The 128,390-nt window shown below is 42.1% G+C and overlaps 3 protein-coding genes across 5 annotated transcripts; all 3 read right to left on the bottom strand.

Annotated features, from left to right (window-relative positions):
- Nucleotides 1–5,084: 5,084 nt before the first annotated feature.
- On the bottom strand, nucleotides 5,085–46,875 carry LOC129811116 (afadin- and alpha-actinin-binding protein-like). Of its 2 annotated transcripts, none has more exons than XM_055862309.1 (14): nucleotides 46,790–46,875; nucleotides 35,903–36,041; nucleotides 22,971–23,143; nucleotides 22,610–22,813; nucleotides 22,277–22,387; nucleotides 22,019–22,154; nucleotides 21,801–21,876; nucleotides 17,247–17,427; nucleotides 10,988–11,132; nucleotides 10,357–10,487; nucleotides 6,952–7,122; nucleotides 6,705–6,822; nucleotides 6,336–6,486; nucleotides 5,085–6,059 (listed from the first exon to the last, which is right to left on the bottom strand). In XM_055862309.1, the coding sequence occupies exons 2-14, from the start codon at nucleotides 35,919–35,921 to the stop codon at nucleotides 5,924–5,926; spliced, it is 1,752 nt and encodes a 583-aa protein (XP_055718284.1). In that variant the 5' UTR covers nucleotides 35,922–36,041; nucleotides 46,790–46,875; the 3' UTR covers nucleotides 5,085–5,923. The 2 variants fall into 2 exon arrangements, with proteins under 2 accessions (XP_055718284.1, XP_055718283.1); XM_055862308.1 differs by having other exon boundaries at nucleotides 6,952–7,125.
- A 955-nt stretch (nucleotides 46,876–47,830) lies between these two features.
- Nucleotides 47,831–77,205, bottom strand: LOC129869347 (atrial natriuretic peptide receptor 2-like). Its single transcript, XM_055943679.1, has 23 exons — nucleotides 77,102–77,205; nucleotides 76,238–76,328; nucleotides 75,734–75,866; nucleotides 75,127–75,250; nucleotides 72,188–72,292; nucleotides 71,816–71,918; nucleotides 71,135–71,280; nucleotides 70,888–70,960; nucleotides 69,255–69,399; nucleotides 68,788–68,874; nucleotides 64,776–64,919; nucleotides 64,444–64,565; nucleotides 58,040–58,184; nucleotides 57,547–57,595; nucleotides 57,340–57,447; nucleotides 56,936–57,055; nucleotides 53,040–53,133; nucleotides 51,646–51,733; nucleotides 51,253–51,392; nucleotides 50,927–51,079; nucleotides 50,076–50,174; nucleotides 49,419–49,510; nucleotides 47,831–48,555 (listed from the first exon to the last, which is right to left on the bottom strand). Exons 1-23 carry the CDS (start codon nucleotides 77,138–77,140, stop codon nucleotides 48,445–48,447), a joined length of 2,511 nt encoding a protein of 836 aa, XP_055799654.1. The 5' UTR covers nucleotides 77,141–77,205; the 3' UTR covers nucleotides 47,831–48,444.
- A 4,238-nt stretch (nucleotides 77,206–81,443) lies between these two features.
- On the bottom strand, nucleotides 81,444–101,667 carry lpar3 (lysophosphatidic acid receptor 3). Of its 2 annotated transcripts, none has more exons than XM_055862317.1 (3): nucleotides 101,463–101,667; nucleotides 99,857–100,614; nucleotides 81,444–82,866 (listed from the first exon to the last, which is right to left on the bottom strand). In XM_055862317.1, the coding sequence occupies exons 2-3, from the start codon at nucleotides 100,596–100,598 to the stop codon at nucleotides 82,526–82,528; spliced, it is 1,083 nt and encodes a 360-aa protein (XP_055718292.1). In that variant the 5' UTR covers nucleotides 100,599–100,614; nucleotides 101,463–101,667; the 3' UTR covers nucleotides 81,444–82,525. The 2 variants fall into 2 exon arrangements, with proteins under 2 accessions (XP_055718292.1, XP_055718291.1); XM_055862316.1 differs by having other exon boundaries at nucleotides 99,857–100,611; nucleotides 101,463–101,666.
- Between the last annotated feature and the right edge of the window lie 26,723 nt (nucleotides 101,668–128,390).

Raw genomic sequence — 128,390 nt, forward strand, 5'->3', positions numbered from 1 at the left:
CCATTTTACTCCACTCTACTTCACCATCATCCACTCATTCTCACCAACTTCACTCGAGCGAATAGAATTGGACAAGGCCTCTGTTTCATTCCTCCTTCTTCTTCAAGGTTTTATTGGCGGACTACATCTACAAGGCTATGCTAGGTAAAGTGCCGCCTTATCTCAGTTCACTGGTCACGATGGCTACACCCACCCGTAGCACGCGCTCCAGCAGGTGTATCTCACTGATCATCCCTAAAGCCAAAACCTCATTTGGACGCCTTTCCTTCCAGTTCTCTGCTGCCTGCGACTGGAACGAATTGCAAAAATCTCTGAAGTTGGAGACTTTTATCTCCCTCAACAACTTTAAAAATCTGCTATCCGAGCAGCTAACCGATCGCTGCAGCTGTACATAGTCCATCGGTATATAGCCCACCCAATTTACCTACCTCACCCCCCATACTGCTTTTATTTATTTACTTTTCTGCTCTTTTGCACACCAGTATCTCTTCTTGCACATGATCATCTGATGATTTATCACTCCAGTGTTAATCTGCTAAATTGTAATTACTCGAATAATTGCCTACCTCATGCCTTTTGCACACATTGTATATAGATTCTCTTTTTTCTACCATGTTATTGACTTGTTTATTGTTTACTCCATGTGTAACTCTGTGTTGTTGTCTGTTCACACTGCTATGCTTTATCTTGGCCAGGTCGCAGTTGCAAATGAGAACTTGTTCTCAACTAGCCTACCTGGTTAAATAAAGGTGAAATATAAAAAATAAAAAAACATCCAATAAGGTGTATTGCCGCCACCTACTGGGTGGGGTAAAAACTGAGATACTTCAAGGAGGTTAATAATAAAATAATAATAATTGACAAAAGTCAATGTACTCCTTCAAATTAGTCAAATGTACTCAGATCCTTACACAGGCTCTGGGGCCTGAGAGGGGGAAGCATCTTCAGACAGTATTCCCTGCAATGTTTCAGCTGTGAAATCCTGGAGATCCAATAACCTTTTAGACACTTTCACAATGATTTCTAGTTTCTTACAGTTTTGATTTGTTTTTCCTGTACAATTAGTCACCTGCACAATAAACACAACAAAATCAATATTCTTTACTATTAGTGTTTCAGGATCTCTCAACTGACTGACATCCACAGACTGTTGGGTAACCACTGCCATAGCCTCATCATCTCTACTCGCTGCGTCAACATTTTTTACTGCCTCTGCATAGGAGACCTTCTCAACAGCCCTGATCCTTTCTACTTTGACCTCCTTTGCCCTAACATGGCACTCAGGGAACTCTGCAATGTGATTCCCATCCCAATTTCAACACTGTGCATCCTCACTCTTCAACAATGATATTCCATTTACAAACACTTTAAACTTTTTACATTGATGAAATTGAAGTAGCTTTTGTACATGAGCTTGCACCGTATGTCTCATATACCCCAGCTTTACATGGGTCCAAAGAAATTGTTCATCAAACATCAATAATACAGAAAGGCTTTCTCCCTTTCCATTCACAGTGCGGGTTAAAAACCTCTACCGCTTCTCTCTCCCGGATCCGGGATCCTCCTCATCAAAAAAGCTGACTAGCATAGCCTAGCCTAACACGACACGGATATCATATAATATAATTTCATGAAATCACAAGTCCAATACAGCAAATGAAAGATAAACATCTTGTGAATCCAGCCATCATTTCCGATTTTTAAAATGTTTTACAGCGAAAACACAATATGTATTTATATTAGCTAACCACAATAGCCAAACACACAACGGCATATTTTCACCATGTTTCCACAGCATAGGTAGCTTTCACAAAACCCACAAATAGAGATATAATTAATCACTAACCTTGAACAACTTCATCAGATGACAGTCTTATAACATCATGTTATACAATACATTTATGTTTTGTCCGAAAATGTGCATATTTAGAGCTGCAAATCGTGGTATTTTGGACAGTCCCTAATCTAATCAAAGAACTCATCATAAACTTTACTAAAAAATACATGTTGTACAGCAAATGAAAGATACACTGGTTCTTAATGCAACCGCTGTGTTAGATTTTTAAAAATAACTTTACTACAACATACAAAATGCATTATTGTGAGACAGCGCTCACCTATTCTCCGCCGAGTTGGAGTCAACATATTACACAGAAATACGAAATAACATCATAAATTGTGTCTTACTTTTGCTGAGCTTCGATCAGAATGTTGTGCAAGGAGTCCTATTTCCAGAATAAATCGTTGTTTGGTTTTAGAATGTCCATTTCTTCTGTCGAATTAGCAACCTTGGCTAGCCATGTGGCGCGAACATGCCCATCATCTCTTGGCGCAAAGCACAGAAAATTCCAAAAGTCCCGATAAACGTTGAATAAACGGTTGAAAAATCCTACTTTGATGTTTTTCTCATATGTATCAAATAAAATCAGAGCCGGAGCAATTCTCCGTGTATACCGAGCGCTTTTCAGAAGACAATGTCGAGGTCCCCCGCGCGCCGTCGAAAACAAACAAAATACCGGACCTGTCACTCCAAAAGCTCTTATTCGGCCTCAGATCAAGTTAGACACCCCATTCGACCCTCTACTGCCTGTTGACATCTAGTGGAAGGCGTATGAAGTGGATACATATCGATAAATAAAAGCCAGTTGAATAGGCAGGACCTGAAACGGAGCCTCGTTTTCAGATTTTTCACTTCCTGCATGGAAGTTTGCTGCCAAATGAGTTCTGTTTTACTCACAGATATAATTAAAACAGTTTTAGAAACTTCTGAGTGGTTTCTATCCAATAGTAATAATAATATGCATATTGTATGATCTAGAACAGAGTACGAGGTTGTTTAATTTGGGCACGATTTTTTCCAAAGTGAAAACAGCGCCCCTCTATTCACAAGAAGTTTTAAGCAATTTTGCCACAACTTTGGAAGTATGCTTGGGGTCATTGTCCATTTGGAAGAACCTTTTGCGGCCAAGCTTTAACTTCCTGACTTATGTCTTGAAATGTTGCTTCAATATATTCACATACTTTCCCTTCCTCATGATGCCATCTATTTTGTGAAGTGCACCAGTCCCTCCTGCAGCAAAGCACGCCCACAACATGATGCTGCCACCCCCATGCTTCATGGTTGGGATGGTGTTCTTCGGCTTGCAAGCCTCCCCCTTTTTCCTCCAAACATAACGAAGGTCATTATGGCCAAACAGTTCTATTTTTGTTTCATTAGAGCAGAGGACATTTCTCCAAAAAGTACGATCTTTGTCCCCATGTGCAGTTGCACACCGTAGTCTGGCTTTTTTATGGCAGTTTTCGAGCAGTGGCTTCTCCCTGCTGAGCGGCCTCTTTGGTTACGTCGATATAGGACTCGTTTTACTGTGGATATAGATACTTTTGTAACTATTTCCTCCAGCATCTTCACAAGGTCCTTTGCTGTTGTTCTAGGATTGATTTGCACTTTTCGCACCAAAGTACGTTCATCTCTAGGAGACAGAACGCGTTTCCTTCCTGAGCGGTATGACGGCTGTGTAGTCCCATGGTGTTTATACTTGCGTACTATTGTTTGTACAGATGGACGTGGTACCATCAGGTGTTTGGAAATTGCTCCCAAGGATGAACCAGACTTGTGGAGGTCTACAATTGTTTTTCTGAGGTCTTGGCTGATTTCTTTTGATTTCTGATATCTTTTTTTCCATGATGTCAAGCAAAGAGGCACTGAGTTTGAAGGTAGGCCTTGAAATACATCCACAGGTACACCTCCAATTACCTCAAATGATGTCAATTAGCCTATCAGAAGCTTCTAAAGCCATGACATCATTTTCTGGAATTTTCCAAGCTGTTTAAAGGCAGTCAACTCAGTGTATGTAAACTTCTAATTATAAGTGAAATAATCTGTCTGTAACCAATTGTTGGAAAAATGACTTGTGTCATGGACAAAGTAGATGTCCTAACCAACTTGCCAAAACTATAGTTTAACTAGAAATTTGTGGTGGTTGAAAAACGAGTTTTAATGACTCTAACCTTAGTGTATGTAAACTTCTGACTTCAACTGTAGCAAAGTTATCGTTATTCCCCGTGTTATTATTTTTCTATACTTTGACCTCTCCATTGTTGGAAAGTAAGAAAGCATTTCACTAAGGCTACACCTTACTAGCATGTGACAAATACAATGTGGACTGAATTGATTTGTCAGTACATATTTCATCCGACGTACTTTACTCCTATAAAACGGTTGGATGGAAACCTGGTTAGAGTCACTAAATTAGCCCAGTTAAAATGTTTTTAAATTGTTAAGTTAGTCTATCCAGCTATCAAAGTTTGTAGTAATCATAGCCGAATGAACGACCGGGCACGTGCCAAGGGGCCCTGACCTCCAGGGGGCCCCCATTGATTTTGTTAGTCACTCTCACTCAGATATCATTTACATGGCATAAATCATGGATACATTTTTAGAATTGCAGGGATTTAGATGTAAAACTAAAACATCTCCGCCCCACGGCAAAATGGGGTAGAATTGCAGGAAATTCACTTTAAAACTAAGTGAAGTGCCCCCCAACCAAATGTCACCAAAAGGCTAGGGCTTTTAAAGGGTACTGAAACATAAGCAAGAGAAGTTTTAAATCGCATGATTTTGGCACTCAGTTTCAAGTTGTGGACTTGATGAAGGGACATCATGTACCTCTCAATCCCAGAATGTCACATGAATCCTGAGTCTGAAGCTGGAGAAGCAGGTGATTGTTGATGGCAAGGAGTCCAAATGCTTCTGTTAAGCCTGTCCTGCACTGTCTGCCTCCCAGTGAGGACCACCGACACAATTCCACTGCCTGCCAGTCAGTGAATCTAGAATGGACAACTGTTTTACTGAAGACACCATACTGTATGTGATGTATTCAATAAATACTGATTTCTTACTTTCTTTCCTTCCTATTACAGATTCCAACCTGAACCGCTCTGAGCAGCATCTATGATGAGTGTGGACCTGAGGGAGAAGGCAGAAGCCCATGTGGCCTGTTGCTCCTCGGAGCAGTGTGCTTAGAGCTCTGGTGGAGCAGATACTATGGAACCTTTCGAACAGAAAATACATCATTTCACATCACTGAGATCTTGACCATTCAAATTGTAATAAATCCAACTGTGCATCCAAAGATGGTCTCTGATACATTATAGCCCTCTAACAACAGCAATTGAATGGCAGTCACTTTTCACGGTGAATTGTAAAATAAGAAATCAATGCAGAAAACACTTTCACTTGACACTTGCAGTTATAAAGTGCATCCGCCTCGCTGTGACTGTTCCGTGCGCTGCATCTACAACAATAAACACAATAGCCTTGAGCAATATTGCTTTGTCATCGTCACAATCACTTCAAGGGGAAAGACACAGTTTAAATGTATTTCTGAAATTGACGGAACTAATATATCTTATTGCCTTTGGTGTATCGGCAGCATCGAAATAAAAGTACATTCTAAGATGCTATCCAATATTTAAGGGGGAAACAATGTTGACCATGATACATACATTACTCTGTCCGACAGAGTGCCTACGTATAAACACTCAACTTTATAAAACTACGTGGCCTTAACAAAAAGGTAATACAACAAAGACATTTGACATGAAATATATACAAAACGACATCTACAAACACCAACATTACATTAAAAACCAGACTAATTTGTCCCTGTCGTTTACAATGAGCCACTCAGCAGCAAAAATATTACGGCTCTATCAAAACACAGACAGGGGCCTCGTCTGTCCGGGTCCTTTTTGTCTGGTTAAATTATATATTTTTTATTTTATTAAGTTCTACAAACAAGAACTAAATATGTTTGGCGTTTCCATTTAAGTGTGTCTGACTACCTTTGATACTACACTTGATATTGAATGGTTTAAGAGCATGGATTGTCATGGGAAAAGACCGAGGCGTCTATCCCTGTGTTTAAATGGAGCTGTTTCTATCTCCCGTGAATGTGTATGCTCTGCGATTTGCTCCTCCATTCGCGTGTCGGAGCTGGGCAGGAACGTCACCATTGCGAAGGATGCTGGAGTCCTGCTTTGGGTGGATTGTGCTCGGGCTGGAAAGAACATTTTACACAGCATTACAGCTTCATCCCCATCGAGAGCAAAGTCTTGAATTCTTGACATTATAGTTGTGTAGCTAGCAGTTTCTCTAAACAAGAGCAACAAACAGTCAAGTGCATACAGAGGACATCTATCTACATACGTACGAGACGGTTCCTTCAATTGATTTAAGCTCTGCTTTGTTAGTTTTCCTTTTGGTTTTGCAATTGTGTTGAGTGCTGCACTGTATTGTGTACCTGTTGTGAATATCTATATCATGTGTAGGGTACCTTTTTTCTGGGATAAGGCGGTGTGTGCGATACAGATCTGCCGTGGGTGGCGTCTTCGCTGGGGAGGCTCTGGATGTGGAGAAAGCCGTGTGGGATAGTGATTTATTTAACTTGGCTGGAGTCGACACAGGCCTAACCTCTGACTCAGCCCCTGGCAAAAGATATTAAATGAGTCATGATGTGTCAACAACCATACACAACACAGTTTTCACCAATTCCACCAACGTGCCCTACGGTAGACTTTCTCTTTTGGGAGGTCGCTTTATGAAGTGTTCAGAGACAAATGCTTTCTATTTGATTTGACTGATATGAAGGAAGAGCCATGTCCTCCAGCTTAGTGCTGGTATTCAGGAGGAGCAAATTACTTACATACTGATAAGGCACTTTGAGACTTTGACATCTGTGGTTTCATTTGGTCTCCAAATGGAGTCAAGTTTAAAAACTGATGTTTGAGCCATGTGGCGCGGTCCTCCTCAAATGCTTTTCTCTGCAGGACAAAGGTTTGAATATTAGCCTGAATAATTCACTTTGAAATACAATAATTCATGAAATTGCAAGTCATCAAATTTCCAAGTTATCTGCCCTCTTGTACACTCTCTGAACAGACTCTCTGTACCTCGTGACTCAGTCTTATGGCTGCCTCTGTGAAGTTCCTCCTTTCCGCCTCAAAGTTCTTCCGTTTTTCTTCGAAGGACTTCCAATCCTCCTTGAGGCGCTCCTTCTCCTTCTGCATGTAGCAGTCGTTGAGCAGCGAGGCTGTCTCATCGTCACATGGGAAGTTCAGCTGCTGCTGTGAGAACAGAACACACAGAGCAGTGGAGACAGGATTAGGAGGGAGAATTACTGACAACTGATTATTACTGACAACTGAGGTAGCAGTTCGTGACCTTGGGACTATAATGTTCTATCGGTGCAAAGCATAGTTCTGAGATATTAAAGCATCAATGTTTTCACATCCCAGATCTGTTTTGTAGTGGATTCTTCTTTCATAACCCATAAAGGTCCTAAAGTTGCAGAGTATAAAAATCCTGAGATATTTGTAAATTCCAGACTCACATTAAGCATCTCCAATCCAAAATTAAATCTAGAATCAGCTTCCTATTTCGCAACACGCCTCCTTCACTTACGCTGATAAACATACCCTCGTAAAACTGACTATCCGACCGATCCTTGACTTCGGCGATGCCATTTACAAAACAGCCTCCAACACTACTCAGAAAATTGGATGTAGTCTATCACAGTGCCATCCGTTTTGTCACCAAAGTCCCATATACTACCCACCACTGCGACCTGTATGCTCTCGTTGGCTGGCCCTTGCTTCATATTTGTCGCCAAACACACTGGCTCCAGGTCATCTATAAGTCTTTGCTAGGTAAAGCCCCGCCTTATCTCAGCTCACTGGTCACCATAGCAACACCCACCCGTAGCACGCGCACCAGCAGGTACATTTCACTGGTCATCCCCAAAGCCAACTCCTCTTTGGCCGCCTTTCCTTCCAGTTCTCTGCTACCAATGACTGGAACGAATTACAAAAATCACTGAAGCTAGAGACTTATATCTCCCTCACTAACTTGAAGCATCAGCTGTCAGAGCAGCTTACCGATCATTGCACCCGTACACAGCCCTCTGTAAATAGCCCACCCAACTACCTCATCCCCATATTGTTATTTATTTTTGCTCTTTTGCACCCCAGTATCTCTACTTAACCTCTCTTGGGTAGGGGGCAGTATTTTCACGTCCGTATCAAAAGTGTGCCCAAAGTAAACTGCCTGTTACTCAGGCCCAGAAGCTAGGATATGCATATAATTAGTAGATTTGGATAGAAAACACACTAAAGTTTCTAAAACTGTTAAAATAATGTCTGTGAGTATAACATAACTGATATGGCAGGCGAAACCCCGAGGACAAACCATCCACCCCCCACAAAAATTCAGCCTACCACTATTTTCAATGGCTGTCACTTTTATTATTATTGTTTTTGTCGCACTGCTTTGCTTTATCTTGGCCAGGTCGCAGTTGTAAATGAGAACTTGTTCTCAACTGGCCTACCTGGTTATGGATAGGGGGCAGCATTTTCACGTTTGGATGAAAAGCGTGCCCAGAGTAAACGGCCTGCTACTCAGTCCCAGTTGCTAATATATGCATATTATAGTAGATTTGGATAGAAAACACTCTGACGTTCCTAAAACTGTTTGAATAATGTCTGTGAGTATAACAGAACTCATATCGCAGGCAAAAACCTGAGACAAAATCCAGGTTTGTAGTTTTTCAACTCAGCCCCTATTGAATATACAGTGGGATATGGATCATCTTGAACTTCCTAAGGCTTCCACTAGATGTCAACAGTCTTTACAACCTTGTCTGATGCCTCTACTGTGAGGTGGGGCCGAACGAGAGGGGTATGAGTCAGAGGTCTGCCAGCAGCCACGAGCTGACCATGCGCGTTCCCATGAGAGGTAGCTCCCGTTCCATTTGCTTTTCTGAAGACAAAGGAATTCTCCGGTTGGAACATTATTGAAGATTTATGATAAAAACATCCTAAAGATTGATTCTATACATCGTTTGATTTGATTCTACGACCAGTAATATAACTTTTGGGAATTTTCATCCGACATTTCCGCTGGACTTGCCCGCGCCTCGTGAGTTTCGATTTGTTTACTAAACGCCCTAACGAAAGGAGGAATTTGGACATAAATTATGGACTTTATGGAACAAATCAAACATTTATTGTGGAACTGGGATTCCTGGGAGTGCATTCTGATGAAGATCATCAAAGGTAAGTGAATATTTATAATGCTATTTCTGACTTATGTTGACTCCAACATGGCGGATATATTCTTGGGTTGTGAATGTCTCTGAGCGCCATACTCAGATTATTGCATGGTTTGCTTTTTCCATAATAAAAAATAAAAATCTGACATAGCGGTTGCATTAAGGAGAAGTATATCTTTAAATCTGTGAATAACACTTGTTTCTTTTATTAATGTTTATTATGAGTATTTCTGTGATTTGATGTGGCTCTGTGCAAATTCACGGGATGTTTTGGAGGCAAAGCCAAATGTAAACTGAGGTTTTTGGATATAAATATTAACTTGATCGAACAAAACATACATGTATTGTGTGACATGTTGTCCCGGGAGTGTCATCTGATGAAGAATATCAAAGGTTAGTGATTCATTTTATCAATATTTCTGCTTTTTGTGACTCCTCTCTTTGCTTGGAAAATCGCTGTATGCTTTCTGTGACTAGTTGCTGACCTAACATAATGATATGTTCTGCTTTCGCCGAAAAGCTTTTTTGAAATCGGACAATGTGGTTGGATTAACGAGAATTGTATCTTTAAAATGGTGCCTAATACTTGTATGTTTGAGAAAATTAAATTATGAGATTTCTGTCGATTGAATTTGGCGCCCTGCAATTTCATTGGCTGTTGGCGAGGGGTTCCGCTAGAGGGAACGGGGTTCCGAACAACATCATTTACTTTAAGATTTCTGACAAGTGTTTTTTTGTTTGTTTTCCGTGCCATTATTACTGACTAGACACGACCATAATAGAAGGAGATTGCAAAGACGTGTTCTGATTGGTCCGTTTGTATTTGTTCAGGCTTGTGATTGGATTGCAGACAGAACCTCATAGCGCTAGTTTCAAATGGGTTTATGCAGATAGAACTTTCTAGTTTATAATTTTTTTCCACTTAAAATGCACTCTTTCTAAAATCTAACTTCACAGACATATGAACACATCTAAAAGATCAATTATATGTGAACTCATTTTTGACAAAAATGTCAAATAGAACCTTATAGTCCCAAGATCTCGAGTTGTTAATAAGTATTTTCCATTTACTTTAATGTCTATGCTGATAGATCAATCTATTGAGGCAATAGGTAGACAGATTTACAGGTCTGCTAGAAAGAGGTAGATAAGACACTGTAGGTGTAATAACCAGATGAATTCAAAACAAACAAGGCTGAATAAGTATTGAACTAAAGCAGCATCATAGAGAAGAGAGTTCGGCGTATACCTGCAGGAGCTGCTGCTGTGTGTGGATGAAGTCTTTATACTGCTGGATCTCTAGTTTCAGCCTGTCCATCTCCTCTTCATGGACCTCTTTGGGGATGGCGCTCATGTTGGCTCTCTCCCCCACCAAGGACGCTGGACAGGAGTCACGTCACAACATCACCAGTGATTCTGAGATGGTTTATTGTTTATGATTATGGTAATAATAGGTTTAACTAATGGATTTTAAAAAATGAAGGTCTGGGTTTGAAAAATATAGAAATAAAAAACAGCTTCTCCCCAAAGAACCAGTAGAGGTGTCTGTTGGTTCGTGTTTCACAGACAGTGGCTACCACTTTTATTTGACTCTTTTCCATTTGATTTGGCTGATAACAGAGTAAAGTGACCACCCATCAACTGACATTACTTATAGCAAGTGATTTGTTTCACTGTTCAGTTGAGCTTTCAGTGGACATTTAATCAACTCAAAGTCCGGTAGTCGTTCATGTTATTTATAACAAAACTATAATACCACAGACAATAAAACTGAGCATCCTGAGTGACCTCTTTCTCCGGTGGTAAGCAAACGAGGCTAACAAAACCTCACAAGTGGCTGCCCTTTAGGGATGATGCGAGTAGTATGTGACAAAGAATACCTTGGCTGTCCAGTCTCTCCACGTGGCTCTTTAGTCTCCTCCACTGCTGGCGAATGCTATTGGTGAGCTGTTCCCTTGCATGCTCACAGGACAGCTCCAGGCTCTCTCTACTTGAGTCACACACCTCATCCTCCTCTGAGCTGGCCTGTTGCAGAGAGATGTCGTGACAACAGGCATAGACCATTAATTGGTTAATTTAATTAATTAAGCAGTCACCTTTATATAGTGTGCTATTTTTGTGTGCAGATGGTTTTAAAACTATGCCAGAGTAATTTCCGTTGTGAACTAAGCAATATTGTTTTATTCCCAGCATTACAAATTTTATTCATTTGACCTCAGTCAAAGGAAGACTAGTTCTGATGGATACATAGATTGACAAACCACATACAGGGCATTCGGAAAGTATTCAGACCCCTTTTTTATGTTACAGCATGATTCTAAAATTGAAAAAATAGTTTTCCTCATCATTTACATAAGTATTCAGACCCTTTGCTATGATACTCGAAATTGAGCTCAGTTGCATCTAGGGTTGCAAAGGGTAATAAACTCTCCGGTAAATTTCCAGAATTTTTCAGGAAATTTTCCATGGGAAGTTAAGCCCCGGAATTTGGGGAATTTTGCTTAAATTCATCAAAAAGTTAGCTTATAACAGTGAACCTTTTTTGTGGGATACATTTAGCTAGCTTGCTGTTGCTAGCTAATTTGTCCTGGGATATAAACATTGAGTTGTTATTTTACCTGAAATGCACAAGGACCTCTACTCTGACAATTAATCCACACATAAAACAGCCAACCGAATCGTTTCTAGTCATCTCTCCTCCTTCCAGGCTTTTTCATCTTTGAACTTATATGGTGATCGCAGCTAAACTTTCATTGTATTACCACGACAACCGGCAACAAAGTTCATCTTTCAATCAACCAAGTGGGTATAACCAATGAGGAGATGGGAGGGGCAGGACTTTCAGCGCGATCTGCGTCAGAAATAGGAATTACTTCCATTTTAGCCCTTGGCGTCGCAGACGCTCGTTGGCGCGCGCGAGCAGTGTGGGTGCAATAATTGAAGAACATGGATTTCTAAATTTATTTTGCGACGTGTTTGGTCTAGTCAGCATGTAAGGCGAGAGATGTAGCTCGACATTTTCTTTCTCTGTAGTATTGAATAGGTTACCGTCCGGTTGAAATATTATCGATTATGTATGTTAAAAACAACCTGAGGATTGATTATAAAAAACGCTTGACATGTTTCTACGAACATTACGGATACTTTTTGGAATTTACGTCTGCCTTTCAGGACCGGAACGAGCCTGTGGTTTTCTGAACATAACGCGCAAACCAAATGGCGTTTTTTTGTTATAAAACTAATCTTTATCGAACAAAAATAACATTTATTGTGTAACTGGGAGTCTCGTGAGTGCAAACATCCGAAGATTATCAAAGGTAAGCGATTAATTTTATTGCTTTTCTGACTTTCGTGACCAAGCTAATTTGAGGCTAGCTGTTCTTACTGTTTTGTCTAGTGATTGATAAACTCACAAACGCTTGGATTGCTTTCGCTGTAAAGCATATTTTCAAAATCTGACACAATAGGTGGATTAACAAGCTGTGTTTTGGTACATTTCACTTGTGATTTCATGATTATAAATATTTTTTGTATTATTTTTGAATTTGGCGCTCTGCAATTCAGCGGTTGTTTAAAATGATCCCGCTAAAGGGATCCGTGCGGCAAGAAGTTAAATAATTTCTCATTTCCGATAGTTCGTTTTTGCTTGCTTGAGCCTATTAACTTAGGAGATGTCAATTCACCTGTTTCCAAACATGTTTCATTTTAAAACATTTATTTTACAAAGGAGTTGTTTAATCTAACTGTTTAACTATTTATCTGTACATGGAATTGTATTTGTTCTTTTTAAAAACAAATTTTCCTCAAATTTTTACAGGAATATGCCACGGGTAATATCTGATGTGTGGAGACATTTCATTGCAGCTAATGTAGAAGGAAAAACTGTATACATTTGCAAATACTGTGCCGAATCAGATGTGAAGAACGCAACAAAGATGCAGAATCATCTGGCCAAGTGCATAAAGTTCCCTCAGCGCTCACAACAAGCAATCTAGAATAGAAGTAGAGGGACTTTTGTCAGAGGTGAAAATTATGAATCAGACACCTTATCGATAGCAACAGCTCATGGTCCTCCTGGACTCAAAAGTTTTTTGACTCAATGGAGGAACGTATTCAGAGAAATGCTGATGAATGTCTTGCTTGAGCTGTTCACCTGGTTCACCTCTGATGCTCACAGGCAATGTGTATTGGAAGAGATTTCTGAATGTTCTTCCCCCAGCACACACCACTCCAACCAGACATGCTGTATCTACTCATATGCTGGATGCAGAGTTAAACAGATTTCAAGTGAAGGTCAAGCAAATCAAACCATCTCTGATGGGTGGTAAACTGTTCGTGGGCAAGGATTAATTAACTACATCTCCACCCCTCAACCAGTATTCTACAAGAGCACAGACACAAGGGACAACAGACACACCATTCTCTACATTGCAGACCACAGAAGGTATTTGCACTGGTGACAGACAATGCGGCGAACATGAAGGCTGATTGGTCTAAAGTGGAGGAGTCCTACCCTCACATCACACCCATTGGCTGTGCTGCTCATGCATTAAATCTGCTCCTCAAGGACATCATGGCACTGAAAACAGTGGATACGCTCTACAAGAGAGTCAAGGAAATGGTTCGGTATGTGAAAGGTCATCAAGTTATAGCAGCAATCTACCTAACCAAGCAAAGTGAGAAGAATAAGAGCACCACATTGAAGCTGCCCAGCAACACCCATGGGGGAGGGGGGGTTGTCATCATGTTTGACAGTCTGCTGTAGGGGAAGGAGTCTCTCCAAGAAATTGCCATATCACAGTCTGCCGATATGGACAGCCCCACCAAGAGGATCCTCCTGGATGATGTATTTTGGGAGAGAGTGGTAAGCAGCCTGAAACCTAGCCATCCTGTCTGATGTTCAGACTCTGCTTGTAGATGTAAGAGAAGAAATCTGTACTGTACTGCCCTGCCCACTTCACTGTTGCTCACTGTTGAGGCAGCAGGGTAGCCTAGTGGTTAGAGCGTTGGACTAATAACCGAAAGTTGCAAGATCGAATCCCCGAGCTGACAAGGTAAAAATCTGCCGTTCTGTCCCTGAACAAGGCAGTTAACCCACTGTTCCTAGGCCGTCATTGAAAATAAGAATTTGTTCTTATCTGACTTGCCTAGTTAAATAAAATGAAAAAAAGCAGAGGAAACTGCAGTTCTAAAATACAACAAAAAGCATGAAGACTTCTGCCTGAAGCCCATACACGCCACAGCGTACATGTTGGACCCCAAGTATGCTGGCAAGAGCATCCTGTCTGGTGCAGAGATCAATGGTGTCATCACTACTGTGTCTTGCCAACTTGGCCTGGATGAGGCCAAGGTTCTTGGCAGTCTGGTGAGGGCTTTGGGATGGAAATGCAATATGGCAGTCGTGCCAACATATCTCATTAGCCACCTGGTGGAAGGGACTTTGTGGATCTGAGGCTCTGTTGCCTCAATCATCCTCCAAATCCCAGCAACATCAGCCACCTCAGAGTGCAACTGGTCCTTGTTTGGGAACACACACAAAAGCATGCAACAGGCTGACCAACACAAGGGTTGAAAAATTGGTGGGCATATTTTAGCCCTTTTGAACCTGACAACAAGCCATCCTCAACAGGGTTGGAAAGTGACAGTGAAGATGAGGCCTCAGAGTCTGATGTTCAAGAGGTGGACATTGAGGAGGTCCAGGGAGAAGACATGGAGGCCTGAGAGGAAGACAGCCAAAGCTTTAGTTTCTAGACTATCATTTTACAGATGTATGTTGAAAATGTTTTTGGGAGATTCGATGGGTCATTGGGGATCATTCAATATACCCTTTCTTTTGTTGTTCAGTGAAATCATCCCATGCGAAGAGTCAACTCATTTAATTAAAGTTCAATTCGTAACAATTATTATATATTTTTTTCTATGGGAAGGATTTAATCATTTGCAATTATGTCTACTTATGATACAGTAAAAGGTTTATGTTTCTGTCTCCATATGATATGGTAAAAATATCCAATGCAAAAAAATCTACATTTAAATGGTATTAATATAAATGTGCATATATTCCTGTTAATTCCCATATTTTGCCGTTAATTCCCACGGAAAGTTTCCACCCCTGAATATTCCCCAAAATGTGCATTGGTCATCCTTGAGATGTTTCTACAATTTGATTGTAGTCCATCTGTGGTAATTTCAATTGATTGGACATGATTTGGAAAGGCACACACCTGTCTACATAAGGTCCCACAGTATGACAGTGCATGTCAGATAAAAAACCAAGCCATGAGGTCGAAGGAATTGTCCGTAAAGCTCTGAGACAGGATTGTGTCGAGGTACAGTTCTGGGGAAGGGTACAAAAGTATTTATGCAGCATTGAAGGTCCCCAAGAACACAGTGGCCTCCATCATTCTTAAATGGATGAAGTTTGGAACCACCAAGACTCTTCCTAGCGCGGACCACCCATCCAAACCCGAGCAATCAGGGGAGAAGGGCCTTGGTCAGGGAGGTGACCAAGAACCCGATGGTCACTCTGACAGAGCGCCAGAGTTGGGAGAACCTTAAAAAACCCTGCAGCACTCCACCAATCAGGCCTTTACAGTAGTGGCCAGATGGAAGCCACTCCTCTGTAAAAGGCACATGACAGCCCGCTTGGAGTTTGCCAAAAGGCACCTAAAGGACTCTCAGACCATGAGAAACAAGATTCTCTGGTCTGATGAAACCAAGATTGAACACTTTGGCCTGAATGCCAAGCGTTGAGTCTGGAGGAAACCAGGCACCGCTCATCCCGTGGCCAATACCATCCCTACGGGTGAAGCATGGTGGTGGCAGCATCATGCTGTGGGGATGTTTTTCAGAGGCAGGGACTGGGAGACTAGTCAGGATCGAGGGAAAGATGAACGGAGCAAAGTACAGAGAGATCCTTGATGAAAACCTCCTCCAGAGCGCTCAGGACCTCAGGCTGGGGTGAAGGTTCACCTTCCAACAGGACAACAACCCTAAGCCCACAGCCAAGACAATGCAGGAGTGGTTTCAGAACAAGTCTCTGAATGTCCTTAAGTGGCCCAGCCAGAGTCCGGACTTGAACATCTCTGGAGAAACCTGAAAATAGCTGTGCAGCGACACTCCTATCCAACCTGACGAAGCTTGAGAGCATCTGCAGAGAGGAATGGGAGAAACTCCCCAAATACAGGTGTGAAAAGCTTATAGCATCATACCCAAGAAGACTTAAGGCTGTAATTGCTGCAAAAGGTGCTTCAACAAAGTACTGAGTAAAGGGTCTGAATACTTATGTAAATGTGATATTTCAATCTTGTATTTGTAATACATTTGCAAAAATATCTAAAAAACTATTTTTGCTTTGTCATTATGGGATATTGTGTGTAGATTGATGAGGGGGAAACACATTTAATGAATTTTAGAATAAGGCTATAATGTAACAAAATGTGGAAAAAGTCAAGGGGTCTGAATACTTTCCGAATGCACTGTATACCCAACACAAATGCCTTGCTTTGGCAGAGTTTAACAAGCAACACAAATCAAACCAATCAAATTCCTTGCTTGGGCGGCCATGAACACACACACAGCACTTCTACAATGTGCATGTGGGGGCAGGGTTTTTGGCTACAAATATTTTGGGGGTTGAAATGATGTGGAAACAACATTGATTCAATCCGTTCGTGCCACATGGGTATTGGGCAAAACATATCAAAAACAAACTGCAAATGCATCCAACGAGTTTGTTGAGTCACAGGCTTGATGTCATCATTGCATGCAAGGAAAATGGGACCAAATACTAAACTTTTGACTACTTTAATACCCAATAAGTGAATTTGCCCAAATACTTATGACTTCACATAGGGGGACTAGATACCTAAAGCGCTTCGTTTTGAAATGGTAAATCAGATGTGTGAAAATACCCTCAAATAAATAGGTGACATTCTGTACTTTTGCCTCAAATTAAACATTTGATTTCAAATCCAAAATGCGGGAGTATAGAGCCAAATGAATTTTTTTAGATTCGAGACAATTTAAAAATGTTATCCTCACTGTCCACATACATATGGAGGGGACTGTAGATACCAAATACACCATCCGGTACAGCATATTGGGTACCAATGACAAAGACAATACTACTAGACAAACCTGTTCTAGACTGTCATCATGCTTCTTGCCACTTTGGCTAGGTTTCCTGGGGCTCAAAATGGTGACCATATCCATTTTCATCTGCTGTAATACTTTCTTTAACTCTGCATTCTCCATCAATAGGTGCTTGTGGCGACTGTCGTAGTCGTTCAGTAGAGTCTTATACATCTCTCCCTCATGTCTGAAAAATAAAGAAATTCACCCGTGTTTAGTCTTTTCTCAGTGCATGTGATGATGGGGGCTTCTGAGTGGCGCAGGGGTCTAAGGCACTGCATCTCAGTGGCCCAGAGTCGTCTGGGTTTGGCCGGTGTCAACCGTCACTGCAAATAAGAATTTGCTCTTAACTGACTTGCCTAGTTAAATAAAGGTTAAATAAATGATATATATATATACACATACAGTTGAAGTCGGAAGTTTACATACACTTAGGTTGGAGTCATTAAAACTCGTTTTTCAACCACCATAAATTTCTTGTTAACAAACAATAGTTTTGGCAAGTCGGTTAAGACATCAACTTTGTGCATGACAAGTAATTTTTCCAACAATTGTTTACAGACAGATTATTTCACTTATAATACACCGTATCACAATTCCAGTGGGTCAGAAGTTTACATACATTAAGTTGACTGTGCCTTTAAAACAGCTTGGAAAATTCCAGAAAATTACGCTTTAGAAGCTTCTGATAGGCTAATTGACATCATTTGGGTCAACTGGAGGTGTACTTGAGGATGTATTTCAAGGCCTACCTTTAAACTCAAACTTTGCTTGACATCATGGGAAAATCAAAAGAAATCAGCCAAGACCTCAGAAAAAAGTCTGGTTCATCCTTGGGAGCAATTTCCAAACACCTGAAGGTACCATGTTCATCTGTCTAAACAATAGTCTGCAAGTAAAAACATCATGGGACCACGCAGCCGTCATACCGCTCAGGAAGGAGACGAGTTCCCTCTCCTAGAGATGAACGTACTTTGGTGCAAAAAGTGCAAATCCATCCCAAAACAGCAGCAAAGGACGTTGTGAAGATGCTGGAGGACCCAGGTACAAAAGTATCTACATCCACAGTAAAATGAGTCCTATATCGAGTCCTATTCCCTAAAACGAGTCCTATTCCCCGCTCAGCGAGGAAGAAGCCGCTGCTCCAAAACCGCCATAAAAAAGCCAGACTACGGTTTGCAACTGCACATGGGGACAAAGATCGTACTTTTTGGAGAAATGTCCTCTGGTCTGATGAAACAAAAATAGAACTGTTTGGCCATAATGACCATCGTTATGTTTGGAGGAAAAAGGGGGGGGCTTGCAAGCCGAAGAACACCATCCCAACCGTGAAGCATGGGGGTGGCAGCATTATGTTGTGGGGTTGCTTTGCTGCAGGAGGGACTGGTGCACTTCACAAAATAGAAGGCATTATGAGGAAGGAAAACTATGTGGATATATTGAAGCAACATCTCAAGACATCAGTCAGGGAGTTAAAGCTTGGTCGCAAATGGGTCTTCCAAATGGACAATGACCCCAAGCATACTTCCAAAATTGTGGCAAAACGGCTTAAGGACAACAAAGTCAAGGTATTGTAGTGGCCATCACAAAGCCCTGACCTAAATCCTATAGAACATTTGTGGGCAGAACTGAAAAAGTGTGTGCGAGCAAGGAGGCCTGCAAACCTGCCTCAGTTACACCAGCTCTGTCAGGAGGAATGTGCCAAAATTCACCCAAATTATTGCGGGAAGCTTGTGGAAGGCTACCCAAAACGTTTAACCCAAGTTAAACAATTTAAAGGCAATGCTACCAAATACTAATTGAGTGTATGTAAACTGTTGACCCACTGGGAATGTGATGAAAGAAATAAAAGCTGAAATAAATGATTCTCTCTACTATTATTCTGACATTTCACATTCTTAAAATAAAGTGGTGATCCTAACTGACCTAAAACAGGGAATTTTTACTCGGATTAAATGTCAGGAATTGTGAAAAACTGAGTTTAAATGTATTTGGCTAAGGTGTATGTAAACTTCCGACTTCAACTGTATCTATATATATATACAGTGGGGCAAAAAAGTATTTAGTCAGCCACCAATTGTGCAAGTTCTCCCACTTAAAAAGATGAGAGGCCTGTAATTTTCATCATAGGTACACTTCAACTATGACAGTGGCTTCGTAAGAAGCATTTCAAGGTCCTGGAGTGGCCTAGCCAGTCTCCAGATCTCAACTCCATAGTAAATCTTTGGTGGGAGTTGAAAGTCCGTGTTGCCCAGCAACAGCCCAAAAACATCACTGCTCTAGAGGAGATCTGCATGGAGGAATGGGCCAAAATACCAGCAACAGTGTGTGAAAACCTTGTGAAGACTTACAGAAAACGTTTGACCTCTGTCATTGCCTACAAAGGGTATATAACAAAGTATTGAGATAAACTTTTGTTATTGACCAAATACTTATTTTCCACCATAATTTGCAAATAAATTCATTAAAGATCCCACAATGTGATTTTCTGGATTTTTTCCCCTCATTTTGTCTGTCATAGTTGAAGTGTACCTATGATGAAAATTACAGGCCTCTCTCATCTTTTTAAGTGGGAAAACTTGCACAATTGGTGGCTGATTAAATACTTTTTTGCCCCACTGTATCTATATATGTCAGTTTCAATAAGATTTACATCTTGAAGCATATTGAAGGTTTCTACACACTATCCCAGATCCTATGCTTAAAATGCTACACAAGATAAGCTAACAATCACAAACCAAGCAATAGCTTCTTGTGTATTGGGACAGCGACAGATTTTTTTGTTGTTTTGGCACTGTAGTCCAGCACTTTGGATTTGAAATGTTACAATGACTGAGGTTAAAGTGCAGACTATCAGCTTTAATTTGAGGTTATTTTCATCCAAATCGGGTGAACCGTTTAGAAATTACAGCACTTTTTGTACATAGTCCCCCCATTTTAGGGGACCAAAAGTATTGTGACAAATTCACTTATGTGTTTTAAAAAGTAGTAAAAAGTGAAGTATTTGGTCCCATATTCATAGCACGCAATGACTACTTCAAGCTTGTGCCCAATAGAAATGAATGGTAAATAATGGAGTGTGTGATTTTGCAGTCACTTTTATTGTAAATAAGAATAGAATATATTTCTAAACACGTCTACATTAATGATTACAGATAGTCCTGAATGAGTCGTGAATAATGATGAGTGAGAAAGTTAGACACACAAATATTATACCCCCAAGACATGCTAACCTCTCACCATTACAATAACAGTGGTTAGCATTTTTGGGAGGGTATGATGTGTATGTCTAACTTTCTTACTCATCATTATTCACGATTCATTCAGGATTATCCGTAATCATGGCAGCATCCACATTAATGTAGATGTGTTTAGAAACATAATCTACTCTTATTTACAATATAAAGGTGACTCCAAAATGACAATACATTATTTACCATTCATTTCCATTGGGCACAAAATAATCTGGAACACAACCAAAAAAGACTGCAAACCAATCAAACAAATGTGTTGAGTCACAAGCTTGATGCACTTTAACACACATAAGTGAATTTGTCACAATACTTTTGGTCCCCTAAAATGGGGGGACTATGTACAGAAAGCGCTAATTTGGTAGAAAATAACCTCAAATTAAAGCCGACAGTCTGCACTTTAACCTCATTGTCAAATCCAAAGTACAGAGTACAGAGCAAAAACAACAAACACTGTCCCTGTCCAAATACTTTTGGAGCTCACTGTAGATGGAAGTAATTGGTAATGTCATGAGTGCCAGTATGAGACAAAAAAACACAACATGTAAAGTGTTTTCCCATGTTTCATGAGCTGAAATAAAAGATCACAGAAATGTTCCATATGTACAAAAAGCCTTATTTTATTTCTCTCATATTTCCTGCACAAATTTGTTTATATCCCTGTTAGTGAGCATTTCTCCTTTGCCAAGATAATCCATCCACCTGACAGGTGTGGCATATCAAGAAGAAGATTAAACAGCATGATCATTACACAGGTGCACCTTATGCTGGGGACAATAAAATGCCACTCTAAAATGTGCCATTTTGTCACATAACACAATGCCACAAATGTCTCAGGTTGAGGGAGTGTGCAATTGGCATGCTGACTGCAGCAATGTCCCCAGAGTTGTTGCCAGGGAATTTTACGTTAATTTCTCTACCATAAGCCGCCTCCAACATTGTTTTAGAGAACTAGGCAGTACGTCCAACCTTGCTCACAACCGCAGACCACGTGTAACTATGCCAACCCAGGACCTCCACATCCGGCTTCTTCACTTGCGGGATCGTCTGAAACCAGTCACCCGGACAACTGATGAAACTGACATGTATTTCTGTCTGTAATAAAAAGCCCTTTTTTTGGAAAAAACTTGTTTTGATTGGGTTGGGTCTGGCTCCCAAGTGGGTGGGCCTATATCCTCCCAGGCTCACCCGTGGCTGCGCCCTTGCCCAGTCACGTAAAATTCATAGATGAGGGTCTAATGAATTTATTTAAATTGACTGATTTGAAATGATTACATAATTTATATTTTGGTTCAGTATACATAGTTACCTGGCCTCAGTCTTCCCAGTTTTCCAAAGGCTTCTCTTCCCATCCGATCTTCCCACGTAGTTCAAAACTTCAAGTGCTAGAATAGAGAAATTACACATAGGTCAACTTCCATCACAGTATCAACTGTATGATACATAGCATTTGGTGAAAAGGGCAATATTAACGTATTAAATAAAAAAAATGGTGATCAGAGGATGACGCATAACTTGAATGATTACTTTGTTTCTTATCCTTTTTGTCGATCAGAAGCTGATTCAGGCGCTCCTTTAGTTTGCCGAACTCCCTTTCTTTCCTCTTCATGTCATGATTGTACTGAGTGGCACGGCTCGCTATGACGCTCTGAAGTTTCTGTACCTGGCAAGAAAACAATACAAGTAGGCTATTGCATGATAATCCTTTTTAGGAATAAATAGACTGGACTGGTACTAGATATCCTAATCTTATCTCAAGTTTCCATATAAATCAACCAAGCGTACCTCTTCTTTTTCATTTTTCAGGCAGTTATGTAAGCTCTTCACTTTCAGCTGTAGCTGACGTTCTCTCTCAAGAAGTCCAGTGTTTTCCCTCTTGGAGAGTTCAAGTTGATCCTATAAGGATTCATATAAAAAACAAATACATAAAAAAACAGTGGGTTTAATTACAAAGCTAGAATTCATAATAAAACTACATGACCACGCTTTATGAGTTAGATGTTTGCGTAAGGGTAAATCACGTTTGAACAGCAAATGATGTGCACAGACAGTGACTAAGAGAATAAATAAAGGACAATAAACTAAGAGGGTTAGCGAGTGAGTAAGTCAAGGCCAAACCTTCAGTCTAGTGTTGCTGAGCTGCAGATAGTCCATGTTGCTGTTAGACTTGACCTGCTCCACTTCAATGTCCTCCACTGTCTGCAGGCACCGGCGGTGCAGCTGGAGCAGGTTGTACACGTTGTTCAGCACGGTCACCAGATTCAGTTCAGGACCATTGTTAGACTCTGTGCAAAGCAATGGAAAGCCCAGAGAGGATACCTCCTGCAGAGGCAAATCAGGGATGGGATCAGACATGCAGCTTAGCGGTTAGCTACTGGCCTCTAACACATGAAAGCAAGCATGAACCCAGCAGGCAACACTGGTTGCAATGACATCATTGTGACATCGTTTATGAATTAAAACATTTGAGGTCTCTTACCCGATTGATGTATGCGATACATTCTGACACATTGTCCTCTGTACAGAAGGCACTTATTGTAGGCATGTTGTAGGGGTTTCTGGTCATTGGCAGAGAGAGCACTGATGATTGGCTGTACTGCCTCAGAGAAGACATTCTGTATCTTGAAGAGCTGCAGGAAGTGTCCTTGATTTCTGTGCAGGAATAATAGGACAAAAGGATTGTCATTACTAGTGTTAGGTCAAAATCAATTAATTGCAAACTGCCTTTCAAAGTGGACAAAGACAATAGAATCCTCATGTATGTGATTCAAAGAAGCGCAGCCATCTTGCTTTAGTGTTGAAATGAAAATGTCCAATGAAAATGATTGCAGGAGGTCATGCCATCCAACCACAAAACTGTTAAGATACATTATGTTGGAGTGAATGGAGAATTTCACTATTTAGGACCCTAATCTCACTTGGTTTTGAAAAAACTTACCCCACCGGCAATTGACATCCTCAGCCTCATTCTGGAGTTCCAGAGCATCCAAAAACATGAACAAAGGCTCTATTGCTCCAGTATAGTCTTTAGATGTTGTACACATGAAATTGTGTCATACCGAACATTACAATCCATTTTGTTGAACTCGAGCGATAATTTACAGCTCAAGCATATTGGCTACCATGCATGTACTTCCTCGTTCCAATTCCCCTCGCTACTCCGAGTGTGTAAATAGGGGGCGCGCTACTGGCACAGATACAGTACTAGGTACCTAGCTAGCTACGTTGACAGTCACTCATGAGATCAGCCAGGCGATGAAAACGGGATAGAAGTAGTTTTTGTTAGGTTAATTGCTGAATATTGTTGAAAATGGTTTGCAGATGTGAAATCCCAACATGTGACAACGCAATGAGAAAACACAGTCCGATAACTTCTCACGGACTTCCTTTGGACCCAGATTTATTGAGGCTTTGGTTAGTTGTCCTGCAAAGATGCATAAACACTCCCATCTAAAGACTGGATCTACGGTTTTGTAGTGAGCATTTCTCTGGTGACGACCTCTGAAAACCACAACCAACAAGAAAAATCATTGGTAAAAAAAATATATATATTTGAAGAAAACAACTATACTGTTAGGTTCTAATTTTCAGAGTAAATAACTCATGGACACTAGAGAAGCTTAACCAAGTTTAATTCTCCCCAAAGGGTCGATACAGCTGTAATTCAGACACATACATGGCTTCCCCAGTGGTGGTATTCATACCCCACTTTGTGTGGAGTCTCCTCCTTATCGCTAAACATTGCATCATTCTTGCTAAGCAAGAAATTAGTTATAAATGAACAAACAATGATAACGAAAATGAATAAATAAAAAATAAATAAAACATGATTATAAATGAACGAACAATGATAAAAAAATTCACCACCGTGAGGTTTACAAACTCAGAGACTTATGGCCCGTTCTATGATCACACCATACACAATCATATTTCCATCTCTAATCACACAACAAAATGACATTTCAGCTGAATCTGCTGTCTTGTTCCATGTCAGTTGGAGCAGCTTTTTGTTTCTCCACTCTCTCCTTCTGGTTCCTAAGAGAGTGATAGCACAAGACTTGGAAAGCAACAAAAACACACACAAAACATAACAGTATTAACAATGTGATAAGCTATGCATTATTATATATGCATGAAAACCAAAGACCGAGACCATGACAATTCCCACTCTCTCTTCACCTGACTCTATGCCTCCAGGATACTTTTCTGCTGGATTTCACAAAAATGAAATCCCTAAAAAGCCTCCTCAAGCTTTCACCCAGTCTTCCCTTTTCGGCCCCAGGTTCCGAGATGTGTTCCCAAGCCATGTCATTTTCACTTTGTTCCCCATCTCCTCCATTGCAACAATCCTACATCCTCTTATTAAGGTAACTCAGCACTGTATATGCTTTCACATCAATGCCTTCAACATGTTGTTTAGAGTACAATTACCCCAACATCTATCCTCTTTCATATGATGCATAACCCAATAAAGCAGCTAACCCAACCCAAACTATGATGTTTAAAGTAGCTCCCAGACCCAACCCATCTGCATGTCTTACAGTGGAATCTAGTCTCACTCTCTCTCTTTCGCTCCATTTCCTTTGTCATGGTGTCTTCAAGCTCACCCATTATGCAGCTGGACCTCACTTCACGTGAGAACAATGCTCCCACCGAGGAGAGACATGACAATCTTTACCGCTGCAGATGCTGTAAGGAGTACTGTGTGTGGACCAAACCAATGCTGTACCAACACCCCCGTCTGGTGTATCTTGATGTACACTCAATCTCCAGAATTCAGCCGTGCCCTTGGTTATCTCTGCTTTCACCTGAGGATATACACACTGCAATACATGGGTCATTTCCTGACAACATAGACTCTCCTCTTATGGCACGATCCCTAATTTGTGACATTTGAATAACAGCCTCCACTGTACTCCCATCGTTCTCCCAGTTACCAAGCAATGTGGCATAAGTCCTCATAAACTGATATCCCAACAATGCTACTAAAGTAACCCCTGCTGCTACTAACATGGCCCATGCCTATAACCTCCTTCAATTTTACACTACTGATGCTCTCTGTTCATCATATGTGCATAGTCACTTTAACCATATCTACATGTAAATACTACCTCAATCAGCCTGACTAACCGGTGTCTGTATGTAGCCTCGCTACTTTTATAGCCTCACTACTGTATATAGCCTGTCTTTTTTACTGTTATTTTATTTCTTTACTTACCTATTGTTCCCCTAACACCTTTTTTGCACTATTGGTTACAGCCTGTAAGTAAGCATTTCACATTTCACCTGTTGTATTCGGCGCACGTGACAAATAAACTTTGATTTGATTTGGAATTCATCTTTCAAGTGTTCGCCGACTGTTAGAAATTGGGAAAAAATATTAATTCGTCGGGAAGAATATCCAACCTAACAAAACTCTTGAGTCACAGGTTTCTTGAACGTTTACCATAGTGTGTGAAATGCTACCACTATCTCTTCTACTCTCACCATGATCTGGGTATGTGTAATGTTCAATTAAATCCCCATATTGTGTACAGTTAGCTGTCCTCCCTCTCCTATGAGCTATCTCCTGTAACAATATACAGTCTCTGGGGATGATACTCCTCTATCATTCCATCTAACCCATAACACACTAGTTACTACTCCTAATGCAAAAACAAAACTTTCACGGTTGACACCTATAGATAAGGTTTATGGAGCCTCCCTCGGTCAAATACATTTTAGCAGTGCCCCCACCCTTCACCGTTCTGTAGCAACTCTCTCTCGCTGTGTCCAAATCATAACTAAAACATTCTATAAAATGATTTAAACCAAATTTAGAATGACATTCCTTAGTGCTTACTTTAAGAATAGGACTCGAATCCCAGGCTCTCAACTTAGCACACATCATCCCTGTTAGAATGTACATTTATAAAACAAAACCTTTTTATTGCCGGTAATAACTGTTCTCATTAGATACCCCCTTTGTCCCTGTTTTCCTGTCACGTTGGCCTGGTAATGAAAGATCAGTATCTCAAATCATCCTTAGTCTAAATTGTTCGCAGTGTGTAGATCGCCCCCCTTCTCCCGGCACTTATCATTCTAGCGTGTCTTTTTCAGATATCGTTTACAGTTCATCTTCCCAACGGCACATGTAACTCTTGCCTGTCCCTTTTGATGGCCCTTGATAATGCCCCGATTTCAATATCCAAGTAGATACCTCCGTTTCTCCCACGTACACGAGTCTCTCACCTGAGCTGTTCTCTCTCTCTCCACGCTCACTCCACACGCACTCTCAGCACTCCTCCCCGCACCCCGGTTTTTGTCTCGGACTCAGATAGAAGTGTTAAAAGTCAGTGTCGCATTGCACGCCTTTGTCTTCTTTCTTCAGCCGGTTAGGGAGGGTTTTGAGGTTCACATACACACACTGTTTGTGGTTAAATTATTCCTACCATCCATTAAGACACGATCTGACGTCACCTTCCATGATAACTCCCTTATTCTACTGACGACCTCTCGCAAGAGTTACCAGATCACGAAGTTAGCACCCTAACCCCTCGAAGAATCCCACACTCCAGTATCCCAATCTGGTGAAATTTGTATTGAAACAAAAACACAAAATTAAATCAGCAATACACATATCACAATCCATTTGAAGTAACTGTCATCCCTTATTAACCTATATTTTCCCTTCAATATGCATCTTTACTCAAAGACCAGGACCTCAGGGAACTGGTCATTTTCCCATCCGAACATGTGACTCAAAAAAACATGTTAAATCAAAAGTAAACTAATTCAAATAACTAATCAACTTAGAATTACAACTCTTTATAACTCCCTACGGAAATAATAATAGTCTCATAAAGTAATGGCACAATTTGAAAAGAGACTGGTGTTCCTCATTCATTTTATAATTAAATCCCCCTTGTTCTGATCATTTCTAGTGGAGATGATCAGGCCTCACCAGGAAGTCTGGATACAATTGACCCCATTAAAATATTTCCTCTCCCTTTCTTTCCCTGTCCTTCAGAACCCATTTAAATACCTTTCAAAACATTCCCATCCTTCAACATACCCAATTTAAAACTTAATTGAAAAGACCCCATCCAAAATTAATCCCACAGTATACTTAAAACTGACGAATATCACTAACTGCCCCCCCACAGTCTCTGGGGACCTTCCAACGAAAAGTCATGAAACCCCCTCTTTTGGAAAAGAGAGTGTGCATTTCGTTAGCATTCACTATGCTACATTTTAATCAGCAATCCAAAAGTAATAATTACTCCTATCATTAAATGTTTGTTTCAATCCACCACAATGTTCATGAACTAAAAAAAAAAAAAAATCTGTTAATTGTAGGTTTAGTACCTCCTTTGCTAATTCCTTGTTACCAACCCTATATATATTCTAGAAATCTATTTCAGAATAAGACGACATAAAAAAAAGAGAAAAAAAAAGAAAAAGATTTACGTTTTAAAACACATAAAATGTCTCATGATATCAAACCCCCCCCAAGGCTTTCTGAGTTTACAAGGAGTGTTTGGCCATATCATTTAAATGTGTTACCTTTAAAATCCATTCCCCTGGCATTTCGCCTAGACTCTTCAACCCAAAACACTTTTTCCTGTGGCAAATTTAGCGAATTTCTCATTGTAAGGAATCCGCAATATTTGATCCCTGGCCCCTACTAAAAAGGTAGGTAAAACGTGATCTCATACGTCTTCCTTCACATAGAAACTGTAATCTCTATGAACCACTATCGATCGAACCGAGGCTATACACCAATATGGGACAATTCCTCTCCTGCTAATCTCAAGACGATTTGTTGTTGCTCTTTTGAAAAAGATGCAAATGCTTGTATAGCGGCATTTCCTTCGAATGCAGCAGGTTCCAGTATCACGTTACACTCATTCTTCCAATGTCCGACAGTCCCACATCTAAAACAGGGAGATATCTCCTTACGTGTTGATGTTTTTTCACTACATTTCTGTGTCTTACCTTGGCCATTGAAACTATAGTTAGTGATTTTCTCTAAGGCCCTATTAACCCCTCCCATGTCTGCGAAGTGAGCCGAGCTATATTCCACTCTCAAAACATCCTCTTGAATTGAATCCACTACCCCCGCAATTACCGTTTTTATCACAGGGTTCAAGCCTGCCATCAAAGCAGAAGTGCAAATTCTATCAATGCACTCCCATACCCAGTCTTTCTGTGGCAGTGTACTGGTACTCATTCCGGGTTTATCGTGATGTATTTTTTGTTGATAGAATGCTGACATCAAAACGCTGGTATATTGAGCTTTTGATTCTGGTTTTATGTCTTTGTGCCAAGTCATAATTGCCTCCCTGAATTCTTTATTTGATTTGAATTGATCAGGGACATGTTGTCCAATTTTATCCAGTTTGCAAAATGTTTCCCACATTCGAGCCGAATTGTTAGAGTGCTCATGCTCTTCTTTCAGTACCTCCATGGCTTTACTAAAATCCTCTAGCTCCATATGACATGGAGAATCGGGGCCGTTTGTCGCCATATCAATAGTTATTATTCCCTAACCTCTCCTGACGGTGTTAAGTGTGTTTTGTATTTCTTCACTCCCGTCTATAATACACAGCTATTATTAACTATTTTCCAAGGTTGCGCTACACACTTCCCCGGACAATAATGAATTGTTCGCGGCACTTCGTACCTTGTATTAGAACCGATACCATAGCGTCTGCAAATTTATTATCCGGAGAACACAGATGACTTAATGGCTTTTTCCCGTATTCACTATTATTGAGCACTTCACAACACCAAAATTATTCACACTTGCCTTCCTATTTCCACATAATCTGCCATGGTTCACCACCCCAACAGGGCATAAAATGAATTTCTCTTTCACACACACACTCACACCCTGCGCTCTCACGGCCACTGCGACTCCCTTCTTACGGGTCTGGCCAATATACCGTTACACTAGGGTTTTACCCTCCACAGGACTACCCTGTTCAGGACTTCCCCTCTCTCTTTGAGATTTTACCCTCCACAGGCTTTCTGCACGGGACTTTATTTATGAAATGTTACCCTCCACAGGAACTATCCCGCTCGGGATTTACTCTCTTTAAAGCTATGAGACTTACCCTTCACAGGATCTATCCTGCTCAGGACTTACTCTCTTTAAAGCTATGAGACTTACCCTCCACAGGATCTATCCTGCTCAGGACTTACTCTCTTTAACTTCTTATGGCTGCAGGGGCAGTATTGAGTAGCTTGGATGAAAGGTGCCGAGAGGTGCCCATAGTAAACTGCCTGCTCCTCAGTCCCAGTTGCTAATATATGCATATTATTATTCATAGTGGATAGAAAACACTCTGAAGTTTCTAAAACTGTTTGAATGATGTCTGTGAGTATAACAGAACTCATATGGCAGGCAAAAACCTGAGAAAAAATCCAAACAGGAAGTGGGAATTCTGAGGTTGGTCGATTTTCAACCAAGACACTATTGAATACACAGTGAGATATGGATGAGTTTGCACTTCCTACGGTTTCCACTAGATGTCAACAGTCTGTAGAACCTTGTCTGATGCCTCTACTGTGAAGGGGGGCCGAAGCAGACAGGAATTAGTCAGGTCTATCATGACCTGACCATGCTCTGAACACACGCGTTCACATGAGAGGGAGCTCTGTTCCATCGCACATCTGAAGTCAATGTAATTCTCCGGTTGGAACGTTATTCAATATTTATGTTAAAAACATTCTAAAGATTGTTTCAATACATCGTTTGACATGTTTCTACTGACTGTTAAGGAACTTTTTGACATTTCGTCTGCTTTTAGTGAACGCGCTTCCTGACGTTAGATTAGTTTACTAAACACGCTAACAAAAATAGCTATTTGGACATAAATGATGGACATTACCGAACAAAACAAACATTTCTTGTGGAAGTGGGAGTCCTGGGAGTGCATTCCGACGAAGATCAGCAAAGGTAAGTGAAGATTTATAATGCTTTTTATGAGTTTTGTTGACTGCACAATTTGGCGGGTAACTGTATGGCTTGCTTTTGTGGCTGAACGCTGTTCTCAGATTATTGAATATTGTGCTTTTGCCGTAAAGCTTTTTGAAATCTGACACAGCGGTTGCATTAAGAACAAGTGTATCTTTAATTCTATGTAAAACATGTATCTTTCATCAAAGTTTATGATGAGTATTTATGTTATTTGACGTGGCTCTCTGCAATTTCTCCGGATATTTTGGAGGCATTTCTGAACATGGCGCCAATGTAAACTGAGGTTTTTGGATATAAATTTGAACTTAATCGAACAAAACATATATGTATTGTGTAACATGAAGTCCTATGAGTGTCATCTGATGAAGATCATCAAAGGTTAGTGATTCATTTTATCTCTATTTCTACTTTTTGTGACTCCTGTCTTTGGCTGGAAAAATGACTGTGTTTGTCTGTGATTTTGCGGTGACCTAACATAATCGTTTGTGGTGCTTTCACTGAAAAGCATATTTGAAATCGGACACTTTGGTGGGATTAACAACAAGATTACCTTTAAAATGGTAAGATACATGTATGTTTGAGGAATTTTAATTATGAGATTTCGGTTTGAATTTGGCGCCCTGCACTTTCACTGGCTGTTGTCATATCATCCCGTTAACGAGATTGCAGCCACAAGAAGTTAAAGCTACGAGACTAACCCTCCACAGGATCTATCCTGCTCAGGACTTACTCTCTTGAAAGCTAGGAGACTTACCCTCCACAGGATCTATCCTGCTCAGGACATACTCTAAAATTTACGGTACTAGCATATACCACAAAGCTACGACCGGTCGTTACACAATGGGCCTACCGAATTAAACTCAGGCTCTCCAGGTCCTCATCCCATAATTTGTTCATCCTATGATTCTCATCTCCCCAAGATGTCAAAATGAGTGGAAACAGGTAGAGGAACTTGCCTACCTTGTTTGTTGCCAGCTCTGCTCCACTGATCTGGACTCTTTGGTTTGACTATAAATCGTGGTGAATCCGGCCGACAACGCCAACTGTTATGTTATAATTTTCAGAGAAAATAACTCACGGACAATAGAGAAGCTTAACCAAGTTTAGCTATCCCCAAAGGGTCGATACAGCTGTAATTCAGACACAGACATGGCTTCCCAGTGGTGGTATTCATACACCACTTTGAGTGGAGTCTCCTCCTTATCGCTAAACATTGCATCATTCATGCTAAGCAGGGAACTAAGTGTCATGAGCCTTCAACGGTTTCTCCCCTTATCAGGACTGTCACATGTGATTGTTTTCCCTGCACTCAGCGCCTCCCAAGCTTAATTATGGCACCCCTCATGTCTCTTTTGTAACTAATGTTCCTATACTTCTGAATATAACAATGTTCCAAGTTTAACCCCGAATCAAACAATACCAACTGTTGAAAGACGTTGCCGCGCCTGTCTAGGACCAGCAGAAATGTAAATCGAGGTAAGAGATATGTTATAAAAGTTAGCTAGCTACCTACCTAATAAAGTAACATCGCTGATGAAAGGTGAAACACGGAGTCTGCTCTTATTTACAGTGCATTTGGAAAGCATTCAGACTCCTTGACTTTTTCCACATTTTGTTACGTTACAGCCTTGTTCTAAAATTTATTAAATCATTTTTTGCCCTCAATCCACACACAATACACCATAATGACAAAGTGAAAACAGGTTTTTAGATATTTTTGCAAATATATTAAAAATAAAAACGTAAATAACTTATTTACTTAAGTATTCAGACCATTTGCTTTGAGACGTGAAATTGTGCTCAGGTGCATCCTGTTTCCATAATCATCCTTGAGATGTTTCTACAACTTGATTGGAGTCCGGCTCTGGTAAATTCTATTGATTGGAAAGGCACAGTGGTGTAAAGTGCTTAAGTAAAAGTACTTTTAAGTAGATTTTTGTGGCATCTCTACCTTAAGATTTATATTTTTACTTTTACTCCGCTACATTCCCTAAGAAAATAACGTACATTTACTCCATACATTTTCCCTGACACCCAAAGGTACTCGTTACATTTCGAATGCTTAGCAGGACAGGAAAATAGTTAAATTCACACACTTATCAAGAGAGCACCCCTGTTCATCCCTACTGCCTCAGAGCTGACGGACTCACTAAACACAAATTATTTGTTTGTAAATTATGTCTGAGTGTTGCAGTGTGTCCCTGGCTCTGTAAATTTAAAAAACAAGAAAAGCGTTCCGTCTGGATTGCATAATATTTACATTTACATTTAAGTCATTTAGCAGACGCTCTTATCCAGAGCGACTTACAAATTGGAAAGTTCATACATATTCATCCTGATCCCCCCGTGGGGAATGAACCCACAACCCTGCGCCATGCTCTACCAACTGAGCCACACGGGACCGTGTGTAATGCTAATATAATATAAGAAATGTGAAATGATTTGTATTTGTACTTTTAATACTTAAGTATAATTAAAATCATATACTTTTAGACTTTTACTCAAGTAGTATTTTACTGGGTGACATTCACTTTTACTTGAGTCATTCTCTATTAAAAAGGTATCTTTAATTTTACTCAAGTATGACAATTGGGTACTTTTTCAACCACTGATAAGGAATCCAAGCCATGAGGCTGAAGAAAAGGTCTGTAGAGCTCCAAGACAGGATTGTGTCAAGGCACTGATCTGAGGAAGCATTGAAGGTCCCCAAGAACACAGTGGCCTCCATCATTCTTACATGGAAGAAGTTTGAAACCTCCTAGAGCTGGCCGCCCGGCCAAACTGAGCAATCAGGGGAGAAGGGCCTTGGTCAGGGAGGTGACCAAGAACCCGATGGTCACTCTGACAGAGCTCCAGAGTTCCTCTGTGGAGATGGGAGAAACTTCCAGATGGACAACCATCTCTGCAGCACTCCACCAATCAGGCCTTTATTTGGCCAGACGGAAGCCACTCCTCAGTAAAAAAGGCACATGACAGCCCGTTTGGAGTTTGCCAAATGGCACCTAAATGACTCTCAGACCATGAGAAACAAGATTCTCTGGTCTGATGAAACCAAGATTGAACACGTTGGCCTGAATGCCAAGCGTCACGTCTGGAGGAAACCTGGCACCATCCCTACGGTGAAGCATGGTGGTGGCAGCACCATGCTTTGGAGATGTTTTTCCATCGGCAGGGATTGGGAGACTAGTCAGGATCAAGGGAAATATGAATTTACCACAGGTGGAATACAATAAAGTTGTAGAAACATCTCAAGGATGGTCAATGGAACCAGAATGCACCTAAGCTCACTTTCGAGTCTCATAGCAAATGGTATGAATACTTATGTAAATAGGTATCTGTTTTTTATTTTCAAAAAAGTCTAAAAACCTGTTTTCGCTTTGTCATTATGGTGTAGATTGATGAGGGAAAACAATTATTTAATCAATTTTAGAATAAGGCTGTAATGTAGCAAAAAATGTGGAAAAAGTCAAGGGGTCTGAATACTTTCCGAATACACTTTATAGAAAGGGAAAGTATATGAGCCATCGGTGGAAGATTGTGCAAAGGATTCTGAAGGCTTCATCTGCCTCCTTGAATCCAACGTAGACACCGGTGAGTGAGGGGTACTTGTTGCAGATGATTCTGACGATGCAACTGAGTAACACTCGTCTCTGGCCAACGCCAAGTCATTTGCCTTTCAATCCCCATTCCAAGACCACAAGTCTATATTGCCTATAAAATGAATAAATATAAATATCTGTGCGAAAGCAGAATAACACTAGGTAGGCCTACTGATGAGCATTTGGTTGAGGGATGACATTTGACGCAGCCTATGAATACTGTAATGCTAGGAAGTCTATTTATCACTTAAAAACTACCGGTACTTACTTTATTGACAGGTGGCCATTTGGTCCCTCTGGCCGAGGTCTCTTCTTCCAGCTTATTTTTCGCACATGGAAAAATGTTTCTACAACTGCCGGGTTAATGACGGCTGGAAAGTTATTGTCACTGGTTACACAGAGTAGGGTGGGCTTGCGGGTCAACGTTGTCTCCTCACCAGACACATAGATTTTCCAAGGGTGGCATAAGTAGGTCCAAATCTAGGCAGCAAAGACACTAGTTCTCAGTGGGCATCGCTTGGCATTGCCCTCAGGTACACCACCAGTCCCCAGATGTCCTGAGTCGGGCCTCGGATGCTTGATGAATACCAGCCTGAGCCTCTGCCTGCTCTGTCTCTCTCCTTTCTCGGTCATCCTCCATCTGTTGAAGCTCCTTGTCTGTGTATTCCGGTTCAAAGAAATAAGGTTCACCTGCAAATTCGATTTCATCCTCGTATTCATAGTCAGAAATGTTCGTGAGTGCTTTGCCGTTTGTAAAATTACGTATTCTGGTGTTTTTTAAGCCTTTGTTCATGTTTTTGGATGCCCTGGAACTCCAGAATGAGTTTGAGGAAGTCAATTGCTGATAGGGTAAGTTTCAGGACCCTTCTTTAACATACATTAAAAAATACAGATTAAAGCCCTAAATAGTAAAATTCTCCTTCAAAATGGTTAAAACACCCAATAGGCTACAGTATAAAAACTGAGTGAAAATCCAGGTCTATTAGAAACACTTGAATTCCAACCTTATTGTCAGTCTAATTTTGAATCATTAGCATGAAATACATAGAAAATTCTGGGAACAGAAAACGACATTGAGTACTACAGTATGAGTCATAAAACCCGGAAATTGTTCCAATAGTTTTATCACTATTACATTTTTCCATCTGGGATTTTAGAACTACTTCATGTAGGCTTACCCTGGCGCGACACTTTGATAACCGCAAAAATCTCTCTCGGACAAGGTAACTTATCAATGATTAGCATTGCACATTTTTTGGAGTAAATTGAGGTGAATATATTGATAAAACTCACATTGTCCGAGAGAGAATTACACAAATTACAAAACGTTGCGCCAAGGTAAGCCTGCACCAAACACACAATAAAAAAAAATCTGCTTTATTGCAATGTGAAAAATGTAATGCAAAAACAAACACTAGAACCATTTCGGTGGTTTTATGGGTATTATGGACGCGTCTACTGTGGTGGACTATTGGGAAGCAAAATAGTATGCATAAGTAGTATAATATCTTCGCGATAACAGAAAGGCAATGAGGCATTCCTTTTACGAGTGAGTTTTGGAATTGAGGTTACTATGGGCACACAACCTTAAAATAGCATTAATCTGCTATTTCTGTCAATTTAATCTTCTCCTTTACACATGAGGCTTTACTTTATGTAGAGCACCAGAAAAATGAGACAGTAGCAGCCTAGCTACTCATCACTGCATCTTTAACTAAGTAGGCTAGCTCTATACTACTAGTGGAGTGACGAATGGAGAATCATAATCAAACTAAACAAAAGCTGAAAAACTGCATCACACTTTCAATGAAAACCACAAGCGGTACATAAGGTCAATGCAATACTCACCAAGTGAAGATTCTGGCATCGCTGCAGTCCTCCAGACTCCCTCAGGGCAGCACTGCTTCAGAACACACCGAATGTGTCTGGGTCATCCGCTACCTCCCAGGATACATGCAGCTCACGAAGTGGCCTACGCAGACGGCTCCTGAAATAGAGGGGCAGATAATAGATTAGCAGTGCACATTCAACAAGTGGACACGGGATTACTAGGGACGACGGACGTCTACAAGGAGGGATGGAAACATGCAATAGCCTAAAGAACAGGAGAGTGTGGGGAGCTTATTAGGAAGGGACAAAGCCAAATCCTTTATCTAAGCAGGCACCAGTTCTACAGCAACACAGGCCGGGATTCATATCGTCATTGTAAGATTCCAAAGGTCGAATTGCAGTTTAAGGCACTGACGGTGTTAGCACATCAAATAGACCTACATATTAGTATTCTATATTAGCATGTTATAGCATACGATTTGTACAACTACAAATGTGGTCGAGGAAAGAAGGAACCACCAAGTCAGAGCAAAGAAACTGGGCAATACACAATTTTACCAATGAAGTTAAGCTATTAACAAATGGAATAGCTACATACCATCTCCTCATACTCTTATCACCAGCCTAATCCAAGAGACATAATATGGTATTTTATCTGCGGAAACAGACAGTCCCTGGTGCAATTCACACAACCCATGGCTTGTAGGCTACCCTTTCAAAAACAGCTGACCAGACAAGCACTGAGGAAAATTAATAATTGTAGGGTTAGCCTAGGGCTATAAAATGTAGGCTTTGTTAAATCTGAAAAGGGTCAACAAAATGAAATTGAAGTAAACAAAATCACAAAAACAAAACAAAAAATACAATTTTAAGAAGTGGGAAAAGAATTAATGCATGTTGGGTTTGTTTCGATCCTTTATATTGCTTTACCACCCAAACCATTCAGGACCTTCTGGTGACACTTAATCTAATTGAATCTACTGGACAGATGGTGAACCTACCAAGCTTATTTAGGCTAGTCAGACACTTAATAAACTAATCCTGCCCACTGGGCACAGACGTCAGTTCAATGTCTAGTTTTGATGTACAATTGGTTGAGTTGGCAACTAACGTGGATTCAACGCGAAATCAAAAAAAAATAAATGTAACGTCATTGGATTTAGGCCTAGGTTAAAAGTTGGGTGAAAAAAAAGTCTAAATGTCCTTACGTTGATGACTTCTTGCAAATCCAATTCATTTTTCAACGTTGATTCAACGTCGTCACAGATTTTGGGGTTTGAAATGACGTGGAAACACAGTTGAATCAATCCGCTTTTGCCCTGTGGGTTAGGTATAACTGCACAGCCTGATTCCTTCCATCTGATTTGAGTTATCCCACTGGGCACAAACTGGTTGAATTAATGTTGTTTCAAAGTCATTTGTCACTGTATTGTGATGTGGAATCTACGTGGAAAATACATTGGATTTGCCAAGTCATTCACATAAACGGTTGTTGAGGGGGAAATTTTAATTATTATTTCATCATGGTAACCAATTTTTCACAGACAAACCTTGTATACAATATGTTGGATTCATAACTTTGAAACAATGTCAGATCTTAAACTTTACATCCACTTTCAGAAAAAATAAATAGGCTGGGCAGAATCTCCTACTGAAGACATGATCTATTTACGGCTATCAATTTGGTCTCCTATCCAAGGTTTTAACCAAGCCCTACTTACCTTTGATACAGTTGAAGTCAGAAGTTTACATACACTTAGGTTGGAGTCATTAAAACTCGTTTTTCAACCACTCCACAAATTTCTTGTTAACAAACTATAGTTTTGGCAAGTCGGTTAGGACATCTACTTTGTGCATGACAAGTAATTTTCCCAACAATTGTTTACAGACAGATTATTTCACGTATTATTCACTGTATCACAATTCCAGTGGGTCAGAAGTTTACATACACTAAGTTGACTGTGCCTTTAAAACAGCTTGGAAAATTCCAGAAAATGATGTCATGGCTTTAGAAGCTTCTGATAGGCTAATTGACATCATTTGAGTCAATTGGAGGTGTACCTGTGGATGTATTTCAAGGCCTACCTTCAAATCCTTCGCTTGACATCATGGGAAAATCAAAAGAAATCAGCCAAGACCTTTTTTTGTAGACCTCCACAAGTCTGGTTCATCCTTGGGAGCAAATTCCAAAACACCTGAAGGTACCATGTTCATCTGTACAAACAATAGTACGCAAGAATAAACACCACGTGACCACGCAGCCGTCATACCGCACAGGAAGGAGACGCGTTCTGTCTCCTAGAGATGAACATGCTTTGGTGCGAAAAGTGCAAATCAATCCCAGAACAACAGCAAAGAACCTTGTGAAGATGCTGCAGGAAACAGGTACAAAGTGTCTATATCGACATAACCTGAATGACCGCTCAGCAAGGAAGAAGCCACTGCTCCAAAACCGCATAAAAAAGCCAGACTACGGTTTGCAACTGCACATGGGGACAAAGATCGGGCTTTTTGGAGAAATGTCTTCTGGTCTGATGAAACAAAGGTATAATGACCATTGTTATGCTTGGAGGAAAAAGGGGGATGTTTGCAAGCCAAAGAACACCATCCCAACCGTGAAGCACGGGGGGTGGTAGCATCATGTTTTGGGGATGCTTTGCTGCAGGAGGGACTGGTGCACTTCACAAAATAGATGGCATCATGAGAGAGGAAAATTATGTGGATATATTAAAGCAACATCTCAAGACATCAGTCAGGGAGTTAAAGCTTGGTCGCAAATGGGTCTTCCAAATGGACAATGACCCCAAGCATACTTCCAAAGTTGTGGCAAAACGGCTTAAGGACAACAAAGTCAGGGTATTGGAGTGGCCATCACAAAGCCCTGACCTAAATCCTATAGAAAATGTGGGCAGAACTGAAAAAGTGTGTGCGAGCAAGGAGGCCTGCAAACCTGACTCAGTTACACCAGTTACACAGTCAGGAGGAATGGGCCAAAATTCACCCAACTTATTGTGGGAAGCTTGTTGAAGGCTACCCGAAATGTTTGACCCAAGTTAAACAATTTAAAGGCAATGCTACCAAATACTAATTGAGTATGTAAACTTCTGACCCACTGGGAATGTGATGAAATAAATAAAAGCTGAAATAAATCACTCTCTCTACTACTATTCTTACATTTCACATTCTTAAAGTAAAGTGGTGATCCTAACTGACCTGAGACAGGGAATCTTTACTTGGATTAAATGTCAGGAATTGTGAAAAACTCCGTTTTTGGCTAAGGTTTATGTAAACTTCCGACTTCAACTGAATATAACAAGGGAACAACATTCCCACCTCTTTCATTGTCAATAATACATTTTTGCTCATATCCTTGATGAAGAATGTTAATAAACTCACTGGTTTGAGACCACAAAATCAGCTAAAATAGTGCTGCTAATAGCTCTATATTGAAAATACTGTGATTGAAGATAACATTTTCAGAGAGTAAATTCTTAATTAGGTATTACACACTTTCTACTTGGTTTAAGTCATTTGAGTTCAGACTGGTGTATTTCTTCGTACATTTTTTTTTTTACTCAGACACCCATGACCCACTCAAAACCTCCCGCAACCCACATTTTGGTCACGACCCACCAGTTGAGAATCACTGTTCAAGAGAATATGGTTGTATCTCCCTGATCTGAAGTGAATGCACACTGTAAACTGTGCAAAGTGTTTCTGCCTTGAGCGGCAACACTGCCCGGCTATGCGCATGCACGTGAAGACCTGAGTGACCAATATAAAAGTTTGTTTAAATTTACTTCTTACTTTACAAGGACAAAGTCTATTGAAATGAGACTTTGTCCTTGTGTTCCTTGGCTATTTACATTGTTTTGTTCATAAACTAGGCTGTTTTCAATGTTTGAGTTTCAACTGATAGGAAAGAGAAGCAATGCCAATACTAGTCAGACTCCATCTCACAGGCACAAACATGACTCGAGTTGCATTACCACAGTAACCTCGTAAACATTTTTGTCTCATCTGTGATATTTTGGTTAAGAGACTCCGGCCTCAAAAAATGTATTTAAACAATGTGCCATATTACTTCTTACTAGTAATACATTTACTGTTTAGAAACATTACAAAGCATGTTCATCCATGTTTTTGTTGGTGCAATTTTAGCAGAAGAAAATATTTTGTCTGGTAAAAATTCTGAGCTGCTGCTAGATTTTTAACCTTTTCACAAGTACCAACAAACAGGTGTGATCATTCTACAGTGGCCAGACTGTTTTTTCACAGAAACATTTCGCACAAACACAGTCCTCGCAAAGTTATGTCCAGAATATGACCAGTTTATTTTTGAATGCAATGTTCAGACATAAGAGACGCCCTTGCTGTCTCTGCCTGGCCGGTTTCCCTCTCTCCATTGGGATTCTCTGCCTCTAACCCTATTACTGGGGCTGAGTCACTGGCTTACTGGTGCTCTTTCATGCCGTCCCTAGGAGGGGTGCGTCACTTGAGTGGGTTGAGTCACTGACGTGATCTTCCTGTCTGGGTTGGCGCCCCCCCTTGGGTTGTGCCGTGGCGGAGATCTTTGTGGGCTATACTCGGCCTTGTCTCAGGATGGTAAGTTGGTGGTTGAAGTTATCCCTCTAGTGGTGTGGGGGCTGTGCTTTGGCAAAGTGGGTGGGGTTATATCCTGCCTGTTTGGCCCTGTCCGGGGGTATCATCAGATGGGGCCACAGTGTCTCCTGACCCCTCCTGTCTCAGCCTCCAGTATTTATGCTGCAGTAGTTTGTGTGTCGGGGGGCTAGGGTCAGTTTGTTATATCTGGAGTACTTCTCCTGTCTTATCCGGTGTCCTGTGTGAATTTAAGAATGCTCTCTCTAATTCTCTCTTTCTTTCTCTCTCTCGGAGGACCTGAGCCCTAGGACCATGCCTCAGGACTACATGGCATGATGACCCCTTGCTGTCCCCAGTCCACCTGGCCGTGCTGCTGCTCCAGTTTCAACTGTTCTGCCTGCGGCTATGGAAACCTGACCTGTTCACCGGATGTGCTACCTGTCCCAGACCTGCTGTTTTCAACTCTCTAGAGAGACAGCAGGAGCGGTAGAGATACTCTTAATGATCGGCTATGAAAAGCCAACTGACATTTACTCCTGAGGTGCTGACTTGCTGCACCCTCGACAACTACTGTGATTATTATTATTTGACCATGCTGGTCATTTATGAACATTTGAACATCTTGGCCATGTTCTGTTATAATCTCCACCCGGCACAGCCAGAAGAGAACTGGCCACCCCTCATAGCCTGGTTCCTCACTAGGTTTCTTCCTAGGTTTTGGCCTTTCTAGGGAGTTTTTCCTAGCCACCGTGTTTCTACACCTGCATTACTTGCTGTTTGGGGTTTTAGGCTGGGTTTCTGTACAGCACTTTGAGATATGAGCTGATGTAAGAAGGGCTATATAAATACATTTGATTTGATAACACAATCATCCAAACCGGAAAATTTAGGCTGCATTTGTCCTAGTGCTAACTGAGGAAAGATTGACGTAACACAAGCGGTCATATTTTTATAACTCTCAGCTGACAGAAACTACAATATGAATTAGCTAACAGCAATTACTATTTATAATTAATCACATCATGGGTGAGCTCAACATTGATCTAAATAATTGAGTAAATTTTTTTCTAGAAATTAAAAGTAATCCGATGATGGGTAGTTTGTGCACGCCAGCATGTTTTTTTCCCCCCGCATCAACCAAAGATCATAAGAGGAGACAAGATGAGTTTGGTCTGTTTATAGTATGCATGTTGAAGGGGGTGTGTCGTCTAAGATCATTTACTTCCTTTCATTCACTTCCAGAAGATTACCCGAAAGATGAGTGAACCATTCCTTCACCTCATTATAACCTCTTTGGTCTGACAGATTACGTGACACCCAGAATGCATCGTATAATGTCAACAAACATGGCGCCACACACGGCTGGCAAATAGCTTAGCATTAGCTAATTATAATCAGTACAAACTTCAAAAAATTATTTTACACACTTGTCCATTACAATCTATGCAATAATCAGAATGCATTATTTGTCACCAGTACTGTAAACATGTGAATAAAACTGTAAATACATTATGCGCCTACAGTAGAAACGACAACACGATATACAGAAAATAAGGAACTTACTTTGATAGGAATGCACACGTCAAAAATTATTATTTGTAAGGAAAACAACAAGGAAGGCAAAGCGAGACCCAGCAAGAAAATGTTCAAATTCTTCCAAGACCGCGCAAATATCTGCATATTTGATCTGCGAAAACATTAGCGAAGTACGTGGGCTCTTCTCAAAGAGAGACCTTTGTCCAGCTCAGTAAAGCCTTAAACATAAATTGTCCGCAATGCAGAAATTGGCTACTTCTATATGAATTAATGAGGGGGAACACACCTCAATTCAAACTGTTGTTAGAAAATACAACTTGTTAGAAATTAATTTGAAATTGACAAGTTGAAACATAGCCTATATATAATTAGCAGGCAGCACGTGTTAACTGTCCTGTTGCTCAATAATCACATTTTGGAACAGTGGAACAGTGAGTGCATTCTGACATCACGTGCATAAAACAACTCACGCTGGGGCGACTGTTAGAGATATTTAACTCACGTATGAAAAGGTTAAATCTACCTGCCACAGTGGCTGGTGAACCAGAAAGTACATTTTAGGCCCTGGCGGTTAGCAAGTTGTGGCGCTCAAAAAGGTCAAGACGACCATTTTTCAGTGACTGAAGAGGGAGGGTGAAGCAGAGAAAGTGAAGGCTGGGGAACACACGTTCTTTAATGTATATTGTTGTGCTATATTGTTTAACCGGGCAGCTGGTGGTGGAATGTAATGTCTCTAACTTTAAAAAAATTCAGTAACCAACAATATTGTTCTCTCTTAGATATATTGTACACGTTAGCATGTTCAATTAATGAATAATAATTCATAATGTAATGGATGTTTGTTTTCATTAAGATGTGTCACTACAGTCCCTGGTTCGAATCCATGCTGTATCACATCCGGCCGTGATTGGGAGTCCCATAGGGCGGCGCACAATTGGCCCAGCGTCGTCCGGGTTTGGTCGGGGTAGTCCGCCATTGTAAATAAGAATTTGTTCTTAACTGACTTGCCTCGTCAAATAAAAGGTTACACACACACCAAAAAGTTATTTTGTTGGCATTTAGATATGTCCCCATTACCAGTAAAAAATTATCAAAACCTTTTTCTTTCACTTACTTGCTGTGCAGTCTCGTTGTTCATTTGTTCAGTCGTTTCATTCTCAACCAGGATTTCTATGGAACACTGTTTGGGTCTTTGCATGTCAAAAAAGATATACGTCAAATAACAGTATTTGACGTGCCAAATAAGCTTGTTGACCAATCATTGAAGAGCTCATGCTAAACGAGGTTGGAATGTTGTTATATAAAATCACCAAAAGACAAAAATCTGATGAAATCACACTGGATATATTATACTTTAGAATTGCATTGGGAGCATACTTATTTCACAGTACAGCCTTAGCTATGGATTGTGGATCAATGACATGGGGTATCAGTCTACTCAGTGACACCCAGAGAACATTAGCATCGTAGCTCTTATTGCGGAAATCTGAGACAACTGAATTGAGCCACATTTATTGTCAACCTATGTGTATTGAACACTATTCCTGAGAAAAAAACAATACTGTGTGGATGTTTTGGAGTCTGATAATTGATTGGGTATTGTCTGATGAGTCTGATAATATATTGGGTATTGAGTAGACTGTTACCCCATTTCATTGATCCCCAATCCTTAGGTAAAGCTGTACAGTGCAATATGAATGTCAATACACACAATAGGCTGACTGGGGAGGTGGTTTCACACAGTCACCGTCCCGCGATTAGTGCTACAACGCTAACATTTCAAATCAAATCAAAGTTTAATTGTCACGTGCTCCAAATACAACAGGTGAACCTTACAGTGAAATGCTTACTTACAGGCTCCAACCAACAGTGCAAAAAATGTATTTGGTGAACAATTGGTAGGTAAAGAAATAAAACAGTAAAATGAGAGGCTATATACAGTAGCGAGGCTGGCTATAAAAGTAGCGAGGCTACATACAGACACCGGTTAGTCAGGCTGATTGAGGTAGTATGTACATGTAGATATGGTTAAAGTGACTATGCATATATGATGAACAGAGAGTAGCAGTAGCGTAAGAGGGGTTGGCGGGTGGTGGGTGGGACACAATGCAGATAGCCAATGTGCGGGAGCACTCGACCAGTCGCAAGCACAGTTTGCGTAAACTCTTTACAGTTGTGTTCAGTGGGTGTCTCCTAGTAGACCCCCATTTAATTGCTTCACATTCCAACCTTGTTTAACATTATCTAGTCTAAATATGGCATGATTCCACCAATTGTAACCTTCTGCATCACTTTCAAATAGGTACTTTTATTTTGAAGGCAAACCACAAATTCCACTATTGTGCCTAATCCTTATTGTGGCTAGCTTCACAACACATAACCCGGTCAGGTCGAGCCTCACTAGCCAGATGAAGCTAGCTGGCTGCTTATAACATTATCTTTGGGCAACAGGGTTAAGTAGCTTGCTAGCTATTTATTTTCAAAAACTGAAGTTCAATTTCAATAGGTGAACAACAAGTGGCTACCTAGCTAATACTTACTCACAAGGATTTCTAAATCATTGCTAAGAATAGTGAAAATGACTGCAGTTCTACTGGTCATTGTTTTCAGGCTGGTTATACTGGTGCCAGCTAGGTACCAAGCTAAAGCTAGTTAGCTACGCCAGAAGTTGCAGTTGAACAAATAATGCTTTATTACCAACGCGGTATTGTAAACACATCGTTCGTGGCTGGTGCTTGCAGACTTTTTTGTACAGCTTTGACACTGATTGTAGTGATTGTAGTGGAGACACTTGGCTGGCATGTGCAAATTCAGAACACACAACATTCTATAATAGAACTGTGTTATTTGACGTGTCAAATAGTGTTGACAAGCCAAGACCCAAACGGCGTTCCATAGTATATCGTGAAGCTAATAGCAGTGGCGCTATAACTGTGTAACTCCGGTAGGGCAACATCTGAACAATAGCGCACTTGGTAACGATAGTGTGTACCGGTGCTCGACCAGTCGCTAAAGCCAACATCATCCACGACAGAGAATGGCTGATTCTCAAGGGCAATGAATTCCATTGTCTTGGCGTTAATGGAGTTCGCCTTTGAGTTGTCTCGCTGAAATGTTCTTACTCTTTCAAATGACTGCTCGACTTGTTGACTGCTCGATCCACACAGCAGACATTGTGGGCTGGGTTAGGAATGCTGTGTTGAATATGTAGCGCACAATTTTACGTGGCGTCATTACTTCGTGTACCTGCGTTATATAGGTATGCACGTCAGCTTTGATATCGGCTTTAAACTAGACATCGGGTAGATACCGGCGTTGGCATTTTTAGCTAATATCGTCTGATTCCAATATGTTCACCGATATATCGTGCATCCCTAGCTATTAGGCCTAGATTAAGTACAGTGATAAAACATTCAATTGTTGTATAAATACAACATAACTGACATTGTATTCCCATTTGAACTTTGTTGTATCTTTAAAAAAAAAAAATGGTTGAAAGTGCAGTGATAACACATTTAGATGACAACTAAATCAACAATCTGACATTGTTTTTCCATTGGAATTTGATTGTGCTTTTAGATTGTTTAAAGTATAGTGATAACACACTGGGAATTCAACAAACGTTATGCAGTCTTTATGAGTGTGAATAAAGGTTGAAATCAATATTACACAAATGTCCACGTTGAAATGACGTGCCAGGTTGAATGTGTGATTAGAAATCCCCTTCCAATACCAGATTAAGTTCATGATAGTCTCACTCAATCATCGAGTTTGAAACAGACTGGATAATGTTCGAGCCAGACTAAAAAAAAGTGGGACCAGTTGGTGAATGGTGGAAGGCTCGAGCTCCCCGAGAACTTGTTATTGATAGACTGTTTAGGGATAACTTAGCCCATTATTGGACTAAAGGAGCCTAAAGTTACTCCTTAGTCCATGGACCTTACATGTTCTGTTCAAAGAGCGAATTGGCCCTGGAAGCCAAATACTCTATCTAAACGTGAATCGAGTCTCAATTGCCGTACGGTCCTAGAAACAAATCACTTTACTTTCCTATCACATCAAAATCTTTTTTTCTTAAAGAAGCTAAATACACACGTACGATACACTGTTTTAACACAGTTGCAGCCAGCAGAATTTTTCAGTGACAACACGTTTGTGTCATTAACACAAGTAGTCCACTTTCTTCCGTCTGTTCTCCTAAAGAAGCGCTGAAATATGGCCACGTGGGAACCTTAACTCTATAAAAGTTGTGTATTAATTTAACATTTTGTTGTAGGAAAATACAATTTCGCCAGTATGAAAGGTCCTTTCTCTTCCAAAACCGTACCGCAAGCGATGCGTGTATATTTAGACAGAGCGTCGCGGCTCTTAACAAAACTCCCCACCACAAGACACCTGTGCTAAACATATGGTTTAGAACGCGTCTTAACCAATCACAGATGCTTGTTTTCACCAGCCCGTTGTAGAATAATGGGCAAGGGGGTAGCTAGCAAGACAACAAGCTGGAGCACTCATATATAGCTAGTCTAACAGCGCAGTTAATATCGTTTGCCGGACAGATTTTTACGCTACAGTAGCTAGCTCGCTAACGTTTACTTGTTTGGACCAATACGAGAACGGTAAAATGCAGGCAAGCTGCTGTCAAACCAAGCACAGCAGAATTAGCATGCTAGCTACTAACACAACGCCAATATCTAGACAAAGGGATATGCGAGTGTCTCCTACATAGAACATTCTACAGATGACGTGTAATAAAACTTAACTTACGTTTTTATGTCATCATGAAGGTACCCTTGGAAAAAACGCATAACCCGCCTGACGAGCTTGCAGACTCCGGAGCTGACTAACCAAACACTTCAGCGATTGGCTACTGCGTTGCCAGGCAACCAACACCTCCTTACTCGATTGGCTGCAAACCTATAATATTTTTGACAAATTCCCAAACTACACTTTTAGCGAGCAGGACATTTGAAACATAATTTCAAAAGGTTGCAATGATGTGGCCTGCTTTTGTTCTTTCACCCAATCCTTGTGTACAATCAATGAACCATATCACAGCCCTGTTCCTGGAGAGCTACTTTCCTGTAGGTTTTTGGAGTGAAAACCTATAGGACAGTAGCTCTCCAGGAACAGGGCTGGTGTAGAAACATATTTTCCATGAACTTACTATTACAAAATATATCTGTCAACACTGCATGTGAATGGCAGGCTGCTTAAGCTAGATAAGTGTAATGCTTTTACTGAGAGTGAGGGTGCATCACCACTACTGTCTCTGCAATGTCAGTTCATCACACAGGTTCATCACACAGGCAATGTCTGTTTTTTTTGTCCTGGGTCAAGCAGACATGTAGCTGCCATCAGGATAGAAACCTTAAATGTCATGTGTCAAGTTTCAGTTGTAGTAGCATTGTATATAACACATACTTTTGCCATATATTTTGAATGGTTTATTTAAGCAATAAGTCATGAGGGGTTGTGGTATATGGCTAATATACCACGGCTAAGGGCTGTTCTTATGCACTACGCAACGCAGAGCGCCAGGAAACAGCCCTTAGCCCTGGTATATTGGCCATATACCCCAACCCCCGAGGTGCCTTATTGCTATTATAAACTGGTTACCAACGTAACTAGAGCAGCAAAAATAAACGTTTTGTCATACCTGTGGTATACGATCTGATGTACCACGGCTGTCAGCCAATCAGCATTCAGGGCTCGAACCACCCAGTTTATAATGCCAAATGATGTATTATTTGTGTTGCACCAGACGAGAAACATGTTACAAAGAAGTGAAGAAATTCAGAAGGATCACAGTTTAATTCTTATTTTGGTGTGTGGGAAATGCAACAGAAAACACTAAACCTCCCTACCAACAAAAGGCACTACATCGCAATACAGAACAATAACGTGCTTAGAGTATTTTACACATGGAATCAATTCAGGTAAAGATAATATCATAATATATTAAATGATACAACACTGTGCATTTCAATTCATCATATTGGAATATGTGGACAGTTGGACTACCTCTCTGTAATGGATTATTTTCCAGATATCCTATGGCATTTGGGGTGTGATTCTGGTGGTCATTAGACTTGTTGGTGGCAATGTTAGAGACGCAAGAAACAATCATGTGACTTGTGGTTTGAAATCCACACTGGCTAATCTAATTTTGTGCTTATTCCCTCTCCCCCATCCATCTCAATTACAATATGAGTGCACATATCAAGTATATGTCCACCGTATGGATATGAATAAATACAATAACTGCCAGAACATAAAATCACTGTACAAACTCACAATACAGCTCCAAGACTCTCAGGCAGTATAGAAATATATTTGATATCAATTGCACAATACAGCTGATAAACACAAACTGTGGTCCATATATTATGCAGACAGAGACTATGAAGGCTAGTAGTTGGCTAGTTGCTAACTGGCACAGGGACTCCTCTGAACTCGGTGGATCTGAGGAGTGGGTCCGAGGATTCTTCTCTCTTTGCTTCCAGCCACCACGTCGTCATTTCACCTTTTCCCTTTACAAACAAAGAGCAGTATCGCTGATGCAAAAGAAATGGAAGCTAAACTTGTAGGTCATACACCATTCAAAAAGCAGTATACTGTATGTCAGACAGCCTATCAAGACCAATGGATGTTGTTTTGCTTTTTCTCTCTCCTGAGAAAGGGGCTGTATTTGGGGAGCATGTGTGTGTGTCCTTGTAAATACTAAATGAGGGCCATTAGGGTTGGTAAGGGACAAGCACAAAGCAGCTGAGGCCGCTCACTAATGGAGACATGCAGTCTTTCAATGAGTATGAACGTTGGGCCCCATCCCATGGGATCCACTTGCCCCCCCCCCCCCTCTCTCTGTCCACCCTCTACTAACTCCCTCCCACCCTTCAAATCAAAGGTCTTCGTGACTGCATGAATACAAGCCCATGAGACAGAGGGGGTGAATATAATACACTTTTGTTGCTGGCAAGATTTCTACAGCAACCGCCATGGCCAAGTCAAAAAATGTCCTTTACATAGCACACTCTTAGCACACCCCTTTTTTTAACAGACAATTGCAGTTCACAGAACAGACAGATAATACTATATTGTAAATTTGCTAACTAGGAGCATTCTTAAATGAGGTCAAACTAGTAGTGTGAGAAGGTGATATGACAACACTATTGTTGGATACAGTTTGTATTTCATAGGCCGTCTTGCATATGGCCACTGTCTTTCCCAAACTACGACCATAGGAGTTGTCAAAACCATATTTTTTTGGCAAAGACAATGACCAGGAGTTGACAAGACAGCACAAACAGATCTGGGACCAGGCTAGATTTTCTCCTCATTAACCCTTTGCAACCCTTTGCGATACTAATGAGTGGGAAATGGCTGATTATCTTACCTTGACGTTTAGTGATCCTCGGCAGATCAGAGTGTAACCTCCCAGTGTGTTTAGCAGGTCAGCAGTGGCTCCACTGACCTGGATCTTCAGAGCTATGGACATAATCACACGTTGTTTTATACTAGCTGGATTATAAATGACAATCTACAAAAGGCAAATACAGTGTTAGAAAAGTAACATTGTACAACAAGTAATTCAGTACTACAAAAGTAATGTTCTGCATCCTGCCCTATCACATGAGAAATAACATATTTTCATGTAGTAGCCCAAAAGCCACTGTTTCACGTTTTAAAACCCTCTTTGTCTTTTTTGCTTGGTTCCGAGGATTATAAGAGCTCAGTGAGGAGAACGGCTCTCTCTCGTGATGTAACCCCTCTGCAGGGTGCTGAAGAGCACAGACAGAGAAAATACAGCTTGGCATAAAGGCAGAGGGGCTAAATCGGTGCCCCACCAATGGCAACCTCAGCTGCCACCCCAGCCCATGAACAATATGCTCAACCTTAGCCAGGCTGAGTGGTCTGTAGAGTCAGTTGGCCTGTTAAAGACCCTGAATCAGATAAAGAATCAGAATATTTCACTGTTACTTAGGCCTACAAACTGCACTCTCACCGAGTTTAAATTTCTATACTCAAGGGTTGTAATTTGATCTTTGAGTACCTTCGCTTGTTGATTCCATCCGCGATGCTGTGTTCACTGTATCACCGAATAAGCAATACCGTGGCATTTTGGTTCCCACGACACCAGCAACTACAGGTCCTGTGGGGATGTATTTGTATTTGATTTATTATGGATCCCCATTAGCTGCTGCCAAGGCAAAAACATTGCAATACATTCACAACAGATTTCACATCATATTAACGGTGTGCCCTCAGGCCCCTACTCTACTACCATATATCTATAACACAAAATGAATGTGCACATGTGTGTACAGTGCGTATGTTATCGTGTGTTTATATTCATGTGTCTATGTTTGTGTTGCTTAAGGTGTATTTTTATCTGTTTTGTTTATATAGTTTTACTGCATGCATGAGTTACTTGATGTGGAATAGAGTTCCATGTAGTCATGGCTCTATGTAGTACTGTGCGCCTCCCATAGTCTGTTCTGGACTTGGGGACTGTGAAGAGACCTCTAGTGGCATGTCTTGTGGGGTATGCATGGGTGTCCGAGCTTTGTGCCAATAGTTCAAACAGACAGCTCGGTGCATTCAACATGAAAATACCTCTCACAAATACAAGTAGGATTTAAACGTGGGAAAACACACATTTTGCAATGTAATCTGTTTTTACATTACAGATTGAATACATAGCACACAATAAATGTACATTCCATTAGCAAAACTGCCTAACATTTCAACAAGGGCAGACCAGATGCAATTGAGTTAGATATTTTGACCATTATTACCAATTATTACAATTATTCCACTCAAACAGTGAGACGTCACAAGGGTTGTATTCAGTAGGCACAACCGTGGGGCCCTAATGAACATAGCCCAGTTGGACTTGTTTACCTGAGTGTATGCCAGCTCGTATCCTCAACTGCGTGGTGGGTTTGTGTGGGATTTTAAAGGCATGGCAAACATTGACCAGACCCAGAGCCATGCTGGCGATCTCCCCCGCATGGTTTATGCCATTCTCATTGGGGACACCAGAGACCACCATGTCTGGAGGGGCAGACACATTTAGATCAATCTTGATAACAATGCCCAAACACACACACATGGATGGGTGGACAGACTAACTAACAGACAGAAGGATGGACAGATTGATGGAGACAGACAGAAAGTCACAAACAGATGGATGGAAGCAGAGACAGACTCTTTGCCATCATACTTACAAGCGTCTCCTATAGTCTCCACCTTGTAGACATCATAATTATCAATGATGTCATCAAACGTGGTGTAGAGCTGATTTAGAAAGTCCACCACCTGGTGAGGGGTGCTTGAGCCAGAGAGCTCTGTGAAACCCACAATGTCACTGCCAACAAGGAGAAAGAAATGTTACTCATCTCTAAATCTTTAACTTGAAAAGGTAGACAGTGGCAGCTGGGAGGGAATCTGGACAGAACTCTCTTAACGCATAAATAACAACTGAATTCAACACCTCCATAGGACACAACACATGAATTAATGTGGATGCACCACAATGTCTTAATGACTAGAGCCAAGAGTTGTTCCAGGTCACGTGACCTGATTAGGAAAAAACTCTTGGCCCTACAAATGACACCTGCCTGAAGTAGACTGTGGCGTTGGAGTAGCTCTGAGCCTCTGCTGTGCGACCCTGACGAAGGTCGTCGGCCACCGGCTTTGGTAACATACCTGGTGGCAAGAAGTAAATTTAGATTCAAAACATTGCACTGCCTTTCAAACGGTTTCATTCAGGAATTTTGTTGAATGTAGATATGCTGGTCACTGGTGTAACCAATGGCTTTGTATTCAAACAACTCTTTCTCTTCAAAACAGAAAGACAGTATATAGCAATGTATTTTGGGAGCATTTATGTTGTCATTGTGGTACATTCTACTTCTTTACCACTAGATGACAGTGGAGGCAACACCACACATAATACACTATATGACCAAGAGTATGTGGACGCCTGCTCGTCAAACATCTCATTGCAAAATCAGGGGCATTAATATGGAGTTGCTTTTGAGCTATAAAAGCCTCCACTCTTCTGGGAAGGCCTTCCACTAGATGTTGTAGCATTGCTGCAGGGACTTGCTTCCATTCAGCCTAGAGCATTAGTGAGGTCAGGCACTGATGTTGGGCGATTAGGTCTGTCTCTCAGTCGGTGTCCCAATTCATCCCAAAGGTGTTCGATGGGGTTGAAGTCAGGACTGTGCAGAGCAGACAATTTCTTACACACTGATCTCGACAAACCATTTCTGTATGGACCTCGCTTTGTGTATTGTCATGCTAGCCCGAACCATGAAAAACAGCCCCAGACCAATATTCCTCATCCACCAAACTTTACAGTTGGCACTATGCATTGGGGCAGGTAGCGTTCTCCTGCCATCCGCCAAACCCAGATTTGTTTGTCAGACTGCCAGATGGTGGAGCGTGATTCATCACTTCAGAGAACGGGTTTCCTCTGCTCGAGAGTCCAATGGCGGTGAACTTTACACCACTCCAGCTGATGCTTGGCATGGTGCTGTAGTTGCATCCAGAGGCAATTTGGTACTCGACCGCAACCGAGGACAGACGATTTTTACGCGCTACGCACTTCAGCACTCAGCGGTCCCGCTCTGTGAGATTGTGTGGTCTACCACTATGAGTCTGAGCTGTTGTTTGTCCTAGAAGTTTCTACTTCACAATACCAGCACTTACAGTTGACCGGGGCAGCTCTAGCAGTGCAGAAATTTGACCAACTGACTTGTTGGAAAGGTAGCATCCTATGATGGTGCCACTTTGAAAATCACTGAGCTCTTCAGTAAGGCCATTCTACTGTCAATGTTTGTCTATGTAGATTGCATGGCTGTATGCTCAATTCTATACACCCTTTAGCAACAGGTGTGTCTAAAATAGCCGAATCCACTAATTCGAAGGGTCGAAGCGTGTCCACATACTTTTGTGTATATGGTGTAAGTAGCCATATCGTGAACCATTTGTGGTTTCATGTACTTACTGTATAGCAAACAGTCTGTCTTTTGTTTCTCCTGGAGAAGATCCTGTGTTCTCTCCGCTACAATGGCCTCTAAATGCTTACTGTACTTTTCCATCTAGAATTGTAACAGACATCATGTTATGCAGTGTACCTACAAGAAAATATACTGTACGTTGACAATTATGAAAGCAGTTCCAGAGATCCATGCACAACAGATATCTCCATTTTGATCTAAAGTCCAAATGATTTCATATTACAGATTTGTGATATTCATTACATTAATTGCGATAAACATAATAATCAGTCTGCTGATTTTCTTTCTCCAAATATATAACATTTTGATTTAAAGGTTCAGTAAGGGCTCTATTCAATCTGTATGGCGGAAGTTCAGCATTACAGCGTGATATAAATGTAAAGGAAATGTTTCCACGTTAACGGAGACTGCATTCACGGTAAATGCTGCATAAATCGGCGGCTCAATCTGAAATGACCTTAACATTTCTATCACACAATCTGTAACGCTTCAGCAATGCAGATTGACTAGAGCCATAAATTAGAATTTTGTCCACAAATGTACCAAAGTTTCTGTTATATGTTTATACAACAGGTAGGTCTAATCCTGAATGCTGGTGAAAAGCGCATTCCAGACAGTGTCTATTCCGCAAGTTACCACCGACTAAATCTATGACGTTAAAATGCCTATTTACTCTGTTCCATCTGACTGCGCAATCCAGTCTCATCATCCCAGCTAGGCCAGTTATAAACTTGATCTCCACTATAAAAAGCATCTAGACATTATCTCACATTTCTTTTAGACTAACATTTAGTTTTCAACAGCGGAGATTTGTATACACCTTGCAGTCTGTCTCTCCAACATTTGCAACAATATTTCAATATTCAAATTGTCCCATTAATGTCCCATTGTAATGAACGAGTCGGGACGAGACAGACAGATAGGCAGCGTTTCTTAGTAAGTCGAAATCATGAATCAGCTGGCATCATTTTTATGGATATATATACACTGCTCAAAATATTAAAGGGAACACTTAAACAACACAATGTAACTCCAAGTCAATCACACTTCTGTGGAATCAAACTGTCCACTTAAGAAGCAACACTGATTGACAATAAATTTCACATGCTGTTGTGCAAATGGAATAGACAACAGGTGGAAATTATAGGCAATTAGCAAGACACCCCCAATAAAGGAGTGGTTCTGCAGGTGGTGACCACAGACCACTTCTCAGTTCCTATGCTTCCTGGCTGATGTTTTGGTCACTTTTTAATGCTGGCGGTGCTTTCACTCTAGTGGTAGCATGAGACGGAGTCTACAACCCACACAAGTGGCTCAGGTAGTGCAGCTCATCCAGGATGGCACATCAATGTGAGCTGTGGCAAGAAGGTTTGCTGTGTCTGTCAGCGTAGTGTCCAGGGCATGGAGGCGCTACCAGGAGACAGGCCAGTACATCAGGAGACGTGGAGGAGGCCGTAGGAGGGCAACAACCCAGCAGCAGGACCGCTACCTCTGCCTTTGAGCAGGAGAAGCACTGCCAGAGCCCTGCAAAATGACCTCCAGCAGGCCACAAATGTGCATGTGTCTGCTCAAACAGTCATAAACAGACTCCATGAGGGTGGTATGAGGGCCCGACGTCCACTGGTGGGGGTTGTGCTTACAGCCCAACACCATGCAGGACGTTTGGCATTTGCCAGAGAACACCAAGATTGGCAAATTTGCCACTGGCGCCCTGTGCTCTTCACAGATGAAAGCAGGTTCACACTGAGCACGTGACAGACGTGGCAGAGTCTGGAGACGCCGTTGAGAACCTTCTGCTGCCTGCAACATCCTCCAGCATGACCGGTTTGGCGGTGGGTCAGTCATGGTGTGGGGTGGCATTTCTTTGGGGGGCCGCACAGCCCTCCATGTGCTCGCCAGAGGTAGCCTGACTGCCATTAGGTACCGAGATGAGATCCTCAGACCCCTTGTGAGACCATATGCTGGTGCGGTTGGCCCTGGGTTCCTCCTAATGCAAGACAATGCTAGACCTCATGTGGCTGGAGTGTGTCAGCAGTTCCTGCAAGAGGAAGGCATTGATGCTATGGACTGGCCCGCCCTTTCCCCAGACTTGAATCCAATTGAGCACATCTGGGACATCATGTCTCGCTCCATCCACCAACGCCGCGTTTCACCACAGACTGTCCAGGAGTTGGCGGACGCTTTAGGCCAGGTCTGGGAGGAGATGCCTCAGGAGACCATCCGCCACCTCATCAGGAGCATGCCCAGGCGTTGTAGGGAGGTCATACAGGCACGTGGAGGCCACACACACTACTGAGCCTCATTTTGACTTGTTTTAAGGACATTACATCAAAGTTGGATCAGTGTGGTTTTCCACTTTCATTTTGAGTGTGACTCCAAATCCAAATCCATTGAGTGTGACTCCATGGGTTGATCAATTTGATTTCCATTGATCATTTCTGTGTGATTTTGTTGTCAGCACATTCAACTATGTAAAGAAAAAAGTATTTAATAATAATATTTCATTCATTCAGATCTAGGATGTGTTATTTTAGTGTTCCCTTTATTTTTTTGAGCAGTGTACAAAGAAATGTAATTTGAAAAAAGGTAAAACGAAATGAAGTGCAGCTACTGTAGTTTGCAGTCTTTCCAGCGTCAATTTGAGGCGATTGTGTTAGCTGTGGTGTTGGCTAACTCCTCTGAACAAGTGTCCTGACGAGTGAGCACATTCGCACATTCTCTATGCCAGGCGAAATCGCGCCTCATTAGCTCATTGTTATGGATGTATCCAAATAAATGTCACTAGAAAACAGTTAAACAAATGCAAATGATGCTACTTTTCTGTTATTCTGGCTGCAATTTTTAGCCATAGTTGGCTAGCTAGCAAGCAAGGGATAAGAACATTGCAAGCCAGTATGGCAATGGAACATTTAGAACGAACAACTGGGTCCATAGATACAGAACAACACCAGCCGGCTTGGGTAGCAACCCTAGAATTGTGTCTGGACTATATCTTGTGGAAGGATGAAATAATATGAATAAATTCATCAAAATAATGTTTTTAATGAAAATATGTCAATCATTATTTTAATATGTTGGTAACCCGTTGTATAAAAGTGAAAATGCCCTCGAAGCCGGTGTTTGGAGGATATATTGGCACGGTTTGACCTTGACTTCGTCTCGGGCCTAACATTGCCCATGCCAATATATCCTCCAAACACCGGCTTCGAGGACATTATCACTTAAAAATCATTTATGATTCGTGAACGCCTAATGTAGTTATTTTGTTAGATAGGCCTACTTCTCCCGATTAGCTGAAATCGTATTTTTCAAAGCTATTTTAGCTGTTACGCTAAACCAGGGGAGAACCAGGGGAGAATGACTGCCCCCCCATTCAATCCACAAAGTTCAAGGCCGACCGGGGTAATTCAAGCTTTGTTTGCAGAAAACAGGATCCCCCATTATAGTGAAGGGGAAAAGGGCAATCTAGAAAGAAAAGGAGTTCACATGTACAGATGTGGTAGGGATTAACCATGGCCAGGAAATGAAAAGAAGGAAAGGAAGTTAGGAAAGGAAGCTCACTCAGAAAGGAGGATAGAAAAGGGAGCGCAAGCTGCTTCGGGGCTGCACCTGGATGCATCTCCAGGCAGGCCCCGGCTAAAGCCAGTGTGAGAAACTTGCTAGCAAGTGTTTGTGCTATGAAACTAAATACATACTGCACTCTGACCCACAAAACTTGTTTGCTAGATTAAGGATTATGTTGTAAGAAAAAGTAAGGAAAGTGAACTTCAACACAATATGTCGTTTTATTGAGATTTGCAGCTGTTTGTAAGTAATGATTTTGCTAGCTTCTGAAATAACTTACTCATCCTTTAAGTGGCCAAATGTTATATCAGAGCATTACCAGATTCATCATCATGTCCACAGGGCTGACTTTGTGTGGGTTCATTTTATCCAGCATCTTCTTCACCTGCTCAAAAGTTGGCCTCAATGTGACATTTTGAGACCAGCACTTCTTTATCAGCTGTTGAAGTATTAGTGTAGAGATACAAAAAAAAGAAATTAGCCACTTTGGCACACTTACCGTACACCTAAAAGATTTTACCCCAAAACTTGAATGGTGACATTTGAATGGTGACATGCACAATGTTTGAGGGACAGTGTCAAACATGAACAAAAAAATACAAGGTAAAGAAATATTTGGGGGTAAAATGCTCCTTAAAGTGCTTAAATTAATCGATCTGAATCATTGGACAAAGTATATTAAATAATAAGCCACAGCAAATGTCAGTGGATTTTGTCACAGACCTCACAGTAATCTCCCCGGTCAGGACAATCAGTATCCGCTTTCCCAGCTTTCAGTTCCGGCAGGGAAGGGCGCCACGTGATATCCAACTTCACGCCATCCGTTTGGTCCTGTCGGAGAGGTGTTCGTAGAAAAAAATGTTAAACAAAAACCTAAGCGTGCATGGTCAAAGGTCATTATCATTAGTATTATCTTTCTATCATACTTACTGAAAGGAGGTCAGAGCGAGTGGCAATCTCAACTAAGATGATAGAGTAGCTGGGGAGGAGAAGACACAGAAACCATTGAACACATCTAAAACCACCAGATCATACAGATGGTATCACCGTATCCCAGATTTTTCAAGCATGCTCTTTTATAGCCTACATGTCTGAGACTCAATTTAGCATAGCATAAAACTACTGACATATAGTAAACCACTTTCGATGAAAAACGTGCAGGTACTGTTGTGCTGATTTAAACAACATGTCGATGGTCTAGTATTTAAGTCATTACCATACCACCATAATAATATTACATACAGTAAGTACAATTGTTATCACCAGGGTTGGGCTTAATTCCATTTCAATTATAAATTCACAAAGTCAAATTTGAATTTCCCTCAGTACTTTTCAACTGACTGAACTGAAATGGAATTAGCCCCAAACATGGTTATCACCATGGTGCAACTATATAATAGCTGTCGCAGTTGGGCTCCAGTACCTGTAAATGTCAGCCGCCGGAGTGACATTAGAGCTGCTTCCCAGGAGGACCTCAGGGGCATAGTATATACGGTAGGTATCCTCACGGTGGAACCCATTACTGACTACCTCAAAGTCCTCCTTTCTGTAGGCTGTCAGGCCATAGTCTGGAACAACACAGGATAAATTCAATTTTCAAATGTTTTCCTAGGCTTTTTTACCGGTCCTGTGTACTCACTAATGTAAACCAAACATAATATGCTACGATACAATACCATTTTAATTGTCTTTTGTGAAATAAATGTTGCCTTTTCTTTCTTATGTTGTTCCAAATCTCTGAGGTTTTTATACACCTTAGTCAAATAAATTTAAGTTTTTCACAATTCCTGACATTTAATCCTAGTAAAATTCACTGTCTTAGGTCAGTTAGGATCACCACTTTATTTTAAGAGTGAAATGTCAGAATAATAGTAGAGAATGATTTATTTCAGCATTTATTTCTTTCATCACATTCCCAATGGGTCAGAAGTTTACATACACTAAATTAGTATTTGGTAGCATTGCCTTTAAATTGTTTAACTTGGGTCAAACATTTTGGGTAGCCTTTCACAAGCTTCTCACAATAAGTTGGGTGAATTTTGCCCAATTCCTCCTGACAGAGCTGGTGTAACTGAGTCAGGTTTGCAGGCCTCCTTGCTCGCACACACTTTCACAGTTCTGCCCACACATTTTCTATGGGATTGAGGTCAGGGCTTTGTCATGGCCACTCCAATACCTTGACTTTGTTGTCCTTAAGCCATTTTGCCACAACTTTGGAAGTATGCTCGGGGTCATTGTCCATTTGGGAGACCCATTTGCAACCAAGCTTTAACTTCCTGACTGATGTCTTGAGATGTTGCTTCAATATATCCACATAATTTTGCTCTCATGATGCCATCTATTTTGTGAAGTGAAGTGCACTTTTGTGAAGTGCACCAGTCCCTCCTGCAGCAAAGCACCCCCACAACATGATGCTGCTTCTTCGGCTTGCAAGCCTCCCCTAAAGCCTCCCCAAGCCTCCCCCTTTTTCCTCAAAACATAGCGATGTAAGTACTTCCGGGTTGGAGCGAGTGGTCGCATTCCACTTTTCGCTCCGCAGGTAGTATTACATTTCATTACAGTACAACGGTTTGATTTGTCTGATCTTAGCTAGCTACATAGCCGTCTTTGTATCAAAGATAATTGTGTAGTTTAGAGTAATTATCGTAATTACCGAGGTTAGTTAGCCAGCTATTTTCGTCCCTCTAACGTAGTCAACACTGCTAGCTGGCCAGCAGCTAGCCAGCTAGCCAACGTCTACCGTCTACCGAATAGCAGCACTGTAGAAACTATTACATTACAACGGAACGACTTGATTAGTGTAGTGTTAGCTAGCTACATAGTTGTCTTTGCTGTCTTTGTATCCAAGATAATTGTGTAGTTTAGAGTAATTATCGTAATTACCGAGGTTAGCTAGCCAGCTATTTTCGTCCTAACGTAGGCAACACTGCTAGCTAGCCAGCAGCTAGCCAGCCAGCCAACGTCTACCGTCTACCGAATAGCAGCACTGTAGAAACTATTACATTACAACGGAACGACTTGATTAGTGTAGTGTTAGCTAGCTACATAGTTGTCTTTGCTGTCTTTGTATCCAAGATAATTGTGTAGTTTAGAGTAATTTGTCAAGGTTACCTAGCCAGTTACCGAGGCTACCTAGCCAGCTACACTTTCAAACTAAGTCAACAACGCAGCCACTGCTAGCTAGCCTACTTCACCAGCCAGCAGCACTGTATCATTTTAGTCAATAAGATTTTCTGCAACGTAAGCTTAACTTTCTGAACATTCGAGACGTGTAGTCCACTTGTCATTCCAATCTCTTTTGCATTAGCGTAGCCTCTTCTGTAGCCTGTCAACTATGTGTCTGTCTATCCCTCTTCTCTCGTCTCTGCACAGACCGTACAAACGCTTCACACCGCGTGGCCGCCGCCACTCTAACCTGGTGGTCCCAGCGCGTACGACCCACGTGGAGTTCCAGGTCTCCGGCAGCCTCTGGAACTGCCGATCTGCGGCCAACAAGGCAGAGTTCATCTCAGCCTATGCTTCCCTCCAGTCCCTCGACTTCTTGGCACTGACGGAAACATGGATTACCACAGATAACACTGCTACTCCTACTGCTCTCTCCTCGTCTGCCCACGTGTTCTCGCACACCCCGAGAGCTTCTGGTCAGCGGGGTGGTGGCACTGGGATCCTCATCTCTCCCAAGTGGACATTCTCTCTTTCTCCCCTGACCCATCTGTCTATCGCCTCCTTTGAATTCCATGCTGTCACAGTTACCAGCCCTTTCAAGCTTAACATCCTTATCATTTATTGCCCCCCAGGTTCCCTTGGAGAGTTCATCAATGAGCTTGACGCCGTGATAAGTTCCTTTCCTGAGGATGGCTCACCTCTCACAGTTCTGGGTGACTTTAACCTCCCCACGTCTACCTTTGACTCATTCCTCTCTGCCTCCTTCTTTCCACTCCTCTCCTCTTTTGACCTCACCCTCTCACCTCCCCCCCCTACTCACAAGGCAGGCAATACGCTTGACCTCATCTTTACTAGATGCTGTTCTTCCACTAATCTCATTGCAACTCCCCTCCAAGTCTCCGACCACTACCTTGTATCCTTTTCCCTCTCGCTCTCATCCAACACTTCCCACACTGCCCCTACTCGGATGGTATCGCGCCGTCCCAACCTTCGCTCTCTCTCCCCCGCTACTCTCTCCTCTTCCATCCTATCATCTCTTCCCTCTGCTCAAACCTTCTCCAACCTATCTCCTGATTCTGCCTCCTCAACCCTCCTCTCCTCCCTTTCTGCATCCTTTAACTCTCTATGTCCCCTATCCTCCAGGCCGGCTCGATCCTCCCCTCCTGCTCCGTGGCTCGACGACTCATTGCGAGCTCACAGAACAGGGCTCCGGGCAGCCGAGCGGAAATGGAGGAAAACTCGCCTCCCTGCGGACCTGGCATCCTTTCACTCCCTCCTCTCTACATTCTCCTCTTCTGTCTCTGCTGCTAAAGCCACTTTCTACCACTCTAAATTCCAAGCATCTGCCTCTAACCCTAGGAAGCTCTTTGCCACCTTCTCCTCCCTCCTGAATCCTCCTTCCCCTCCCTCCCCCTCCCCCCTCTCTGCTGATGACTTCGTCAACCATTTTGAAAAGAAGGTCGACGACATCCGATCCTCGTTTGCTAAGTCAAACGACACCGCTGGTTCTGCTCACACTGCCCTACCCTGTGCTTTGACCTCTTTCTCCCCTCTCTCTCCAGATGAAATCTCGCGTCTTGTGACGGCCGGCCGCCCAACAACCTGCCCGCTTGACCCTATCCCCTCCTCTCTTCTCCAGACCATTTCCGGAGACCTTCTCCCTTACCTCACCTCGCTCATCAACTCATCCTTGACCGCTGGCTACGTCCCTTCCGCCTTCAAGAGAGCGAGAGTTGCACCCCTTCTGAAAAAACCTACACTCGATCCCTCCGATGTCAACAACTACAGACCAGTATCCCTTCTTTCTTTTCTCTCCAAAACTCTTGAACGTGCCGTCCTTGGCCAGCTCTCCTGCTATCTCTCTCAGAATGACCTTCTTGATCCAAATCAGTCAGGTTTCAAGACTAGTCATTCAACTGAGACTGCTCTTCTCTGTGTCACGGAGGCGCTCCGCACTGCTAAAGCTAACTCTCTCTCCTCTGCTCTCATCCTTCTAGACCTATCGGCTGCCTTTGATACTGTGAACCATCAGATCCTCCTCTCCACCCTCTCCGAGTTGGGCATCTCCGGCGCGGCCCACGCTTGGATTGCGTCCTACCTGACAGGTCGCTCCTGGCGTGGCGAGAATCTGTCTCCGCACCACGTGCTCTCACCACTGGTGTCCCCCAGGGCTCTGTTCTAGGCCCTCTCCTATTCTCGCTATACACCAAGTCACTTGGCTCTGTCATATCCTCACATGGTCTCTCCTATCATTGCTATGCAGACGACACACAATTAATCTTCTCCTTTCCCCCTTCTGATAACCAGGGGGCGAATCGCATCTCTGCATGTCTGGCAGACATATCAGTGTGGATGACGGATCACCACCTCAAGCTGAACCTCGGCAAGACGGAGCTGCTCTTCCTACCGGGGAAGGACTGCCCGTTCCATGATCTCGCCATCACGGTTGACAACTCCATTGTGTCCTCCTCCCAGAGCGCTAAGAACCTTGGCGTGATCCTGGACAACACCCTGTCGTTCTCAACTAACATCAAGGCGGTGACCCGTTCCTGTAGGTTCTTGCTCTACAACATTCGCAGAGTACGACCCTGCCTCACACAGGAAGCGGCGCAGGTCCTAATCCAGGCACTTGTCATCTCCCGTCTGGATTACTGCAACTCGCTGTTGGCTGGGCTCCCTGCCTGTGCCATTAAACCCCTACAACTCATCCAGAACGCCGCAGCCCGTCTGGTGTTCAACCTTCCCAAGTTCTCTCACGTCACCCTGCTCCTCCGCTCTCTCCACTGGCTTCCAGTTGAAGCTCGCATCCGCTACAAGACCATGGTGCTTGCCTACGGAGCTGTGAGGGGAACGGCACCTCCGTACCTTCAGGCTCTGATCAGGCCCTACACCAAAACAAGGGCACTGCGTTCATCCACCTCTGGCCTGCTCGCCTCCCTACCTCTGAGGAAGTACAGCTCCCGCTCAGCCCAGTCAAAACTGTTCGCTGCTCTGGCACCCCAATGGTGGAACAAACTCCCCCACGATGCCAGGTCAGCGGAGTCAATCACCACCTTCCGGAAACACCTGAAACACCACCTCTTTAAGGAATACCTAGGATAGGATAAAGTAATCCTTCTAACCCCCCCCCCTTAAAAGAGTTAGATGCACTATTGTAAAGTGGTTGTTCCACTGGATATCATAAGGTGAATGCACCAACTTGTAAGTCGCTCTGGATAAGAGCGTCTGCTAAATGACTTAAATGTAAATGTAAATATGGTCATTATGGCCAAACTATTTTTGTTTCATCAGACCAGAGACCAGACATTTCTCCAAAAAGTATGATCTTTGTCCCCATGTGCAGTTGCAAACCGTAGACTGGCTTTTTTATGGCGGTTTTGGAGAAGTGGCTTCTTCCTTGCTGAGCGGCCTTTCAGGTTATGTCGATATAGGACAAATTTTACTGTGGATATAGATACTTTTTTACCTGTTTCCTCCAGCATCTTCACAAGGTCCTTTGCTGTTGTTCTGGTTTTGATTTGCACTTTTCGCACCAAAGTACGTTCATCTCTAGGAGACAGAACGCGTCTCCTTCCTGAGTGGTATGATGGCTGCGTGGTCCCATGGTGTTTATACTTGCGTACTATTGTTTGTACAGATGAACGTGGTACCTTCAGGTGTTTGGAAATTGCTCCCAAGGATGAACCAGACTTGTGGAGGTCTACAATTTTTTTCTGAGGACTTGGCTGATTTCTTTTGATTTTCCCATGATGTCAAGCAAAGAGGCACTGCGTTTGAAGGTAGGTCTTGAAATACATTGTCACTCCCTGACCGTAGATTGCTTTGTATGTTTCTATTTTTAGTTTGGTCAGGGTGTGACGTGGGTGGGTTTTCTATGTCTGGGTATTCTATGTTGTAGGTCTAGGTTTTCTGTTTCTGTGTGTTTGGCCTGGTGTGGTTCCCAATCAGAGGCAGCTGTCTATCGTTGTCTCTGATTGGGAGCCATATTTAGGTAGCCTGTTGTCCCACTTTTGTTTGTGGGTGGTTGTTTCCTGTTTAGTGTTTTGTTTCACCTTTCAGGACTGTTCGTTTGTCGTTTTTGTTGTTTGTCAAGTGTTACCACGCTGCACCTTGGTCCTCCTCTCCTTCTCCAGACGACAATCGTTACATACATCCACAGGTACACCTCCAGTTGACTCAAATTATGTCAATTATCAGAAGCTTCTAAAGCCATGACATCATTTTCTGGAATTTTCCAAGCTGTTTTAAAGGCACAGTCAACTTAGTGTATGTAAACTTCTGACCCACTGGAATTGTGATACATTGAATAATAAGTGAAATAATCTGTCTGTAAACAATTGTTGGGAAAATTACTTGTGTCATGCACAAAGTAGATGTCCTAACCGACTTGCCAAAACTATAGTTTGTTAACAAGACATTTGTGGAGTGGTGGAAAACGAGTTTTAATGACTCCAACCTAAGTGTATGTAAACTTCCGACTTCAACTGTATATACTCACACGAGAGGCTTGAAACAACACAGTGTCAGCTGCAGAGGAGTGCCTCTGGAGCAGGTTAGGGGTTAAGTGCCTTGCTCAAGGACAAAACAGTAGTAGATAAAGGCATGTTGAAAATATGCTGCCTGCTTACACACTCCTACAGAGGGAAGTCTTAATTGCATCACCTGAGATTTTGCAAACCCAGCGGTCGTCAATGACGCAATTCCTTGAGTGAAGTCTGCCATGAAACATCTTGTGTTGGTGGAGATAAGCCATTCCACGGGCTATGTCAGTAGCAAAGGACAACCTGTGTGCCAGCATAAATGAAGAACACAAAAAAAAACAATTAGGTTCAATTACATCATGGTCCCAGACACATATTGAGCCAAGTTCTAGACTAAGAAGCATGTTTAATGGAAATGCTTTTAGTGCAGGACTAGGTTAATGTCCAGGAAACCGCCCTATATAGTGCAGTATTCTTTCTTCCGACAGAAAAAGCTGATGTCTTGACAGTCACCTGAAGCCCCAGTTGATTGGCACATCCTCATTCAGGAGGACATCAGCCAGGCTTCCTTTGGGGCAGTACTCGGTGATGATACTGACGTAGGGGACCTCAATGGAACCACCGATAAACTTGGAGAGATTCGGGTGATCCAGTTCCCTAAGGAAAAGCAATGCCATATCTAGAAATGAACTAGTGGTGCAAATGTGTCACATCCAATCACACCGGACGTCAACGACAAATCAACATCCAATTTTAGTTTGATGTCGAGTCGTCAACGAAGGTGAATTCATTTGAAATGAACCAAACCTTGAAATCACCTTGCCGTTGATATGTTGTTGAAATCTAGGTTGAAATTAGACAAAAAACTGTATGTTCAACATTGAATTGAAAAGTCTATTTCCGGCGCCGACAGACATGGCCGCCTCGCTTCGCGTTCCTAGGAAACTATGCAGTATTTAGTTTTTTTACATGTTATTTCTTACATTGGTACCCCAGGTAATCTTAGGTTTCATTACATACAGTCGGGAGGAACTACTGAATATAAGAGCAACGTCAACTCACTGTCATTACGACCAGGAATATGACTCTCCCGAAGCGGATCCTGTGTTTTACCTTCCACCCAGTACAATGGATCGGATCCCAGCCGGTGACCCTAAACAACGACGCCGTAAAAGGGGCAAACGAAGTGGTCTTCTGGTCAGGCTCCGGAGAAGGGCACACCGCGCTCCACTCCCTAGCATACTTCTCGCCAATGTCCAGTCTCTTGACAACAAGGTTGATGAAATCCGAGCAAGGGTAGCATTCCAGAGAGACATCAGAGACTGTAACATTCTTTGCTTCACGGAAACATGGCTCACTCGAGAGACGCTAACGGAGTCGGTGCAGCCAGCTGGTTTCTTCACGCATCGTGCCGACAGAAACAAACATCTTTCTGGTAAGAAGAGGGGTGGGGGGGTATGCCTTATGATTAACAACATGGTGTGATCATAACAACATACAGAAACTCAAGTCATTCTGTTCACCTGACTTAGAATTCCTCACAATCAAATGTCGACCGCATTATCTACCAAGGGAAATCTCTTCGATTATAATCACAGCCGTATATATTCCCCCCCAAGCAGACACATCGATGGCCCTGAACGAACTTTATCTGACTCTATGTAAACTAGAAAACACACACCCTGAGGCTGCATTCATCGTAGCTGGGGATTTTAACAAGGCTAATCTGAAAACAAAACTCCCTAAATTCTATCAGCATATCGATTGTGCTACCAGGGCTGGTAAAACCCTAGATCATTGTTATTCTAACTTCTGCGACGCATATAAGGCCCTCCCCCGCCCTCCTTTCGGAAAAGCTGATCACGACTAAAACAAGAGGTTCCCGCGCTCAGGTCTGTTCAACGCTGGTCCGACCAATCTGATTCCCCGCTTCAAGACTGCTTCGATCACGTGGATTGGGATATGTTCCGCATTGCGTCCAACAACAACATTGACGAATACGCTGATTCGGTGAGCGAATTCATTAGAAAGTGCATCAGTGACGTAATACCCACAGCAAAGATTAAAACATTCCCAAACCAGAAACCGTGGATTGATGGCAGCATTCGTGTGAAACTGAAAGTGCGAACCACTGCTTTTAACCAGGGCAAGGTGACCGGAAACATGACCGAATACAAACAGTGTAGCTATTCCCTCCGCAAGGCAATCAAACAAGCTAAGTGCCAGTATAGAGACAAAGTAGAGTCGCAATTCAACAGCTCAAACACAAGAGGTATGTGGCAGGGTCTACAGTCAATCACGGATTACAAAAAGAAAACCAGCCCCGTCGCGGACCAGGATGTCTTGCTCCCAGACAGACTAAATAACTTTTTTGCTCGCTTTGAGGACAATACAGTGCCACTGACACGGCCCGCTACCAAAACCTGCGGGCTCTCCTTCACTGCAGCCGAGGTGAGTAAAACATTTAAACGTGTTAACCCTCGCAAAGCTCCAGGCCCAGACGGCGTCCTCAGAGCATGCGCAGACCAGCTGGCTGACCAGCTGGTGTGTTTAAGGACATATTCAATCAATCCTTATCCCAGTCTGCTGTTCCCACATGCTTCAAGAGGGCCACCATTGTTCCTGTTCCCAAGAAAGCTAAGGTAACTGAGCTAAACGACTACCGCCCCGTAGCATTCACTTCCGTCATCATGAAGTGCTTTGAGAGACTAGTCAAGGACCATATCACCTCCACCCTATCTGACACCCTAGACCCACTCCAATTTGATTACCGACCCAATAGGTCCACAGACGACGCAATCGCAATTACACTGCCCTAACCTATCTGGATAAGAGGAATACCTATGTAAGAATGCTGTTCATCGACTACAGCTCAGCATTTAACACCATAGTACCCTCCAAACTCGTCATCAAGCTCGAGACCCTGGGTCTCGACCCCGCCCTGTGCAACTGGGTACTGTACTTCCTGACGGGCCGCCCCAGGTGGTGAGGGTAGGTAACAACATCTCCACCCCGCTAATCCTCAACACTGGGGCCCCACAAGGGTGCGTTCTGAGCCCTCTCCTGTACTCCCTGTTTACCCACGACTGCGTGGCCATGCACGCCTCCAACTCAATCATCAAGTTTGCGGACGACACTACAGTGGTAGGCTTGATTACCAACAACGACGAGACGGCCTACAGGGAGGAGGTGAGGGCCCTCGGAGTGTGGTGTCAGGAAAATAACCTCACACTCAACATCAACAAAACAAAGGAGATGATTGTGGACTTCAGGAAACAGCAGAGGGAGCACCCCCCTATCCACATCGACGGGACAGTAGTGGAGAGGGTAGTAAGTTTTAAGTTCCTCGGCGTACACATCATGGACAAACTGAATTGGTCCACCCACACAGACAGCGTTGTGAAGAAGGCGCAGCAGCGCCTCTTCAACCTCAGGAGGCTGAAAAAATTTGGCTTGTCACCAAAAGCACTCACAAACTTCTACAGATGCACAATTGAGAGCATCCTGTCGGGCTGTATCACCGCCTGGTACGGCAACTGCTCCGCCCACAACCGTAAGGCTCTCCAGAGGGTATTGAGGTCTGCACAACGCATCACCGGGGGCAAACTACCTGCCCTACAGGACACCTACACCACCCGATGTCACAGGAAGGCCATAAAGATCATCAAGGACAACAACCACCCGAGCCACTGCCTGTTCACCCCGCTATCATCCAGAAGGCGAGGTCAGTACAGGTGCATCAAAGCAGGGACCGAGAGACTGAAAAACAGCTTCTATCTCAAGGCCATCAGACAGTTAAACAGCCACCACTAACATTTAGTGGCTGCTGCCAACATACTGACTCAACTCCAGCCACTTTAATAATGGGAATTGATGGAAATTTATGAAAAATATATCACTAGCCACTTTAAACAATGCCACTTAAAATAATGTTTACATACCCTACATTACTAATCTCATATGTATATACTGTACTCTATATCATCTACTGCATCTTGCCATCTTTATGTAATACATGTATCACTAGCCACTTTAAATTATGCCACTTTATGTTTATATACCCTACATTACTCATCTCATATGTATATACTGTACTCTATACCATCTACTGCATCTTGCCTATGCTGTTCTGTACCATCACTCATTCATATATCTTTATGTACATATTCTTTATCCCTTTACACTTGTGTGTATAAGGTAGTAGTTGTGGAATTGTTAGGTTAGATTACTCATTGGTTATTACTGCATTGTCGGAACTAGAAGCACAAGCATTTTGCTACACTCGCATTAACATTCGCTAACCATGTGTATGTGACCAATAAAATTTAATTTAATTTACTTTTAATTGAATTGTGATGTTGAGAGAATGTCGATTCCACATGTTTTTCCTGATGGGATACTACTATGTGACTTTTATCAGAACTTCAGTAAGTGAAGAAAATGTTGCATGAGATCAATCAAAAATATATACTCTGGGTAATTGTGTCTGTGTGTGAGGTTTTAGGAGTACACACGTTGTACTCACCTCACTTCTTTCACCTCCCTCCTGATTGTTTTGGAGAGGGTGAAGTGTTTGTTCTGGATGTGTTTCACGGCTACAGTCCTTCCATCACTAACCAATAGAAAATAATGACTTTCTTTTAGTTATCAAGAAAAACAGCAAACTTACTACACGTTGACAGATGCAAAGCAACAGGTGTTAAAACAAATATTAGTGATACAAATAAAACTAGGTTCCTCATACAATAATTGTCTGAGAATATAGTTGACGACTGATAAGTGCACATTGGATAAGTGCATGTACTCCGTTTAAATGCATTGCAGTGCACTAGTTCTGAATCAAATACATGATTATCAATAGCCGTGAATATCTCTGCATGCTCCACTTTACAGCAGTCCCAGGCCACAGTACTTTCCCCCTTTCAACTGTGTAATAAATACCATGCCTTAGACATGCGTTACGAGGTACAGTGTTTAAGTAAGACGTCTTACTAAATGGCAGGTTGGATGAAGTTCTGTTTGAAGGTGGTGTTGACCACAGTGCAGACAGTCACGTCTGTAGTTCGGCTCACACTGGAGTTACTCTTCACCTGCTGGAGACTGGTCGTACTGCAGAAGCCCGTGTAACACACTTTACCTGCATACGCCAAAAAAGGAAACTTTTAGGTATAGAAATGTATGTAAAAGACATTCCCCGGATGGAAATGTGTGTGCAGCATTGAAGAAAACATGTTTGGATGCGTGACATGCTCTTTTACATTAATTTATTTGCTATATTGTGCGAGACATGTCAAAGAAACGAGAAAATAATCCTGCAAATTACAATTGTGAATGCTGCAAATTACTATCCCTGGACAATAAAACTAGTGGCAAGAAAAAGTATGTAAACTCTTTGGAATTACCTGGATTGGAGATGTTGGTTAGAGCTGCCCTGCCCTATAAAAAACACTCTCAACATTAGAGTTTGCTATTCACAAGAAGCATTGCCTGTTGTGAACCATGCCTCGAACAAAAGAGATCTCAGAAGACCCAAGATTAAGAATTGTTGACTTGCATAAAGCTGGAAAGGGTTACAAAAGTATCTCTAAAAGCCTTGATGTTCACCAGTCCACGGTAAGACAAATTGTCTATATATTGAGAAAGTTCAGCACTGTTTCTACTCTCCCTAGGAGTCCTGCAAAGATGACTGCAAGAGCACAGCGCAGAATACTCAATGAGGTTAAGAAGAATCCTAGAGTGTCAGCTAAAGACTTACAGAAATCTCCGGAACATGTTAACATCTCTGTTGACGAGTCTACGACACGTAAAACACTAAACAAAATATTCTGTGGACAGATGAAACTAAAATTGAGTTGTTTGGAAGGAACATAAAACACTATGTGTGGGGAAAAAAGGCGCAAAAATTAAAAATGAATTCCCAAGTTTATCAATACATTTTGCAGGAGAATGTAAGGCTATCTGTCTGACAATTGAAGCTCAACAGGAGTTGGGTGATGCAACAGGACAACAACCCAAAACACAGAAGTATATCAACAAAAGTATGGCTTCAACAGAAGAAAATACGCCTTCAGGAGTGGCCCAGTCAGAGTCCTGACCTCAACCCGATTGAGATGCTGTGGCATGACCTCAAGAAAGCAGTTCATAACAGACATCCCAAGAATATTGCTGAACTGAAACAGTTTTGTAAAGAGGAATGGTCCAAAATTCCTCCTGACCGTTGTACAGGTCTGATCCGCAACTACAGAAAATGTTTGGTTGGGATTATTGCTGCCAAAGGAGGGTCTACCAGTTATTAAATCCAAGGGTTCACATACTTCTCCTCCCTGCTCTGTGAATGTTTTCAGGGTGTTTTCAATAAAGACATGAAAATATATAATTGTTTGTGTGTTATTAGTTTAAGCAGATTGTGTTTGTCTATTGTTGTGACTTAGATGAAGATCAGATCTAATTTTATGACCAATTTCTGCAGAAGTCCAGGTAATTCCAAAGGGTTCACATACTTTTTCTTGCCACTGTATGTTTTTGACCTGCATTGCATAAGCAAGCAAGCAAAAGAGTTCACCTTTTTGCTCTTTTCACTTATTTTCTCATTTATGAATCCATCTCAGATGACATCTCATCTTACCAAACATTATATTTTTATAGTTGATAATCCAGCTTTCGTCCCAAAACATCTTCTGTTTCTGGTACTGGAACCACTATCGAGACAGAGAGAAGACATCGATCAAAAACATCTGCATTGGATGAGAATGACTTGCCTGGTTCATGACCAAACTCTGAAGTGAGTTTGTTTTGTGCCTGGTCTGGATGCAAGAGAATATAAAAAAAAAAAGTAGTATTGTTTGGTGTATATGTTTTGTTTGGTGCCTCACCACCATGGTTAAGATGAAGCCACCGAAGAAGAGTGTGACGGGCAGTCCGATGGCCACCTTGATGGTGATGGACATGGGGCAGGCACCACAGTCCGCCGGGCACGTGAGACAGTTCTCCTCCAGCTCGCAGACATCATCCCCACACACTGAGATACACACACACACACACACACACACACACACACACACACACACACACACACACACACACACACACACACACACACACACACACACACACACACACACACACACACACACACACACACACACACACACACACACACACACACACACACACACACACACACACACACACACACACACAATCCCATGTAACTATTATGACACAGGAGTACCTTTTGTCTTTGCCTTGAAAAAACTACTAAGAACCTGGGAAACCAGCTGGCTTATTAGTAACATTAGCGTGTCAATCTAAGCACCAAGAAGAAAAGATGACCACTACAACCCAGCCTAGAGTTGAACACTTCTGTGCAGCAACAACATCCTAATGTCTGGATTTTTCCGCAACAAATAAAGAACAAAGCCTAAAAAAACAATGTACAACAGTTATTATAATCCAACGTTTGGGTGCTCACCACATGGGGTGAGCCTTGAGTAGCAATAGCAGTTTTGCATCACGACAAATGGATACACTGCTGGCGTTAGCAGCACACTGACCTTGAGCACTGACGACCAGCACCTTGGACTCCAGAGCTGCATGCATATGTCCAATTTTGATATGGGCAATGACTGAGGTCACTCCGACATGAATCAGAACCACCTGGATGGGACCGTGATTAAAAACTCAATTGTCAGATAGTTACCAAAGCACATAAAGACAACATGAGCACTACTGTTTACTAGTACCCTTAACACAGTATCGTGCCGATACTGGCTTTGATATTTATTTTCACATTGTCCTTTTCGGCCCAGTTCCAAAAACAATGGTGGATGCTGAACCAGGCCAGAGCAGTACAGCTTGGTTTGGTTCAGCTCGGTTCGGCTCAGTTGTGTGAATAGCCCTTACATTTACTTTGCAGTGGTAGGTACCTTTGATGTCCAGAACTTCGTGCTCATCTTTCCTGCTTTGGACACGGTGTGTGTCACAATCTTCCCGTCATCAGGGATCCACGGGCCACAAATACCGCCGTGCCTCTGTGGAGGCGACATGATTGGGTTAGCATCATAATCAAAACCAATCTAAATCCTTCAATCTTCAGCAATGTTATACCATTGTACTCAACAAACAATGATTGGTGGGTGGGGGAGAGAGAATGAGTGCTAACAAGCAGAGATGGACAGTTTTTTTCTGTTACACCTATTTGAAATGTGTATTTCAATGACAATTTTGAAATTTGTTTTACTCTGGGCTGAACTACACTCCAATGGATTTTGTAACAAGGTACTTTTGAGAGCTGTAATTTGTATTTTCAAAATGCTTGTGTATACCATTTTTTATTTTGGATCACAATTTTGTGGCTCTCTTTCACACTACATTGGTATCAGAAGTCTTATGGCACTATTGTGTGAAAGAGTGTCGGTTAAATGAACTAAATGTACATGTCAATGTAAATGTACATTAGAGTATTACTCTAATGAGCTCCTCCCCGAAATAAGGCCAATAGTAACAGCCAGTGTGATTTGCGAATTTGGTATGTTTATTTTCACACATACTGTACATTTACATTTTGGTCATTTAGAAGACATTCTTATCCAGAGTGACTTACAGTGATGGCACAGTCAAAGCAAGTAAAAGGTTTCTGTAACTGTTACTGAGAATGTTGTTGCTGAATGCTGTTGTTTATTGTATGCCTCTTGCCCCAAAAAGTCGCCTAAAGTCAACCCCTACCCTGGCCGCTTGAGTAGACCTGAAAGTATTGAATAAAATAATAGAATAGCATTATTGTCCATTTGGTTAGACCAGAAATGTACAGTGGGGAGAACAAGTATTTGATACACTGCCGATTTTGCAGGTTTTCCTACTTACAAAGCATGTAGAGGTCTGTAATTTTTATCATAGGTACACTTCAACTGTAAGAGACGGAATCTAAAACAAAAATCCAGAAAATCACATTGTATGATTTTTAAGTAATTCATTTGCATTTTATTGCATGACATAAGTATTTGATCACCTACCAACCAGTAAGAATTCCGGCTCTCACAGACCTGTTCGTTTTTCTTTAAGAAGCCCTCCTGTTCTCCACTCATTACCTGTATTAACTGCACCTGTTTGAACTCGTTACCTGTATAAAAGACACCTGTCCACACACTCAATCAAACAGACTCCAACCTCTCCACAATGGCCAAGACCAGAGAGCTGTGTAAGGACATCAGGGATCAAATTGTAGACCTGCACAAGGCTGGGATGGGCTACAGGACAATAGGCAAGCAGCTTGGTGAGAAGGCAACAACTGTTGGCGCAATTATTAGAAAATGGAAGAAGTTCAAGATGACGGTCAATCACCCTCGGTCTGGGGCTCCATGCAAGATCTCACCTCGTGGGGCATCAATGATCATGAGGAAGGTGAGGGATCAGCCCAGAACTACACGGCAGGACCTGGTCAATGACCTGAAGAGAGCTGGGACCACAGTCTCAAAGAAAACCAATAGTAACACACTACGCCGTCATGGATTAAAATCCTGCAGTGCACGCAAGGTCCCTCTGCTCAAGCCAGCGCATGTCCAGGACCGTCTGAAGTTTGCCAATGACCATCTGGATTATCCAGAGGAGGAATGGGAGAAGGTCATGTGGTCTGATGAGACAAAAATTGAGTTTTTTGGTCTAAACTCCACTCGCCGTGTTTGGAGGAAGAAGAAGGATGAGTACAACCCCAAGAACACCATCCCAACCGTGAAGCATGGAGGTGGAAACATCATTCTTTGGGGATGCTTTTCTGCAAAGGGGACAGGACGACTGCACCGTATTGAGGGGAGGATGGATGGGGCCATGTATCGCGAGATCTTGGCCAACAACCTCCTTCCCTAAGTAAGAGCATTGAAGATGGGTCATGGCTGGGTCTTCCAGCATGACAACGACCCGAAACACACAGCCAGGGCAACTAAGGAGTGGCTCCGTAAGAAGCATCTCAAGGTCCCGGAGTGGCCTAGCCAGTCTCCAGACCTGAACCCAATAGAAAATCTTTGGAGGGAGCTGAAAGTCCGTATTGCCCAGCGACAGCCCCGAAACCTGAAGGATCTGGAGAAGGTCTGTATGGAGGAGGAGTGGGCCAAAATCCCTGCTGCAGTGTGTACAAACCTGGTCAAGAACTACAGGAAACGTATGATCTCTGTAATTGCAAACAAAGGTTTCTGTACCAAATATTAAGTTCTGCTTTTCTGATGTATCAAATACTTATGTCATGCAATAAAATGCTAATTAATTACTTAAAAATCATACAATGTGATTTTCTGGATTTTTGTTTTAGATTCCGTCTCTCACAGTTGAAGTGTACCTATGATAAAAATTACAGACCTCTATATGCTTTGTAAGTAGGAAAACCTGCAAAATCGGCAGTGTATCAAATACTTGTTCTCCCCACTGTATCTTCTGTCTATTTCCCGACAACTCCATACAGACACATGTTGAGAGCTGTGCCCCTGGATAGGTGTTATAATATGACACATACCATTCAATCAGAAGGCAAAATGGAGGCACAATATTACTATTGCTTACTCTTATCTAATCCTCTCACATCTATCAAGTAGCCTAGGCCGGGGTGGGGGCTAAGAGTCAACTAGGGATTTTGAATCTGTCTTCCCCCTCAGTGTACTTTCATCAGACTGGCGGCGACCCAATACACACAGGGAAGCCCCGGAACATGTTCATTAGGCCATGAAACAGAAAACATTTCTAAAACGTCCTGAAATTGAAAACAAAAATGAACATTTCTTATTAGACAAGTCCAGGTATTCTCTCCCTGTTTCAGTCCGTTTTCTTACGTTTAGTGCCCAATGAACACAACCCAGATTTTTAGGGTGACAGTACTGACCATGAGAGCCAGAGGGCAGGAGTGAATGTTGGCATGGTAAATGCAACAGTTGATCTCGTTGGCGCTGTTCCAATTCGCGGGACAGTCGTGCTTGTCACAGAACCTTTTGGCTTCGGAGGCGTTGCTGGAGAGTGATGGGTAGATAGACATATAGATCTTTACAGTCTGTTTAAACAGCAATTATGTACAGTATCTAAAGGCATCCAGATATGAGGCTACAGTAAAACACAGGAGATCCACGGGTAATATATTTAAAAGGCCCTATAGGATGTACTTGGTTACCTCAACCCAAACAACTTTTTACACAAATGTTGACTGAGTAATGTAAATGATATCTTTACATTGGATTGCGAAGATATGCCTCAAACATTTACATTATAGATTGGACTTTTCAGTGTACACAGTAGATGGCAATCTACTAGATTGGATACACAGTAGATCTACTGTGTACACTGTATGGTTCAATCTATAAAGTAAATGTTTGAGTATCTTTCTCGGCATTCCCATTCCCAGTACATTTTTAATCTTCCTCATGTTGTGGTCATCAAATGTACGGACGGATAGGCAGATAGGTTTGGCAGGGAGTGAATTACAGACATTGGCTCACCTGAACTGGAATATCTTGTTTTTGACTGCATACTCGTAGAAGTCGTCTGATGCTGTGACGGTGTAGGTGACATTGAACTCCTCCCCGTCCGTCACTTTCTCCGGTGGCCGCAGCACCCACGACATCTCCAGCCCTGGACACACACACAGACACACACACACACACACACACACACACACACACACACACACACACACACACACACACACAGACAGACAGACAGACAGACAGACAGACAGACAGACAGACAGACAGACAGACAGACAGACAGACAGACAGACAGACAGACAGACAGACAGACAGACAGACAGACAGACAGACAGACAGACACTGTTGAGGAAGGACTTTTTTGTGTGTATTCTCCAAGATAAGGCATCCAGTGACACCAGAAATCATCAAAGCAATATTTCTGGACTTTCTGACCATCAAATTATTAGCACTACAACAACAGCCCGCCTTCCCTCCTTTAAGTCAATTCCACACAATGAATGGGGTTGGACTTACCTCCACAGTTGATCATGTTGTAATCATTAGGGCTATCTAATGGCCAACAGTCATACTCGGTGTTATCCAGATCATGCCAGCAATCGACAACCTAGGTGCAACAGATTAATCCATCAAAAAGCTTAAACAAAGTATAGTATATAAAGTAAATAAATAAAACAATAAAATAAAAAGTAACATTTTTGGCCCACCATCGGATTTAATGTGACCTCACATGTGCGCTCAGACTCAACACTAGCCTGTTTGGTAATCTGTTGGCAAAATCAAAATTCAAAGAAAAGCAGTGAATTCATAATAAAATGCTATTTAGGTAAGTGAGGCAGCACCCACTGAGAAAATCACCCTCTGGTGTAATTACCCCATATAACAAAAAGTCACCACAGATAGAGAACATCAGAGCAGGTGACAAATGTACTGACTAAGGATATTAAAGAAAATGTACCTTACAAATCTTAACCAGACTCAGACATATGCTGAGCAGCCCTGTTTGCAGACAGACACTTCTAGCCAGAGTGCAATCTACATTTGCCCGGTGAAATGACGCAGGTCATGTCTGCAGCCACAAGTGTTTCTGACACGACAACAAAAGCAAGGGTGGTCCCCTCAACAATAATGAGCATGTTATTTTTGTGAACAAAATCAAAATGACATTCGCCATGGTGTGGACGTCTGTGTGCACTAAGATGCTCAGACTATGGAACAGCTACAATGAGATAAATTCAATCACACCAAACGTACCTCCAACACTCCTCTGGTCATAGATATGGTGGCACTGCCACCTAGTCACAGGCACCATCACAACAGCTTGGTTACCTGCACATACAACTCTACAGACAACATCCACAGTTCGTGTGGGGTACTTACCAAGGAGAGGGATAGGTATAGGGCTATCCATAGAGCCATGAGGTCTGTTTCTGTGAATGGCAAGCTCCAGAATGACTGACTAACTGACCGACCAACTATGTGTGTGAGCGAGTGAGTGTGTGTGTATGAGTGTGTGTGTGTGTGTGTGTGAGAGAGAGAGAGAGTGTGGGAGCATGTGTGTGTGTGTGCCCAGATTGCCCTCTACTCTCAACGGAGGTACTGAAGCCCCCTTAATTGTTCAATCAGTAAAAATAGCCTCTCCAATCAGAGATTGGGGATTGGCTCTCTGGAGCTGTGGCTCACCTTTACCTAACCTTCACCAACACCAACAGGAAACAACCAACAGAACCAAGTATTTGGGCACGAAGTTGCCCCTCTCTTTTTAAAGCCTCCATTGAGTTTAAAAAAACAAATCGATTGATATTGTTGTGTATGTAGTCTGTGAAAAGAGTATATAGTGGTGTTACATTTAACAGTCTCTGAGTTAAATGTACACCCGTGAATTTGCTGTGTACCTTTCACACACATCTGTTTCCTGGAATATCATATCAAGTGTAAGTATCTACTGTACATGGACAATGGACCGTTTCCGAGAAGTAATAGCAAAAAGGGTGAAACTGGCCCATTGCATGCACTTACAGTATACAACACCCACAATTGCGATGAGATTAACAACCCAGGGATCACCTCTCAAGACTTGCGTTCAATGAGAATGAAAGAGCTATAACTCAGATTTGTATGGTCCCGTGTGGCTCAGTTGGTAGCGCATGGCGATAGCAATGCCAGGGTTGTGGATTCAATTCCCACAAGGTACCAGTATAGAAAGAATGTGAAAATGTATGCACTACCTATTATAAGTCGCTTTGGATAAGAGCTTCTGTTAAAATGTACAGTGGGGGTTGCCCAAAAAGTTACATATTGCTGTCACGTTCCTGACCTTATTTCCTTTGTTCAGTCTTGTTTAGTTGGTCAGGACGTGAGCTGGGTGGGCATTCTATGTTATGTGTTTCTATGTTGGGTTTATTGTCTAGCCTGATATGGTTCTCAATTAGAGGCAGGTGTTTTACGTTGTCTCTGATTGGGAACCATATTTAGGTAGGCTGTTCTCACTGTTTGTTTGTGGGTGATTGTTCCTGTTCATTGCGTTCTTCGTTGTCTGTATGTTCACATGTTCAGGTCTGTAGCGTCGTTAGTTTCATTTTCGGTTTATTGTTTTGTTCGTGTTAAGTGTTTCCAATAAATATGGAAACATACCACGCTGCGCTTTGGTCCTCCTCTCTTCCACCTAACGACGAGCGTTACAATTGCAGCTTTAATTTGCATTACAAGAACACGGTAATTACAGTAGAAATGAGTAGAACTTTGAGCAGTAGAAATGAGACCACTGCACAAAGTTTATAGTCCAAGTCTGAGAGAATATAAAAGCAAAACAGTGAGCAACAGTAACGTTAGGTTTAGGGTGGGCTAGCCTTGCGATTAATTCAGGGTACATTTTTGAGTAAGTCAAAGTTGTACGCTCTTTTGAAAGAGGCAGTCTGAGATGTCCTATTTGAAGCCCAAATATATCATACTTTGACTAAAATTAAGACTTAATTTGCTCAATGATAATGTACCTTACACAACATGAAATGTCACCAACAGACTGTGAAATAACTGTTTGATGATGCAATCTTGCCATCAGTAGGCTTACGTTGAGTTTCAACCAATAAAGGGTGTTAGGTTCCCAGCAGTTCTCAGTCAGTCAAGCAAATCAGAGTTAAGGAACTAAAATTTGTCTGAAATAGTCAACTGTTGAGAGCAGTTTTTTTTTGAAAAGGTCAAATGTACCTTCTTTCTAACTGGCCAAAGATTTTCTGTAGCACTTTAACAAATTAAAAACTCATAGCAACCAAGGGCCATCCATTAGTCCAGCAAAACAGAGTAAATCACCCTGAAGCACCTCTACTTGAGCACAAGCAATCTAGGGCAGTGTTTCTCCACCCATGCTACTCAATCTGGGTTGTGTTCAGTGAAACAGGAAGGTGCTACCTGATATTGTCAAATAAGAGCACAGATTTTCTTGCTCTTACTGGACACGTTCAGTTAGATAGCACTTCCCCGTTTCAATCCATATCAAAATGTTTTTCTCCTTAATTAATGAACACAACCAAGGTCCACTGAGTAAGCTGACATCACTATTTTTACTCAAATTGCATGCTGGTCACTGATACATCAAAGTTTGAGAAACACTGACTAAAAGGGACTTTTTGACCTAGCCATGTGGGTTTGGAGAAAAACCGAGATAATGTTAATTAGGCACCAAACAGAAGAAAAAGCTCTATGTGCAGTGAAACAGGGAGGAACTATCTGTATTTGTCCTATAAGAAATGCACATTTCTTTGCTACGGTGTGTCCTAAAGAACACTACCCTGTTGAGGCCACAGCACGCATACCTTTCCTGTTTATAGCACTGCTCAACAACCCCCCCCCCCCCCCCCCCCCCCCGACTCTGTAACCAAGAGAACTCCTGTTTTTTTTTGCGTTTATATCATTGGACTACAGAGTTATCACAATGCTTTCATCATCCTGTTTACATGTACATATACCACATTCTAACACGTCCCACTGAATCAATCAAAGTCAGAGGAAAAATGTGTTTTAATGAGGTTTTTCCTTTTACACAAAGAGTGGTTTAACCACATAAATAGTGTACAGCAGGTAAAGAGTTTCAATGACCCAGTAAATGATTAATCATTGGTCTCCTGTGGAAGGAAGGGTTGCTCCAGTTATATCCTTGTCAGTTCCCTGCAGGCATATCTACTGCAGGAATCCAGTGTGTCGCAATGTTTGCAAGCCTGGGCCTTGCTCTCAGGTGAGCGAGCAGCTGTTTCGTCAGCATGAGGCGGCGATGGCCATTACGAGTTGCATGAAAGGATGTGCAAAAATTCCACTGCGAAAGTAAAAAACGTTTTTTGATGTTGTCAGTGCTGCAGGCTTTTCTTTTTCTTCTCAGCTTGGACATAGACTGTGTGTTGATATACAGTGCCTTCATACGTATTCACACCCCTTGACTTTTTACACCTTTTGTTGTGTTACAGCCTGAATTTGAAATGTATTCAATTTAGATTTTTCTTTATACTGGCCTACACACAATACCACATGAAACCGCTCAGGGATTTCACCGTGAGGCCAATGGTGAACTTGAAACATTTACAGAGTCTAATGGCTGTGATAGAGGAAAACTGAGGATGGATCAACAACATTGTAGTTACTCCACAACTAATTGACAGAGTGAAAAGAAGGAAGCCTGTACAGAATAAAAATATTCCAAAACATGCATCCTGTTTGCAACAAGGCACTAAACTCATCACACTCATCTCTGGACCTCGATGCCAGTTTCACAGAATATTTCATTATTGCCCTCTAATCAGGGACTGATTTAGACCTGGGACACCAGGTAGGTGCAATTAATTATCAGGTAGAACAGAAAAACAGCACGTTGTAGGGTAATAGTTGAATACCACTGCACTAAAGCAAAACTGCAAAACATGTTGAAGCAATACATTTTCTTTCCGAATACAAAGTGTTATGTTTGGGGATAATCCAATAGAACACATTACTGAGCACCACTCCCCATATGTTCAAGCATAGTGGTGGCTGCATCATGTTATGGGTATGCTTGTAATCGGACTAGGGAGTGGAGCTAAGCACAGGCAAAATCCTAGAGGAAAACCTAGTTCAGTCTGCTTTCCAGCAGACATTGGGAGATTAATTATTCTTTCAGCAGGACAATAACCTTAAACACCAGGCCAAATCCACAAGTGAGTTGCTTACCAAGAAAACAGAGAATGTTCCTGAGTGGCTGAGTTACAGTTTTGACTTAAATCTGCCACAAAATCTATGGCAAGACCTGAAAATGGTTGTCTAGCAATGATCAATAACCAATTTGACAAAGCTTGAAGAATTATTTTAAGAATAATGGGCAAATGTTGCACAATCCAGGTGTCAGACTTACCCAGAAAGACTCACAGCTGTAATCGCAGCCAACTCTGATTCTAACATGTATTGGCTTAAGGGGTTGAATACTTATCTAATCAAGAGATATTAGTGTTTTATTTTTCATAAACTTTTTACAAATGTTAGAATTTTTCTTCCACTTTGTCATTAGAGTATTTTGTGTATATTGACAAAAAAATGACAATTAAATCCATTTTAATACCAGTTTGTCACAAAACAAACAAAACAAAACGTGGAAAATTCAAGGGGTGTGAATACTTTCTGAAAGCACTGAAATCGTGTGGATTTTTTTGTTGTTGTGTAGATCATTGAAAAAGAAAGACTATAAAATGAACGTTAATGCCACTTTGTAACAACAAAATTTGAAAAAAATTCAAGGCACTGTACATAGAGTAGTGTTAAAGGGAGTGACTACTGTACTGATGATGCATCTGGCAAAAGAAATTACTTCCTTTTGGGGTACTGCATGGACCACTGACTGTCAAAGCAAGGTGGATTTAACGGTCTTCCTTTAAAATGACAGTTGTGCCAATAGCCATCTACTGTGTATCTCAGGCAGTTTGACATTAGAAAAGTGTGACATGTTTCCAAATAATCGTCCCTCGTTAACCCATTGGCCCTAATCCTTCGATGTTAGCAGATTGTAAGGCACACAATATGGCGGACACTCCACCACTACACTGACACTTCAGATCTGCAAACATTTTAAGGTAAGGGACAAGAGCAAGGGGAAGGAGCAAATTGGGACTAGTGCTTATCTATTCTAGTTGAGAGACACACATTTTCCTTCCATTAGAAAGGAATTTGTCAATTCATTAACACAACATTCAGGGATGTTAGCAGCCAAATACAGTAGATTGTGATTCCCTGTGTGTGTCAAAAATAGGAACAATGAGACTTGAAAACCATCTTTAACTCCTAATAAGCCTAGTACGATATATAGTACAATGATGTATTATGAACAATGCTATTTCGTCAAGTACAGTACTTTGTTTTCAAAAGGAAATAAGGGAAAGATTAATAACCTGATGAAAGAAATCCATGAGACTTAAAGGTTATACGGTGGAAAAAAGCATCAGTTACTCTTTTCAAGATCTTAAAAAAATATATTGAGGTAAAAACAGGAAATGTACCATTATACCACTGTCTACTTCATATCACAACATCTTTCGTCAGCCATTTGGATATACTGTAGTCGCCCCCTTAGTTTGCAGGCTAATATCCCATATTGGGCAGAGTAAGGATGGCCCTTCATCCTCGAGGAATCCTCCACTAAGGCCCAGACCCAGTTCGAGCTGCCCTTTAAACCAGTCAGCTACACTGAAGACAACATTGGACCATGGAAGACCCATCTGTGTCTTTATATGTCTCTCTACATCCACTTGTAGAGACACTCCCACAACGGCCTTGCTTGCCTCAGGTCTTGGTTCAGGCCTTGAGCATCCCCTGGGCGTCCGAGCCCTTGGTAGTCTCCTTCTCCTCAGAGGTCTGCGGCGTGGTGCCCGTCTCCTGGGCTGAGCTGAGAGGCCGGGCGTTGGCCCTGGACGAGCGCTGGCGCCGGGTGCCATTGCCCACGCAGCGAAGCAGGTTCTTTAAGGTGGTCCACATCTCGTCATCCTTGTAGGAGTAGATGACAGGGTTCATGACCGAGTTGAGTACTGCCAGCAGGAGGAGCCAGCGCTTAAAGAGCATCACCTCGCACTGCTGGCAATGGAGGCCGTCTAGCAGCAGCACCACCAGGCCCGGCGTCCAGCAGATCACAAACGCCCCTGTAATGAAAGACAATATTAGAGATTATAAAATATATTATATTATTTCAAAACATTTGAGATATATCCAAAAGCATTAGAGATTAGATCAATAGATTAGAGATTATTAGAAATATAATATATACTATTTGCCAGAGTCACACTGGACATATTACACAACTCTCCTTCCCTGGCAATAGATAACAGTAAAACTCCAGCCAACATGTTTATTAAGGTCAAAAGTTGGAGATATCTTTATCATCATTAGAGATGAGATTATTAGAAATATTAGAGACATCTCCAATGTTATTACAGATTAGAGGCTATATTTTATCAAACCTAATATAATGGTAAATCTAAGCGCTGGCGGTAGCGCTACAGGTCCCTGAGTGTGTCAGAAATATTAGTGCTATTTTCACAGCAGTTATTAGCGCAAAAGCTGGTGGTGGCACAAACAGGTTGGGTTTTGATGCATAAACAAGTTGTAGGTGTGACCAGGGCTTGGACAGTCACTGGCCAATCAAGGCATTGCATGGCTTAATATTGCATGTGTTAGTCTTTTTGTTGTCATCAACTCCCATTCGGCTGGGGGTATGGAATATTCTCATCCAAGTCCATTGTGGATTGATAATACAGTTTATTAATACAGAAATAAGGAAAAAAAAAACATCCAGTGTTTGCTCAATATGTTTTGAGTGTTGACAGTCAGCATTGTTGTAATTGGATTCAAAGAGTATTGGCCTTTAAGCACTGCGCTAAATTGTATTGTATGTTCTCAATAAGCAAGATATAGCCTAGAGACCTACCGTTGATATGGTGTTATAGGACTGAAAATGTGAATAGCCTGTGTTTGGAGGAGCGCACCTTTGGTAACCAGACAAGAGGCACTGGGGATAGATCCAAGCAGAATGGAGTATGCCCTGCAGGTAGGCCTATATGAATTGTGAATAATGCAAAAGCATGAAAGCCTCATGAGTAGACCATTTAGAAACCTTTTATGAATTGGCTACTTGGCTAATGCATGGCCAGGATAAGAAAGACACCAAACGCATTGCTGTTGAACCAGCTTTTGTTTGAGTAGGGTAAGGGTAACCTACTAAGGGCTTGTTTTTTTATCAAACGAAATGGAAAACAAGCAACTGTTACAGGAAAATAACTTACATTTTTCTAAATTCAAGTGTCACCGGATTATCTCATCTCTCGTTCCACGATGGGCATACAGCCTACATGGAGTTTTTTTTAATGCATATCCAAAATAATAACAGGAGCTGGCTAAAATGATGTAATAGCCTACATAGCTGTCCGCTCACTGTTTTGCTGCTGCGAAAAGTATATTTTAATAAAACTTTGGCGATTAACTCCAGATGAAAACAGAGCCCTAGATGTATGAGAGATATCTCTTTTTGGAGATCTGTTTACTTTATTTTCAACAGGTCAGGTGACTGAAAAATCATTCTCCTTTAGTGTCAGCTAGGACTGAAACATAATCGTTCTGTGAGAAATGGTCAAGGTAAACAGGAGCCATACCAATTTTACCAAGAGATAATCAATGCTTGATTCAAGTTAGAAAAGAGGCAATGAGGGACAGGATGCTACACCACCTCAGCCTCTATGTGTGTCCCAATACTATCTCCTTTCTCCTGAGGTGTGCACTCATTCACTACTTCTCACAAATCTAAAAGCATTAGAGTGGCGGAGGCACGGGCTCGTGGATGTTTCCACCATATTTCTTATACCAGTCATTCTCTATTCAAATCACTGAAGGGAAGTGAACAAGTGCACACTTTGGGAGGAAGGAGAGACAATTGGGACGTCGCTTCTGTCACTACACTGGAGACAAAAGCGAGAGCTACCTAAGTTATGATGGCTTGCCAATGAATACCGTCTGAGGAAAGCAGGTACAAGTTAGAGAAAAACCGACGGACCCAAAGGCTGTCTTAGTAGGAAGAAAATTATATTTTTCCATTCTTTGTGTCTCAGACACTACACTCAATGTTTGTCTGAATTTTCATTCGACGTGAAATGCCAACCAGTATCTAGGCTAGTCACCGACCGCAGAGCGTGTTGCGGCAAGATTAAGGGATTTCAGGGAGCTTTTCTCGGACATGTAGCAGCTTGTCCGTTCTGCCAATACCTCTCCAGAACCCGGCTTCAGCTCAGTAGAACAAAAATAACAATTGTGTTCTCCACAAGGGAGAAGAGAGGGAGGGAATATGAACCCCGCCTTCTCTCTCAAAAACACAAGGTCACCAACTAAAATACAAGGAGCAGGCAGAAAGAAATGGTGGGGGTTCCATGGGTGTTTCATATGAAATATTCAAAAAAACATCTGGGTTGGGAAACGGGCATGTTTCTAGCACATGTGAGCTTTTGGTTGAGCGGCATTCATTAACCTCTGAAATATATGGCAGGGTATACATCAAGGGAAGCAGAATGAGTCAAGATTTTTCTCTGCAGTTCTGTTTGCTTCAGTCTAAATCCATAAATGGTCCCACATATTACAGTGAAATGGCTGCCATGAATGTTTGCCTTCTTCCTTTCCACAGAATCACAAGGATGATGAATCAAAGCATAGGGGTTGAGTTTATGCACGTGTGTGCCTAAATAGCTACCATCAAGCACAATCAGGTCCCAATCTCGGTGTGAATTTTTGAGATTATTTTACAGCTACCTGTATGGGGGGGCTTCTTCGAACCTAATGCTCCTCAAAATCACTGTAACCAAATATTGTGTATGCCACCTGGCTAACTGTTTATATCTGTCATGAGAGATGACTGTAACCATAACAGTGTAGAAAACACTTTTAGCGTCCAATACAGCCATTTTGATCTCAATATCAAATCATTTCTGGGTAACAATTAAGTACCTCGCTGTGATTGTTCTCAATTAAAATGGTCAAAAAGAAATGACAGCAAAACTCCAGCCAACATGTTTAACAAGGTCAAAGGTGATGCCAAATCTCCCTGCATTCTCCTTCCACCATTTCCTAAATGATAGATGTTAGTGATATTGGAGATGTACGGTGCCTTCAAAAATTATTCACACCTCTTGACTTTTTTGTTGTTGTGTTACAGCCTGAATTTACAATTGCTTACATTTAGATTTGTTGTCACTGGCATACACACAATTTTTGGGGGGACAAATAATAAAAAAATGTTGAGTCAATAAGTATTCAACTCCTTTGTTATGGCATGCCTAAATACATTCAGGAGTAAAAATGTGCATAACAAGTCACATAATACGTTACATGGACTATGCGCAATAATAGCGTTTAACATTATTTTTTTATGACTACCTCGTCTCTGTACCACACATGTACTATTTTCTGTAAGGTTCCTCAGTTGAGCAGTGCATTTCAAACACAGATTCAACCCCAAAGACCAGGGAGGTTTTGCAATGCCTCGCAAAGAAGAGCACATATGGTGCATATAGAAAGTATTGACTCAGGGGTGTGAATACTAATGCAAATGACAGATTTCTGTATTTCATATTCAATACATTTGCACATTTTTTTTTTTACAAAAACATGCTTTCACTTTGTCATTACAAGGTATTGTGTGTAGATTGGTGAGAATAAAAAAAAAAACATTTTGAATTTAAGCTGTAACACATCAAATGTGGAATAAGTCAAGGGGTATGAATACTTTATGAAGGCACTGTATCTCTTCGAGATTCATTTACTTTATTTCAAAAGGTCAGTTTTTACACACTTCATTTGTATTTACTGTATGGTAGTCAAGGCTCATCCTATATAACTACTGCTATACACACCTTTCCTATTCATATACCGTCCATATTTTATATTTGAGATTTGTCAAAGTAGCCACCCTTTGCCTTGACAGCTTTGCACACTCTTGGCATTCTCTCAACCAGCTGAGGTAGTCACATGGAATGCATTTCAATGAACAAGTATGCCTTGTTAAAAGTTCATCTGTGGAATTTCTTTCCTTCTTAATGTGTTTGAGCCAATCAGTTGTGTTTTGACAAGGTAGGGATGGTATACAGAAGACAGCCCAATTTGGTAAAAGATCAAGTCCATATTACGGCAAGAACAACTCAAATAAGCAAATGACAGTTCATCATTACTTTAAGACATGAAGGTCAGTAAATCCGGAAAATGTCAATAAAAGTGTAATTCAAGTGCAGTCGCAAAAACCATCCAGCGCTATGATGAAACTGGCTCTCATGAGGACCGCCACAGGAAAGAAAGACCCAGAGTTACATCTTCTGCAGAGGAAAAGTTCATTAGAGTTACCAGCCTCAGAAATTGCAGCCCAAATAAATGCTTCAAAGAGTACTTCAAGTAACAGATACATCTCAACATCAACTTTTCAGAGGAGACTGTGTGAATCAGGCCTTCATGTTTGAATTGCTGCAAAGAAACCACTACTAAAGGACACCAATAAAAATAAGATACTTGCTTGGGCCAAGAAACACAAGCAATGGACATTAGATCAGCGGAAATCTGTCCAAAGTTGAAATTTTTGGATCCAACCGCCGTGTCTTTGTAAAATGCACAGTAGGTGAACGGATGATCTCTGCATGTGTGGTTCACACCGTGAAGCATGGAGGAGGTGTGGGGGTGCTTTGCTGGTGACACTGTCAGTGATTTATTTAGAATTCAAGGCACACTTAACCAGAACGGCTACCACAGCATTCTGCAGCGATATGCCATCCCATCTGGTTTGCGCTTAGTGGGACTATCATTTGTTTTTCAACAGGACACTGACCCAAAACATACCTCCAGGCTGTTTAAGGGCTATTTTACCAAGAAGGAGAGTGATGGAGTGCTGCATCAGATGACCTGGCCTCCACAATCACCTGACCTCAACCCAATTGAGATGGTTTGGGATGAGTTGGACCGCAGAGTGAAGGAAAAGCAGCCAACAAGTGCTCAGCATATGTGGGAACTCTTTCAAGACTGTTGCAAAAGCATTCCTCATGAAGCTGGTTGACAGAATGCCAGGAGTGTGCAAAGCTGTCATCAAGGCAAATGGTGGCTACTTTGAAGAATCTCAAATATTAAATATATTTTTATCTGTTAAACACCCTGGAATTAGTACATGTGTTCAAACTTTTGACTGGTACTGTGTATAATACAGTTGAAGTCGGAGGTTTACATACATTTAGGTTGGAGTAATTAAAACTCGTTTTTCAACCACTCCACAAATTTCTTGTTAACAAACTATAGTTTTGGCAAGTCAGTTAGGACTTCTACTTTGAACATGACACAAGTCATTTTTCCAACAATTGTTTACAGACAGATTATTTCACTTATAATTCACTGTATCACTATTCCAATGGGTCAGAAGTTTACATATACTAAGTTGACTGTGCCTTTAAACAGCTTGGAAAATTCCAGAAAATGATGTCATGGCTTTAGAAGCTTCTGATAGGCTAATTGACATAATTTGAGTCAATTGGAGGTGTACCTGTGGATGTATTTCAAGGCCTACCTTCAAACTCAGTGCCTCTTTGCTTGACATCTTTGGAAAATCAATAGAAATCAGCCAATACCTCAGAAAGAAATTGGAAACCTCCACAAGTCTGGTTCATCCTTGGGAGCAATTTCCAAACACCTGAAGGTACCACATTCATATGTACAAACAATAGTACGCAAGTATAAACACCACGAGACTACGCAGCCGTCATGACGCTCAGGAAGGAGACGCGTTCTGTCTCCTAGAGATGAACTACTTTGGTGCGAAAAGTGCAAATCAATCCCAGAACAACATCAAAGGACCTTATGAAGATGCTGGAGGAAACAGTTACAAAATAATCTATATCCACAGTAAAACGAGTCCTATATCCACATAACCTGAAAGGCCGCTCAGCAAGGAAGAAGCCACTTCTCCAAAACCGCCATAAAAAAGCCAGACTACGGTTTGCAACTGCACATGGGGACAAAGATCGTACTTCGTGGAGAAATGTCCTCTGGTCTGATGAAACAAAAACAGAACTGTATGGACATAATGCCCATCGTTATGTTTGGCAGAAAAAGGGGGAGCCTTGCAAGCTGAAGAACACCATCCCTACCGTGAAGCACGGGGGTGCCAGCATCATGTTATGGGGCTGCTTTGCTGCAGGAGGGACTGGTGCACTTCACAAAATAGATGGCATCATGAGAGAGGGAAATTAGTGGATATATTGAAGCAACATCTCAAGACATCAGTCAGGAAGTTAAAGCTTGGTCGCAAATGGGTGTTCCAAATGGACAATGACCCCAAGCATACTTCCAAAGGTGTGGCAAACTGGCTTAAGGACAACAAAGTCAAGGTATTGGAGTGGCCATCACAAAGCCCTGACCTCAATCCTATAGAAAATCTGTGGTTAGAACTGAAAAAGCATGTGCGAGCAAGGAGGCCTACAAACCTGACTCAGTTACACCAGCTCTGTCAGGAGGAATGGGCCAAAATTCTCCCAACTTATTGTGGGAAGGTTGTGGAAGGCTACCCTAAACATTTGACCCAAGTTAATAATTTTAAAAGCAATGCTACCAAATACTAACTGATTGTATGTAAACCTCTGACCCACTGGGAATGTGATGAAAGAAATAAAAGCTGAAATAAATCATTCTCTCTATTTTATTCTGACATTTCACATTCTTAAAATAAAGTGGTGATCCTAACTGACCTAAGACAGAGAATTTTTACTAGGATTAAATGTCAGGATTTGTGAATAACTGAGTTTAAATGTATTTGACTAAGGTGTATGTAAACTTCCGACTTCAACTCTGTATATATAGTGCATTTGAAAGTATTCAGACCACTTGATTTTTTTCACATTTTGTTACGTCAGTCTTTTTCTAAAATGGATTAAATAGTTTTTTTCCTCATCAATCTACACACAGGTATTCTAGTGGATAGAGGGTATGGCAATTAACCGAAATGTTGCTGGATCGAATCCCCGAGCTGACAAGGTAAGAATCTTTCATTCTGCCCCTGAACAAGGCAGTTAACCCACTGTTCTTTTTGACTTAAAATTGTCTTGAAGACAAATGGCTAAACCTAAATTGTTCTCTAGCAATGATCAAGATCCAATTAGACAGAACTTGCAGAATTTTGAAAAGAATAATGGGCAAATGTTGCACAATCCAGGTGTGGAAAGCTCTTACAGAGTTAACCAGAAAGACTCACAGCTGTAATTACTGCCAAAGGTGATTCTAACATGCATTGACTCAGGGGGTTGAATACTTATCTAATCAAGATATATTAGTACATTTTTCCCCCAAATGTTTTACCACTTTGACATTACAGAGTATTTTGTGTAGATCGTTGACAAAAAATGACAGTTTAATCGCACTTTGTAACAACAAAATGTGGAAAACGTAAAGGGTTGTGAATACTTTCTGAAGGCACTGTATGTATGAATTGATATCTAGATGGTTATCAATATAAGTTATTTATTGTATAGGCTGCTATCCTACTTGAAATAAAATCATGTGGGTGAATGTATTTATTTTTGTCAAGTTAGCTACTGCCGGCGACAACTGTGGTACCTCTGTGCGTTTTGTTGCCAACCTTACTTTGCTAGCTGACAACTTTACAGTTATAACTTTTTACTTTTTAATTACCGTTTATATTTTTTGTTTTTCCCTCACAACTTTTTTCCCTCATTCAACTTTTTCACTCCGGACGCTTTATCTGGACATGGTTCGTCAGCACCTTCAACAGCCGAAGCTAAGTAGTAACATTAACATGATGCCTTCTAATTGCAGTCGCTGTACTCATAATATACAGGAGAACGATCGCCTTATGGCGAGGATAGCTGTGCTGCAAGCCCAGCTTCAGACGCAATCGTTAGGCAAGGGTAATTTCAGTGTAGGAAAGGATGAAACAGCGTCTGTGCCACCAGTAAGTACAGACAGTAGTATAAATCCCCCCCGCACAGTCCCCGCAGCCGGACAACTTTCTCATGGCTTCTGGAGGGAAATGCTGTAGGAATGCTCAACTGGTGTCGCTCATTCAGCCGACAGAAATTTTCAACCGGTTTTCCCCATTAAGTAGCGAGTCGGAGTCTGAGGCCGAGTCTTCTCTTGTCTCTACTCCTCCCGTTACGGGGTCAGAGATGCCGAAGCTTCCCACTATTAGCTCTGACAAATTGAAAACCCTAGTCATTGGCGACTCCATTACCCGCAGTATTAGACTTAAAACGAATCACCCAGCGATCATACACTGTTTACCAGGGGGCAGGGCTACCGACGTTAAGGCTAATCTGAAGATGGTGCTGGCTAAAGCTAAAACTGGCGAGTGTAGAGAGTATAGGGATATTGTTATCCACGTTGGCACCAACGATGTTAGGATGAAACAGTCAGAGGTCACCAAGCGCAACATAGCTTCAGCGTGTAAATCAGCTAGAAAGATGTGTCGGCATCGAGTAATTGTCTCTGGCCCCCTCCCAGTTAGGGGGAGTGATGAGCTCTACAGCAGAGTCTCACAACTCAATCGCTGGTTGAAAACTGTTTTCTGCCCCTCCCAAAAGTTAGAATTTGTAGATAATTGGCCCTCTTTCTGGGACTCACCCACAAACAGGACCAAGCCTGACCTGCTGAGGAGTGACGGACTCCATCCTAGCTGGAGGGGTGCTCTCATCTTATCTACCAACATAGACAGGGCTCTAACTCCTCTAGCTCCACAATGAAATAGGGTGCAGGCCAGGCAGCAGGCTGTTAGCCAACCTGCCAGCTTAGTGGAGTCTGCCACTAGCATAGTCAGTGTAGTCAGCTCAGCTATCCCCATTGAGACTGTGTCTGTGCCTCGACCTAGGTTGGGCAAAACTAAACATGGCGGTGTTCGCCTTAGCAATCTCACTAGGATAAAGACCTCCTCCATTCCTGCCATTATTGAAAGAGATCGTGATACCTCACATCTCAAAATAGGGCTACTTAATGTTAGATCCCTCACTTCAAAGGCAGTTATAGTCAATGAACTAATCACTGATCATAATCTTGATGTGATTGGCCTGACTGAAACATGGCTTAAGCCTGATGCATTTACTGTGTTAAATGAGGCCTCACCTCCTGGTTACACTAGTGACCATATCCCCCGTGCATCCCGCAAAGGCGGAGGTGTTGCTAACATTTACGATAGCAAATTTCAATTTACAAAAAAAAAATGACGTTTTCGTCTTTTGAGCTTCTAGTCATGAAATCTATGCAGCCTACTCAATCACTTTTTATAGCTACTGTTTACAGGCCTGCTGGGCCATATACAGCGTTCCTCACTGAGTTCCCTGAATTCCTATCGGACCTTGTAGTCATAGCAGATAATATTCTAATTTTTGGTGATTTTAATATTCATATGGAAAAGTCCACAGACCCACTCCAAAAGGCTTGTGGAGCCATCATCGACTCAGTGGGTTTTGTCCAACATGTCTCTGGACCTACTCACTGCCACAGTCATACTCTGGACCTAGTTTTGTCCCATGGAATAAATGTTGTGGATCTTAATGTTTTTCCTCATAATCCTGGACTATCGGACCACCATTTTATTACGTTTGCAATCGCAACAAATAATCTGCTCAGACCCCAACCAAGGAGCATCAAAAGTCGTGCTATAAATTCTCAGACAACACAAAGATTCCTTGATGCCCTTCCAGACTCCTTCTGCCTACCCAAGGACGTCAGAGGACAAAAATCAGTTAGCCACCTAACTGAGGAACTCAATTTAACCTTGCGCAATAACCTAGATGCAGTTGCACCCCTAAAAACTAAAAACATTTGTCATAAGAAACTAGCTCCCTGGTATACAGAAAATACCCGAGCTCTGAAGCAAGCTTCCAGAAAATTGGAACGGAAATGGCGCCACACCCAAACTGGAAGTCTTCCGACTAGCTTGGAAAGACAGTACCGTGCAGTATCGAAGAGCCCTCACTGCTGCTCACATCCTACTTTTTTTCCAACTTAATTGAGAAAAATAAGAACAATCCAACATTTATTTTTGATACTGTTGCAAAGCTAACTAAAAAGCAGCATTCCCCAAGTGAGGATGGCTTTCACTTCAGCAGTAATAAATTCATGAACTTCTTTGAGGAAAAGATCATGATCATTAGAAAGCAAATTACGGACTCCTCTTTAAATCTGCGTATTCCTCCAAAGCTTAGCTGTCCTGAGTCTGCACAACTCTGCCAGGACCTAGGATCAAGAGAGACACTTAAGTGTTTTAGTACTATATCTCTTGACACAATGATGAAAATAATCATGGCCTCTAAACCTTCAAGCTGCATACTGGATCCTATTCCAACTAAATTACTGAAAGAGCTGCTTCATGTGCTTGGCCCTCCTATGTTGAACATAATAAACGGTTCTCTATCCACCGGATGTGTACCAAACTGACTAAAAGTGGCAGTAATAAAGCCTCTCTTGAAAAAGCCAAACCTTGACCCAGAAAATATAAAAAACTATCGGCCTATATCGAATCTTCCATTCCTCTCCAAAAATTTTGAAAAAGCTGTTAACTTTCACTGCTATGCGGATGACACACAGCTGTACATTTAAATGAATCATGGTGAAGCCCCAAAATTGCCCTCGCTAGAAGCCTGTGTTTCAGACATAAGGAAGTGGATGGCTGAACTTTCTACTTTTAAACTCGGACAAAACAGAGATGCTTGTTCTAGGTCCCAAGAAACAAAGAGATATTCTGTTAAATCTGACAATTAATCTTGATGGTTGTAAAGTCGTCTCAAATAAAACTGTGAAGGACCTCGGCGTTACTCTGGACCCTGATCTCTCTTTTGACGAACATATCAAGACTGTTTCAAGGACAGCTTTTTTCCATCTACGTAACATTGCAAAAATCAGAAATTTTCTGTCCAAAAATGATGCAGAAAAATTAATCCATGCTTTTGTTACTTCTAGGTTAGACTACTGCATTTTCTACTTTCCGGCTACCCGGATAAAGCACTAAATAAACTTCAGTTAGTGCTAAATACGGCTGCTAGAATCCTGACTAGAACCAAGAAATGTGATCATATTACTCCAGTGCTAGCTTCCCTACACTGGCTTCCTGTTAAGGCAAGGGCTGATTTCAAGGTTTTACTGTTAACCTATAAAGCGTTACATGGGCTTGCTCCTACCTATCATTCCGAGTTGGTCCTGCCGTACATACCTACACGTACGCTACGATTACAAGACGCAGGCCTCCTAATTGTCCCTAGAATTTCTAAGCAAACAGCTGGAGGCAGGGCTTTCTCCTATAGATCTAAATTTGTATGGAATAGTCTGCCTACCCATGTGAGAGACGCAGACTCGGTCTCAACCTTTAAGTCTTTACTGAAGACTTATCTCTTCAGTAGGTCATATGATTGAGTGTAGTCTGGCCCAGGAGTGTGAAGGTGAACGGAAAGGCTCTGGAGCAACGAACCGCCCTTGCTGTCTCTGCCTGGCCGGTTCCCCTCTCTCCACTGGGATTCTCTGCCTCTAACCCTATTACAGGGGCTGAGTCACTGGCTTACTGGTGCTCTTTCATGCCGTCCCTAGGAGGGGTGCGTCACTTGAGTGGGTTGAGTTACTGACGTGATCTTCCTGTCTGGGTTGGCACCTCCCCCTTGGTTTGTGCTGTGGTGGAGATCTTTGTGGGCTATACTCGGCCTTGTCTCAGGATGGTAAGTTGGTGGTTGAAGATATCCCTCTAGTGGTGTGGGGGCTGTGCTTTGGCAAAGTGGGTGGGGTTATATCCTTCCTGTTTGGCCCTGTCCGGGGGTATCATCGGATGTGGCCACAGTGTCGCCTGACCCCTCCTGTCTCAGCCTCCAGTATTTATGCTGCAGTAGTTTATGTGTCGGGGGGCTAGGGTCAGTTGGTTATATCTGGAGTACTTCTCCTGTCTTATCCTGTGTCCTGTGTGAATTTAAGTATGCTCTCTCTAATTCTCTCCTTCTCTCTTTCTTTCTCTCTCTCGGAGGACCTGAGCCCTAGGACCATGCGTCAGGACTACCGGGCATGATGACTCCTTGCTGTCCCCAGTCCACCTGGCCTTGCTGCTGTTCCAGTTTCAACTGTTCTGTTTGCGGCTATGGAACCCTGACCTGTCCACCGGACGTGCTACCTGTCCCAGACCTGCTGTTTTCAACTCTCTAGAGACCGCAGGAGCGGTAGAGATACTCTTAATGATCGGCTATGAAAAGCCAACTGACATTTACTCCTGATTATTATTTGACCATGCCGGTCATTTATGAACATTTGAACATCTTGGCCATGTTCTGTTATAATCTCCACCCGGCACAGCCAGAAGAGGACTGGCCACCCCTCATATCCTGTTTCCTCTCTAGGTTTCTTCCTAGGTTTTGGCCTTTCTAGGGAGTTTTTCCTAGCCGCCGTGCTTCTACACCTGCATTGCTTGCTGTTTGGGGTTTTAGGCTGGGTTTCTGTACAGCCCCTCGAGATATTAGCTGATGTACGAAGGGCTATATAAAATAAACTTGATTTGATTTGATCTGCCCAGTAGGAAGCACCTGGCACAGCGGTCTAAGGCACTGCATCTCAGTGCTAGCGGCGTCACTACAGATCCTGGTTCAATCCCAGACTGTATCACAACCGGCCGTGATCGGGAGTCCCATAGACCATCGCACAATTGGCCCAGCGTTGTCCTGGTTAGGGGAGGGTTTGGCCGGGGTAGGCCGTCATTGTAAAGTAAGAATGTGTTCTTAACTGACTTGCCTAGTTAAATAACAGAACAAATAAAGGTCAGCAGGCACGTCAATACAACACTAGTCGCCGGCTTATCGACTCGTCGTCCAAGCCCAATCAGCCATCCAAAACGGCCTTGAGTGGCCACAAATAGTATGCCCAATAAGCGGATTCGCTTTCATATACCCACTCTTTTCGACACACCCACCCGCCCCCGGGGCCTCGTTTATAAACGTTGAGTACAAAAATATACTCCAAAACACGCATGCATCAGTTTTCAGGCAAAAGTTGGCATTTATAACCGAACTTGACGTGACAATTTATTTAGCTACCTGCAAACTTTAGATCCCGCAAAACTTCAGACCATGCATGAACAGTTTCTAGTGGTTGAAGTATTGCAATACAAGCAGGCAAGTAGCCTAGTATTCAGTGCAAATGAGGGATATGATGACACACTTATTCATGACAAAAGGTAAATATAATAACAAGATGCAATCATTTGCCGTTAGTGAGAAGAGAAAATATAGTTTTTTGCATCTTTGCGTCTTTGAAATAGTTAGAAATAGGCATACATTTCCTATTTCATTTCCATGACAGAAAACATTCATCACCTTTACTGACTGTGATGGCTTCATATTTTCAAAGTAGCCTTAGGCCTACAATGTCCCATCTCTCATTTCATTGGACCCACTTTACAGTTGTAAATATTTGAACAATTTCAAGTATTTTTCTCTATGCGAACAGACGGTTCACCTTTTCCATGTAGTTTTTTTAGGCTACTGTAATTTCAAATGTCTCAAGTAAACAATATTTCATTTATAAACATAATAGGCCTACATAATACATCTTTCTTTTATAACAGAATAAATTCCTCACCACCTTTTCTGACATTGATGGGTTCATTTTCCTGAAGAAGCTTTAGCCTACAACAAATTGCCATGTGCATCTCTCATTGAATTGTGCCTATTAGATAGAGAACAAAACTTGAAGTAATAGCCTCTCTATCCGAATGGGAGCGTGGGTTATAATATACAGTATACATTTTACAGATGAACAGACAGTTGATCTTTTGCTTTTGAAGTGTGTAGGCTACCACTGCAAGTAGGCCTACTGTTTTTTAAATTATATTTTATACAGTAGACATACTAACAAGACAATGTTTCAGAATTCACAGGCAGTGCAGCATATTTAGGTTCGGGGAAAAAGTAAATGCAAAACATTATTAAATTCAAACCATCTGTTTTCAGGTCCACAACAATTTGCAATAGTTTTTTGTCTTTCAGAAACTGTCAGATATAGCATATGTCACTGTAAAAGTTTTAAACATTCTGCCAACACCTCCAGACGTTTTATCAAGTTCACAATTGCTAGTTCCTTTAGAAACTGCCTTGGCCTAATTCCAATACTTCCAAAGTATACAGAAAATAAGGGCGTTATTGTCACCATAAAAGGTGAATGATGGGCGTTTTTCAGGTGCAGTTTTCACCACGGATCTGATTGATTACAGGAATCATGCTTATTTATCATTTAAGTTTATAGATATCAATATTTTTGTACGTGCGCACGCACTATTTAGTGTGAAATGTATGCAACGGTTATATATGAGGCCCCAGAAAAAGTCTGGACAGGTTTATCCAGTCACCAATTCAGCGTTAGTCAACACAAAAGAACAGATTTCTATTCACCTGAAACATGAGCTAACAAGAGCTGTTTTCTTCCCCGTACAGCCCCAGTAATATGCTTGAATACTTGTTTCTTAACCTCCCAAATGACGAATATAGGGATTCCTTTCCTCGCTCTCTCTCATACTTCTCCCCTGTTCTTATCATTGTCACATAGGATAATGCTTTCACCTGAACATTTTAGGCATATTTAGAAGTTTGTTACGTTTTTTTCCTACCGGTTTGCTGTCTACCGTATTCCCAACTGAGATACTGACAATAGAGTTTTTATTTTTCAATCTTGAGTTGACTTTCTGCATCACAATGTTATCGAACAACTCCTCACAGATGGAATGTGGAGAATTGCATCAATTCTTCCAAATTGCTCTAGGATAGAGACAATTGTATCATGACAAAAGTGATTGGGTAACACACAACGTCAAAGGACCGATGGCTATAATGTGGGAAAATTCCAGCAGGCTCAAAAAAATACAATGAGACACCCTCCCTAGCGTCTCGAGTCTTTCACCCCAGAATAACGTAACGGTAGGCTTGACTTGAAACTTGAGGACATAAGAGCACAACAGCTAGTTTAATGGGGACAATTGCATCTGAAAGCAATTGCACGCTGCCTGAAAAACCCCTGAAAGTATAGGTTCTTTTTGGGGGTTCTTCTGAGAAAGCCGCAGACCGTGCAGTCTTGGGCGGTTTCGGCTGAGATGCCTGGCAGCCTAACCAGTGTGTGACTGTGTGTGTCCTTGTGCGAGAGATAATTACATAGCGCAGTCTTGAAGACACTCTGTACAGAGAGCGAGGCAGCTTCCTCCACGCCTATCTGGGGGGCGACCAGAGCGCAGAGATAGTCTGCTTTCGCTTTTATTAATCTGCCAGGAGGACAGCATATAAGAAAACACTCCTTCTAGCACAACATAGAGCCTTAAATATGCTATCTGGCACGTACAAAAAGTTGATGTTTAGGAAATTCAGCAGCACCTACTGGCTGAGTTGATAACAATCAAACTCGTCTGACCTGTACTGAGGAGCCATGCTAAGGAGAGGGTGGGTGTGCTCAACTCTTGTCTTAAGTGCAACATATCCTGTTCCGACACACCTACCAGCAGAAGCCCGCCTTATCTGATCTGGAATGTGCATGCTCATGTGCAAATGTGTATGTTAAGGACCGCACACTTGTGGTATGTTTGCTATTCACACACATGTTGAAAACAAGCCCTGATCTGCAAATATATATATATATTTTTTTTAACCTTCATTTAATGCAGGAATTTGAGGTCATTCAGGTCAGAATATATTTTTTACAGGGGAGACCTGGGCCCTGATTCCCAAAAGCATCTTAAGGCTAAGTTCATTGTTGGGACCTTCGTAGGAGCTTTGTTAACAGCTAAGTGCATCGTTAGATGCTTTTTACCCTCCCGCGTCACTTTATAGAGAAGATCTCCACTATATATGTATATCGTTGTATATCATTGTATTTTACATTTGTGTGACTGGTCTTGTGTATCGGTGTTTTGTTACTTGTCGTGTTTTATGTTTTTGTGTGGACCCCTGGAAGAATATATGCTGCTTCGGCAAAAGCTATTGGGGATCCGAATAAACTAAACTAAACTTAGAATCAAGATGTTCATCTATCTGTCTGTGACCACCGATAACTACAAATACAAAGTTGCGAATGACTGCATTGAACGATAAATACAGTATAGGCTACATACACCTCTATATTTAAATCCTATTGAAATACATTATGTTCAATCAATTGAGTTATATTTCGCTAATAGGCTACTGTAATATTTCATTATGTGGGTAAGCATTAGAATAAGCCGACTCAATATTTGCAGCCACATAGGTGGTAATATCACTCTAGGAGCTGATCCGTCGTCAGTATTTTGAATAATTATAATGTTAAGGTAAGATTTGACTAGAGAAAGCTGATTCGAGAGCAGCGCTGCCTTTCTTTCGACCCTATCAGTATCGACACATGCTCCAACGATGTTAGTTGAAATGACTTTTCTTTGTTAGTGATTTAGACACGTGCACAGATGAGTGATCCTAAGTGGAGAACCATGTTATTAAGCGGAGACAGATCAGAGCAAATAATATGCGTCTGTTCTGAATAAAGTGCTACGTAACTGCAGCCCAAGTTGAAGACTGCACAGCAAACTTTGAGGTTCATAGTACAACCGTCCACTTTTTAAACCAACACCCAGGTCAAACAAAGATTACTCAAAAATTATGTCAATATCAGTCAAATTATCTCACTATGTGGGATATATTGAAGTGTTTTTTTAAAGGCCTTGACCATAACATTTTGCTCAAACCTCAAACCTTTAATCAGGATTTTCCCCACTATCTTGGAAATGTAGATTACAATCCACTGTTGTCAGCAACAATGCTTTCCCTACCTTTCTCCACACTCAACCAGCTAAATAACCTTTGAGACAAGCTTGTGAGTGTGTTTAATTGCTTATGAGGAAAGTCCTTTAAGAACAAATGAAATGATCAAATGTTCTGCTACTTAAGAGCACAGAGTACTAGTGCTACTCAGACTTTAGGAAGGACTACATTTCCCAACAGTGAAATTCTGATGGGTCCAATCAATGACTTAAAAAAAAAATGTAGTCCTTCATAAAGGGCTCAGTACTACTCAGAAACACATTTGAAGTTCCTACATTGACACAATGTGAGAGGAATCTGATGGCCTCAAGCCTACCTAACACAGTCATGACTGTCTTGATGAGCTTGATGGGTGTCCTCTTGCGGTTGATGGAGCCGCTGGTGTGCGGGCTGAGCACCGCCGTTTTCCTCTTGACGTAGGTGTAAATCCTCAGGTAGATGGACACCATGACCAGGAACAAAACCAGGTTGGACACGGACCAGAAAATCAGGTAGCTCCGGCTGAAGATGGGCGCCAGCTGGGAGCAGTCCTGAAGGTTGCAGATGCAGTTCCACCCCAGGCTGGGCACGGCGCCCATGAAGATAGAGATGGCCCACACCAGCACGATGAGCAGGGTCACCCGCCGCTTGGTCAGGTTACTGTGGACCTTCCAGTCCATCACAGAGATGTAGCGCTCCAAGGCGATCACTAGCAAGTTCGCCAGAGAGGCTGAGAGACTGGTGTCCAGAAGCCCTTGACGAATGAAATAGCCCCTCACAGTTAGTTTCCTGGACACCGTCCCGGTGTTGAACATGAGGTATACGTAGGCTATACCAGCGAGGAAGTCTGAAGCGGCCAGGTTGGCAAGGAGATAGTAGAACGGGTAGTGGAACCTCTTGTTGGTGATGATGGCAGCAATGACCATGGCGTTGGACACCAGGATAAAGCAGCAGAAGAGGGAGCCTACAACTTGGACCAGAATGAGCTGTGTGGAGCTCCAGTCGTCTTTGGTCTGGTTGCTGTTGTTGTAGAAGAAGCTCATGGGCTCATCATGGTAGCATTTGTTCTGGCTGGCCATCTTGAGTGAAAGGCTGCTGACGAGAGTTGACAAGAGATATAAAGAGAGAAAAAAATAAGCATTATTTATTGGTTTCTCTTTAACATTCTAACAAATATCAACCTTTTGGAATTCATGGTAGGTCTACACAGTATAACTACATGGGCTAATTTAGTGCAAGGACGGTATTGCGAACTCCAGAACAAAAGTTCTAATAAACCCATTATTTGTGCCGTGCCAATTTTCCCATGGCCAAATAACTCCTGAACTGAGAAAGATTAAATTACCCAACTCTAAAGGGCAATCAACATGTCAAACACCCTTTTTACTGGAAGCAGCTGCATAAATCACTGGTTAATCACACATTTTCTCATTACAGAGGTATAGTGAGATAAGGATAAAGACATTCTGAGCTTCAACTCTGAAAATATTAGGTATGAAAGAAACCAATTAGGTATGACTTTTACAGATATCATGGATACAATCTCTTCCATATAACAACTCACAACTAAAAGGAACAGACTTTATTCCCATGATTTTCTAATGACTATGTATCATGCAATTTGTGAAACAACCAATTTTAGTATGACAGAAAGCTTCAGAATAAAATACCAAAGTACCAATGGAGAGAAATGTTTTGCCATGTAATTCAACGTTTCTATGGAATGTCTAGTTATTTATAATTTTATAATAATAATAAAAATAGTGTAGCCATAAATGCTTCGTCTTTCAACACTTAAAATGTAGACCTCTATTGTTACGATAAGGAATTTCCAAACGCAAAAAAGTCGTATTATTTGCGGTTGAAAGACAGTAAGTCTTATAGATCATCCCGGAAATGATATGCAAATATACGCGAAACAAAATGTAAGAAAACCGACTTACCAGGTGAAGTTTACCTGTGCAAATATTTTCTATCGAATCCTTTGTGTAAACGGAATTTCTCATTCGTTCTACTACTCATTTCAAGAATGTCCTCCTTCATTCTCCCGGGGCAACTTTACAGGAGAAGGTGACAGCCGTGAGTGAACCGAATGAGGGAGAAAAGTTTGAGGCAGGAGTAGTCTGACGTAGAGGGTGTGTGACACAGCTTCTCATATCTCGACTCCACTGGCTGCAGTAAAAATAATTCCTTTGTATGTGCGTGGTTCACCACATGGGCCATGAGCTAAAACAATTCTCCTACATGCGTACCATTCCACTTGTATGTTAGAAAATGATATTCAATGGTGAAGGTCTGGGTTAAAAGGTATATGTTAAAAAAGACTGGAATAAAAGATCCATAGCTAGACTACCTGTTGGTGGTTGGTTTAGTTAGTGTATTCCCACAACCTCAAAACCATTCAGAGGATATCTACATTCCAGCAGGAAAAACACTGAATAGATTACACATCAGTAATATAGTGTTACATATAATCACCACCCCCACCTCAGGGCTCATGCCACTGCCAAATACTAACCAGCCGCTCATGAGGCAATACAACCACTAAAACAACATTCATAAGAATAAGGGAATAAGATAAAGGTAATTGAAGGTTGGTATTTCACTTCAACATCGTGTATTATGTCTATTTCACTACAGACACCTAGGGAAAATGATTCATTTGATCCTTCGGTGACTCTGTAAAGTTGGATTCTCTTTTTACTGACTCTTGCCACATACTCCCCGATGAGCTTTCCTGAAGTGCCAAAGACGGTTGTGTTCCAGCTTGTTCCTACGACGTCCTGTCAAAGCAGATTGTGTGATGACAAGGCTCATTACCAACATTACATGGCATTCGTCATAATAGTCGGACTCATCTTATTCAGTCATAAAAATCCCCCTATGAATCACACACTTTGTCAGACTTGGTCATCTGACCAATAACTTTGAGATACTCTGGCAACATAAGATCCCATTTTGAGTGAATGTATAGCAGATATAAAATAATGAATACCAAAACGGTAATGATTTACTTTGACTACATATCCATAATGCATTATTTACACATTCACAAGCATTTCCTGAACGTGTTATAACATGTCCCAAACGCATTATTAAAAGTCAATGAGATATATCCAGAGTATATCTATAGCACATTCATATCATGCATTAAAAGAGCTCATATTTAGGTATCTTAATAAATGCATTATTTCAATGACAGCGTGGTGTCAATCATTATGGCTGTTCTCAAAAGTGTGCTTCTGCCATACCAGTGTTAGTGAATATGCCAAAAGGCCAAACCATATTTTGAAAATTATGCTGATACTGTATATAGCCGGCCAGTAACAACCCCATTTCCCCCATTGGCCAGTATAGACCAGTGCCTTACCTCCTTCTCACTAAGGTCAATGGTGCATGAAGATCCCCACAGGGTTGAATCCTTTGTACATTTTCCAGATCAAAACATGTAGTTGAGGGTCATGTTATAACTCATTAACTTCTTTGGGACTGGGGGGCAGTATTGAGTAGCTTGGATGAATAAGGTGCCCAGAGTAAACTGCCTGCTACTCAGGCCCAAAAGCTAGAATATGCATATAATTAGTAGATTTGGATAGAAAACAAAGCTATTTCTGAGTTTTGTGACACCTCTCCTTCTTTGGAAAATGGCTGTATGTTTTTCTGTGACTTGGCGCTGACCTAACATAATCGCAAGGTGTGCTTTCGCCGTAAAGCCTTTTTGAAATCTGACACAGCGGTTGCATTAAGGAGAAGTTTATCTTTAATTGTGTGTTTAACACTTGTATCTTTTATCAAATGTTTATGATGAGTATTTCTGTAATTTGATCTTGCTCTCTGGACTTTCACCGGATGTTTGTTTGAGAAAATGCATTTCTGAACATAACACACCTGTCACGATCGTGTGGAGGAGAGACGGACCAAAACGCAGCATGTGGAAAATAAGCCATCTTCTTTTATTTTTACTACGAAGATGAACATGAAACGAAACACTATTACAAACTATACAAAAACAACAAACGACCGTGAAGCTATAAACGTAGTGCGCGCACACACACACACAGGCTACAAACGTTCAACATAGACAATTCCCCACAACCAGCTAAAGCCTATGGTTGCCTTAAATATGGCTCCCAATCAGAGACAACAATAACCAGCTGTCTCTAATTGAGACCCAATTCAGGCAACCATAGACTTTCCTAGATACCTACACTCAACCATAGACACAGCTAGACTACTATACTAAACATAAACCCAACTCCTCTAATAAACCCCCTAAACCTTACAACCACCCTAGACACTACAAAAACCACATACATTCCCCATGTCACACCCTGACCCTGGCACTGGTCGTGGTCCCCACCCCACCATAGTCACTACCCGCTTTCGTAGCCTCCTCCAAATGGCCACCCTCCACATTAACCCCACTGGATTAAGGGGCAGCACCGGACTAAGGGGCAGCACCGGACTAAGGGGCAGCACCGGACTAAGGGGCAGCACCGGACTAAGGGGCAGCACCGGACTAAGGGGCAGCACCGGGATAAGGGGCAGCACCAGGATAAGGGGCAGCACCAGGATAAGGGGCAGCACCAGGATAAGGGGCAGCACCAGGATAAGGGGCAGCTCCGGACTGAGGGATGGCAGCTCCGGACTGAGGGACGGATCCTGGCTGGATGACGGCTCTGGCGGATCCTGGCTGGACGGCTCTGGCGGATCCTGGCTGGATGACGGCTCTGGCGGATCCTGGCTGGACGGCTCTGGCGGATCCTGGCTGGACGGCTCATGGCTGGCTGACGGATCTGGCTGCTCATGGCTGGCTGACGGATCTGGCTGCTCATGGCTGGCTGACGGATCTGGCTGCTCATGGCTGGCTGACGGATCTGGCTGCTCATGGCTGGCTGACGGATCTGGCTGCTCATGGCTGGCTGACGGATCTGGCTGCTCATGGCTGGCTGACGGATCTGGCTGCTCATGGCTGGCTGACGGATCTGGCTGCTCATGGCTGGCTGACGGCTCTGGCTGGTCATGGCTCGCTGACGGCTCTGGCTGGTCATGGCTCGCTGACGGCTCTGGCTGATCCGTTCTGGCGGAAGGCTCTGGCTGATCCGGTCTGGCGGAAGGCTCTGGCTGATCCGGTCTGGCGGAAGGCTCTGGCTGATCCGGTCTGGCGGAAGGCTCTGGCTGATCCGGTCTGGCGGAAGGCTCTGGCTGATCCGGTCTGGCGGAAGGCTCTGGCTGATCCGGTCTGGCGGAAGGCTCTAGCGGCTCCTGTCTGGCGGAAGGCTCTAGCGGCTCCTGTCTGGCGGACGGCTCTGTAGGCTCATGGCAGACGGGCGGCTTTGCAAGCTCATGGCAGACGGGCAGCTTTGAAGGCTCAATACAGACGGGCAGTTCAGGCGGCGTTGGGCAGACGGGCAGTTCAGGCGCCGTTGGGCAGACGGGCAGTTCAGGCGCCGCTTGGCAGACGGGCAGTTCAGGCGCCGCTTGGCAGACGGGCAGTTCAGGCGCCGCTTGGCAGACGGGCAGTTCAGGCGCCGCTTGGCAGACGGGCAGTTCAGGCGCCGCTTGGCAGACGGGCAGTTCAGGCGCCGTTGGGCAGACGGCAGACTCTGGCCGGCTGAGACGCACTGTAGGCCTGGTGCGTGGTGCCGGAACTGGAGGTACCGGGCTAAGGACACGCACCTTCAGGCTAGTGCGGGGAACAACAACAGGGCACACTGGACTCTCAAGGCGTACTATAGGCCTGATGTGTGGTACCGGCACTGGTGGTACCGGGCTGAGGGCACGCACAACAGGGCGAGTACGGGGAGAAGGAACAGTGCGTACAGGGCTCTGGAGACGCACATGAGGCTTGGTGCGTGGTACCGGAACTGGTGGTACCGGACTGGAGACACGCACCTCAAGGCTAGTGCGGGGAGCAGGGTCAGGGCACACTGAGTTCTCAAGGCGCACTATAGGACTGGTGCGTGGTACCGGAACTGGTGGTACCGGGCTGAGGGCACGCACCTCAGGACGAGTGCGGGGAGAAGGATCAGTGCGTACAGGGCTCTGGATACGCACAGGAGGCTTGGTGCGTGGTGCCGGGACTGGAGGCACTGGGCTGGAGACACGCACCACAGGGAGAGTGCGTGGAGGAGGAACAGGGCTCTGGAGACGCACTGGAAGCCTGGTGCGTGGTGTCAGCACTGGTGGTACTGGGCTGGGAATACACACCACAGGGCTAGTGCGAGGAGCAGTAACAGGACGCACAGGACTCTGGAGACGCACAGGAGGCTTTGTGCGTGCTGTAGGCACTGTCTTAACCAGACGGCTAGCACGCTCCTCAGGACGAGTATGGAGAGCTGTTCCCGGTGACATTAACTCACCAACACGTTCATTCGGACGAATGCCGTGCCTCATGCACCAAACCAGTACATCCCTCATAACTCTCTCCTCCAATTTCTCCATTAACTCCTTTACTGTCTCTGCGTCACTCACCTCCAAATCCGCCCTCACCGGCTCCTTACGGTAAGCAGGAGGAGTTGGCTCACGTCTCCCCACTGACCCAACTAAACTACCCGAGAGCCCCCCCCAAGAAATTTTTGGGTTTGACTTACGGGCTTCCAGCCTTGTTTCCTTGCTGCCTCCTCATATCTCCGCCTCTCTGCTTTCGCTGCCTCCAGCTCAGCCTTGGGGCGGTTATATTCTCCTGGTACTTCGCGGTCCAGAATTTCCTCCCAATTCCAATAGTCCTGTGTAGGTGGGTCCTGTTGTTGTTGCACACGCTGCTTGATCCGATGTTGGTGGGGAATTCTGTCACGATCGTGTGGAGGAGAGACGGACCAAAACGCAGCATGTGGAAAATAAGCCATCTTCTTTTATTTTTACTACGAAGATGAACATGAAACACTATTACAAACTATACAAAAACAACAAACGACCGTGAAGCTATAAACGTAGTGCGCGCGCACACGCACACACACACACACACACACACACACACACACACACACACACACACACACACACACACACACACACACACACACACACACACACACACACACACACACACACACACACACACACACACACACACACACACACACACACACACACACACACACACACACAGGCTACAAACATTCAACATAGACAATTCCCCACAACCAGCTAAAGCCTATGGTTGCCTTAAATATGGCTCCCAATCAGAGACAACAATAACCAGCTGTCTCTAATTGAGACCCAATTCAGGCAACCATAGACTTTCCTAGATACCTACACTCAACCATAGACACAGCTAGACTACTATACTAAACATAAACCCAACTCCTCTAATAAACCCCCTAAACCTTACAACCACCCTAGACACTACAAAAACCACATACATTCCCCATGTCACACCCTGACCTAACCAAAATAATTAAGAAAACAAAGAATACTAAGGCCAGGGCGTGACAACACCAATTTCAAATTAGGTTTTTGGACATAAAGATGAACTTTATCGAGCAAAACACACATTTATTGTCTTTTAATTTAATTTTTTAATTTTACCTTTATTTAACTAGGCAAGTCAGTTAAGAACAAATTCTTATTTTCAATGACGGCCTAGGAACAGTGGGTTAACTGCCTGTTCAGGGGCAGAACGACAGATTTGTACCTTGTCAGCTCGGGGATTTGAACTTGCAACCTTTTCGGTTACTAGTCCAACGCTCTAACCACTAGGCTACCCTGCCGCCCCTAACGTGGAGTCCTTGGAGTGCCCTCCGGTGAAGATCATCAAAGGTTAGTGATTATGTTTAACGCTATTTCTGAGTTTTGTGACACCTCTCCTTCTTTGGAAAATGGCTGTATGTTTTTCTGTGACTTGGCGCTGACCTAACATAATCGCAAGTTGTGCTTTTTCCGTAAAGCCTTTTTGAAATCAGACACTGTGGCTGGATTAACGAGAAGTTTATCTTTAAAATGGTGTATAATACTTGTTTGTTTGAGGAATTTTAATTATGAGATTTCTGTTGTTTTGAATTTGGCGCCCTGCCATTTCACTGGCTGTTGACGCTAGCATCCCACATATCCCAGAGAGGTTTTAACACCCCTCCTCTACATCATAAATAAGTTGGTCATACTGGTCTATAATGTACACATGAAATGTATATGCATAAATTCTATGCAGTCAAAGTAGGGTAATCTATTTTCCCATTCAAAAAGCATTTATAGCTAAGCACTTCATGGCAATTAACTCTGCAGTTTGCAACTATTATCTATAACACCAACATTAAAGGTCAATGTTTTAATTCTATGCAGTCAATTTAATGTAATGTATATTTTCCCATTCATAAAACACTTAAAGTATTTATAAACATGCCTCACTTATCAAAAAGAACACAACACAGAGTTTTAAAGGAGATATGAACATTTTATTTACATTTTCCAGATATAGCTAGCACATAAAACATTTGCTGAGGACATCGCCGAAGAATCTTACTATTGAAATTTTTCAGATGGACTTTTCTTGACTAGATTTAACAAAGATTAATATCTTTGTTATAGAAATAACTAAATAACTACTTATAGAAATAACTATTTGAGTGAGTAAAACATACTAACACAGGGTGGTAAAGCTATTGTCACGCCCTGGCCTTAGTTATCTTTGTTTTCTTTATTATTTTAGTTAGGTCAGGGTGTGACATGGGGGATGTTTGTGTGTTTTTGTCTAGTCTAGGGTGTTTGTATTGTATAGGGGGTTTTGTAGAGTTCATGGGGTGGTGTTCAGTGTAGGTGTTTATGTAAGTCTATGGTTGCCTGGATGGGTTCTCAATCAGAGACAGCTGTGTATCGTTGTCTCTGATTGGGAGCCATATTTAAGGCAGCCATAGGCATTAGGTAGGTTGTGGGTAATTGTATATGTGTAGTGTCAGCACTATTTGTTTATATAGCTTCACGGTCTTTTGTTAGTTTGTAAAAGTGTTTGTTTCGTCTTCATTATAAAGAGAAGATGTATCATTAGAACGCTGCGCCTGGGTCCTCTCTTTCACATAACAACGATCGTGACAGCTATAGCTATCTTTTCCCCCATATTGACTAATGAAGGCAATGTCAATACGTTTTCCAACTCGGTCAATAAACGTTACAAAATTGATTTAAAACGTATAAAACATTTAGTTAACAATGGTAGCTCTCTCACTATTTTAAGACTCAGGTACACTACCGGTCAAAAGTTTTAGAACACCTACTCATTCAAGGATTTTTCTTTATTTTTACTATTTTCTACATTGTAGAATAATAACGAAGACATCAAAACTATGAAATAACACATATGGAATCATGTAGTAATCAAAATAGTGTTAAACAAATCAAAATATATTTTATATTTGAGATTCTTCAAAAAGCCACCCTTTGCCTTAATAAATGACAGCTTTGCACACTCTTGGCAGTCTTTCAACAAGCTTCACCTGGTATGCTTTTCCAACAGCCTTGAAAGAGTTCCCACATATGCTGAGCACTTGTTGGCTGCTTTTCCCTCAGTTTGAGGGCCAACTCATCCCAAACCATCTCAATTTAGTTCAAGTCGGGGGATTGTGAAGGCCAGGTGATCTGATGCAGCACTCTCCTTCTTGAGATTCTAGTCATGAAATCTATGCAGCCTAATCAATCACTTTATATCTTTTTTGGGATAGGGGGCAGCATTTTCACTTTTGGATGAATAGCGTGCCCAGAGTGAACTGCCTCCTACTCTGTCCCAGATGCTAAGATATGCATATTATTATTACTATTGGATAGAAAACACTCTGAAGTTTCTAAAACTGTTTGAAAGATGTCTGTGAGGATAACAGAACTCATATGGCAGACAAAAACCTGAGGAAAATCCAACCAGGAAGTGGGATATCTGAGGTTGGTCGATTTTCAACTCATCGCCTATTGAATGCACAGTAGGATATGGATCTGTTTGCACTTCCTATGGCTTCCACTAGATGTCAACAGTCTGTAGAACCTTGAATGAAGCTTCTACTGTGATGTGGAGCCGGATGGGAGCTGTTTGAGTCAGTGGTCTGGGAGAGAGCCAGGTCCTGGTCACGCGCATTTCACATGATAGCGACCTGCGTTCCATTGCTTCTCTACACACAAAGGAACTCTCCGGTTGGAACGTTATTGAATATTTATGATAACATCCTAAAGATATATTCTATACTTAGTTTGACAAGTTTCTTCGACCTGTAGTATAACTTTTTGAAGTTTTCGTCCGACGTTCGCCTGGACCTGCACGAGCGTTTAGATATGTGTACTAAACGCGCTAACAAAAGTAGCTACTTGGACATAAATAATGGACATTATTGAACAAAACAACAATTTATTGTGGAATTAGGATTCCTGGGAGTGCATTCTGATGAAGATCATCAAAGGTAAGGGAATATTTATAATGTATTTTCTGATTTCTGTTGACTCCAACATGGCGGAAATTATTTTTTTTCTTTCTGGACGCCGTCTCAGATTATTGCATGGTTTGCATTTTTCGTAAAGTTTTTTTGAAATCTGACACAGCGGTTGCATTAAAAGAACAAGAGTATCTTTAGTTCTTTGTAAAACATGTATCTTTCATCAAAGTTTATGATGAGTATTTATGTTATTTGACGTGGCTCTCTGCAATTTCTCCGGTTATTTTGGAGGCATTTCTGAACCTGGGGCCAATGTAAACTGAGGTTTTTGGATATAAATATTAACTTAACCGAACAAAACATATATGTATATATGTCCTATGAGTGTCATCTGATGAAGATGACCAAAGGTTAGTGATTCATTTTATCTCTTTCTGCTTTTTGTGACTCCTCTCTTTGGCTGGAAAAATAGCTGTGTGTTTTTTTGACTTGGTGGTGATCTAACAATCATATGTTGTGCTTTCGCTGTAAAGCATTTTTGAAATTGGACACGATGGGTAGATTAACAAGATGCTTATCTTTCATTTGCTGTATTGGACTTGTTAATGTGTGAAAGTGACATATTTTGGAAAAATATTTTTGAATTTCCCGCGCTGCCTTTTCAGCGGAATGTTGTCGAGGGGTTCCGCTAGTGGAACGCATGTCCTAGACAGGTTAGTAATGATGGACTGTCATTTTTCTTTGCTTAGTTGAGCTGTTCTTGCCATAATATGGACTTAGCATTTTACCAAATAGAGTTATCTTCTGTTTACCACCCCTAACTTGTCACAACACTACTGATTGGCTCGAACGCATTAAGGGATGAAATTCCACAAATGAACTTTTAACAAGGCACACCTGTTAATTGAAATACATTCCAGGTGACTACCTCATGAAGCTGGTTGAGAGAATTCCAAGTGTGAAAAGCTGTCATCAAGGTAAAGGTGGTTAATTCATGATTTCATTTGTGTTATTTCATAGTTTTGATGTCTTCGCTATTATTCTACAATGTAGAAAAGAGTAAAACATTTAGAAAATCCCTGGAATGAGTAGGTGTGTCCAAACGTTTAACTGGTACTGTATATGTAACTCGTTTCAGGAAACTAGGCATACTTCTACTTCACAGGAGAGCTATTTGAACGTAAACATAGTTTTGGGCAGAAATGCCTTTTTCGAACATGTGAACTTTCATGTGCATTAATAACAAGCCTAGTTAGTTTAGACACAAAAGGTCAGCAACCTTCCTGCTAGCCATGATTGGCTGAGATAATGAGTGGGCTGGACATGCTGAGAGATCGAGTTTTGAAATCAGCGTAATTAGAGTATGATAGCTATGGAGATAGAGAAAACACCTGTCTCCGGATTACATCTTCAAACTAAGGGCATCCGTGACAGAGAGGGATAAGTGTCCATCCATGTATATGGGTACATGGATGGACTATATTTTCAGATATTACATGTTTCTAATTTCGTCAGAAAGTCGTTTTTAATTTCAAGTTAAAGTGTACTGTTAGCTAGCTAGCTAACGTTAGCTGGCTGGCTCGCTAGCTGACATTACGTGTAATATCTGTTTAGTAATATTAGTCGTATCTCAGAGGCATTTGCTTTGCTAGTTATAGCCTAATGTTAGCTAGCTAAAATTGAACCTGGTTGGTTAGCTACCTGCAGATTCTTTACCTTTATTTAACTAGGCAAGTCAGTTAAGAACAAATTCTTATTTACAAAGACGGCCTAACCCTAACCCGGACGATGCTAGGCCGGTTGTGATACAGCCTGGAATCGAACCATGGTCTGTAGTGACACCTCTAGCATTGAGATGCAGTGCCGCTCGGGAGCCCAAAAAGTAAGCTGAAAATATTGAAATCTCCATGTTAGGTGTGCTAAACTAGCCAGTCTAATAGAGATCAATACAATAAGTGGGGTGAATAAATCATGTTTTGTTGTAGGTGGTTCATGCAGGGTTGCAACGTCATGAGTTGGGATTATGGTTTATTGTTTAGCTAGCTACATGTCTTAACAAAATACTCCACTATGCAAGAAACCATTTCAATACAATGTTCATGATGTCAATGCGACAACTGTTGATAGACTTAGCTGGTAAATTCGCTCTGGATATCTACTCCAATTTCAGAGCACTCTCGTCTGAGTGTGCCAGACCTCAGAATAACTGACGAATTTACGAATGCTCAACACCCGTTGAATATGGCTGGTGTCTGTAAACATTGGCAAAAAAGCGTAATTAAATTGTTGCCAGCAGCACAGTTGCAGTCACCAATGCGCTGGATAACATAAAAACAGCCTAACCAGCTCTGACAAGGCGAGTAAACTGGTCAGAGTGAGTAGAGTAGCCAACGTTAGCCAGTTAGCTTGGGTGCTTGACTGCTTTTGTTAGTACAGAATGCTCGGATCAACCCTACTCCTCGGCCAGAGTGTCCAGTGTGCACTCTGAATGCTCCGAGAGCGAAATGCTCTGAATTTACAAAAGGACAATCTGACAACGCTCTGAGTTTACGGGCGGGGCTATAGCTTAAGAGGGTGTTAAGGATGCTGAATGGGTGTAGACAAAGAAGGAAGGATATTTCTTAACGTAGCTCTTTATTAGCTAGCTATAACTGGCATGTTAACATATCGCCAACCAGGATCAAACTGACCATCACCTAACCATTTGGGTGGTCTTAACCAATCATAGCACAGTATGATATGGCGGTAAAATGCATCCAATTACAATTCAGTATGTTTACACATATGAATATTACATCCCCCTTCTTTTAAAACAAAATAAAAATGTTTACATATTCTAAGCGTTTCATTTGAATACATGCTCTGTAGTTTGAACTCAAGGTAAGTAACCATTTATATTGCATACTATACCAACTGAATCAACATAGACTCTGAAACAATAATCCAACATACTGTTACTTTTCAAACAAGGGATTCTCAGCAACTCAGCTTTCACTGTAGAAATAACATCTTAACATCTCAAACAAATACAATACCAAAGCATTTCAAGTGAACTTTCAATAACAAGTTTACAGCCTGGAACTCTTTTAGGGCAGCGATCCGCCTACACCCTTTGACATTTCACAGGTCTAGGACAGCTCTGGGCTTGACCTCTCTTCCTGACCTTGTGCGATATGATGCTGAGCATGCTTCTGTGTCAGTCAACAGTTTTTGTGGTGTTGCAGGTAAGTATGGTGTATGTTGTGCTGTGTGTGTGTTTAGTCCATCACGTTCTCTTTCAGGGGAACAGTTCATCTCATCAGTGTGTTGTTCTTTTGTGTTCAGTAGGTGACGACGATTGCGGCAGTACACCGCTCCTTCTGCGGTGCGGACGTGATATGAACGTTCAGTGTCAGCTGGCTGGATGACGACTGCTGGCTTCCAGAGGCCATGCTCCTGGATTCTAACTGACTCTCCGTCGATCAGTGGTGGCAGTGGTCTAGCTGACCTGTCGTAGTATCGCTTTTGTTGTTGTTGTCTCTGTGCACGTTTTCCATGCATTTCCTTGTAGCTGACGACCTCAGGTTGCAGCTGCTGGTTGGTGCTGGGAAGGATTGAGCGAAGTCTGCGGCTCATCAACAGCTGGGCTAGTGATTTGAAGTTGTCAACTGGAGTGTTGCGGTATTCAAGGAGACTGAGGTAGGGGTCTCTCTTGTCTGCTTTTGCTTTATCCATGAGTGATTTAGCAATCTGCACTGATTTTTCAGCAAGGCCATTACTTTGAGGGTAATGCGGGCTTCTGGTGACAGGGATACAGTGAGGTAACATTGGCTCTTTGGTGTTTGAGGGGCGTCGTTCAAGACATATGGCGCATTTACCAACAATGTCCTCTATTTGTTTGCACATTCCGGGCCAAAACAAAATGTCCCGTGCTCTCTGTTTGCACTTTTCCATGCCCATGTGTCCAGCATGGATCTTTGTCAAAATCTCTTCTCTGAGACTGGTAGGAATAATGATTTTCTCTCCTTTGAAAATTATTCCGTTGATCTGTGATAGTTCATCACGATGGTTCCAGAATTCTGAAACGCTCTGAGGGCATTTTCTCCTCTCCTCAGGCCATCCATCCTGTATGACTTTCCTCAGCTGTGCGAGTTGTGAGTCCTTTTCTGTTTCTGCTTGGATCTCCTTCAGTTTTGTGTCACTAACTGGTAAGTTGCTGTACACAGTGTGCACTTGAATGTCCATGCCTTCACTGAGGCTGCTGTCCTTATAGGTAAGAAACTTCCTGGAGAGCGTGTCTGCGACAGGGATGTCTTTGTCTGGACGGTGAGTGATTGTGAAGTCGTATTTTTGTAGTTGAAGGATCATTCTCTGTAGCCTTGGCGGGGCTGCGGCTAGTGGTTTCCTCATAATTGACTCAAGGGGCTTGTGGTCGGATTCCACAATGACTTGTCGTCCATATATGTACTGATGGAAACGTTTACATCCGAACAGAATGGCGTAGAGCTCCTTTTCGATTTGAGCGTAGTTGATTTCACAGTCTGTGAGAGATTTGGAAGCGTAGCCGATGGGCTTTCCTTCTTGCAGTAGCACTGCACCTAGTCCATACTTCGACGCGTCCACTTGGAGTCTGAGCTCTTTGTCGGGGTCGTAGTAGGCAAGGATTGGTCCTGGTTCTCTCGTGATCAAGTCGTTCACATTCTGGAAAGCAATGTCGTGTTGCTTGTCCCAGAGAAACTCACTGGACTGCTTTAGCAGTTGACGCAGGGGTGCATTAGCATTGAAGAGGCTGGGTGCGAACTTGGCTAAGTAGTTGACCATGCCAAGCACTGTTTCCAGCTCTGCACGGTTCTTTGGTGGCTCCATTTCTTTTATGGCTAAGATCTTCTGTGGATCTGGCTTGATTCCAGTCGCTGTAAGAAGATGTCCGAAGTAGCTGACCTCTGTAGCGCCGACTGTGCTCTTCTCGGGGTTGAGCCGGACTCCTCTCTCACGGGACCTTTGCAGCATCGCGCGGAGGTTTCGGTTGTGCTCCTCTTTGGTTCGACCATAGACAAGGATGTCGTCCACAATTGCCACAACTCCGTCGAGGCCTTCGTACACTTCGTCGATCTTTCGCTGAAACTCGTCTTGAGCTGAGATAATCCCAAAAGGCAGGCGACGGAACCTGTAGCGTCCAAACGGTGTGTTGAATGTTGTGAGCTTAGATGACTCTTCTGTGAGCTTGATAGCCCAGTAGACTGATCTAGCGTCCATGACACTGAAGTAGTGTGCTCCCGCTAGCTTGTGTGTGATGCCATCTAGCGTCGGTAAAGGATAATGGGGGCGTTTGATAGCCTTGTTCAAGGGTCGAGACATACTCGGAGCTTGCCTGTGCGTGATTTCTCCACCACCACTAACGCGTTTACCCAGTCAGTCGGTTCTGTAACCTTGGTGACTTATGTCAGATTGCTCCATGCTCTCCAACTCTTTCTTCAGACGGCACGGCGAGCAAGCGGAATCTTTCTCGGTGGGTAGACCACAGGGGTTGCGTCTGGGTCAAGGTGAATGGTACATTCTCCTGGGAATAATCCTATTCCTGTAAAAACATCAGCAAACTCCTCCAGTACATTGTCTGTCTCTACTGGCGCTGTCACTGATAAAACTAGCTTGATGAGGTCCATGTCTAAACATGCTTTAAGACCTAGCACTGCAGGTGCTCTAGTGTCAACAACATAAAAGTCCAACATCATGTCACTTTCGTTGTATTTGCATTTGAAAGTGCATGTGCCTTTTACTGGGAGCTGTTCACCACCATAACCAGTCAGTCTGCGCGTGACCACCATAACCAGTCAGTCTGCGCGTGGTGGGCTGTAGCTCGCACTCAGATGTCAAGCTGCAGTATTATTCAGAGGAATAATGTTTACTTGTGTGTCTAGTTTGAACTTTAGCTTTGTGCCTTGTGTTCCTATCTCAATGTCAGCAAAGGCTTGCTCTGTCTCTGATATTTGACTTTTCTGTGTCACTGAATCAATAAACAGTTCATCAGTGTTTGACTCTTTGATTGACATTTCATCTTCACTCACTGTGTGTACTGTTTTTCCACGGTAAGCTCTGCACACTTTTGCAAAGTGATTCCATTTTCCACATTTATTACATTGTTTGCCTTTAGCTGGGCAATTTCCTTGTTCGCCATGCACTTTGTATCCACAATATCCACATGTTTTGGGGCGTTTTGAGTCTGTGTCGCTCTGTTTTGGAGTTATGTCTCTCTCCGTTCTAAAACACGCTCTCTGTGCACCGGAGGTGTGCTTTGATGTCTGCCTTACTGCGTGCACTGCTTGTTCACGTGATGCGCTCATGCTGACACGCGAAATGGTTTTCGTCTGAGCCTGTGCTAGCTCGTGAGATCTGGCTATGTCGATAGCTTTGTCCAGCGTTACCTCAGACCCAACATTCAAAAGTTTCTCTCTCACTCGCGGTGAGTGTATTCCAAATACAATACGGTCCCTGACCATCTCATCCTTGTTTGCATAATCACAGTCTTTCACAAGCAGACGCAGTTCTGTCACAAACTGTTCAAAAGACTCGCTAGCTCCCTGTACTTTCTCATGGAATTTGTACCTAGCGAATATCGTATTGGTCTTCGGCACAACATATGCTTCAAAACGATCGTAGTATGTTTTCAGTACCTTTGATTCAGCCTCGGTAAGTGTCCATGTGTTGTAAATATCTCTCCCTTTTTCACCGATCCAGAGGAGTAGGTAGCTGCACTTTTCCTCTTCTCCTTTTTCCTTCAGAGGACCCGTGAACATGAGCTCCACATGCTGTTTGTACTTACGCCATGCCATTCGACTCCCAGTCCATTCGAGGTGAAGGAACTCCAGAAAAATCCATCTTTTAAGACCTTTTACTCTGACACCATGTCTTGTTTTGCACGCTTTGTACAAAATAATAAAATGCAGTACTACAGGATATTTCTTAACGTAGCTCTTTATTAGCTAGCTATAACTGGCATGTTAACGTATCGCCAACCAGGATCAAACTGACCATCACCTAACCATTTGGGTGGTCTTAACCAATCATAGCACAGTATGATATGGCGGTAAAATGCATCCAATTACAATTCAGTATGTTTACACATATGAATATTACACTCTCCAGTGGGTGTATCAAAACATTCAAAGGCCATTTTCTCAAAAGTGTAGTTGCAAGTTCATGAACTTTCAAAGCAGAATTACTTTCCCATTGTACCTCAACTGTAGTGTATGATATACCATTTTCTAGCTCTGAGTCTCTACTATTATCCAATGTAAAAAACACAATTTCAATTTTTGCTACATAAGACCGATTCGAGCCGGTCGGTCCCATATGTCCTGAGCAAAATATTCAAGTCATTGCATAAAGTAAAAATAGTTATTTTTGTGTGACTAATAAGCCCAAGCTGTAGGCTAGGCCATGATAAACAGTATGTTATACAATATTTCAAATGTATATATAAAACAATAAATCACTACATTGGGGAAAATAAGTAGTGTGTACACCTTGTCACCAGTGTAAAATTCCAAATACACTTTGATGTGCTAAACTGTGTACGCGACCAATACACTTTGATTTGATCACTATTCGAAGCCCCCGTTGCCACAACAATTGAAGTTTAATTTAGAACAACTGACATACAATTCTTTTTTAAATATATAGTCTGCCACCTTGCATACATAATTCACAAATGTAAAAAAAAAAAAGTTTAAAAAAAAGAAATCATTGCAATTTATAGTATCCCATTCCAAACAGTGTTGAACATATCAATACTCTAGATATTAGTATCAAGAACACTAATGGCGAAGCAAAGGGAGCTAGAAAAGGTAGAGGAGCTAGAATAGAAAAGGAGGAAAGGAAAGGGAGATGGCAAGGAAAAGAAAGAAAGGGAGCTAGGATATTGTTGAAACTTTTTTTGTTGAAAGGTGAATGGCTTGCAATGTTTAGCAAATATTTTAATTGGAATTTTTACATTGAAAACAAGTTCATGCCAATAGAGGTAACAGATCCAGGCAAATAGTCCAAAACTGAGAGGTGACTCAAATTAAGCACTGGAGTAAATACTATGTAATTGATCCATCCTCAGTTCTCCTATCACAGCCATTAAACTCGAACTCTTCACAGAAGACACACGCTTTCTACACTTGTAAATACATACACAACAGGTGAAAAAAATCAAGTGTAAAAATGCTTAACGTGTGTGAAATTAAGAAGACAGGCGCTTTATTCACCTGTTCATGCAAAAAGGACATGCGGATGAATCAAGCGTAAAAATGTACCCCAAGCAATTAGAACACTTGAATTTTGTACTTTCAGACGCATGAAATTGTTCCACTGCACACATTTCGAATGCCTTTGTAGTAACGGACACAATTTCATGTGTCTGGAAAGTACCACGTTGTAACCCCTTCCGCGTCAATTTCCGGGAGTTTGACTTTGTTTGAGTCCCATCCTGTTGCGATGAATTGCTTACTCAGGGAGGGAGGATATGTTGCTAAATTTGGATTAAATTGTTAGAATTAGTAAATGCAATTACATAATGTAAATGCTAAAGCAAGGCGTTGGTGAGAAAAATGGAGGAAGAAATAAAAATGTGTGTTTCTACGTAGCATTACAACTACGAAGCTGATGCTGGCTAGCTAGCTTCTTTTCATGTGTATATATCATGGCTGGTTAGCTAGCTAGCAATAGAGTCTTCTGCCTAGCCTAGGCCTGGGCAATTATTTTCCGTGGAGGGCCACAGAATATATTTCTGCTTTCGCGGGCCAGAATCATATTGTGTATGATTATGTTGACAGATATATCTACTGTAAATCACGTCCAGATATGCTTCTTATTTTACTTTTTTACATGCAGAAATAAACCACATCCATGTTCTCCTTTTGTTACGTATTTTCATTATTAAACATGCAATGAACTAAACGAAGGGAAAAGTACACTATGCATTCAGCACCACGGACAGAACTCTTGTTAACGGGTATGCACAAAAACACAAGAAAGAGAGAGCTCAACATTACATTTAAACTACTCAACCAGTGTGAGGAGTGAAGTCTCTGATGGGCATTGACTAGAGCAGTGAAGTCAAGTATAGTTTCTGATGTCGCTATGTGCAGGATTGCTGAGAGGTGAGAGTCAGTAAGAGATGATCTGTGCCTTGACTTGTTATATTTCATCACTGAAAATGTCTGTTCACATACATAGGTTGACCCAAACAGTACAAACATCTTCTGAGGGTGACTCCTAATCTTTGGAAAGTTTTGTTCATCGAGAGAGGCAAAGAACCTCTGTGACATTGTTTTGAATACTTCACCAATCACTGCATCAGACTGAAGATCGATAAGCTCAAGTTGCAGGTGTCATTTTCCAAGTGTCATTTTCCAACACTTTGAGATCCTCAAAACGATGAGAAAACTCACCGTTCAAAGCATGCAGCAGTGATGTATACTTCTCCCACTGGTCATCTGATAGGGAACAGACTAGTAGTGTCGGAAGGTGGGTGAGATTGTTGGCTTCTACTTGGCGGGTCAGGAGGACTAATGTTCCCTTGAAGGCTTTGACAAGGCTGTACATCTGATGTGGAAAAAGGCTCTTCCCTTGTAGTTTGTAATTCAGTTCATTCATGAGGGCCATGATGTCCACGGTGAAGACAAAATCAGCCAACCACTGATTTTGTAGGGGAGATCTGCATGACCCGACACTGTCTCTTCCAACAGTGAGACAAACTGCCTGTGGTTTAAAGATTTTGCTCTTATGAAGTTTACCAATTTAGTGACTATATCCACAACATGGCTCATTTTCAGAACACATTTACAGAGCACCTCCTCCTGAATAATGCAATGCACGAAAATAATTTTCTGATCTGGGTACAGCTCAGCTACTTGATTTTGTATCCTTTTCAAAAGGCCAACGTTTTTTCCTGTCAAGTTTGGGCAACCATCAGTGGTCACACTAGATAACTTTTTGAAACTCAGTCCCAGCTTTGAAACACACTTATTAACCTTCTCCAATATATCTTTCCCAGTGGTTGTGCTCTTCACTGAAGCAAGCTTCTCTGTAATTTAAAGTCTGGGGTTATGCCTCGTAAGAATATCAACAACTGTGCCCTGTCACGTGCATCACTGCTCTCATCCAGGGCCAAGGAGAAAAAAGTGAAATCCTTTACCTTGTCTTTCAACTGTTGTTCCACATTGTCTGCAATGTCCTCAACACACCGTGTCACTGTTTGTCTTGAGCTCTCTTCAGCTCTTTCTTGTCGAGAGCAAAGTTTTGCTGCAGTCAATTAAACATTCTTTAATGAATTCACCCTCAGCAAATGGCTTGTGATGTTTAGCAATTTTGTGGGACAGTACATAGCTAGCTCTCGCAATTCTGTTGTTTGCTGAATGCAGTTTTGTGAAAAGTCCTTGCTGCTTTTGCAATTGAGAAAGCAAGTCTTTCGATGCACTTGCCCTCTGCTCAGAAGACATACAGTTGAAGTCGGAAGTTTACATACACTTATGTTGGAGTCATTAAAACCGGTTTTTAAACCATTCCACAAATTTCTTGTTAACAAACTATAGTTTTGGCAAGTCGGTTAGGACATCTACTTTGTGCATGACACAAGTAATTTTTCCAACAATTGTTTACAGGCAGATTATTTCACTGTATCACAATTCCGGTGGGTCAGACGTTTACACACACTAAAGTGACTGTGCCTTTAAACAGCTTGGAAAATTCCAGAAAATTATGTCATGGATTTAGAAGCTTCTGATAGGCTAATTGACATAATTTGAGTCAATCGGAGGTGTACCTGTGGATGTATTTCAAGGCCTACCTTCAAACTCAGTGCCTCTTTGTTTGACATCAAAAGAAAGACATCAAAGGAAAATCAAAAGAAATCAGCCAAGACCTCAGAAAAAAAGTTGTAGACCTCCACAAGTCTGGTTCATCCTTGGGAGCAATTTCCAAATGCCTGAAGGTACCACATTCATCTGTACAAACAATAGTACGCAAGTATAAACACCATGGGACCACGCAGCCATCATACTGCTTCAGGAAGGAGACGCGTTCTGTCTCCTAGAGATGAACGTACTTGTGCGAAAAGTGCAAATCAATCCAAGAACAACAGCAAAGGACCTTGTGAAGATGCTGGAGGAAACAGGCACAAAAGTATCTATATCCACAGTAAAACGAGTCCTATATCGACATAGCCTGAAAGGCCGCACAGCAAGGAGGAAGCCACTGCTCCAAAACCGTATTAAAAAAGCTAGACTACGGTTTGCAACTGCACATGGGGACAAATTTCGTGCTTTTTGGAGAAATGTCCTCTGGTCTGATGAAACAAAAATAGAACTGTTTGGCCATAATGACCATCGTTATTTGTAGGAAAAAGGGGGAGGCTTGCAAGTCGAAGAACACCATCCCAACCGTGAAGCACAGGGGTGGCAGCATTATGTTGTTGGTGTGCTTTGCTGCATGAGGGACTGGTGCACTTCACAAAATAGATGACATCATGAGGCAGGAAAATTATGTGGATATATTGAAGCAACATCTCAAGACATCAGTCAGGAAGTTAAAGCTTGGTCGCAAATGGGTCTTCCAAATGGACAATGACCCCAAGCATACTTCCAAAGTTGTGGCAAATAAAATCACATTTATTTATATAGCCCTTCTTACATCAGCTGATATCTCAAAGTGCTGTACAGAAACCCAGCCTAAAACCCCAAACAGCAAGCAATGCAGGTGTAGAAGCACGGTGGCTAGGAAAAACTCCCTAGAAAGGCCAAAACCTAGGAAGAAACCTAGAGAGGAACCAGGCTATGGGGGGTGGCCAGTCCTCTTCTGGCTGTGCTGGGTGGAGATTATAACAGAACATGGCCAAGATGTTCAAATGTTCATAAATGACCAGCATGGTCAAATAATAATAATCACAGTAGTTGTCGAGGGTGCAGCAAGTCAGCACCTCAGGAGTAAATGTCAGTTGGCTTTTCATAGCCGATCATTAAGAGTATCTCTACTGCTCCTCCTGTCTCTAGAGAATTGAAAACAGCAGGTCTGGGACAGGTAGCACGTCCGGTGAACAGGTCAGGGTTTCATAGCCGCAGGCAGAACAGTTGAAACTGGAGCAGCAGCACGGCCAGGTGGACTGGAGACAGCAAGGAGTCATCATGCCAGGTAGTCCTGAGGCATGGTCCTAGGGCTCAGGTCCTCCGAGAGCGAGAAAGAAAGAGTGAGAGAGAGAATTAGAAAGAGCATACTTAAATTCACACAGGACACCGGATAAGACAGGAGAAGTTCTCCAGATATAACAAACTGACCCTAGCCCCCTGACACAAACTACTGCAGCATAAATACTGGCTTAAGGACAACAAAGTCAAGGTATTGGAGTGGCCATTACAAAGCCCTGAACTCAGTCCTATTGAACATTTGTGTGCAGAACTGAAAAAGCATGTGCGAGCAAGGAGGCCTAAAATCCTGACTCAGTTACACAAGCTATGTCAGGAGGAATGGGCCAAAATTTTACCAACTTGTTGTGGGATGCTTGTGGAAGGCTACCCAAAACATTTGACCCAAGTTAAACAATTTAAAGGCAATGCTACCAAATACTAACTGAGTGTATGTAAACTTCTGACCCACTGGGAATGTGATGAAAGAAATAAAAGCTGAAATAAATCACTGTCTACTATTATTCTGACATTTCACATTCTTAAAATAAAGTGGTGATCCTAACTGACCTAAGACAGGGAATTTTTACTGGGATTAAATGTCAGGAATTGTGAAAAACTGAGTTTAAATGTATTTGGCGTATGTAAACTTCCGACTTCAACTGTATATAAATTGTTAGTCATAAAATATGATGTCTCTAGCTCTATCGATCTATGAGTAATTAGGAAATTCTCTCCTATAAACATCATTGTACTGTTTGGAAAAAATGTACAGTTGGTGACCGGTTAATGAGTGTCGGTTAGTCGGCAGCAAAATTTACAGACATTTGCATCCCGACATTACATCCAAAAAGTCGGATTTCGTAACCTAATACATCCAATAATAAGCACAGAGCTCTGTTGACATAGCAGTGCAGGTTTCTCATAATAACTTGAGGATTTTACATTTTGTGGTAGCCTTCTTCAAAGTTGTTTTCACAGCTCGCATCAATATAATTATGTTGACACGAGTAAAATGTAAAAGGCTGAAAATAAAAAGGTTGGTAAACGCTCAGTGCTCTGTTGACATTTCACAGAGATATGCTTGTTGTGAGAAATCTTCAAAAATGTACAGGAATTTCAAAATATGAAAACCGTATACTACAATATGAAAGTACTACATCCCATCTTACCTCTACATTGTTTGATTTCCTGCGGATTCGAGAAGATGACGAGAAAATGAGCCTGTCACTTAGCTGTTAATGAGTTAATGGAAGAGTTATGATCTTCAACTAAGCGATTTTGATCCGTAAAATGTACCTCAGGCCCAGTTTTTCAGAAGTGATCTGTTTCAGCTATCGGATAGGATTAAATTAATGCTTTTTCCATTCTATTTCTATGCATTTAATCCTATCCAATAAGGCTAAGAGAAATCCAGATAGATAACTGTAGATCAAACTGGGCCCTGAGGATTTAACTCTATAGGGAACTTTACGCAACATTGACCTCAGTGAGAAGGAGAAGACGAAAAATAAGAATGTTAAGTCAAGGGCCTATACCGGCCAATGGGGAAATAGGGCTAGCACAGGCTATATATCAGTTCAAGTTTCAAGTTCCAAAACTTGGTTTGGCCTTTTGGCATATTCAGTAACAGTGGCGATTTTAACATGAAAATATTGGTGAAGCAAACTCAACAAAGCTGATGACATGCAACAAAACCAGTACAACTGTCTACACATTGAATGCACTAATAACCAATCCCAAAAATGAGTTTTGAGCCACAAACACAAACGTTATAAGATTTGGGTTATCAGTTTATGGCTACTGTACTTCCCATATCTTTAGTTCTTATTGCATGGAAGACCACGGTAGTCGAGCATACTTTTAGAGTAAACTAGCTAGCTAGTAATCGGTCTACAATATTGAGATATTGCCTGCATGGGTCTGCCTGTCTGTTAAAAAGGGGCCCGTGAACAATATGCAACTTTTATAACATTATTCTCTTGCTTACATAACTAACCCTTCTTCTACATGTGGTTCCATGGGTATTACAGTCAGCCATCAAACATCAACAATAAGAGAGGTAGCCTTTGCACCTCATTTTCGAACACTTTGAAACACAGAAACTATGGATACAACTTCCTGTATGCTCATGCATTATTATAATTAATTTGCCCACCTCTAGAAATCCCTGCATTAGCATGTTTCTGTTTGCCGATACATCCTGGAAAAAATAAACCATATTACTGGCCTGCTAATGTGCCTGGACCTTGTAAGCTAAACTGCTGAGAAAAACCCCATAACTGATCCAAATGGTCGCCCAATCAGGCAGGCTAGATGCAGTTATTTCTAAATGAATATGCATTCAAAATGCCAGGCTTTTGAGCAGTTATTTAAATGACATTGGCTATTCACTGCAGTTTACAGCCTTAGGCTAGAATTTTGTACTCACTTGAAAACAATAATAGCATTCTTCATTAAATTGTGTTGTTGTAGCCTTGGTAGGATACATTTTTCTGTCCCTAAAAAAAACAGAATCATTAGGGTAGCTGTTCAAGCTGGTACCGGGGGACTGGGAGGAAGCACACTCAGTGTAGGCTACCTATGATTTCGTTGTCTGATTAAACAATCTTTTCCTTTCACTGTGTAAATTGACTTGATGTATTCACTGCAGGATTACGCCTGAGTTTATGAATTATGGGATAATATGCATACGCTTCGAATTTAGCCTATAGGCTACATCTCGTGCGAGTCTGTCTTTGTTCGGTTGCAAAATTACGCACCTGGCCTCTCTGCTGCCACAGTTATTCTCCTTAAATCTGGTAGAGTCTCAGGAAAAGCCAGACTGCAAAAGCTTGTTGGACACTTATACTGAACAAAAATAATAAATGCAACATGTAAAGTGTTGGTCCCATGTTTCATGAGCTGAAATTAAAGATCCCAGAAATGTTCCATATGCACAAAACGCTAATTTCTCTCAAATGTTGTGCACACATTTGTTTGCATCCCTGTTAGTGAGCATTTCTCCTTTCCCAAGATAACTCATCCACCTGACAGGTGTGGCATATCAAGAAGCTGATTAAACAGCATGATCATTACAGAGGTGCACCTTGTGTTGGGGACAATAAAAGGCCATTAAAATGTGCAGTTTTCACAATGCCATAGATGTCTCAAGTTTAGGGAACATGCAATTGGCATGCTGAATGCATGGATCTAATCTCTCTAAGCTGCCTCCAAAGTTGTTTTAGAGAATTTGGCAAAAAGTCCAACCGGCCTTACAACCCCAGACTACGTGTGACCACGCTAGCCCAGGACAAGGGCTGTGGCGGTCATTACATTTTCTCAGCAAGTGTTTGTCAAGCAAATAACTGGTGGTCTCACATTAATTGACCGTTAATGAACAATAAAACATTGTTTTATTGTTGGCTTCCACGCATCTCATGGCTTCCACGCATAGCCTACAAGTCACTGATGCAGACCTGAACATTTACATTTAATAAAGTCTAATAAATCCATGTAATATAGCTTACACCATCACAGTAAATACATTATTTATTTTAGACAGGTCTAAAGAAACATGATATGAATAAAATGTAGTCTATTTCAGAAGAACAGAATAGCACACTGAGTTGCCCTTATGTTAGGTCCTGATCTCGCTATGCCATATAGCTGTGGTCTACACGAGTTAATTTAGCAGAAAAGATTTGCTTAGGATTCCGTGGCAGTATTTTATCTTATTTTATAGTATGAAGAATACAATTGAACATTTGAATAAAATAGAAAGGATATTTTCTACAAACGATTTGAGGGAGTGTGCACATGCGGCTATTCTGTGTTGAGCGGTTAACAAAAGAAACAGGTCGTCCTATATGCTTAGAGTAATTTATGTAACTTAAGTTGCGATACAAATGTTGGGTTATATGTTTTAGATTTTGAATACCTTCTAAGGCTGCATGATGCGACTAATGATTATTTGAAAAAGTGCATGAAAGGCTTGAGCTCTGCTTTGTTTTTTTGTGCAGGCTGTACACACTTCAGTCGCTCATTCAACATTTGATACATTGAATTTCCCGGTTGTATGGCCGTAATGCCCCCCCCCAAAAAATCCATGCCTTTTAGCGGCCGTTGTGAATCGAACCAGGGTCTGTAGTGACGCCTCTAGCACCAAGATGCAGTGTCTTTTACCGATGCGCCACTCGGTAGCCCTTATGACCATCAACAGCATCAGAGCTTGGAGAAGCCTAATTACCATGACTCATGACCACTGGCGGTAATACAGTTACCTAAACAGCGCTACCCTGGACCTCTACATCCAGCTTTTTTTATACCCGTGGGAACTTTTGAGAAAAGCCACCTGGACTGCTGATGAAACTGTGGGTTTGCACAACAGAAGCATTTCTGCACAAACTCCCAGAAGCCGTGTCAGGGAAGCACATCTGCATGCTTGTCATCCTTACCAGAGTTTTGACCTGACTGCAGTTCGGCTTCGTAACCGACTTCAGTGGGCTCACCTTCGATGGCCACTGGCACACCGGAGAAGTGTGCTCTTTATGGATGAATCCCAGTTTCAACTGTACCGGGCAGACGGCGTGTATGGCGTTGTGTGGGTGAGTGGTTCGCTGATGTCAGCGTTGTGAACAGAGTGCCCCATGGTGGTGGTTGGGTGATGGTATGGGCAGGTATAAGCTACGGACCACAAACACAATTGCATTTTTATCAATGTCAATTTGAATACACAGAGATACCGTGATGAGATCCTGAGGCCCATTGTCGTGCCATTCATCCACCGCCATCACCTCATGTTCCAGCATGATAATGCACAGCCCCTTGTCGTAAGGATTTGTAGACAATGTCTGGAAGCTGATGTCCCAGTCCCCTCCAATATCCAGCAACTTTTAACAGCCATTGAAGAGGAGTGGGACAACAATCCGCAGGCCACATTCAGCAGCCCGATAAACGATGTGAAGGAGATGTGTCGCACTGCATGAGGCAAATGGTGGTCACACTAGATACTTACTGCTTTTCTGATCCACGCCCCTACCTTTTTAATGTGTCTGTGACCAACAGATGCATGTGTATTTCCAGTCATGTGAAATCCATATACAAGGGCCTAATGAATTTATGTCAAATCTTTGAAATTGTTGAATGTTGCATTTATATTTTTGTTCAGTGTACATCGCAGAAGACTGAAATATAACAAAACCGTTTCACATAGAAATAGCAGATTTTCAGGGCCTCCCGGGTGGCGCAGTGGTCTAGGGCACTGCATCGCAGCGCTAGCTGCGCCACCAGAGTCTCTGGGTTCGCGCCCAGGCTCTGTCGCCGCCGGCCGCGACCGGGAGGTCCGTGGGGCGACGCACAATTGGCCTAGCGTCGTCCGGGTTAGGGAGGGTTTGGCTGGTAGGGATATCCTTGTCTCATCGCGCTCCAGCGACTCCTGTGGCGGGCCAGGTGCAGTGCGTGCTAACCAAGGGGGCCAGGTGCACGGTGTTTCCTCCGACACATTGGTGCGGCTGGCTTCCGGGTAGGAGGCGCGCTGTGTTAAGAAGCAGTGCGGCTTGGTTGGGTTGTGCTTCGGAGGATGCATGGCTTTCGACCTTCGTCTCTCCCGAGCCCGTACGGGAGTTGTAGCGATGAGACAAGATAGTAATTACTAGCGATTGGATACCATGAAAATTGGGGAGAAAAGGGAGTAAAATGTATTTAAAGAAAAAAAAAGAAATAGCAGATTTTCAACAGGTAAAAAACATGTTTATTCATTCTGAAATGTTGAAACATTAACATTCCACCCATGAGGTGGTCGATTTGGTAATTTAAGGTCAGGAAAGGGTTTTTAATAAGAAGCGTGCAGTGGGATGCATTTGATCAGTCGATTGACTGGTGCAGGACGATAAACTTTCCTCTAGTGTGGACGCTCCAAACATTTTGTAGTTATGTAGCCTAAAGTGTATCATTATATTTATTGTTATAGGCTTGGTGGATGGTCCTTAACTCTGCCACAACACAACTAACGTATGTCTAGCTACGTAACATTAGTGAACTTGAATTAAAGAAATATAAAATGACACTTACACTTGTTCACTTGAATTTTATACACTCTTTCAAATCATTTACTCTGGCGAGTTTGCCACCCGTGTACTGCAGTAGGGAAATAAAGCGGAAGTCGAATCCATCACCTCCGTTGTTTGGCTGTGCCTGTAGCAACATTCAAAAATGAGGTGGATAGTATATTATGGCTAGCCTACTTAAAAACATGATCCACCACCAACCACTTGACTTGAATCGTCTTTTCCAGCATGCTTAATTTTAATGGATGGACAGTTTATGAGCACTGAGACGTTCTCTCTACATGTCCTTCATAACATTAAGTTAGAAAATCATTTGCTAGTGGATAGTTTAACTC

The sequence above is a fragment of the Salvelinus fontinalis genome, chromosome 14 (assembly GCF_029448725.1).
Source record: "Salvelinus fontinalis isolate EN_2023a chromosome 14, ASM2944872v1, whole genome shotgun sequence".
Lineage (NCBI taxonomy): Eukaryota > Metazoa > Chordata > Actinopteri > Salmoniformes > Salmonidae > Salvelinus > Salvelinus fontinalis.

Coding starts and splice junctions, on each gene's coding strand:
- LOC129869347 (XM_055943679.1), bottom strand. CDS start 77,140: ATGGCTCTATGGATAGCCCTATACCTATCCCTCTCCTTG. Junction 72,293..75,126: donor CCTGCCCTCTGGCTCTCATG/GTCAGTACTGTC, acceptor TCGCCTCCACAG/AGGCACGGCGGTATTTGTGG. Junction 64,920..68,787: donor AGGGAGGTGAAAGAAGTGAG/GTGAGTACAACG, acceptor GCTTTTCCTTAG/GGAACTGGATCACCCGAATC.
- LOC129811116 (XM_055862308.1), bottom strand. Junction 17,428..21,800: donor ACTGGGAAGACTGAGGCCAG/GTAACTATGTAT, acceptor TTTATTTTTCAG/ACATGAGGGAGAGATGTATA. Junction 7,126..10,356: donor CACAGCAGCAGCTCCTGCAG/GTATACGCCGAA, acceptor CTGTTCTCACAG/CAGCAGCTGAACTTCCCATG.
- lpar3 (XM_055862317.1), bottom strand. CDS start 100,598: ATGGCCAGCCAGAACAAATGCTACCATGATGAGCCCATGAGCTTCTTC. Junction 82,867..99,856: donor GACAGTCATGACTGTGTTAG/GTAGGCTTGAGG, acceptor CTTTCATTACAG/GGGCGTTTGTGATCTGCTGG.